This window comes from Leptosomus discolor, chromosome 6, assembly GCF_034619465.1.
Source record: "Leptosomus discolor isolate bLepDis1 chromosome 6, bLepDis1.hap2, whole genome shotgun sequence".
Taxonomy (NCBI): Eukaryota; Metazoa; Chordata; class Aves; order Leptosomiformes; family Leptosomidae; genus Leptosomus; species Leptosomus discolor.
The window spans coordinates 51,575,458-51,719,636 of NC_141396.1; the positions used below are offsets into that span (position 1 = coordinate 51,575,458).

Here is a 144,179-nt window from a genome sequence, read left to right on the forward strand (position 1 = left end):
TTTACTGCTTCCCAGACATCTCAAATTCCACCTCCAACCAGTCTGCTGGCTTTCCACTTCACTCCACATTTCAAAATAAAAGAAATTAATTTTTTTTACATATTAATTTTTTTTTCCAGTCACATAGATAGAAAGCGGACACAGCTGTGTCTTCATTTTAGTCTTTCTCATTTTTTTTTTTCCTTGCTAATAGAGCTATGGGAAGTGGAGTCATATTAGCAGGTTAAAAGGAGAGAAAGATAAAACACTAGGGTCTAGTTAGTAGTCTTAAAAGGCAAAATGAGAGTGACCCACCTTGGTACGCTAGCAGTTATGAAGCTGGCAAGTAAATATTTAGTTGGAAGACTGGTATCAATATTTAATTAATGAATTAATGCAAAAATATCAGGCCTGATGCAGAAAACATTGTGGTTCCCTGAAAGGTAGATTATTTATTAAAGTGTCTGTAGTGTCCGTAGTGTCATGGAGAACACAGCCCTGGCAGGGATGTGGAAGAGGAGGAGTAGGATGAGGTGGGCTTTTCTCTCTTCTGACACGGGGCATGTGTGGCACAGGGTGGGGCTATTTCATGCTATGCGTCCCTTAATAATGCATACGGAGATGTTTATAAAAGTATTTGAACAGTGAGGGAAGCATAAATTGCACTAAGGAAAGATATATTAGCAGTAGGAAATAATAAAAAACAGTAGTTCAGCCCAGGCAATTTACTTCTGAAACAAATGGCATAAACGAACATGTTACAGAGGAAAGGGAATGAAGGTGCTCAAGATGAAAATGATCCATGAAGAATGCCAGTCTCATAGTCCTGAGATGCTGCCTGGGTCTCCAAAGACACATCCACACCTGTTGCCTCTTCGAGTGTATAAATCCATCATTTAGGTTCAGCTAACAGTTGGGTTGGTACCCCCACTCCCTTATTCCATGCCCGAGGATTTAAAAGTGCATGGCAGCTGCCAGAGGCATTTCTGTAATGCAGACACTTTTTAAGAATTGCGAAGGGTTTTTTTGCCGGTGAAAAATGAAGGAACTGAACAAAGGAGTTTTCTGATAATTCCCTCTACAGCTCATGTCACCTGAAACACTTGTTTCCTCAGGCAAGCCCTTCATCCTCCCGCCTCTCATCATTAAATCCCTCAGTCTTTGTCATGGCAACAGCTGCCAAACCCTGCCAAACCTTCTCTTTACTGTGTCCCCTTGAGAGCACCACCTGACCTCTCTCTCTCTGGTACCAGCAGTGCTCCAGTAAGACTGCAATTCCTTTTTTAATCGGACTCACCTCACCCATTATGGAAACACAACTGTCTGTAATAAAACAGTGCATGGTGCACAGCGATGCTGTACAACGACAGGGACATGAATCAAATGTCCGAGAGATGAATAAAAACAATGTAAATTTAAATAGGAGAATATGATTATTGAAGATGGAATTAGGTTTGGACACATGATAAGACTCAATCCATCTGTGAAAAATGCCAGAAGATTTTTTAATGAGATTTTCAGTCATAAACGTTAAGACATCATCAGTCCTGAGGTGATTAGAGTTGGATTGTGTGTGGCTATGAGAATGGAAGTGTAGATAGAGAACTGACGTACTGTAGAAAAGCAATTAGGGTCTACAGGGGGACTAATAGACAAATAAACCAGCTATACAAAGTATCCTATGGCAAAAAAAAATAGATATACTCTGTTATAATTTAACAAACACTTGTAGATAAAATTGTGGTTATGGGTGACTTGAGGCATAAAATGGTATAAAAGAAGATATTAAAGCTCTAATAAATTAATGTTGCTTGAACCAATATGCTGTTAGGCATAATGCATTGCAAAGGACAAGATAATTAAGGAACAAGAAGGGAATTGCTTCTGGGATCTAATGTCCAGATGCCATGATCTGAAAATCAAAACTGACTTTGACATTTGACTTTGGGAAAGCGGGTTAGGAGAATTGACTTAGAAACAGACTAATTGTACATAAGAAAAGACTTATGAAGGTCAAATTTAGAGCTATATTAGTATGCACCTCTTGAGTTTTTACATGAAAGGTAGTTTATAAGGACCGAGAAGCCGTCATCTCCACTGGGACTACAGCTTCGGTCCAGCAGGCAGGTTTGTACAGGTAGGCCCTGCTGTCATTTCCATGATGCCAGTGGACCTTATGCAACCCTATGTCAGCGGTCCTGCCCCTGTACATCTGCCTTTTGCTGTGTAATTGTATTTTACATCCTGACAAAAGGCAAGGAAATGGGACTGGGCTGAGCACCATGTCTATGCAGCTGCTAGCTCAGGGCTGGTACATTTGATTGGTGAAATAATAACAGGGTTTGCTTGTCACTACCTGCCAAAGACCCCTTTCACAGACCACAACCCTAATATCTGTGCCTCAGAGTTATGCACTCCTGGCACTGGTTGTCTGTAGCTGACCCATCTGTTATTTCCATCTGCTCTTTGTTTTCTTTCAAGTTTACAAGTTATGTTCTGAAATGTGATTCGGATCCCACTGCACTATTTTTGTCTTTCCTTTGTGTGTGGAAAACTGAAGGTTTAGTGCTGAATAGTTGTTAGCTTCTAGGCTAATTAATTTCTCCTAAATGAAAGAAAAAATTTTCTTAACTTAAAATACTTGTCTCTCTTTTCTGAACCTCATTCTCAATGGATTCACTTTATAGATTCCTTTTTTTCACTAATTAATTCCACTGCCATTTATTTTCCCTCAAAGAGCCCCGTGGCTGGTTATCACAGAAGCAAACAGAGTGCAATGAAGTACATTTCTAAGGAATTTAGTTTTAGTGATTATATGGACAACAACCTTCACAACTGTCTTTTGAGAGCAATTTCTACTTTGACCACAAAGCAAAGTCTTGCTCAGGTGCCTTGCTGTAGTTCCGTCTCATATTTCATACAGGTACTCACAATACCACTCTCTCGAGAAGACAAGATTTGATACTTTCCTTTCAAATGTAACGATCATAAAATATGTGGTAATAAGTACAATATTTTTCCCAGGAGTGGTAAAGTAGCTGAAGTAAAATGTTTGTCCGTGAATACTCAACCTAATGACATACTGACAGTAGGTGCATTGTTCATGTGCGCAACATAAAGAAAGGATTTGACAAACTTTGAAGCGCCGAGGGCTCAGTATTAAGAAGAAGCAAATAGGTAAGTATTGCATAAACCAGGAAATGTGCAATCTAAAGCTTCTGATCTGGATGCAAGCTTTTTGAAGGTCTCCCCACACATGATCACGTGTTCCGCAGATGAGTTCAGCACCCACCCGAACGCCGAATTAGGCCCCATGGGCCACCCTTGCAGCATTTGCTCCTGCCGGCAATTTGACATTGGCAGATTTGGCCATGGTTGGGTAAGTCCTGATGACTTCAGTGGAAATTTGCAGGGAGTTCATCCGTACAAACCTTACTACTGGAGCAGAGACTTAGTGGAGCAACTTGTCAAAAATGGACATTACTTCACAGTAAATCTCCCCCCACTAACAGAAAGCCACAGGCATGATCTGCATAGGGTGTGTGGCTTGGACTTCCCACAGCATTGAGGTGAATTATAACCTAAGAGCAGTGGTGGCAGATTCGTCCTCTTAAATTCCTACTTTTTGGCTGAAAGTTAGGCATGTAGTGGGAGTGTCTTCCAGCAGGTGGAGAGAATTGGGCAGGCAGAGGGTGAATCCCTCCATCCTAAAGCATGAATGGTCCCACCAAGGTGCCTGTTGGAGTTGCCTAACAACAAATATAACCATGATTATAACATTGTGCTTGTTGCAAGGAGCTAAATAAAACCAATCTGTTTTAGTATAATAAAATACATCAGGTATGGGATATTTTATGAAAATGTTTAATTCAACTGTTTCTTTGGAATGTAGTAGTCATAGTTTGGAAATTAAAGTTACAGTTCAGTTCTATGTGACTTTTTTTTATGCTACTCAGTGTCCGAGAATACAAATGTCATTTAAAGTTAAGGCTTCGCTGCTCATTTTGAAACAACAATTTACAAGTGTCATATTGTCATAGAAAATAAAAATTTCTGTAAAAAAAATTTGCACAAAGTTTTATGATGGTACAAAACATGAAGCAATAATATACCAGTAAAATGAAATCATTTTACTACAGAAGATTTTTATAGTTTTTCAATAAAGAAAAAAATATGTTATTTTACACTTTAAAAATTATGAAACAATCTAAAACAATATAAACTGAACATTTTGTAACACTGCCTTTACAAATTAATAACTTTATAAACATATACTTTTTTTAAATATATTTATCAGTGCAAGATACTTTTCAATGTAAAGTTGCAGTATCATTTTTCCTTTATCAAAGGGCAACTTTCATTCTATCACCTTCAGAGAAATCAAATCTTCAGTGCTAGATCCTCATTATCATAATAAGGTCTGAAGACCACAAAGGAGATCTATTTCTTTCTACTTTCACTATTCTCAGTATGTTAAAAGAAGAAAAAAACCCCACCAACCACCAGCTTTACTGTTCAAATAGATCAAGACCAAGAGCTGGCCCAGCATCTATTGAAATCCATGGGACTGTCTCAAAAGGATTTGGGCTTCGGCTCCCCAGGGGGATTTTCTCTTCAAGGCAATATAGGCATGTAACTCAGCCAAGTTAGCGGACTAGAATTTTTTTTCAGCTAAGAACAGACTCTAACACGGTGGCGGTGTGCTGAAAACAGTTTTGAAAAAGCCTTTTTTTCTTTGGGTTAATTAACTAGCTGCTGCGATACTGTTATGGTCAAATTACAGTGGTAAATACAAATGAAAATTCTACCTCTGCCAAAGTGAGTTTGTCACTTGGGACATTTCATGGACTAACTTTTAGCCAAAACTTTCAGGCCTTAGGTGCTCTGTCTCACCTTCTGGGAGACCCAAGGTCTAGAGCCCGGGGAGGTAACTCTTCCAAATTAGGCATCTAAGGTTTGATGACCTGAAGTGGGTGTTTGAATTTTCACTACAGTCTTTGTCTTTAGGAATCCTTTGAAGTAGCAACTGTCCACTGTTTTTTTCTATTGGGTCTTCCTCTTAAATGTCTTCAGCTTCAAAACTCCTATTTTTACTGCCAGTGTCCCTCCCTTCAATTTCTAGGCTACTGGTGGATTTCCTACAGATTTTTCTAGTTTATGGTTCATATTGGTGAAATTATATGCTTCAAAACATTTAATTGATGGGGTAGATTCTGTTGCTTTACATAATTCAAGGCTGAATTAGCCTTTCTTTAGTCCCAATCCCAGACAGGATACTTCATTGCTCTACTACAAAAGCAATTTTGGAAAAGACTAACTCAGAAAGTCACAGTCACTTCCCTGACTCTACTTGGGGAATTTCGTGAAGAATACCATGAGTTCAGCACTTTCCAGTACGTTCCTTTCCCCATGTTCGCACTGGTTTTATCTGCTGGTTGGTACATACCCAGGGCAAGGTTAAAGCTGCCTTCTGCCACTTCCTCCCCAGTTATGGCTGTGCTGTGTGCGGGTCACCGCAGAAAACCCAGAGGGTTCCCTCGCACCTGCAGCAGGGGAGCGATCCCTCTGGTACCTCGTCTCCTCCTATGGAGTCCTGTGAGAAACAAAATCTTGTTTGTTTTTACCCTGTTGGACCAGCTGCATAGACTGTTGAATATTATTTGTCCAATAATATTTGTCCTAAAATATTAAAAAATTGCCACGTTATTGTCAAACACGTTTTTCCGACAGCTTACATTACTCAGCTCACTGAATCTGTCACTATCTCCCCTTCTGGTCAAACAGAAATCTCCTGGTACGAAATGCCAATTGGATATAACAGGATAGTAAGAACATACTCTACATACACTGTGGGATTTTATTCTGCCCTCAGTAAGCCCAATTAGCATTGATTAGCATGAAAAGACACATTTACTGAGACAACAGAACTCTGTGTTCAGGTAGGGGCAGAAGGAGGAAAGTTTCTCATCTTAAAGGCAGTCTTTTCAGTAAGGGAATCATTTTCCCTAGTGTAATTAACAGGCAAGCTGTTCAGGATAAAAGACATGTTTCATGACTTCAGGAAAAAAGATACTGTGACTTTATGCTGTTAAGAAGAAACCCAAAGTTCGACTTTGGAGGGTAAAGTTAAGAATTTTCCCTTATTTTTTAACACAAACTTTAATAAAATCCTTTGCCATTACCAGCAAGTTAAAGCTGCAGTTTTCTTTCCTTGGCAATGGCAAATGCTTATGTAATCTACTCAGAGAGAGAAAGAGAGAGAGAAAGAGGAGAGAAAGGGAGAGAAATTTTACATTTGAAAATACATTCTATATGAAAGAACAATAAAAGGGAATATTGCAGCTTTATACAAAAGGGTCAAGAGACATGAAGTTGAAATACAGAAAGCAGAACAATTGAGCTAGGTTGTCAAATCTGATTAGCCCTTGCCTTGCTGAGGCTACTTTCTTACACTAAAATATACTTTTCTTTTAGTCAGTGAGCCATCAGAATATGATTAAAGACAAGGGCATAACTGCAGAGAAGCAGAGCTGTAGTTAATGTTAACACAATGAGAAGCAGTACAAACAAAAAGGCACTTGAGAGGACATACACTAGCCAGTGCCAAGGACTTTTTTGTTCAGTTTTTAGGCAGTACACTTGGTTTCCAGTTGTGTCTGATGATGGCACATACTCTTTTATGGAGTTCACAAGCACAAAATTTAGTACAACACTGAAAAACATCAATAAAATTTGACTGTATTGCTTCGTAAACAGAGCTGACACACTATATTGGTACTGATGCAGCAGTACTTTCAAAAACATCCTAACCCTTCTTTGCCTATGCACAACACGAGCAATTATACACAAATACAGGTGCAGGAGTCCACTAAATTGCTGTTACTCCAATATTTTCTGGGCACTGAGCTACAGACAGCATGTCCATCCAAAGGACCCCACTGAATACATTTTGTGACAGCATCTTGGATTTTGCACAGTAAAACCAAAATTATCCATTAACGGAAAACAAAAGAGAGGGAGAGAAAGAAAGACAAAATGAACTATAAGTCAATCATACTTGGTCTCAACACCAGCATTTGATAATTTCAAATAAAACCAACAGAAAAAGCAGACTGTACATGATTCAGATTGTTAACACAGATTGTTGTCCATGTTTATCGGTTACACACTCATTGAAGCTCCTGAGAAAAGCTTGGCTCAGTGTCATCAATGCACTTTTCAGCCTGTACAGTAAAAGAAGATCAACAGTTCCCCAGCACGACCGAGCTATGTCCTTCCATCCCGATTCTCTGAAACTTCTCCAGTCGCTTTATACCTTCATGCTTCCGAGTATGAATTCTGTGTGTTTAGTTTATCTTTTTTCAGTTTTACACCATCGACCAGTTCAAAATTGTAATTCTCCAGTGCAGACAAGTTTCTCTCTGACATCCCATTGTGCCAACAGGCACAGTACAGGACAACTCCACAGATAGCTCCTAAAAGCACCCCAAGTGCACTCATGGCTATGATGGTAATAAGGATTGGATCTAGGGTCTTCAGGACGTTGCCCGGTTTCCTGGAGATGTTATCATCGTAGTCCTCGCCTGTATGGTATGGAGGCGTAAATCCTGAAATGGAGTCAAGAATTGCAAAAGTTTCAGAACTGATTCTAGTTAGAACTTTGGTGAATTGGAAATGTGGAGAAAGGACATCACGTTTTTGACATAAATTGCTACATAATTTGAAAACCTAGCTTCTAGGAGGTAGTCATAAATAGCTGAAAACTATAACGCGGCCCAAATAGTTATTGATTTTTTTCATACTATTCTCCAATCCTTGAATCTGTTGCATATTAGTAGGGGTCTGATTGCGCCTTGGATTAAGTGGGAGTCTTGGGAATGAATAACTAGACCTTTTGATTATATTCTGCCAGCTTGCAGTATTTAGCTCAATAATGTTAATCAAATCTTGTTCAGCTCAGTGTGAATGTTTATAGCCTTAGATATTGGTTGGGAATCTCCAGCCGTTTTGTGTCCATCTCCACTTCACTGACTTCAGGACTGGACCTTGAAATGGAAATAGTGACAGAACTGACACAGAAAAGCATTCTGCCTGCTTCTGTAAAATATTCCCTGGGTATCATGTTTTTCCTCAATCCTTTCAGTTTATGAAGGAGAGCCAATAAGCTTGGAAAACCTGCTAATTGTTGCAGGAAAAGCCAAAAAGTCTGTTTGGGCAAACCCTGCTTCCACTGAAATCAATGATAGTAATCCCATTGACTGTAGCAGAAAAAAATTAAGCTCATTGCATGAAAAATGCAAGCATATTTTATTATTGGGACAATATGACAATTATAATCCGTTAAATGATCCATTTACAGCTATCATCATTGAAAAGGACAATGCTTTAGTGGACCGGTCATAAAATGACGTTTTCAGCCAGGTGCGTGAAACAATTAACCTGAAGAGTTTTCAGCCTAATTACCTAGACACTGCCTGAGTCACAAATGGTAAGATATAACGATAGTGGTTTCTTCAGCTGTGGACAAGCCTTATAGACAATAAAATATTAAGGAGCGGTAGTGTGCATGTGTATATGTGTATACAACGTAACAAATTACGTATATAAAATTTGAAGGGCTTGAGATAGGTATAAATAATACAAAGTCCATAAGATTATATGACATAGGAGAATAAAACTACTAAATCCTTTAAATAAATGTAAGCCTTCTTAGCATCTGATCTAGCTAAATCAAAAACCCTTAATACGATATGCAGTTAGAGAACTGATCTATAAATAAATAAATAGAATACACAAATTCACATGAAAACGTGCTTTAAAATTCATTCCCTTTTAACAATAACACAATTTTTACCTGTTTGATTACTTTCTGGGTCGTCTTCTTCATCTATTTCATTCTCCACATCAGTTGATTCTAATGAAGCAAAGAGAATTGACATTGATTATTAGGGCTACAAACACTGATTGACTATCATGCTGGCAATAATGGTATAGCAGATTTTCCTGTGTCAGAGCATCATTATGTCAGCTTGACAGAACTGTTCATTATGATGGGCTCTGAAAATTAATGGAGAAAAAAGAAAGACTTAAAAACTCCTCTCCGCCCAGTCTTGGCACAGTTTTAGTTATCAGCAGGGGTTTTCCATGCCTGGGAAAGAGAAATCAGTGTGATGAATTAGCATCTCATTCATCATATTTACAATTTTGGAGCCCAATTCCATAACACTTCATCAGCATAGGCATAGTTAATCACAAGAACAGTTTCACTGACTGCAGCGAGCCCATTTGTGTTTGGGCTTCAGACTGAGCTTTTGGCTTTAGCTCCCACAGGCCAAAATCTTTGCTCAGCATTTGGTTTGAACAACCAAAACATGGGCAGGTAGGAATGAAGTTACTTTCCTCTCTCATTTTGGAGTCAGAGAAATACCATCGCTGTTGTCCCAGCACCCTCCTTGGCACTGAGGACACTGTAGGAGGACCAAGCAGCACATCCTGCCTCTGCTTCCTGGCAACTGTCACTCTGGTGGCATATGATGAACCCCAGGAGATAGACAGTGTGATAAAAAAAGGCCGCTCAGCTTTCTTATCCTGCAAGTGAAATTACCAAGTAGCTGGAGTCTGTCATGTTACCCTCAAAAGGCTATTAGCTACAAAAGGTGAGGAACACTGTCTCCTATTGCTCTCAGTTGTGTTGCCAACTTGCATGGCATAAGTTTATATTTCTAATGCTGAGGGCTGTCAGTTCTGTTCCTCTCCTATATAAAACTGATTGCTTCATCTCCATCATGAAGGACAGGGTTCAGTTGCTTGTGTTCATCTGGGGTTGCTGCTGACAAATTACGTGCAGTATGCAATGCACATGTGATAGCAGTGACTGGAATAACTCAAGACTGGCCAGAAATAAAAGGACTCAAATAGCGTCTCAGGAATAGCCTGGCTCAGGTGTGGAAAAGGCCATGTTCTAACTTTACTTTGTGTCCCATCTGTCTGGGAGCTGGTGGCTACAGCAAACTCAGAGTTACAGAACAGCAGCAGACAGAGCAGGGACCATTTTGCCCTGTCTGTGTGTCCTGTAAGGGTTTGATACGGTCCATTAAAATAGAATTCCAATAGGCTTGGTAGTAAGTGATCAAGAAGGGGTGAAGAAATAAAACTGGATTTTGAGCATTAGTTAAAACAAGGAAGAGCATTAGGGAAAGCAGAGAAACTGAAAGAGGGCAGCAGTCTAAAATACAGGGAGAGATGTTAGAATGTGAACATGCTGTGACCCCTGTCAGTAGGTTGCCAGTTCTGATCCAAAACACTGCAGTTGCTGTGGTACTGAGGTGACACCAACAGCACTTACTATGAATAAAGCTATGGGCTGGATCAGGATGTTTTCAGTGCAAAACTTCCTATATAGTCCATAGTTATCTACCCCTTTCTCACAGATAAAAACAGCTATCAAAGCAAAATAAATAATGTTTTGGATGAGAATTCTGTATGTTCTTGCTACTCATACTTACTTCGACAATCCTCTTGTGCTACGTGATTGTCAATTTTAATATCATCCACAGCAATTCCTCCAGTTCCTTTTCCAATTTCTCCCTCAATAACCACCTGGCAAAATAAGACAATGTTCACATTGTTTTCCTGTTAATACACAATTGCAGCATTCAGCATATCTTAATTAGTTGTTAACACACATCTTCACTTGTCATGGTGCCACATCTACATGTACGTTGATTGTGGCCTGCCAATCTGCACGGCATGCCTTTATGAACTTATATATGCAAATGTGAATTTATATAATGTCATAAATTCATTAAAGACTTTTTCATCAGCAACAAAACTGTGGCAAGGATGCAGTTTTGTGACAGATTAAAAACGATTTCTAAACTATTTATTTGGCCTTTGATAACAAATTGTTTATATCACTGTCATCTGAGATACCATGAAATATGCCACTATTATTACTGTCACAGCAGCAGCACCTCATCTGTAGGTATAATACTGTCTACATAAATCCTTCAGTGACGTTTTCTGCCACAGTGTATAAAATATGACCAGCATGGTCTTGACTGTGTTTGTTAGTTCAGCAAGGAGCAGCCAAGCTCACCTGATAGTGTTTCACAGACTTGTGAAGAAGAACACGTCCTTCCTTCCAGCAGTTTGCCTGGTGCCCACTCAGGGTCCACAGCACCTGGTCATATTCATCCGGCTTTTGATATCGCAGTTTGATCTTCAGGGTGCCAACGTGCGCGCCAGACATGTGGTACCAGAAAGTCATGCAGTGGGCAGAGTTCTGCGAGTAAATCACGGGGCTCAGCAGTCGGGCAACTTTGCCTTTCTGGCTTTCATCAGCTTGCGAGTAAATGAAATTGCCATCTCCTACTGTGACAGAAGGACTGTGTTAGGAATAGCCACCAGTTTTAATTTTCTCTATTTTCCTAAGAAGCCCTGACCATCCCTGATCATTTTGTTTTCTTTCTGTGCTGATGGGTCAAGCCTCAATCAAGAGAGTCGGAACGCATATGTTTGGGAGCTCTAGGAAAGCTGACGTGCTCTAAGCAGAGGGCCGCAAAAATGTTCGGAGGTATGGAACACCTCTCCTATGAAGAAAGGCTGGGAGAGTTGGGGTTGTTCAGCCTGGAGAAGAGAAGGCTCTGGGGAGACCTTCTAGCGGCCTTCCAGTACTTAAAGGGGGCCTACAAGAAAGGTGGGGAGGGATTCTTCATCAGGGAGGGTAGTGATAGGGTGAGGGGTAATGGCTTTAAACTAAAAGAGGGTAGGTTTAGACTAGACATAAGGAAGAAATTTTTTACAATGAGAGTGGTGAAACACTGGCACAGGCTGCCCAGAGAGGTGGTAGAAGCCCCATCCCTGGAAATATTCAAGATCAGGTTGGACGGGGCTCTGAGCACCCTGATCTGGCTAAAGATCTCCCTGCTCACGGCAGGGGGGTTGGACTACATGGCCTTTACAGGTCCCTTCCATCCCAAACTATTCACTGATTCTATGATTTCTTCTGGCAGTCTCCTTTGCTGTTCACTGGGATGCTTTGTGCCAAGAGTGAACTATAACATGGTCACTACATGGCACACACAAGGCATTTGCTTTTGCTTAGGGAAGGAGACAAAAGCATGTTTGGTGTGACAGCATATGCTCCATTATTCAGCATGCACCTCCTGAAGAGATCCAGCCCTCGTTCAGCAGGCTAGACAGAAATCCCTTGGGCCTACTCTACACCAATTGCACAAAGAGCTATTTTTAATCTCTGTTTAAAGTAATCTGTGCACAAGAGGGCAAGATTACAATGGGAAGAACACTGGAGGATAAAATAGCTTTGAACAGCCATGGTCAGAGATCAGGAACTGGGATCTAAACAGTGCTCCTAAATAGAGTCTCAGCATTGTCATAAACGGTGCCAGAGTTATTCCCTTGATTTTTGTAATAATATACTGGGCTCTGTATATTTGTGAGTTGTTTCCTGAAAGAGTAAAATTATGGCTGGTATTTTCTGAAGAGCATAATGGATTTATACACGTTGAAATCTGAACACCTAATACCCTTAACTTGGAAAATTACTTGCTTAATCACACCAGGAGAGAAGCACGTGGGAGTGTGATTAGTTTGGTAACAGAAGATTGCTAAGTAAGATACTGACTACGGAGAAGTGATTCTGATTTACACCAGCCAGGCATCCATTCCAGTCAGCTTTTGAACAACTTCTTTGCAGAGAATTATGGTGGAAAAATAGAAAGTTCATCCTGGTGTGTGAAAGAATAGCTTGCACGTGTAATGCACTCACACAAAAGGATGGAGACAGCATTTACTGGCATCGGTATAAAGTTATTTTGAAAGTAGGAAGGAGAAAAGTAATAGTAAGAAATACTATTCCTCAAATGCTGAAATAAGTATACATATCACTGTTTATACCAGTGCTTAAATAAAATAAAAGTAAAAAGAGGCAAAAGAAGATGTTTTGGAGGGGTGGTGTTCTATCAACATTGGTCTTTGCTTATACATGATATTCTTGAATTTCATTTGAAATGTATAATTGAGACTTGCTGGGTTGTAATGGTACAGTCCTGCACCAATGAAGAAGGGAAGATGAGCATTGCTACTCTGGGAAACTTAAGAAGGACAGGGTAGTAAAAGGTAAACCAGGAACAAAGAGGAGTGGGTTAAACCCAGTGGCTGGAAGCAGTGGGCCTAATATATGAGAAAAAAGAAAGATTTCTTCTAACATGAAACAAGGATATTTTCCTTCACTTTTTTTTTTATTTTTCTGTGGGCAGTCAGAGGTATCCTGGCCAATATGCATGTGGAAGTATCTGGCCTTTGAAAGAATTGTATACGGGGAGACGATGCTAAATTGCAAAAAAAAAAAAATTAGCTTTTTTCCCCCTTTTCTATATCTTACTGCAGTAATGTCTTGTCCAGCTTCTTCAGCAGGCTTGTGCCTATATGTTCTTTCCAACTTTGCTTCTGTGCAGAGGGCAGCACAACGTGCAAATCTCATCAAAGAATGGTGACAGGGAAATCCAAAGGGAGGAAGAAAGGAAAATAATCACAGCATTAGGATGGCTGTCTCAGTTGGAAGACCAAACTCTGGCCAGATTTAATCATAACATGTATAATTTGAAGTGACATACAGCGTATCCTGCTGTCTTAAAGCAATTGCTGTTGAAGATCACTTCCGTGGAGTTTCTTCAGCTTTATACACATGTGCAGCTGAGAACAAGATATGCCTGCGAATTGCTCATTGTGGCTCTCCCAGTATATAGAGTGGCCTTGCTGTGCAGTGGTGACACCAAGGGGCTTGTTTGCGACGTCAGTGCCATTCAGACTGTTTGTGGTCTGCGTCCATCCCCACCCCACTCATTCTGTACCTGCTGGCAGGCAAATGGCAAACCTGGCAGGTGAAGATGCCCTTAGAGTTGAAGGAAAATTTTGGAAAATATTGGAAGTTAGTACAGTAAGGAGAAAAAGGGGCTACCTGCAAGACTTACTGAAGCTATAGCTAATGGAAAAAATAAGTCTTCTGCACTAGCAGGGCCCAGTGGAAACAACAAAATCTTATTTGAAGAATATCATTTCTTCATCTCTTGATTGAAGACAGGTTCAGTCTCTCTATAATCTTTGGTGGCAAAGTGCAGATAGCTCTCATTTCCAGAATATTATTGTAGTGCTGGGTCAGGAACTCTGTCTTCATTGTCTTAATTAGAGCTTTACTTATGCATGTCTTTTAGGTTTTGTCAGTCTCTGGCTAACATAGCTTTTAACCTCCTTTCAATGTCACATCCTACTGAGCCATTTCACTTTACTCTACATCAATTTTTCCACCATTACAGCCTTCACTTCACCTAACTGCATTTAGTTAATTTGATGCCATTTATTTGTACAATGCCATTTATAGTCAAAGTATTACAAGTTTTTTTTTTTCCCTGAAACTACTGTACTTGTCTTAAGATTCAATTGAAAGTGTCTCAGAATTTAAAAAGTCCAATTTTGTCTAATTTCCTTGTCATTCTCATTAGGCAAAGGGGTTGCAGAAGTGGGAAGGGGGATTCATCTCAACACATTTGATTAATCTGCACGTATGCAAGAGAGAACAGTAAAGCGAGAGGCTGTGCAGGTCACGCAGTGCCCTCCCTTCTCCACTAGCCAGCAGCATATTTATTGCCTAATTACGCAGAGCCATGAGTTAGACACTACAAAACCAACCAATCAATTTCCCATGGCGATATTTCTGGAAAAACTGTGTGTGAACAAAGGGATGGCTATAATCCTCCTGGAGAGGAGGGCATGGAAATATGTCCATCTGGGAATTTCACTTACAATACCTTTCTCTGCTAGGCAGTCCCTATAACTACAAACAGGAATAATGTGAGTTTGTTCATGACTGTATCACTTGGTTAAGTGATAATTGCAGAATATTTGGTCATTCAGATTTTTTTTTCTACCCCAGATGATGATTATTCAAACCAGGGGAAGGGAATATCTTCAACTCCTGGCAATAAATGGTCTTTATTCCCCAACAGAAAGGACAGCTATGGTCAGTTGTGACTAGGTATAGCAGATTAGGTTGCCTAGAGACTCTACATATTTCAGATATAATTCACTCTCTTATGGTTTTGGAAGGCATATTGGTATTAAACAGAACAACCTCTTCCCATGTAAAATGGCTAAATCATGAACTCATGATCACCTGTGTGGTCTTGAATTGGCCCAGTTTTGCTGGTCAGGATTGCCCACTTTAAATCCACCTGGTTGTCGTGCTCCCAGTGGCACAAAGTCTTTTGGGATCCCCAGCCAAAGGCACAGTTGAAGTTGTATAGAGGCAGCTCTGCAGGGAAAGAGGGACAAGAAGGGATGAAATGTGATTATTAATTGCATAATTTAGATTTTTTACCTCAAAACCAAATGCATGCATTAACAGACCATTAACAGAACCATTCCTACTTGAAACTCTGAGAAGCCGTAGCAAGAGCAGCCCTACTATTTCTAGTAAATGATGTGGTTGTTTCTTGTCTCCTTAAGACCCATATTTTGGGACTTTTTGTGGTTCGATTAATTCTTCTGATTTGCCCACATTAGATGATAACTGTGCTGTAACATATATGACTCAAAGAGAAAGCTCTGGCTTACTTATCAGATCTATTTTCTGGTTGTTAGTATCTATTTGCATCATAACGGTACAACGTTTTGCAACAACTCAGAATGAGATTCGGATAAAAATAAGAAAGGGCAGAAACGCTAGTGGAATGTTCTTGGCAGGAAATGATTTCTGGTGAAATGTATAGTACGTGGCTTCAGCAAGGAACTTATTTCAGCATCTTCCAGACAGTTAACTAGGCCCACAAGATGGCAGCATTGAAATGGACAAACCGAGATGGAAAAGGGACAAATGTGGCTGATTGCCAAATGAACTCAATATAAGCTTCAAAACAAGCTCCATGTAAAACACGGGAAGTCTAGTATTATGGTCAGGATGAGATCATATCTTGTTTTCAGCTTCTCTTCAATTCTGCCCAAAGGTTTAATACATAGTAGCTTATTTTCTTCAATAGAACTTGGAATTTGAATGGAAAGATTACACAAAGTTGGCATATAAATCCCTTGCATTTCTTATTTTCAGAAGCAGTTTGAAATCTTTTGGGCTTTTGGTTCCTACCCCATTGGTATGAACTTTTATCTCACCTTCAGCAGTGACATCTCCCAGTAGAGCAATACCCTTCCCACAGCAATGTGACCAAATCCTGAAGTCTTTTCTCAGGCATGACTCACGCCTTATCAAAGGAATAACTTAGGTTTATTTTAATGAGATGCTTCGTGCAAGTATGAACTAAGAACAAAGGACTCTGTGCTCCCATCAATACCAGCTCTGGGAGAAGAATTATGTCTCTTGCCCACTTTAAAAAAAAAAAACAAAACCAAACAGGAAAGATAATGCAACCCCTAGAATGTATTTTGTTTATTGTGGGAAAATATGGAGAAATATGGGAAGTGTGTTGGGACCTGTGGCTGGCCAGACCTTTGAGATGGAGCTCTTCCAGTCTGAAGAGGGAGAGACCTCTTCCATGTAGTGAGTTGCTCAGGGAAGACTGGAAAGGCTTTTGAACTCACAACCCAGCTTTTAATGGAAAGTAAACTAGAAAAATCATTTTATCAACACACAGAAAACCTCAGGTGAGCAGGTTGAGACAGAATGGATACAAAAAGGGTTCATCTATCATTCTCTCCTTGCCTGCTGTGTCCTTGTTTGGCAGGTCCTTGCTCCCAGACACAGCTTTAGCTCAATTCGCTGGATTCCTGCATTGCAGCTGCTGTGCCCTCTCCCCTCTGGCCCCTAGAAAATTCTTTCTATCAGCAGAGAGGTCTGAGCATGCAGCAGCTCTTGCTGCTCTCCTCCGCCTGTCAGAACCTCAGCTGTGCTGCTGCACCTCTCCACACTGAGAGCTCTTTCTTTGCTCTTTCCTTTCATCTGCCCCATCCTGCCTGCCTCCCCGCTCCCTCCTGCTGGCCTCCAGAGGGGTCTACTCTGCATTGTCACGAATGCGGCATCCTAACTGGGAACAAATGAATTAAACAGATAGTCTGTCACAGGAATTCAATGTGGAGAAAACATGTTTCCTGGAGGACCCTAGCCCTTTCTAGGAAAGGGGCAGATAGTGGTGAATAATCTCTCTTTGGGCTCCAAACACTGAAGAAGCAGAACTCGGCTTGTGCGCACGTGAGTGCAGAAAGGCAATCCATTATGTTTCGTTCTTCAGTATATGTGTGGGTTTTCTCCTGGACAATGGGGCCATGATCAAAGATGTCTTGCCCAAAAGGGGACATCTGAAAATCAAGGGGAGTTTTTAAAGAAACAGAGTGATATTGAAACGAATTAAAGGGTTTTAAGTTTGTGAAAAATAGCCTTTCATTGTCAAGGAGGCCTAGGGAGAGCTATATTGAATGGCTTTGACATCAGAGCCATGAAACAGAACTTTAGAAAAGGTCTTAGAAAACATAAAACAAAATTAATCTTATTAATCCCGAAGGATTATATCATGCAAAGCTAGTGACAGCCTGAGTGGTATTCAAACCACAAGAAAGCAGAACAGTGGTAGATAGATCACATCAATCTGAAGATATCACACAACGTAAATGAGCACATAGCACAATGAGATTGAAAGGACTGGTATTGTTCAACTCGGAGTAAAAATAAATAGCAGAAGACACAGGAGAAGTATGTAAATGGGCAAAGAATCCAGAAAAGGAAGATTACAATATTCTGGTTTTTCCATTTCATCGCCTGAGAACTGTGAGATATCCAGTGAAGTTCAATACAGATCACAGGAAAAAATTTCTCATGTGGTTTGAGCAATACTTGCTTCCCTCAAATGCTGCTAAGGCTGAACACAATTCAGAGAGAACTGGACACTGAAATGGATAAGGAAAATATCCAGAATTTAATTGTTATTTCTAAAGTTCATGGAGTGACAAAAGCCTTTTGCTTCACGGTCTGAAGCCAGCTCTGAACGTCGGGATTAGAAGGAGAGTTTCAAAACAGAGCTAAATTTCACAGCACCATCTATTAAAGAATTTCTTACACTTTCATTTGAAATATATAGTTCAGGAAATTGGCAAAGAGCCTGAGTCTGATACGCTTCAGCCATGCCTGTATTCCTTGGCTTTGGACTCAGAGATAGCATAAAAATTAACTTCTTTTCCATGCAGAAGTTAATGAGAATCCCCTGAAATTGGGCAGAATTTGACTAGTAACCTGCTCTCAGTTAGCTATTTCTTGCTAGGTTCCCATTGTTTTCTTAAAAGTGATCCCGTTGCTGTGATTGAAGGTCAAAGGCAAGGCATTTCAGAGTGCTCTTATTTTATGGGGTCCTTAAACATGCCATCTCTTATTGTCTATTCTTATATCTCTTCCAATGCTTCTCCCAGGGCCCCATAAAAATAAAAAATAGACCTGCTAGCCAATTAATAATAGACACTTGTAGCATCAGCATAGGTTCATTAGTCCTACCGACAATGGATCTGCCCCAGCAAAAGACAGAATAGTTCAACACTTCTATTAAAGGTCCCAGGGGGCTGATACAGTAGCTCACAGTAAGCTACAGGCAATCTGTCCTCTTCTTTGTCCTTGAACTATAGCTTGGCAGCTCTGGTGGAAGGAAGGAAAGTAGGAATGAGTAGCATTTTGTGGGCTCCCTCTGCAGCACTGGCCTGTTCCCCTGCTAGGATAATTCTCCTGCCAATAGGTGATTGATCTCCGGATTTGTGTGTATTGAGAGGATGAAGAAAACCAGGTATTATGTTAGCAGATAGCAGCAGTTCAGATGAGAATCCGAGAGGGAGGTGGGACGAAATTCCATATGCCTCTTTCAAACTGATGGGTACGTGATACTAAATTAAAACAGATTTATCCTCTCAAAGAACAACCAACAGCTGTACTTCTTGACCACATCTTGCTCACAGCTGGAACCATTACTGCACACGAACAAGAAAGTAATTTGGAAATCTAGTTGAGTGAGTTTGTTGCAAGTTCATTAATCTTTTGTGGCCCACAGACTTTGACATACTTTTATAACTCCTCCAACAAGAGGCAAGAGGGAGCATGACGGCATTAAAGATGCTATGAAAATTCTCTATAGGATGCTCTTGCCAAAAGGTAAATCAACATTAAAATGGGAAATTGCAAACATAATTTGGACCACTTCAAAGTAGTGTATTTGGTCTGATTCATATTTGCATTTCACCTTTTCATACCACTTAAGCTAGCAGCACAGAATTACCTTAAATGGTAGTAAATGATAATTTAACTGCTTTAATATCCCTTTATTGATGCAAAGTTGTCCCACCATAAATGAGAATCAGACCTATTCTACCTTTAAATGACTTCTTAGCATAGATGTTAACCTCAGGATTTCTTAGTTATATTTTTCTGACATAGCTATTACACGTGTGAAAAACAAGATACTTTACTTGTTCAACAGTCTGCTTTACAAAGGATTGAGCTTACATGCTGAGAGCACATAATGTAAATGAACAGCTTTCTCTGTATGTAAATAGCTAGGAGTTGAGCATTTCAAATAGTCTTTTGGAATTGAAAAAGATGTGTTCAAAAAGACTAGATGTTGGTGAGTCTTAGGACTGAGGCCTGACAGGTATTCACCCTGACAGACAGATTTGTTAAAGGCATCTTTTTAAGTTTGAGGAAGAAAGTAGATCCTCTCTTAAAAAAAAAATCCAAGCCTTTAAACATTTTTAGCAGTTTGAAATTATGATTCTTTTTTATTTTCTTACAATTCAGTCCCCTTGAAATGAACTGTGAAAGTCTCCTTGATGGAAAGCTTGTTTATACATGGAGGCTTTCCAGCTATTTGCTTTTAACTGTTTCCATAGTGTATGAAAGCTGGTTGATATAGCATAATCTCAGGCTTTGACACACACAAGCACGTTAGTCTGGGATAACAAGATTAAGGGTGTTTGCAGGCTTGAATGCAGGCAGGAGGACAACGATACCTGGCGTTAGCACCTATTGCAGAAGTACCTGTGTCACAGCAGGTGCTGCTACTGGGAGGGCTGGTAAATCTCTGTGCCCAGTCACCATGGCACAAGCTGCTGTGGCCAGCACTGGCACAGTGTAGCTTGTGCAGAGTTACCTGCTGGAGCCTACAACCTGCAACTTATCTGGAATAGCTCTTTGGCTTGGAGTTTGTAGTTTACCTCAAGGTGTATTAGCATCTTAAGGTAAACCAGCCCTTAGAGGGAATTAAGGCTGAAGCTGAATGCTCAGTCCTTGGTGTGTTAAATTCATACCTTGTTCAGCTTCAGAATAGCTGAAAGAGCTGGAGTGCACTTATCCTCAGCCAGCTGAGGGCCAGGGTGGGCCCTGAGCAGTTCTGTAACTTCAAGGCCAGTTTAAACGACATTATTCGTGTCTGCCGTAGCAGGATCTCACTTCCAGCTGCACAGCCTCGTGCTCTGATATGCTTCATTGTGCCAGCCGGGTCCAGCTGTGCCCCTTCAGCAGAAGGAAATGCTTACACCACCTTCATGCCAAGAGGGGTTTCCCCATGTGAGGGGAATTTCTGTCTGCCCCTTTTTGGGAGTTTTCTGGCTGGTTTTCAGTGAGGGATTATGAAGCAGCTGGAAACCTTAATGTCTTAAACTGGAGATTCTGGAAACCTTATTCTGATTTATTAGCATCTGACTGATCTCTATCTATGATCTTTGTAATGTGCTGCCATGTGGCAGCCCGGAGTTTGGGATGTGAACTTGTCCCTTATTCCCCGGAAGGAAATGGTTCCTACCAGCACAATGCAGGGAAGTAACATTGGCATGCTCTGAAGGGAACCTCAGAAACTTTTAGTAGAGAAAAAAACTTGGCTCATCACAGAGTAAGCAAAGGTGGTGCAGGAGGGAAGTAAGGAGAGAAAATGAGGATATCTTAATGTCTGGCAGAAACAGTCAATCTGTTACTGGAGAGTCCCACCCAAGCCAAGGGGATTAAACACAACCTGCAAATGCAACTAGCACTGGGGAGGAGGGAGGAAAACTGCATTGCACAGCGGCATTTTATGAATTTGCAATTTGTTTAGATGCAAGAAGATAGTTTAAAAAACCCCTGTTAAAAATCCTTCCTTTCAGCAAAAGAGACCTAAAAGATCATTTCAGACATAAAAATTAAAAAGTTTTACTCTAAACCCGTTGCACAGCATCCTTTGCTCCTTTGCATCCCCTACCCCCTTCTGAACTGTGGGATCACCAGCAGCCCTCCAGCCCTTCAGCACGGCTGACTGTGGAAGAGCAGTGTGGAGAGGCGTCCCGCGAAGGCAGGCCAGCCTGCTGTCGTGTTTCTCATTGCACGGGTACTCCACAATCTCCCTCTGCTCATAAAGCAGGGCCGAGCTAGAAACAGTGTATGTTGACTAAGCCAACGGGATAACCAGGGAGACAAATTTTGAGGGGAGTAAAAGCATTCCCTCTGCCATACCAGAATGCAGAGGCCGAGAGTGGGAACAACATCTGAGATAAGTCAGCTCTATCTCTTAATCAGGTCGACACCATCCGTGTCCTTTAGGAAACTTTTGCATTATTAGTCCCTTTCTTGTACTTGAAATAAGAGCGGAATATGTCACATGGTTGAGGAAACAATGATAAACACTTACCCACCCTGTTAATAAATCACTTGCAAGACTGTGCTTTAATGGAGGAAATGGGAGTAACTGAAAACTGACCTCTTTACTGCTCCACAATTATTAATGCAAAAGATTTTAAACTGGTGCTCATAGTTTTTGGAGTTTGGGTTTTCTGCCCAAATCTATCCTCTCCCCCACTCCCATTAAATTGTACAGGATATTAAAAAATGGTATGAAAGCTGTGTAAGGAGCAAACTAAGGATTTTAAAAGCTGCTAGTTACTGTATTGATTAAGTAAAAAGGACCTACTGCCAGAGACAACTTGTTTTTCCCCTTTCAAGTTCATGGTAGCAGTTTATGTAACCCCATTTTGAGAAAGCTTGCTAGAAAACAATATTGTAAAACTGCCAGCTCCCTGGTGGAGAAAACTGGCAAACTTTACTTGTCTTAGTTTTGTAAAACCATGGATATAAATAGTGAGTGGGCCTGTGTGGCTCTGGTTTTGTTTTCCTGGAGTTTGCAAACACACTTTGTGTCACTGACATGCCACATTTAAACAGAGTGCACTGTGTGATTAAGTTAGTTTAATTTTGTCAGCATTTGGCATTTGCTGATGCAGAAGGAAATCTTGTTCTCTGCTGTGTCTACATGTGGATGAAAGGAATAAAATATTTACTGTACAGAGCTGAGAGACCAGATGCTTCTTTACTTCAGAGACTTTTAGGGAATGGGAAGTCAGGAAGTGCTGCAATTCATTATTTTGTCTCTGGCATGAAATTTGGGGATGGAATTTATTATGTTTTTAATAAGAAAAAATATTTTTTTTACCTGGTTGTAATGTATTGTCTATTACTGTTGGCTTTTCTGTATTCAGCACCGTAGTACCACCTGGAAAAGAAATTATGCATATCATGATACATGGGACACAACAAAGGACACAGCAGTCACTAGGAATATCCTATATATAAATCTGAAATATTACTATCTTTATAAGACATGTAGGTAACTGCGTATGTGAGCTTAAGCATGAAAATATGACATTAAAGATCTGGTTTACTTTATCCAAAAAGAAAACAAGAACTCATCATTGGCTAAAGCTGTCTATCTTTGGAGTCCTTGCAAACACCAGCTAATCAATCCTCACCATGTCCCTGTGGCCCTCCTTGTTTTACAGACCCTGATTTCTCCAAATCACATGGAAAGTCAGTGACTGATCTCTGTAGCACCTCCTAACAGTCACCAGTTTGTGCATTAACCCACGGCATGCTGTTTCTCATGTCAGGGACATGAGGTCCTCCAGCTCCTGCTACACTGGGTCCTCTCTGTGCGTTGTTTCATAGCTGCATTGTAAGACCAGCTCACAAGAGAGGTGCATGGGAATTACCTGACTTTAGGCTATAGTCTAAGGCAGGTTTCACTTCTGTCTCAAAGAGCAGGAGGAATTAAGGACTTCCTCTTTGTCATCTTCTTCAAGCAGATGAACAAGAGGTGAGTGGGGTCATGGCCCTCTCCTAAGCTCACTAACTGATACTTTTAAAATACTTGACTTTTTAAAGCAAGTCTCATATTGATAAAGGAAACAAAAAGTAAATTAGCACAATTATAAATGCGCAGTGGGGTGCTGATTACCAGTCAATGGTTTCTCTTTTCTCCAGCAAGCAAGTGCTTAAAGCATTATAGAAAGGATGACTATGATGACTTCCAATGAGAATGAATGCCCAAGCTATATCAGCTTTATGTTTGTGAGAATGATCTGATGGGAAATGCTGTAAGCCACGCAAATAGAGTAGCTCTGTATGGGGTCCAAATAGAGCAGGAAGGAATCTGGCCTACAGCACAATTACAGTTAATTGCAAGGGAGGCTTCATTGTGATACTCACATATGTGCCAGTGCTAGCAGGGAAGCGACTCTAACAAGTCGTACCCATGAGAACGCAGGCACCACACTTGCATTGGGAGTGGATAAAAGAGGGTACGGCACTGATGAAATCCCCTCTGCCCTGCTATCTTTAATGGGCCATGAGATTGACATACTTTCCTTCTGTGCATTTTGGAGAAAGAAAAGCATGTTTACCATGAAAGTGTTGGTAAAATCACTTCTGTGCGTTTTACTGTTATAAGTAACATCATGTGTACAATGGGGTGTTTCTATAGCGTCCAGAACAACTGGGCATGCACTGCTCAGGCTTTCTAGGTGGTATAGTAATAAATTAAACTAAAGTGTCTGCGCTTTTGTAGAAGGGCAATGTAGTAATTTTCAATTTTAATACTGAAATAGGTTCAGTCCCCCAAAAGAGCTAGTACTCAGGAAGGCTGGTGACTGTTGCCTTGTCTTAGAAATTATAAACTGCTCCCTAAGCACAACCTGTAAAAATTGCTGAGGGAGTCTCTTTTGATTAATAATATTTCCCTAAGGGACATGTGGGATTCAGTCCTGAGCTCCCTGAAGAGCAGAGACTATGAGTTGAACAGGGAAGGTGCTTGCATAGATCTCTTCTTCACCTCACACAGCCTCCATACACAGCCTCCATCTATGTGAAATATGGCTCTACCTATTGGGCTTTGCAAGCCAGCTCTCAGTGTAGGGTTTTGCAGGGAGCCCCAGTGTTTCCTGACCTGGCTCTTTCCTTTCAGAAAAATAAATACATCGCAATGTTTAGTAACATTGAAAGCTTTCTGAGCTACCTTAACAGAATACAGACTATTTTATCAGACTCCATGAATGGCTGTTTTCAGAAAGAGTAAGATTTCATCTGGAATACTGATTTGAAAAGCAGTGACAGCGAATGTGCAGTGTCTTTTCCACTCAAGAATTGTTTTTCAATTTATAATTTGCATTTACAGGAGACATTGGCAAAGCTCAGAAAGGGCTTGATGCTGAAACTGCACTTTCATTTGCATCTGCTGTCGGATGTTCTACTTGGCTGCTTCCAAAAAGCCAATCTTTTACCTAAGGTTTTCCAATGTCCTCTTGGACAGCTATTGCCAGATTTTAATGCTATTTTATATCATGGATATAAGAAGCAACGAACATTTATTAGATAAGCACACCAGGGAGCAGTGATGAAATAACTTGTGTTGCTGTGTCCAAAAATTAGCTCAATTACTGTAGATGTATAGATCTGCTACAGGAAGATCTCATCAAACAGGCCCAGAGCTTTGTGGAGCAAGTGATTTCCAAGAAGAGATCAAAAACATATCGGTGCAGTGTCAGAAGGACACTGTCTCAGAAGGACAGTGGTTCTGTGCAAGAGTGGGAGAATATGAGTATTAGCAAGCTTCCTCCATTCCAGATGCAGACAATGTTATGTCTCTCCCTCCTATTTTTCTGCTAGCCATGGCAGCTTGAAGAACATCAGCCCTGCTGTGGCTGTGATGCAGTGTTGGTGAGGAAGCTCATGGAAATATTTCTGGTGGTATATGTGTGAGAATGCTTTGATGAAACAAATCTGCTTTGTTTCTGTCTGGGAAAGGTTTGTGGCTAAGATTTGAGTCCTATACTAAATTTTAGGTATGGAAGCATATATGTATCTTGACCGTAAACAATATTTTATTTTGAGTTCTTCAATCTCAGACAATAAACCTCAAAAGGTTTGTCCAGCTTTTTTCTTAATAAGAGAAAGTTTGATTAGGACATTTGATTAGACACAATTCCTGCTCAAAAAATTGCCCTCTCTTCAAGCTAGTCACTATTATTTGCTTCAAAAATTACATAGCTGAGAAAACAATCAAAAGTATTGTCATATGTAAAAGGCAGATGTCTATGTTTTGACAGCACTGACAATACGAACTGCATACCAATGTCCATTTACGTTGAGTGATTAAATCAGTGCAAACATTTAGCTGGTAACTGGTGATGGATATGAGCTACAATGAAGCTGCAATGGAATGAGGATGGTTACTGCACCTGTCAGTTGGTAGTCATCACCTGTGCCACTGTGACAGTTTGCCTGGTCATCATCACACTCATCCACGGGTTTGCCTTCAGAAACGGTAGGGACAGCAGTAGGAGCTGAAACAAAATCCAGTCCTTCAGTTAAAACATGGGCTGCAGAATCTGCATGCAATTGGCAGTAACATTTTGATGAGCACCATATGCTGTCTTCGTGTGTTGTATCTGAGGAATGAAGCAACTCTACTTTGCAGGTGTTGTGGTTTAGGCCCACCCAGCCAGCAACTAAACACCACGCAGCCACTCGCTCACTTGTCCCATCCTGGTGGGATGGGAAGGGGAAAAAATAACAAAAGGCTGAAGGGTTCAGACAAGGACAGGGAGGGCTCACTCATCAATTATGGTCACGGGCAAAAAACCAGGCTTGGCTTGGGGAAACAACATCAATTTAATTTAACCACCACCACCAATTTACTAATCAAATCAGAGTAGGATAATGAGAAATACAACCAAATCTTAAAAACACCTTCCCCCCAACTCTTCCCTTCTTTCTGGGCTCAACTCTGCTGCTCCTGATTTCTCTACCTCCTCCCCCACAGCAGCACAGGGAGACAAGGAATGGGTGTTGTGATCAGTTCATCACATGTTGTCTCTGCTGTTCCTTCCTCCTCAGGGGGAGAACTCCTCACACTCTTCTGCTTCAATGTGAGGCCCCTCTCATGGAAGACAGTCCTCCACAAACTTCTCCAACATAACTTGTTCCCACAGGGCTGCAGCTCCTCATCAACTGCTCCAGCATGGGTCCCTTCCATGAGGTGCAGTCCTCCCAGTGAAGGACTGCTCTAATGCGGGCTTCCCTCAAAGTCACAGCCTTCTGCAGGTTCGGTCACCTGCTCTGGTGTGGGGTCCTCCATGAACTGCAGGTGGGCATCTGCTCCACCATTGATCTCCATGGGCAGGAGGGGGTCAGCCTGCTGTTTCACCGTGGGCTGCAGGAGAATCTCTGCTCTGGCACACTTCCCCCCTGCTTTTCCACTGACCTTGGTGTCGACATAGTTGTTTCTCTCATGTCCTATTCCTCTTCTCTGCTCCAAACTTGCCCAGAAGGTTTTTCCCCTCTTAAATATGTTATTGCAGAGGTGTTTCCACCATCACTGATTGGCTCGGCCTTGGCCAGAGGCAGGTCTGACTTGGAGCTGGGGGACCCTCTAGAAGCTTCTTACAGGAGCCACAAACCCAACACCGCAGGTTAGTTAGTGTTTCTTTGCAATGTGATGTATCTGTTATGCCTCCTTGCACTAAGGGTCTCTACTGTATTGGAGTTCAAGGGTTGAGTGGAGTTGGGCAGCAAAGCCCCGGACTGTCTGATGACTGTTTGTTGTTCCTACCAAGGAAGAGTGAAAGCCTGGCAAGGCAGGATGGGAGTCTTGTGAGGGTGTGGTGTAGAAAACCCATCATTTTACTGCAGGCCAAAACGCCTGTGAGTGGGCCTGTCCAGAGGAGTAGGAGGGGTGCATGTTCAAGGTAGTAATTTTCCAGCACCCACCACATTGCTGAAGAAACCCCTCTGCAGAGCACATGTAAGAGAGGAAATGTCTGAGCAGAGTCCTGGCAACAGTGGCAGGAAGGCAGTGTGATGTAGAATCACTTTGTGCTCAATGAAGAGATGTGGAAGAAGTTTCTTTTGTTTTTGTTGAAGTTATAAATAAATAAGACATCAGTGATGTCAGTCATCCCTCCCGGCCACCTGCCTGCTTCTCATTGGTGATGACTTTCCGGTAGCTGCTGCATAACCAGTAAAAGTCTGACTTTTGCTATTACAGTTAAAAGCTTGAGATTTGTGCAAGATGCCAGAAAATATATCTACACTCCAGTATCTACAAAACATACCATATCTGGAAAATCAGGATACAAGTACTTGGTGTTACGTTTAGATTTATGTTTTATGCTGCAAGTACAGTTGCCTGGCTTAAGATAACCTCTCTAGGAATGTGATCCAGGCTTTTGTCTATTCTCACCTACTGTTATTTTCACTAACAATCTTTTACTCTCATTATAAGTTATGCAATAATGCATCCCTTTCTCAGATTCTTCTTTACCCTTTTACTGCCTCCCAGAGACTGCTGGCCACATAAGATCATATATGCACTGACTCCTTCACCTGAAAATGTCAGGAGAGGTGGTAGTTTCTGAAGTAGCTATATTCTGGGATGAAACATGGCTCTTTAGGACCCTGACCTATGTTTTACAGATACTATCTATTCCTAGTTAAAGAAACAGTTCTGTACCTATTATGAATTATGCAGAGTATCTGTTCCCCACATGGCTTTAAAAACCCCTCTGGGAGGTCCCTCTAGCTTTCTACATCCAGTTAAGTTTCTTATCTTGATCTTCGTGCCCCTGTGTAGCCTCAAGCTTGCCTACATCTCTGCCATCATTTCATATACACCCCCCTGGGATGCTCTGAGCACACGAAACTTCCCCTTGCTCATTGCTGCTGGAGAGCTGATTTCTATTCCTGTCTGTGTCTACCTCCATGCTTCTTTTCTCATCTAAACTACTTTCTTGCTCAGTAAATCTCAGGCGACTTCTCTTCATTCAGCTTCCTCCTTAAGACACAGTTATAGAACAAAGTTTTCTTACTATGCTTCTCCCATGGGTAAAAGGGAATTGATCTCACCTGTCCACGAGTGACCAACAGGTGAGCACCCTTCAAAAGTACACCATAGCAGAAAGACAAACGCAAGAAGATGAGTCTCAGGGAAAAATTGCACTTGCTGTTGCAGTTTGCATAAAAGCAAAGGCATTTTGCCTGATCAGTCTCCTCTTTGGCTCCTTCATCTCACTAAGCAATGTGTTCTTGTAAGGTGGTCCATGGACTCATTTCTTGATATCTAGGTGGATACAGGAGCCCTGTGGCCAAAGGACTTTGCCCACAGGTTGTGAGTTTACACAAGGCAGGTGCTGGTTTTTCTTTTTTCTGAGCAAGTAGCACAATAGTGTGCAGGAACTAAGTATTTCCACAGGAAACGAGGCCTTCCTGCAGGAACTAAGAAGTATTTCCAACCTCCCCACTTTCCGGGCCAAGTGAAAAGCACACTTATGCAATCTGGCCTTCAGTAAAAAAACAACACAGAACTCATCAGTTCTCACAGCAAATGACTCCCACCCTTCTGCCTTAGGGGAGAAATGGTAAGAAAGAAATAGAGGCAGAGCAGTTGGTTCCATTCATCTTGGGAGCCTGTTCAGCTACTTCCATACGAGGTATCATATGAAACCCCAAATAATGTGGTTTGTTATTCTGGGTATTCTTAAGCTGTGTGGTTCATAAGCCATGCTACTATACCTTCATCAACCAGTTAAAATTGTGAAATTCACATACTCTTATCTGTAGTTATCTATGAATTTAAATAATTATTGTTTATAGAACAAGAATCAAAACTTCACTTCATGTCACAGTCCAAAGATAAATGTCTAAACTTTGCTTTTCCTGGTCTTTCATCTCCTACACACTCTCGCAAAATTAAAGCTTGGTAAGGAACAAAGAGGCCCCCTTTACCTCCCAAAAGGAACAGCACAGACACTGTCCAGCTAAGTAATCATTGCCCACTATAGCATCTGGTGTGACTTTCACGTCCTTTGAAAGGACATAATAGCTATATTTAGTGCAAAGCTCCCTCTGCATTCTCAGAAAACATCTCTTCCAGGGCTGTACCATGGTAACATAAAATTTAAGTTCCTGTCTTTATTCTTTCCTAATAGCTCTATGGTTCTCGAAAGTATAATCATAAGGCTGCTTAAGAGAACAGAAAACCACGTGGAGAATATCGCCGTGATTCAACAAAGGAATAGGAGAAAGAATAATATTTGTGCCTTGGGCGTATTCAAATGTCTGCAGAGAAGGAACTGATTAGGCCAAGAAACAGCATTAATGGCAGTCACGGAAGGTAGAGTCCGAAGTGCTGCCTGTGCAGAACAGCAGTGTTCAGCAGTAGTCCAAGTAGAGAATGTATTTATGAAAATAATAAAGTGCATTCATCTCTAGCAGAGCAATTACCTTCAAGTTCACAGCCCAGCAGCTCCATTCGTAGCCCCAGTCCTCCGTGTGTGGCTCTCTCAGGGTAAACGCGGATGAATCTCGTCGATACAGGTTCAAAAGTCCGTAGTTCAGGCGTGTCATAGTTGGTGTTGCCTTCAAAAGTCTGCAAAGCATGACAAATGCTACTTGTTAAAAAAAAAAAAGCTATTTTCAACAATCATCTTTTTTCCTTCATTCTCTAGTCTTTGAATTAGGTGAGCAGTAGGCCAGATTCCAACCATTTAATAAGTGTCAGGCATTCCTGTCCTAAATGAGAATGGAAAATACATAGTTAAAGCTTCTTGGAAAAGTAATGCATTTCGTTTTTCATAAACCCAGTAGCAACCAATCCATCAGGGTCATAACAAGAGCTGAGTGTTTAATGAGACATGTTTTTAAATGACGCTCTGATCTGGGGTTTAACAGGGTGACATTCTCAACACTTCTCAGGGAAGAAAAATGGCTGAGGTGAAGATTCTGTCACCTTTTAAGTGGTTACAATAATAATCCAACTATTCAAGAGAAAATTTCAATCTGATTTCCCCCAGTGACGGAGTTTCACAAGTTGTAGTTATTTCAAAAGGCATAAATTAAACTCCAGGAACAGTAGCTGAAAGAGTTATTCCAGTGAGCCTGCTATTGAATAAGAATAAAAAGAAAGAAAGAAGAAAGCTGCTTCCTGAAAAAACTGCACTATAATCCAATGGGCAAGGCAGGTCAGCAAATCTATATTTCAGACAAAAACCTCTTCTCTGAGTTGCAGTCTGGGTTCTTCAGCCACAATGCAGCTCTCTATGGCATTCATATGATACCTTTGGCTTCTCTTGTCAGTGATCTTTTGCATACAGAACAAGTTATAATTTGTACTTATAGCAACACCTCAGGTGCCTCCATGAAGATGATCAGTCCTTAGATTGAATTACCTGTACAAGGACCCTGACCTATGTTTTACAGGTACTATCTATTCCTAGTTAAAGAAACAGTTCTGTACCTATTATGAATTATGCAGTGTCTGTTACCCACATGGCTTTAAAAACCCTCTCCATGAAGAGTTTATAACCCAAGATGGGGAAAAGCAGTTATTTTTACCCTATTTTATGGTAAAAAGTAAGTTTGGAATATCATGTATATAACACTCTAAAGTACAAAATATGAAAAAAATTTACTTCATAACAATGAAGTAGAAGTAAAGTATTTTCAACTTTTCTATGAATTATTTAAATGGCAAAACATTAAAAAAACATCCTTTTGGAACTACAGTTGAAATTTGGGATTAGAAGTGCTGTTATAAGATACTTCCAACTCATAGCTTCAAAGCCTGAAGGGAGAAACCACCAGATGCTCTTCATTTTGGATGAGTACAAAACTCAACCTACAATGAACTCCTCCTATTGATCTGGGCCAGAGAAAACAGAAGCCATGGGAAAAGCTGATGGCATTTCCCAAGGCACAAAACCAGCATAGGTAAACCTGACTGCTGCTTGTATTTTCAGTGCAGTCCTAAAAGCCTTGCTTGTTTTTGCTGTACATGCCTGTATTATGAACCAATAGTCCCCAAGCCCTTCTGGCCATTGGTTAGAGTTCCAGTCGCAAAAGCCAATGATGATGGGAGATGAAAACCAACTAAATTAAAAAATTAATTTCAACATTAATGCTTCTGCTCCTACTTCCTAGGCGAGATTGTACCTCCAAGGTGGCTTCAAGGAGCAGTGGTTGACCTGGTGTTCTGTCAGTGCTTGGAAGACAGTTGTCAAGAATTGACATGTAGATGGCCTGTCAGATCTAATTAATGTGGAATTACATATTATTGTATTTGAATAGCAGTATAGTTCAAATGATCATAAAAGCTACCTACCATATGAGAAAGAATGAATGCCATTTTGTGTGTAAAAAGTAGACAGACACATGTATCCGAGGAATCCTTGCTTCCTTTTTAATAGTAGTCTTAATAGCAACATATTATAATGAAAACTGCTTTATAAAAGACATCAGTACTGGAGTACTGACACATAGGCATTAGAATGCAATAGGACTCTAGAATTGTATTGAATCATTGTCTTTTGTAGTGCAGAGCTGCCTGTGATTCAATTTTGACTGTTCATTTAAAACACGTACTGATATTCTTTGTGGGGGAGGAGAGAGGAGTATACAGTAAAACTTCACTTTGTGAGTGTCTTTTATACAGGCTATGTCACAAATTGCTTTACTTCGTTACAAAGACAAGTTACAATAAATAATAGCTAAAGAAAAGAGAAGGTAAACTGGTGAGAGGAAAAAATTCTTCCTGAATTTTAAAATAAAAATAAACATTGCAGAAAAATTTAAGATTGTTCCAAATGTCAGGATATTCAGTAGTTTCTTGTACCAGAAATGATAAGAGGAGGTGTAAAGAACCCCAAAAAAGTGGAAGAAGGAAATAAATATGAAACAGAAAGATGACTTTATGGAGTAAGCTTGAGTAAGACTATGGACAAGAAACACAAATTGGATCTTGAAATGAAAATGGGGTTCTGCATGGCTATTTGAGGATTTGTGATGTTCACCCCTTTGAGTGCTTGAGCTAGGCTAAAGGGAAAACATCCTGCACATTCAGAAATAGCAGAAATTGGGTCAGCCAAAGAGGAAGGAGTTATGGTAGTCCTAGTGAAAGGAGCTTCAGGCATGAATACCAAGATCACATTGAGAAACAAGGTGATGTTTCATCCTTTGGACATATTCTGTTGATATGTTTAGCTTGTCACTGCTCTTTCTTTTCCTAAAATGCAGTTGTTTATTGAAAGTCAAGACTTTAACCAAGTGAAACGATGTGTTTCATTTCATACAACAGGACTGTTTCTCATCCACATTCCTGCTGTGACTCATTATAGCATGCTGTCCCATCCAGCTCCACTTACATTTAAAAATACTACATTCCAGTATTAACATTTTAAATCCCTCAGACTCCCAAATCATGGGATTTATCTGATTCTCTTTAAATAAAACTTGTGCTTCGGAGGAAAGTTTATTAAATGTCTTGAATTTTTTGGAAGAATTGTAATTATGCCACAAGAGATTTGAATTCCAGCCCTCTCCATTCCATTAATCTTGAAAGTTAATTTCTGGAACTGATGAAAGCTAAGGATGGGCTCAGTGCATTAGTTAGCACACTAGTTTTCTTGTCAAACTGCTAACTTCTGACAATGATGGCAAGTGCTTGTATTAGAAAACAGAAAGCCATGCAGCAGACGGTGCACTGCTTTGAAAGCATATGGCATTATTTTTTTCCCTCATTGAGCCACAGTGTAGAAGTACATGTCAAAACAACATCTATCTTAGGAAGAAAATGGTTAGATCCCATTGTTGATTTACACTCTCTTCACACTTTGTGATGAAGTCAAAACTCATGGTAACAAGAGAAAGGAGCTGACTGCAAAGGCTGAATTCATTTAGTTTTAATCCCCAAAACAAATGATGAAAAGTGATGAGAAGTGAGAAAATGCAGACATATTCAGTGAGATTAAAACAGGAGAGAATGAAGTCCAATATTTACCAAATGCGCCTGGAAAAGCTACATCCATGGGCCCACTCAGCTTTTCCTTTAAGGAAACACAGGTTTGTCCAACGGATGAGTCTATATGGCCAAACAGCTTTTACCTCTAATTTTTCAGACTAACGCAGAGAGATATGGAGTAACTCTCCCGATTCCCATCTGCCAAGCACCACGCTGATTTGCCTTTTGAGGGTCCATTTTAGTAAATGACTCTCTGATCATTCCACTGCTGCAGCACCAGTTTGTGAACAGGATTGTGAGCTCACTGATTTCCTCAAGGAACAGGGTGGGAGGACTAAAAAAGGGTTCTGTCTTTTGAGGCAAAAATGGACTTTGTGAGCAACAATGACTTAAGAATGGTATTTGGGGTAAACAAGCTAAACACTCAGTGCAGTTTATGACCTGAAAAGCATACATTTAAAGACAAACCAAAATAGGTACATTCCCAGAAATGTTTCTGGGCCACACTAATTTTCTTTTCCTTGGCATCTAACGCAGCAATTCATTTGGCCCCCCTCTGTAAATTCTTGCAGTTTCTGCTTCAACCTAAGAAACAGCTGCCCTTTATTCCTAAGCAACCTCCAAGATGCTTCACTGGTGACAGTACAATAGCACTTTTCACTTGGGATGGGGTAACACATCAAAAACTCCATCACTCTATTTCAGAGGGACTTGGATCAGACCATTAAAGAGAGCCTGTGAAACTCTCAAAGCAGTCTATAGGCAGTTCAGAAATTCAACAGGTACCCCTTCTACAGCTCAGAAAAAAAAAGAAGGAAAAGAAAAGGAATTCAGCCTCAAATAAGTTCGTTCACTGTCAGTGGAAAAACTGCAGAGGAAACTCTGCATTTTTGGCAGTGTGTCATATTAGCATTGCATGGGATTTTGCAGTAACATAGGGGCCACAGAGGCACAGCACCCATGCCAGAAATCAAATCTAAACTAGCTATTGAATAAACAAAACCTTTGCCACAGAGAGAGGCGAATGTCCTAAGGCCAGCTCCCACCCATAGGCATGGGACAGTTCCCACAGCATCCCTTCAGGGGTCCTCCTGCTTGGCTTCATCCCAACTGTGTGCCTTTTCTAAGGTCAGAGACAGATATGTAGAAATCTAATGCAAAAGGTTTTTTTAATGCAGCTTTTTTTAGTGCAGAGCTTTCCTCCTTACCTTTGTCTTTTTCTTGCTGGAATCCATGATCATTTTCCAGTCTGATCCATTGTTGCTGTAGCCAATTTTGAATTTTTTCATGAATACTTTGTTTTCTCGATGCTTGCCTCCTTGGACAATTATGCCCCTTACTTTTTTTTCTTCACCAAGGTCTATTTGCAGCCATTCATTTGTATATGGATGAGTAGTTGGTGGCAGTGCCCAACCTGAACGGCTTGTTATGAGGCGAGCGTTTTCTGGGATCCAGTTCCGATCAACTTGAGTAGATGCGGTAATCTGAGAGTCAGGAATGAGCCCAGACACCATACCCAGCATCCCAGAGCAAGGATAATCTACAGAGAAAAATATCAAATAAATTAAACAGTTTATCTGAACAAGCACCAAACCAGAAACAGGACACATCAGTCAGCTCAACTACCATAAGCAATTACTTATTTCTTTCTTATATCCAAAACAATCTCTTTGGATTTGTATATAACATTCATTTGTTCAAACTTGCATCTCCTAGTTTTGGCAGGAAGTACCAAAATACCACAAGTATTTCTGGCTTGATGGGAACCAAAAGGATCAGAAAATCCTATTCTATTCTTGTTTTCTATTCTTCTTGCTAAGGCAAAGAGTGCAGAGCCACATCTGAATTTGTGAATATTTCCCTAGAGAAAACTTCCAAAATCAGGCAAAACTTGGTTACAGATTACTTAATTTTGGTGACATTGGAAATGGAAATATTTTACACATTCTGTAAAATGTAATTTATTGCTGTATTTGAGATTTTCCTATTGTATTTCTTTGGTCTTACAGGCTTTTTCAAATTACATAGAAACTAAATAGCTGCTTCTTTTATGTCCCAGATAAATATAAATTAGAAGTATGAAAAGCTGCTAACAAGGAATGAGGATTTCCAATACAGAATATAACAGTAGCTCAGCTGATACTACCTTCATCTAATATGAAAAGATTTCATAGAACGACCTGGTATTCTATAACATAGTAATCAGTAATCTTATTTTCCTGCTGTATGGAAACCAGTCCTAAGAAACGTTTTCAAGACTAAAGAAAACACCATAAGGGAAAAAAAAAATGTCCCCGGAACTATTAAAAATTAGTGCAAATGAACTGTACTAAGCACTATAAAATGATGCTAGATATTTTTTAGAAAAAACAGCTTTGTAAAAAATATTAATCTATATCTTGTTGTATTTTTACTCTACATATAAAAACAACTCGATTTTGAAGGAGTTCTAGAAATCCTAAAGCTAGAAAAAAAAGACTTCTAAAAAGTGCCTGTTTTTTTTTTCAAGATACTCTTTTGATGATAATGAATGCCTTTTGCTGATGCTTCAGAAAGCAGTTTGATAGTTACTTTGTGATATAAAGGAGTGACATTCCAATATTGATCACTAGCGGGAACCTGACTATGTATGTCTAGTTGCTTGAATAGGCTTCAGATCTAAGTGTTTGTACCTTGCAATGCTTTTAAAGCTAGTTATGTATGTTTGTTCCTTGGGAAACCTGCTGAGAACTACCTACAAATAGCGGGCATGAAAGAGAGGGACTGGAGGGTTAGGAAGGAAAAACAAGATGGGAATTTGCAAAATACCTGTGTATCTCAGATATTTTGCATGGAGCTGTAAGATAATTGCAAGAAAAGTAATTAAAACTTATTTATTTATTTATTCACTTCTTAAAGCTGAACACCAAGAAGGTAATGCCAGAACAACATTCAGATAACACTGTATGTTTGTGTTGCGCTGTTTTATTTATTTATTTATTTTTAACATTTCTGCATTCAGACCACAGTGGAAATAGTGAAGATGCATTTCACTCATAACAATAAACCCCACAGCATAGGCACAAGAAATTTCCTTGGGTTTAAAATCCTTCCCCACACCTACCTGTTATCTTGCAGCCATAAACTTCAAATCTCAGTGATACTCCATTTTCCCAAGACACAGGTCTAATTCGCACAAATCGTGTTAGAACTGGTTTGGCAAAAGGTCTGTAAACAACCTCAGTTGGATTGCTGTTGCCTTGAAACACCTTTGTGTGGAAAGAAAAAGTACATATTTGTTAGGCTTTCTCTTAAATGGTGTTTATAATTCTGTGTTTTACAGATAGTTACGATACAAGGTCTAACCAGGGTTATTTTGCGGGGGTGGATGAGACAAAAGACTTGCATGGGGGACTATTTCATTGAACTCCTAACACAGTTATTGCAGACAGATAAGCTTTTTTTGGGGGAGGAAAAACCACAGATGTAAGTTGTTCAATGATACTAAAAAATTCTTTCTACCTGCAGAGTCACATAACACACCATAACTGCAGAGTAGGCCGGGGAGCTGAGAGCTGTCTTGAGCGTAAGAGCTCACCTGAGTGCAGCAAGGGTCTGTCCACTCCCTGCCTTTTTTAAGGTGCTCCTAATACCCAGAGCTATATGATGGAATGTCATACGCTGGCCTTTGTTACCCAAGGACTGCCATGTCCTGGAAGAATCCCTTAATGCCCCATTAGGGTAGTTTTATTCCTTGTACACCTGTAGTATGACGCAAAAAGCTACAGAACCCCAGGCCGAAATTAAAGGTTTGGATTTCAATTAGTTCACATAAAAGTCCTATATGGAGTTAGCATAAAAACATATTATTTCGCTGTCCTTGGTCTTAAGAGTTTTGCAGAATGTATTGTGCAAACCTTGCTTTGTTAACCTTCTGTTTTAAATCCTTTTTAACAAGTACTCAGACTTTCTCCTTGCATACTGCAATGGAAGTCTCTTTAAAATATATATAGCAGGCTCTAAGATTTTCTCTGTCTCCCCTGAGGCTAAGAGTCAAATTAGATGAACAATGAGACTTCCACAAGAAGGGACAGGATTGTGCTGTGCTTTCATGTTGAGGATCCTGCAGACACACTCCTTCCTAGCAGAGCTGAAACCTTGCAATGTTCTAGTCCAAAGAAGGTGATTCAGCTTCCTGCTTCTCCCTCACGTAGAAAGGACCAATTTCCTGTTGTTTTCCACGGACAGAAACCCCTCTTCTTTTATGGAGATTCTCCCATTTCTTACACACACAGTCTACTTTCCTGTTTGTTACTTGTGAGAACTGCACTAATTTGGAGCAGAGGCTAGCAGCGCACAGCTCTCAACTGATCAGGCTCAGAATCATAGAACAGTTCGGGTTGGGAGGGACCTTAAAGATCATCTAGTTCCGACGCCCCTGCCATAGGGGTTTAATATAGAAGTTTCATATATGGCAAGAGATTTTAAATGGAGCTGCATTTCTTTTCAGCAACTTTTTTTTTTTTTTTTTTTTCTCTGGGAGGATCTGTTGTAGTTTTCTCAAGGTCTGCATCTGACCGAGAAAATGAGTCTTTTCTCAAAAGTACACAGCTTCTTATACGTGGTTAGCGCAACACTCATCTGTGGCTACCTGATTTTGTTGTTCCTTCAGTAGCCAGGTCTCCTTAACTTTTCTTTGAATAAAAATAACAGAGGAAGACTGGTGCGTAGTTTTTTCTTGTCCTAGTCAACAGCAAAATATTGCCATTCTAAAAATCTGGTTTTTTTTATAAATGCTTTGAATAAATAACACAAGTTTAGGAATTGTTCTCACTAATTAAGGACAATGCTGTCTGATGTCAATATGCATACAAGAAAAACTCGTGTAAAATACACTCTTGGAAAGTTTACAAATTGAAGCTGGTCATGAAAATCAGTCACGGTATGATCTTGAAAGAGGCATTTGTTCAGATTACAGGAACCAGAGCCAGGAAACTTTGTGTCTCATACCAGCCACAACGTTGGCTCCTCTTGTGGCTTTGGGCACGTCAGTTATTGTACCTTTATACATCATTACACAGTACCCACATTGTGGCATTTGACCTTCTAAATTTCCTTCTCTGTAAAACCAGGATAATACCTGTCAAAAAGAAGCTTTCAGGATTCAATTTTTATTGTTTTACGAAGTGCTTCAAAGAAGAAAGATTTATGTGTTAAACACTGCTACCATTTTGATTAGATAAATGTAGCAGACTTGGCATAGCACTCACAGATGAATCAGGGACAAACCAGTAACCAAATATTTAGAGCTAGATATGATTACACTGATAGATTTTAATATTACACAGCTCTTCTGGGTCTTCACAGAAGGGTCACAAAAAAGTTGCATCAGCCCCTGGCAGCCTCTGGGGATGCTGCTCCCAGGCACATGCTGAGAGAGGTGGGAAGGGAGGCACAGCTTCACCGGGACTATTCATGTGAGAGTTGGAGCAGAATTGACTTCTCAGTCACAAGCTTTATGGGCACAGTAGTGGATAATGAAGATTTTTCTTACAAGTATCTAAAGCTGTTTTCATTGGGAGGTCACAGAGAGCAAATCTGCTGATAAATGGAAAAGTGATAAAAATCTATAAGGATGGAAAGATGTGCCTAATTATCTGTTTGCATGACCCCCATCACTGAGATGCTTGGAAGTCTAACAAACTACTAATGACTTGCTAGCACTCCTGCAAGACAGCATGGCTATGCATGGGGAGCTGAGGCACTGACACACTGCATATCCAGAGCTTCATTGCAGATAAGGGACCTACAGGACCTACACATTTTTTAAAAGGTTCCCCATAAAGTTTTTTCTCAAGGACACATGGAAAAATCTCTGGCAAACTGAGTAACAGCAGCACACTCCAAGGAAAAGACCCAGACCACTCAACTTACGGTGGGTACAGCAGACAGGACAGCACTTTACACTCTTTTCAGCTTCTCTAGGCTTTGGATAAACAATTTCTGTGGCCCATTACTACTGAGACAATAGCAATATTTTGGATTTGGGATATTGTTAAGCCTGATCAACCTGATTAACCCTGTGATAACTTATCCCTCTTTTTCTGACAACTGACAGTAACTAAACAGTTCAACAGCCTATTTCTCGGCCTAAGAGAGGTAATTTCTTGGCCAAAGAGAGGTAGAAGAGAAAAGACTTACAACAGGCTTGTTTCCCTCCTTCAGTGTAATCCAGTCCTCTCCATTGGAGCTGACATCTACGCGGTATGTTTTCAGATAATATTCTTTCTTTGTTTCTTTTGAGATGGCTCCTTGGGTCCCAATTCCAGAAACAAAGCGGAGAAGGCCTAGATCTACCTGTGGTAATGAACAAATTGAGACATGAGGACAATCAGTTCACAGCAGAACAACACTGCAGAAGTGACACCCCCTCCACCCCCCTGCCCCCATTTCACAAAGATGATAAAGATCTTATACAGAGGAAATTGCAATATAGCATTGATAATAATGTAGCCATAATCTCCTCTCTTGTAAATAGTGTCATCACAGGAGACGGGAACATTTGCCTAATTAGCCAGGAGGACGATTCACACTGCCAGAGAACTATCTTTCCTCTGTGGGAGAGGAACCAGAGACCCCATTACTACAAGTGGGAACCACCAGACTGCAGAGAAGTTACTGGAGAAGCTCCTCAAGGACCAGTCTGGTGAACAATCTTACTTAATACTTCCATTAACTACCTTGCATAGATGCTAATGAAATTCGCTAAGGACACAAAGCTGCAAGGCATTATCAATATGGAGGAGAGTCACGCAGTGAGAACGGAATGACCCTGAGGACTGCAGTATTAGAGATGGGATGAAATTTAATAGTACAATATCAAAGTCATGTACTTAGGGAATGATAACAAGAATTCTGCTAAAACCCAGGAGCTCATCACTCGCAAACAGAAGAGGAGAAAAGAATCCCATGGTGTATCAGTTAGTCACAAGACAATTACAAATAACTGTGATTTTGTTGGGAAAAGGCAAATGAGTTGCCTATACCGTATGATGTATTTGAAGAAAATAGAAAGAAGCATTGGCACTAGTGCAATAATTCTGTTGCAACTGTCAAATGTAGTGAACTTTAATTATTAGAAAATAATGGCATTTTGAACTTGCTGGAGAAATGAATGCTATGGTGTGCACATGAATGTGTGTTGGAGGCTGCCTCTCCACGCATTCTCCTTCTCTTTCTCTCATGAAGTTACATTGCACCCAAAAGGACAAGTGATTTGGGTTCACCTTCCCCTCCCCCAGTTATTTATTTGTCATCCAGATCTGTTTCCTCATCTAGTTCATCATGTGGGATCACAGAAGATGCATCAGCATAGTTAGGAGGATGATGTGCAGTACTGGAGTGTGACTACGCAAGTCAGTTCTGCCCGCAAAAGAAACCTTTGTCCCAGTGCGCAAGTCCAGCTGCCAAATGGCTGAAAGTAGGCACAAAACTTTTTCACAGCCAGGTTAGTGACCACAGCTTTGAAACACCTGCCATTTCCTTACAGCCTTTCTTTAGCCATAACAACAAACCAATTAAAATCAAATTCATCACCCTCTCTCTGCAGCTAGAATCTTCTCTTTGTTTCCTAAAGAAAGCAACTTAATTTCAATACAAAATGACACTGTTCACAAAATATTAATCAGAGTAATTTATTCCCCTAAACTTCAGTTGTCCAGACTTTAGTAGGATAATAATAGGTTGAATTAACCCTTCTCAAGTGAATGTCCCATGAACGTCTCAGGCTTTTTCATTATTTCCAAAGTACGCAGGATGCAGTCCCCTGTGTCCCACAGGCATCCTTTTTCCTGGATGTCTGTCATATATCCAAAGGCACTGGAGCGGTTAAATCAACATGCTCTGCATTCTCTGTCAAAAGGCTGAAGGAAGTGCTATTGAGGACAGACTGGCTGCTCTCTCAATGCCCATGTCATATGCAAGGCATTTTTAAGTCTTCCAACACAAGAATAGCAGCCTTGTGTGTGACAGATAGAACTAGCTCTTAGGGCAAAGCCCCTTCCCCTGCCCCAGTTTTTAAGGCTGGAAAAGTCTATATGTAACATTTTAGCCCTTGTCTTTAGGGGTGAAATACTGCAACATTTTGTTTTGTCGTGATAAAAAAATTCAGTCTTAAAAAAAATTTAAAAAATCCCAGCACTGCCTTACAAAAACAATCAAGTGATTTAAAGTAACTGGAGAGTCTCAGATGTTAGATTGTTGCAATCTGAAAGTTAATGGGGGAATCTGGGCATCATTGCGCTGAGCAATCTCAGCTTAACTTCAAATGCTCTCCAAACTGTACTCTGCTGATTGTAAAGTGTGCTGCACTGAGTTATGTCCAATACCACATTCACTTCCAGGCTGAAGTGCACTTGAAAATCTGGAAGTCTGAGGGAGTGCAGAGCTAAGTTATTTAAATGATCTGCTTCTCTTACAATTTGAAACAGCTCTTCAGTTTTGAAATGATTAGGGTCCCAAGCCTGTACCGTTCCAACTGATTTGAAATGATTCTAGTAGGGGCTTTTTAATATACAGTAAGTGCTTCATTGTGAATATAGTCAAGCAATGGCCTATTACAGGAGTTCTAGGTATTTGAAGCCAAGTTAAAATTTAACATTGGGAGTTTAGGGGAAGGTTTGATTAGCCGATGCCTGAGCTAACAATTACAGCAACTAGTCACTGACTGTTCAGGCGACTCAGACTTGTCCCATCAAAGAACTTCAGGTCCACAAATTTTGCTTGGTCCCAAATGCTTGTATTCAACACACTCCTTAACTCCTGGGGCACTAAATATCCTACAGCATCTATCCCACTGCCCAGAACAAAGTCCTAAACACACAAATGATATAGACATCTACCTTCATGACTAAAATCTGTCAGAATTCAAAAGGCAGGTGGAAATTCTCCTGCCAGAAGTTAACAGCTCACTGGGAGAGAGAGAGAGAAGACCTCTAATTTATTGCCTATAGGTAGGGAAGAGACAACATCATTAGTGCTCCTGGCTCCAGTAACTGTGTAATACGGTACAGGAGGAGGGGGACATCTCTTGTTAGGGAGAACATCCCTTCACATAGATGTGCTCTCTCCGGATCAACAAATCTTTATGGGCTTCTTGAAAACTGGAACTATGTCAACACCAGTCCTCTCCTGGAGTGCCTGGAGGTTGATGGCTCGAGTGTTCAGCTGCACACCACAGCTTTGAACCCCTTGCAAAAGCAAGCTGTAACCCCAGACCTGCCGCATGCCAGGGGGTGTTTGCTCACAAACTGACAGAGGGAAAATGAATAACCTTTCTCCATCAGTGTTTTGTGAGAAAGGAGCAGTGCAAACAAGAAAGGTGGGGCTAAGCAGCAGAGAAGTGGAAGGGCTGGAGTTTTTAGTACTCGATGTCAGTGCAGAGGTCCAGAAGAGAGGTAGAGCTTGAGGGATTTTCCTCCCTTTAACAATTCTCTGCAGTGGCCTCTGGAGAGGAACTGCTCCTCTGCAGGTGCATGCAAACAGAATTGCAACGCTGAGCACCCCTCTGTGGTGCCTAAGTATGTTTGTAAATTAAGCTCTAAATGTACCAATCTTCTTCTCTAACTAAGACAATAGAAATAAATTATGTAAAGGCTACCTTGGAAACTGCATGACACATCTTAAGGGGCTGTTAAGCTCACCTTCATTAATCACTTTGTGATGTATTTTGTTTTCTTCCTAATGCTTTTGAAACTTTGCTTTCTGTAAAATGCAAAATTGTGCATAAAATACACATTCTAAATGTCACAGGGACTGCTCAGAGTTGAAGTTCAACCATATCAACTGCTATTAGCAATTGGAACCTGAAGGTACCAAAATGTAGCTGTGGTAAGCCACAGCTCTTCTGTACCATGTCATCCAGAGGAATCATTGCAGAGGGCAGTAGCTCTAGGACAGCTGTGTCACCAAACATATGGGAATTCTGATGCTTTTTGGAGGCTTATGCTCACAGAGTCCAACTGTCTCTGTAATTTCCAGTCAGCTTAGTATGTCCTCTCCACAGAGGTCTCCAAGTGTTAACATGACCAGAGGCAACCCATTTTTCTCAAATCCAGTCTCCTCCAGCTGAGATAGTAATACAAATCTTTAATAACTAGATTTCTGTTTTGGCCGCCTTGTCCTTTTTGTTTCAAGAACTTGTGTTTCATGTTAAAATGAACTGTGGAGAGAGGTGGTGATGAAATACAGTACTTTTGAAGATGAACATCAAATGCATTTCCCTGCAATTATTTAACATTTAACTTTCTGCACATATGATAAACAAACATCTGGTATTTATTTTAGAGGATGCAAGCGATTTTGTAAGTTGTTGCACGCTGTCTGGCTGTGATCTGAGATAGGCAGCTGTCTCCAAACCTGAAATCTTGACATTTCATTTCCATGACCAGAGTTTCAGCTTTGACTAGCTGCAGTATGTTGCTAGTTCTTTTTTCAAATTTTGTTCACTTTCATTCAGATTAAAAAGTGTATCACTCTTAGAAAATGATGCCTTAGGGCCTTATCCAAAAACATAGCCTTTGATAATTGCCTGTGCTGCAATGTGACTGCGTTTATTCGTAAGTACAAGACTGGGAGCAGACTTGCCTATAGGAATGGGCCCCTAACTTAAAAGAAATGAGGAACATCTCAAGTGTGTATTTTTTTCCAGGAGAGAAATGTTCGTGTAAAAAAACCCCCAGTTGTTCCTACTTCTAAAATCAATTTCTTTCCTGCAAGAGGAGATGCTAGCTGTTTCTATGTATGAATTTGTATTTATTCTGCAACATGTTTTAGCATCCAGGAAAAATATTTTTATTGCTGTCTTACTGTCTCCAAAAAATGTGGGTGGGTGACACATTTTTAAGACATTGATATGTAAGGGGTGGCATACGCATTTTATTAGAGACCAGTTAAGGACAAGGAAAAAGTAATATTTAGCTCTGCACAATGTATCATGTAGCAAATCTTAGCAAACTGCTGGATAAAGAGCAGCACACAACATACACAACTTGAAATTAATATTGCTGCTTCCTGTCGTCATACATTACCGTGTCATAGTATGGAAGACCTTATTTTCAGAATGAAAATCTGCCTTGCTAAATAAATACAGTCATTGAAGGAGCTGTAGCAAGGGAGCAGTTTTACCAGCTTTTAACACTCCTACTGTAGGTCTGTTCAACAGCCTGAGAAAATAAAGGACAAAGTGCTGGAGTTTGATTAACAACAGGAAGCTTTTTGTTGTGGGCATCTCTTGTGGCTTGAAAAGCTGTATAATCCATCACTTGACACAACATACCAAAGTAAATATTTTTAGAGAACTGTGTCATTTCCCCAGATAGCGTACAGTGCTCTGAGTCAGATTAACTGTTGTGACGCTTCACTGTTCTTCTGTCAAATATTTAATTAAGAAAGAGCTGATCTTTTTTATTAGGTGTTGCTGTTGATTTGACCAATCATGCTCTCCCATGATGTATATAAAACTATCACTTAATTTCTTTATTGAGCTTTAAGTAAAGAAGATTATAATGCTAAGTAAAAATGGCACAGGCTCTAGTAGAAATTCTAAAATAGTCTAATTAGTTTGGTTAAAAATTACTTCCAAAGGTCTTCATCCTTGAAATGAGTAGTCATTACAAGAGCACAACTCCTTGATTAATGACAAGAGGTAAATTTTCATCCTGGGTTTAAGGGAGAATAGTTAAGGCCGTAAGCCGTCTCAGCTCTCTGTGCAAAATTCTCAGTGATATTTATGGCAGCTCCATAAAGCAAGTGAGGAGAAAATATTGCTGTTAGTAAGATCTCTCCTGAGTCACTGAAGTCTTTCTTATTGACCTTGACAGCAACATCCTGAAAGCCCCAGAAGAGAGAGCAGCTAATCACACGCTCAACTTCTAGTCTGTGCCTAACAACTGTCCTCAGTCAGTATGCTTTACTGAACTGATGCTTATGTGACTTGGCAAAAATGGGGAAGCATGAAAGAGAAGATGAGCAAACATTCATGCCAAAGAAATAGGAATGCTTGGCAGCAAAAATGAAATGAACTTTCTTTAACAGTTGAAATATTCCTCACAATCTTCACATTCTGCCCAAATCCTCTTCTGCAGCAGAAAAAACATAAGTGTAAAGATCCCCCCAACTGAAAACAAAGAATAGACTCAAAGGATGCTACCACATTGAGATATTGATGCTGGGATTGCAGTGCTGAGTGCAGTAAATTTTTTTAGAGGTGGATCAACCTGTTTCTACAAGAGAGAATTTAAGATAAGGATGAAAAAATTTGACTGATGAATGTAAGAGAATCTCAGTCATCATTATGGGGCTGGTTCAAGGAGGAAAAGATGCAGAAAATGTAAGAAAAATTAAATCCAGAAATAAAAAGGAAAAAAGAAAAGACAAGAAAAAATGAAAGAAAAGGCCTCTGTGTCTCTGACAGAGAAAAGATAATGCTTGTGTGGGCTGTGTTGCATCTGGATTCATGGCACATTCTCCCACTCTTATGTTAATTTTTTTTTGCATAAATCAGAAGCAACTAATTAAAAAAGAAATATTTAATTCTGACATGTTCTTTGAACTGGTGTTCCATCTGGTTCTGTTTGAATAGTAAAATCTGCTGTAGTTGTAAAAATTGGCAAGCAGCACTCTGGTAAAGAGAAACAAAAGAGACTCAGTACAGCAGGTTAATACACTAGCATTTCAACTTGAGACATTTCCAGAATTCAGCAAACCAAATCGCTCCAGTATGGAAACTATAAAGATCAAATGTGAAAGAGAAATGCTGCAAGTGGGCTGGGATAAGCACTGCCACTGGTACACATTAGCTCTGTGTGATATTTTTAGTGTGAGACTTTGAAGGAGTTTGGTTTAAAAGCAAGAGCAATGCAATGCTCTGCTGAAATGGGCTCACTGTATTGTATGAAATGCATCCAGTGCACACGTAGTCATAGGGAACGATCCTTCTGCTATTCATTTGCAAGCTCCACCTTATGCATTCATGTGGTGCTCTGATGTAACATGATCGTTATTCAGAAGACTCAGAAAATACCTTCTTCTTAATTTATTTTTTTACTTGAAAATCACTTAAAACCTGAACAGCAAGATACAATAAACTCTGATAACAAAGGGAGGAAAATGTAATCGTATTGGGATTTCTATAGACTCAGGGATCTAAGTAATCAGCATCTTATGCCATTTGAACCCTCTCTGTAGCAATGAAGAGAAAGGCTGATTAACTCCCAGTGCTTTAGAAAAAGATTGTTTTACATTTTGCAGGAGCATATCTTGCTGTGAAATATTACTTCTTCAAAATGAAAACCTTTGCTTTGGCACTACATTAACTTGCAAATGGATAACCTAAGACACGTACAATGACTTGGTCAAAAAGGGAGGAATGTGAATGGCCCCTTTCTCCAGCTAAGATACTTAGGAACCCTTGCTGAGCAATAAATGAGTCAGGAACGTAATACTTTTAATTAACGTTTTCTGAATACTTATTTGTAATTTACATTTAATTTTAAACCTGAGCTTAATCCTCTGATCTGGAATGAAGACAACTATTTAGTGCAGTTTGAATGTAACCTTCCCCAGTTTGTGCTAGAAACTATAGAAAAGGGAAACTCTATAGCAATACTTGCACAACCACTCTTTTCTGAGAGAAGGACGTAATTGTAGGACTTTTTTTCCCCTACTGAGTACTAAACAACTAATGCACAAATGGGAAACAACTAATCCAAAGCTTCTCTATCAGACTGCTTCACATGTGAACAACTGGGCTTTGGGTGGAAAACACTGAATTTTGCCTATAAAGTTCTTCCATAGCATTTTTTTTGCCAGCTGCTGTCCTGTTAAAATCAGAGGGTACAGGCAGAAAGGCTTGCTTTCTAACACATTTTGGTATTTTGAATGTAAGCACATTACACACATGTAAACACACACAGAAATAACCTCTGCTTCTTCCTGTTTTGCAGCATACCTGTGCTAATTAGGTAGGAAGCTGGTGAGGGGATGATATACTATGCAGAATTAAACCTCTGCTGTCTCAGACAGCACACCTTGATGATGTAGACAGATCTGACTGCTATCACTGTGTTCAGAGTTCCACTGAAATCACTGGAATTTGCTACACTGAGATATTTTTGAAAGTTCAGGTTTTGGGTTTTCTATGAAAAAATAGCAACAAAATGAGGAAAAAGTGCCAGTGTCTAAGATTTAATACTTTTTAAGCCTAATTTCACTGGCAATTGGAATAGGTGTATAACCTGTGTCACATAGAAATACATGTATTTTCTTGTGATCAGCTTTCTCATCTTGGAAAATCAGCACAGTCTCTTTAAATCAGTCAGTCATCCACAGGAGTCTGCATTCATTTATTCTCTGTTAAATGGAACTGTCAGTTTTGTTGCACCAAAATTCGATTTTCTATTTCATACACATTGTGTATGATGATTTTAATTTACTACTGGGTCACCAAGCAAGTCACTGCTTTTTAAAATATGAGTTCCTACCACCTTCTAGAAAAATGTCAGGTAGCTGCAGTTAGATGGTGTGGTGAGGGTACTGCAAATGTACGGTGAAAAATGAGAAACAAAGACTAAGCACGCAAGGATCAGTTTGCTTTTTCCTTGGTATGTCCCTCGTAGCTCTGAGGAAATGCACACGTATAGATTAAATACTTCTGAAGCTGTGATTTGGAAGACTTGTTGCTGAGAGCGGTGCTCTTGTCCCATGCCGGAGAAGGAAGGGGGACAGCAGAAGGGATGGTGCAGGCCAGAGACCACTGAGACAATTTCCCCCTGGTGCTAAAGCAAACCAGGGACACTGCCTGCCCCCAGCTCTGCCCTTCTCTCAACAAAGCCCACTCAAACTCCAGCCACAGGGATTTCATTTCCAGGGTTTCTTTAGCCAGCTAATGGTGCCTGGTTTATGTATCCCCCTCTGTCACCCTGAAAGGTGCTCTATCTCCAGCTAGGTAAAGAGCAAAGCTATTGATTTTTAAGTGCTGTGGCTTTTAAAAAGAAACATAGGATGTATTTTCTTAGTTAAGCATATCATGAAAGGGGGGAAACACCCCTTTCTACGGTTTGATAACAGTATTTACGCTATGTAAGCCCTTCAGCCCATACCTTGAATTTAATAGGATTTGCAATGGAAGAGCCTGCTGCTGTCCCTGTTAAGGCTGAAAGCCACCTTAGTCTATAGTACAATAATCTATAACCTATGTATGACCAGTTAAAATATGCCATGGTTTTATATGTGGTAGGACAAATCAATATTTTCAGCAGCTTCAGAGGATCAACACCAGAAATGAGTTCAGCACAGGATGCTGCAATGAAGAGAAAGACCAGACTACACAGGTACAGCTGGCTGGTGGAAGTTACGTGTAAACAGTGCTTCTCTGATGAGAAGCCAGTTGTTCCTGAAAACAGAGGAATCGAACCTCAGCTTAGTGTTTGGTCAACTGTGTTTTCTCCACTAGCAGGTTTTGTTTATCAGACAGCTATGGAGTTTACTCTGATGCCTTTTTAAAGAGTTTTTTAAACCTTGAATGAAAACATTAGAGGTAAAGCAAAAATGGAGGTACTTCCTTGCTGAAATATATATATATATATATTTTTTTTTTTTTTTTTTTTTGGTGAGAAGAAGACAAATTGCTTTCTGAAGGGCAGGTATTTACCGCTTGGAAGAAATCTCATTTATCCTTCCACTTTACCTATTTTGCTACTGCTGTGAAAATGTCACCTAATGGGCAGAAAAGAATTAAACTGGAACAGAAAAGCAGGATGACACAAGGACAGGGGAGGCAAATAATAGCTCAGCAATAGAAAATTTGGAGTATGGATGCTGGGATGGGGAAGGGCCCATAGGACTCGTCAGCTTCATACTACTCGTCAGGTGTAGAAAGAGTGAATAAAAATGCACAATTGTCTCTGCAAAGCACTCAGCAGTACACCTATCACCTCCAACCCAGGGTCGGCCCCGTGAGAACAGAGACCTTTAGCTCAGTAACAACTCTGCTTATTATAACATGCCTCAGCTGTGCGTTCCTACCTACGGCTTTTTCTAGCCACTACCCTTAGTCACTTAACTTCTAGCCTTGAGCTCTACCTCACCCGCAGTTTGACACCTGCTTAGTCTTGTAGATTAATTTATTTCTGCTGGACTTTGAAAAATCTCCTTTTGAGATTCCTTCCTTCACATCTGCAGAAAATCCTGGCTGTGGTGGAGCAGATGTGTTGCAGTGCCTGGTAGCTGGGTGGGCAAGGCTGCTCAGCCCGCGTGGGGTCTGCAAGACATCTGAGAGAGAGCTCCCCTACTAAGTAGAATGGCACAAACAACTGATTTTTTGGCTTGATGGCAGTTTGAAAACCAGCAAACAATAACGAATGTTTTGAGTCAAGCCAAACATGTGAACCTGGTGAACGTAAAAAAAAAAAAAAGAGAAGAATAATTTTGTACAGTTTTTTAATTGGCTTCAATTTCTGTGAAAGAAAGTAGAAGAAAAAGATGTCATGATTTTAAAAAAATCTGTGGTATTTAGCTTAAAAACATATTTAAAGTTTTTAATTTCTTTCCCTCCTGGAACCAACTAGTGAAAGTGAGATAAATTTACAAAATTATTTTAGTAGATGCTGAATCAGTGCTTTTGCTGGACACATTTTTTATTCGCTATCTCAGCTCTAAAGGGCCATCTGTCTTGCAGCCGTTGAGGGGATGTAGGGCTGGACTGGGAAGTGGATGCATAAGTAATTACAGAGTTATATACAAACTACTCAGATCTCTGCATAATAGATCCCCTGAAAGAACTGAAACTATTATAATGATTAGGCTGGTAGTGGAGGCTCAGAGGGGCTCTGCTTCTGCTGCTCCTCCATATGTTGCATGCAGGATTGCTCGAAGCCATGCAGGACTCCCCTCTGTATTAGGGCTGATGCTGAAACATGTCAGAGGGAGGTAGAGAGGATTTTCTTTTAAACTGCATTTTGCACCTGCACTTCTGGAGCAATAAGGCTCAGTTCTCTGAGCATCCCTTCAAGCCTCCCCAGAGTGATAAATCTGTGGCTGGGAACTTTCTGGTACTAAAATAGCTCTTAAAGCACTTTGAATAATCAAAAAACCCTTCATACTTTGTAGAGCTGTTTTATTTCTCCCTCTCCCTCTCATCTAATTTCAGTACTTGCCTTTGTGAAACTCTACCATTTATTCCCATGTCACAGTAAATAAAGGTACGAATGTATCCTGCTGGGTCAATTAACCCTGGTTCTGCGCTGTGTCATAGTCTGTACCGGCTGTGATTTCCAGAAAGAAATATTCTTTTGTCATTCTTTGCCCATGTGCAAAGTATGTTAAGACCGTAAGATAACGGTAACACTTTTCCACACAAAACTAACTCTGCTTTTTGTAATTTCTGGAGTGCAGTTATAAACTGTAAAATGACATGAACCAAATACATGACTTGCATTGTAAAGTGGTAGAGCAAAGGACTGACAGTTTTTGTGCTTTCAAGTCAGTGTGCTTCCTAATGATGGGCAAGCCCCACCACAAAGCCTCTGAACTTCAGCTCTTAGGCAGTCCTTCAAAGGCTAGAAGAACTGGGAGGCTGAGGTTTCCCAGGTTTCATGTTATTCTATGCAGTAATATGATGCACTTCATTGCAGTATCAAACTCCAAGAGAAACAGAAATAATAAGAACAAAAATAATAGGCATTGTTGACTTGCACTTCCTTGAGCTTTCATGTGAAATATTTAGATAAGCTTGCTTGGTAAAATCAACTTAAACAGCTGCCTGATGTAAGAATAAACCTGTTAATGAGACAAATGTGCTGTGCAGCAGCACATATAAATACTGACTATATTTTAAAGTGAATACCTGATAAGGAAATAAGTTATGACATAGATGAAAGGTCAAGACACCAAATTACAGACTGCAATTATATTCAGAAGTGCTACAGGAATAAATCTGTAGTAATCTATATACCAGTTCACATCAGTGATGCATGCTTCTGGGTTATGCTTGCAAAGGAGCAAATAATGAAGAATGTACGTTGCTGCAAATGTAAAGGAATGAAGACAAATGTGGAAGGAAAATTCCATCTCAGAGGTTCCCTCTCATTCTGGTAAAGCAGTGTATACAAAAGAAGTACTTTAAATCAACGGAAGTATATTTTTCTTGAACGGGAGAGTTAGTGTTAAATAAACAACTGATATTTCAATCAATGGTGGTGAGGGGGATCTCCCAGGCTGCTTTTTGAGGAGGCCGGTTCTTACCTCTCTCTGTCCTTTCTCCAGATTCCTAAATGCTGCAAGATGCAGACGGAGAATTTTGCACCAGATCAGCTGATATTCCTAGGACAGACAGGTCTAGAGGTCTAGAAATGACTCTGCATAGTCATAGGTGCTAAAGGATGGGTGCAGGACGAGGTGGAGACGGGCAGGCAGAAGCCAGAGGGAGCGACCAGACCTGCTCCTTGTGCCACCCTCTGACTCTGGACATTTCCACGTGATACCAGATCTGTGTCCTGCTAAGAAACCCAGCAGTACAAATTTGGGCTGGATTAGCCATTTATGCCATATTAGCTAGAACACACAATAGGGAGTTCATCCGAGCGTATGGCCTTATGTCAGCTGCACAATGACAGATAATACTCAATCCAGAGTATAATGTCTATTTATGTTAACCCCCTGTTAACCTTTTTTGAACAAATTAGAACTGGCAGAGTGTGTTTATACCAGAGTAGTGCTTTTTGTTTTATGGCTGCAAAGTTTTGAACTGATACTAGGATTCTTCAAACTGGATTTATGGTTTTGTCCAACCCCAGCCATAATATGAACTGAAGATCTTGTGTTATTAACAAACATACTTTGCTTTCTGGGCAAGCTGGAGGTCTCCCTCAGTGTTACAGGATGAGAGAAAAATTGTGCCACCCAGAAACTATCATCCAGCTTGGCGGGAGAGTAAAGATTTGTGTTATATGCTCATTAGAAGAAACCTTTTGATAGAAAACACACAGATTCTGCAGTAAAAGTACCCAGAAGGTGTTGCTCCTTGCGGGTTTGAAAACCCACACCATTATGAGGACTGATGATAGCACAGGTTTCCAGTGACCCTGGTAACAGGCAATCAGTGTCCCTTCAAAACCACACACGTGGGTCTCAAGTGTCTTTAGCTGACAGCACCTATCTGGCTGGGTGCTTCTCCTGTGCTGCCCTGGGGGGCTGCTAGCCATGACCCATTGGGGTGCCCCTGAGGCACAAGGGCTTGCCATGCACAGCGGCCCATGGCTCCTGCTCAAAGACTTCAGAAATAAGATACAATAAGTTCCCAAAATATAAAGATTTCATATGTTACTTTTTCAGATGAGTGTAAACGTAACTGCTGTTCTTAAATGCAAACATTAAATCTACTCTGTAAAAACACAATTACTGCTGCCATGGCAGAAATCAGTCATCCCTTTTGAAGGAATGCCTTGAAAATGCAATCATAAAATCCCTGCATGTTATGGATTTCATTAACATTGTACTCCCCTAGGATTCCCAATTGCACAATAACAGGAGTTCTTTAAATTTTAAATACCACAGACAGGAACAGTTTCACTAAAAACAGATGTGAAACCCTCACACTGGCCTTCTTACTGGTTCTAAGTACTGAAACTGGCTGGTAATTGATACCTATTAACATGTTTGTTGTTCAGATTACAGAAATGGAAACACTATACTATTTTTCCTGTGAAAGGATATGTTAATGAGGGACAGTGACTTACGTTGCAATAGCAGTTCCCTGCCCTTGATTAAATTAAAGGGAGGATGTTTTTATTTTTTATTTTAAATTATGCTATTTCACACTGAAGAGCAGTTGAGTGTGTGAAACGTAAGTGTAATAAACAAGTAGGCTGAGCTTAATGTTGAGGAGCTAATAACATCTCATATGACAATAAACTAACTTTATGCTTATTTTTGGCAGCCCTTGCCTTGTGCATATTTTTATTCCATTCATATTAGAAAATCCACAGACTTTATTAATGTGTTTTTAAAGAAGAAATTCAATCTGGAGTGACTCTGTTTCTGATTATGGAGTCACTCCAAATCTCAAGTTAGTTGAGCAATTTTCCAAAGTGTGTTTGAGGATAAAAAGAAAATGGAGAAATACTGTGCAGACTTATGATGTGACTGTGCTATGGATATTTGGAATCTAAGCTTTCACATTTATTTCCAAACAACTAAAGAAAGGGATGGACAGGCAGCTGTCGCTTAGCAGAGCCCGGTAAGCAGGCAGCATTCAGACAAACTCAGGAGTTATTACCTTGTCAGCCACAAAGAAGCAATCTAGTTTTTCCACCAAAGAATGGGTTCCACATCCACAGATGGAATTAATGCAAATCCATTACTAACAACAAGCCAATACTATTTTCCTAACTCTTTTCAGTGAAATGGTCCAAAAGACGTCAACACCTCAAAGGAGACAATCATATCTCATGCCCTCTAGACGTCCTCTATAGATACCAATCTCCCTTTGCTGATACTTAACCGAGGTTTTCTGTTTCTTTTGTCTTAGCAAAAACATTAACCTTGAAGGGAAGGGTAAAAGGAAGGGAAAGGAGAACTATAATATTTCCCCTATACAAAAAAATGATACACTAAGGCAATTAGCATTTGGAGCTGAATTTTCAAGCTGCTTTGCCCATGTGTGATTATACATATCTAACATATATGCCATAGTTGCACATGCATATTAGCAGTTTGAAGGCAGACATCACTACTTAACCATCTGCGGCGTGTGTGTAGGTATGGAAACCCGCAATCGTGAAAAGATCAACGAATACTGATACACACAAAAACTTTGTCTCTCAGACAAGGGCATATAGGCAGAAATTTTCACTTTAAAACTTCCAAGTTCGGCACTGCTCTATCCTTCAGACTCTTTTTTGCTATTAAATATTTTTTAGGGTTCTTACACCATGCAACAAAAATCCATTTACACTGTACTGCACAAAAGCAAATACTTCACATAAATGACTAGTTTACAATGGCATACAGAACAAAACAGAACAAAGTGACCTCAGTCCTTCATACACAAGTGTCTTCCTCCTTTTATAAAATATTATGATTTTTTTTCCCAGAGTTTTTTATTAGTTGTGTGTCCTTGATTGTTTGTCTATAAGCTCTTATGGAGATGAACATCTGGTCCTGGGGATATTTCTACAGAGGAAACATGAGATTTCACTATTTTATCCAGATACAAACTCTCAACGTGCTTACTGCCAATGGCATCAAGCCTTTGTAGAAGATGGCGGTTCACATGTGCGAGGACCCTGTTATTGTGGCACCTGATGGTCTGAAGGGCTTATCACCCACCTCAAGATTGTCAATTTAGTTTAACAGGAAAGCACTTAGAACACATTTGGAAGTTTGAATTAGCTATGTTAGTATTGAATTAAACCACAGCAAGTAAGTATAAGAATATCCTCCTGACACAAATGGAACCAAAGATGATTTGTACCTTTTGAAAAGCCAGAGGATGGCCTACTCAATCTCCAAACTAGCTCAGTTGCTTCTGCTGCATAGGTTGAGTGGTGGAAACAATTAACAGTTCTGCAACATGTGTTAAGCACACCTATTCAGTGCAACGAATTTTCAAGAAAGACTTTGTAGGCTCAGTCCTGTAAACAAGACCCAGCTCTGCATCGAAGCCTGCTACAGCCTAGTTGCTCTGTCATGAAGTCCGCCTTGGGGGTGCCAGTCCCTCCACATGGGCCCTGGGCAGTGGAGGCGCTGCCCTAGGGCTAGACTGCTCAGGGAAATGGTTCATGCTGCCTTTTCCAAACTGGGGGCTGGGTGAACTAGGTGAGAGCTGTGGCCAGAGCAGTACGGCATACAAATAACCACCAACTTCTCGGCTGATGTGGAAGCTGTAGGCAGCATAAAGCTGCCAAAAATTATGCTCAGAGGTTGTTTCAGCCCCTGAGCACCCTGGTTTATGGTGGAAGGCAAAGGAGTCTGAGAAATTCATGGGCAGGAGGCCTGAGGTACCCTGAGCTGTTTTAAGCATAAACTCCAGAGTAGCTTGGATTCTGTTATGCATTTGTTATTAAAAAAGTTAATGGTTAAAAAAAATCCTTTGAAACTTTTTCTCAGAAAGATCTAGTTCTAAGTGAAAGGATTAAGCTATATATATATGTACGTAGTCATCATAACTTAATAAAGTTAATAAGCACACAGAACACATGAATGAGATTTGACTAGCTCTCTTGTTTTGATTATCCAGTCATAAATGTGTAAGTGACAGCAGAAAAGAAGGAAATAAAGAAAAAGTGGTGGCCCTCCAACCAGATGAAATACATGGAATTTGATTCTGATGCATTCCACCCTTTTTCCATATGCATTCCATGGATTGCAAGTGGCAATGATTAATAACAAGCCTTGCACTTCGATAAGGCTGAGGAGACTTTAACATTTACTGCTAAGTAAAGAAAAAGGATCAACAGATTTTTTTCTACTCTGAAGTCTGATTAGGTCCATCATACACAATTACCAAGTTGCCAAGAGCTCAGGATGTGTAGGGGCCCCTAAGCAGGACACCTGAGAGTCCCATTGTGTGCCAAGGATCAGAAATGAAAGATTTCCCCCTCTTTCTTCCCTTTACTAACTACTACTCAACATGTTTTTAAGGTTTCTTGCAGACAGCAAACCTCACAGGAAGCACCGATGTGAATATTTGTATGGACGGCTAATAAGGCATTGTTTTTATATGTCAGTTAGTAATTTCCTATAGAAAACAACAGAAGCAGGAGGAATGTTTCAAATATATGAACAAGTTTTCAATATTAGTAATATTGATCTAATATGCTCAAGCCCTTCTTGTAGCTTTTGCCAACAGAAATAGAATCTAGGTTACAACTAAGAAGTGTAAGTCAACCTACAATTAAGACAAACGAGTGGTTTTTTCACCCAATGATATTACTCGCCTGCTAGTATAAGATATTTGTATACAGTAATTCATATGAATAATTTTAACCTGTTCAGGAGCCATGCACACTTAAGCTATGGACCTGATAATAAATAGCAAATAACAAGCCCAAGTAGACTGTCTAAACTCAAGGAGTCTCTTCATTGAGACAAATGCTTGCGTGATTTCTCCTGTTTCGCAGAGCAAAGCTGAGACAGCCAATCTTGCTAATGAATGTTGTGTTTAAGGATGTGGAAGAATAGCCACTAGACAAAGACCACTTAACTTATTTCATGTGTAACATATTCTAGAAGGGACATAGGTCTTCTGAGGTGAAATCTGAGTGCATGAAAACACCATGCTGTATTAATGCTTAACTGTAATCAGCTAGAGACATAGCACATGCTCAGTTTACTGGGACATTCCACTTTAAGTGCATGTTAAACTAATATTGACTTTTCCACTAAACCAAAATCTCTGTTATTTGTGCCCAGAAGACTGAAAAAACAATAGATGTGGGAAGCAGAAGAATTAATCTTCCTGACCTTTTCTTTTTTTATACCTTTGGGAGTCAGTCTGTTTTTGTGTGTCTAATAGGGAATGTGAGCTATTCACTTGCAATGATTCCTAGATTATGTAGAAGTACTTTACTGTGTTATTTTTGTTCTTTCTTTTGCATTCTCCACATTCAATAAACTCTACAGAGTATTATTAATAATATCTTTAAAATGTTATCTTTTTACCTGTATCCATTCTCTGATAGAATCTTCCCCTGGGGTCCATCCATTCTCAGGGTAATTTAGCCGGGACCTTTCCGAAGACCACATAGTGCTGTACTGGGAGGAGACAGTGATTTGATCAGAGTGAATTTCTCCTGACTCCATACCTAGTGGTTCCATGCACTGGAAATCTGAAGAAAAATAAATTACCATCATTATTATGGTCAGCTTTTTGATTTAGACTTTGAACAATGAGAATGTTTTCCTGCTTTGAATATGAATATCTAAAGAACTTATTTTTATGTGACTTTGAATTCTTTAGCAACTTTAAGTGAGGCAGTATTGGGCTTATGGTGTCATTCTTAATATTGTCATTCAAGTTGCCATGGCAATTCCTGCAATAATAATGCTATACAAATATTTTTAGCCCAGTATTGTAGCCATTTCAATATAGGACAATAGAATTCTCTTTTCTAGGGTAGCACAGGCACTTCTGTAGATTCCTCATATAAACCAACGTATGTTCAACTCATAATTATGCACAAAGCCAGGAAAGGCAAATCAGATGACTGTATAAAATAATTTTATTTTAAAACTGTTTACTCCAGTACAAAAAGTATAAAATGTTCTAAAAACATTATTAAAATTCTAGCCATTCTCTTTGGATCCTGGAATGAAACAGATCAACAAAATTTAAATCCAAGTCAGAAGATTATTGACCTAAGGGAATTACCACCTTTTCTGTAATGTGCTGTATTTTAAATGAGTTGATCATCTCCATCCAATCTCTTTTTGTTGACACAAAAATTACCTAGATAATTTAGAATCAATTGACACCCTAGTCACTATACTGAGTTCAAAAATAAAGGATCCAACCCCTACTGAAGCAAGAGAGGCTGGTGGCTTTAGACAGATCCTCACACCCAGCTGCTCATGCACCCCCCTGTCAGAACTTTACCAACCCCATTGCAAGGGCAGGAGAAAACTACATGTGCTTACGCTGCTGTTCAGGGACTTCATAGTATATAAATATAAATATAATCAATTCCTTCGTTAGCAGTTTAAGGTAAAATACCAGCGTGTGAAGTCAAGGCTCTGACATTTGGGTACACGCTCCTTTTTATCACACCTTCTCCGGAGCTGGCTTATCTCTAACAGAAGGGTGGGTGCTGAGCTAAAGGTTTCAAAATCCATGAGTTTTGGGAAAATGAGCTCTTAATAAGCAAAGATCTGTTTTTGAATAAAATTTAAAATATTCTGAAAAAAAGGTTAAATCTTTTATCTGAGATCCAAAACCTTCTATTCAGAAATGCTATCAAGGTATCTTATAGTTGTTGTAGTTACGGTGCCCCATAATTGAATTATCAAACTTGTTGCCAAACTGCACTTCCCATGGCGTACCACCCTTTCCTTCATTTCTGTGCTACTTCAGTGTATTAGGGGCCTTGGGTGAAGTACTGAAGCTGAACTCCGTTAGCGTAAGGCCCAAAGTAAATTAACTTCTGGTTGGAATCAGGAGAGCCATAAGCCACTACAAAGAACGCAAGACATGGTAGGTGGGAGTCATATTAAAATAACTAAAAAGTAGGTGTCTAGTTTGATCTAGACTTGTGGGCTTTCCCTGTAGTCTACTGAGAGGGACAAGTATCTCCTGGGGACATCTCACATGTCCGAGACAAGTAGGCTGAGTTGTCCTCTGGAGGTGACCCTCTCTGTATTGACAACTCAAAGAGCAATGGTGGCTGAAATTAAGTGAGAGGAATCACTCCTTCGTCTAAGCCTGCATCATAGAAAATGTTTCCTCTTCTCATCCAAAAGGGTTTTCACACACACTAACTTCTGTTCTGGTGTCTGTGTTTAAGAGCTGAAGGCATCCCAGCATAGCATATACCATTAATTCTGACTCCAGTGTGATGATGCCTCTACAGCCCAGGGAGAATGACTCTGGAGACGGACACAGGTACCTAAGTCGCCTGTGCTAGCTAATGAAGAGGTAGGAGGAGCACCTACAGAAGGAGAAACCAAACTAGCTGGAGATACAATCTGAGAGAGATGGAGGAGGATGCTTCGCATCCACAGAGGCTATGTCCCGTTCCCTCTTCCTGGCTATGCACGTACAAGAAAGCTATTAATGAGGCAACGGGCAGAGGGGAGGTGGGGAGTAACAGCGATCATTTCAGTTTACTTATTTTTCTTTTGTTCCTTCTTTGACTTAAATAAGTACATCAGATCTGGGTGAATCTGCTCAAAACTCAGTAAGTTGCAGAAAGGATAAAGAGTTTCATTTTAAGTGTGTGTTTTATCATGGAGCAAAGCAAGGAAATCTTCAAGGACATGGTGTAACACAGCTCATTATTTTCCTGTGTCTCCCTCACTTCATTTCATTCTCTGTCCAAAGAGTAAGCATGAAAATGAGGCAACTGGGAAAAAAATATGAGATAGAGAACAAAGCTTAGATAGCTTATGAAATGGTTTAACAAGAGCACATATATTAAAAGTGTTCTTTTTATTCAAGAAATCGATCATCAAAGCTTATTCCATGTAATAAAAGAAGGCTTTGGATAGTGCATTCATTGTGCATGTTTCATTGTTTTAACGCAAGTGTTCAACTGCTTTGCATTCCAGCATTTCCTTGGTCAGCACAGTTTTTCACAATAATTATCCCAACTTCCTGGCAATACTGCGGAATAAAACTGTAAGGAGAATTCTGCTTCTTGCACGGCTTTTCAAAGGGCAGCTGTTCCTTATAAAAAAAAAAAAAAAGAAAAAAAGAAAAAAAAAAAGAAAAAAAAAAAGAAAAACAGAACCAACCCGTCCCCACCATCTTATTCATTCAAAGTTTCTTTAAAGTTTCATGCAACACCTGGTGTGCAAGAAGACATAACAAAGAATATTTTCCAAGAAGCTCTGTGGCATAGATAAATACTGACCTTCTGATACACTGCTCTGCGACACGCTGTAGTTTGCTGAGAATCCTTCTTTTGCTATTGCACTGTCGGTATAAAATACCATTGAAAGAATTCCTGTTGAAGACCGGACACGTCCTGGGTTGTTCTGCCCACAGTAACGCCCTATGTGTGGGCCAACTGCAAAGAGACAGGATGTAATAGTAAACTACCAGTTCTACTACAATAATAGATGCCACTACAATAGCCTACTAAAGACAGTCCCTCAGTAGTGAATACTGAACCTCTACAACAGTTCAAAATCACAATCTCATCAATAACTTAGTGGTGAACAATAAATTGCTTATCCTACCCTAGTAATCTTACTTCTAAAATGTTCCAGATAGCACTCCATAAACCTCTGAAAACGTAAAGAACCAGGATTCCAAAAAATGTCCTTTAAAATGTGCAAAGAAGGCAACGATGCACAAAATTACATGTACAACACACTAAAAGTATTTTCCAAAGTGTGACTTAAGCACCTATTTATGACAAGGAGTCTGAATGTCCTGATTTGCCCACCGAGTCTACAAGATGCTCTGGGAATAGGAGTTCAAACAGCACCTTCCAGGTTTTATGCTCAATACTGCAGATAATCTGTTGATGTTATAGCTAACTTAGAAGAACATTTTTGCACTCATATTGAGGCTGTGGCCAACGACTCTTTATGCCCTCCTGTTTAGGCTTTCATTGCACCCTCATAGAACTTTTGCCTATGTGCTCAATGTTAAAGAATACTGTAAAACAATTCAAGAGGAAAATCTGAATCCCTTCAAAAGAGCAAAGACTTCTTAAGTATATCTCTGTGTCACAGAACACACACACATACACACATACATGCTCTGTCTCAGTGTTAATAAAGTATAAACCAGTTTCTAATATTCTTCTGGATTTCCTGTGCAGTGAGATAATCTTTTTCTTTAATTAAGCTACTCAATTCACAACCAACACATGTGGCCTTCTAGCATTTGAGCATTCCCTACAGATAGGTCCCTAGGCTGTTGAATGGTGGTACATCTGTGCTTACAAACAATAAGAAAAGATAATGCTAGAACCCATCCATGGAGTCGATCATGAAAATAATCATAAGACATCATTCTAACGCTTACACCACTGGCTTTCCAGGCTTAAATTAACACCTTGTCATTTCTCTAGGAGGTCCATTTCACTTTCAGTTTAAAATATAAAATGTTTATATATCCTAATTATTCACAGTTCAAATAAAATCCTCAGCTAACATAATTTTGTAGTCATTTATTGGCATTTTCCAACAAGTAAAACAGTTCCAGCTTGGAATAACTTTATTATGTAAGCTACACATTTCTGTAAGGCCCTAGAGTTGCCAGAAAGAGGGAGCTCAGATGTTATAGCTCTTGCTGCCAGCATGTGCTTTTCTATCTGTACTCTGGCCGTAGTCAATCTTCAGTTGCCTTGGCAATCCCACGGCATTTAAAATACCTGCCAGTTTACCCCTTTGCCACCAGGGTTGTTCAATGTAGTATTGACAGAATGAAACACCCTGTAGAAGATATGAGTTGAATTCTTCCTCATCCTAGAAATCATTAAAGCTTTACAGTTTTATTATCTGGATTGCAAAAGTTGCTTTAGACTGTTCCCATTAGTGGCTTTTTAAAATACAAAATAATGCCCCCACTCCAATTGCTGCAGGCTGTTTTTTGTTGTGGATTTTTTTTAAAACTTTATTTTCTTTTGTGTTTTCTATGTGCAAACAGCTCTGATCCTGCTCTTTCCTGTGATGGCTTTCAACATTATAGCTACCGATGTTGCTCTGAACTGTAAGAAAATAAGGAGGATAAAGCCACCATGTTATGGCACTCCGAGACTCCCTCCTCCCATTTCCTGCAGAGAAGCCTCTTTGAAATGACAAACAGAGCAGAACTTTGTTTCAAGCAGACAGGCTTTAAGATTCCCCATGACTCACTGGTTTATAATTTTTAAGACACATTTACTGATTCTGCATTTCAGTCTTCTACAGATTGTCCCTGCTATCACAGTACTATTCCCTTTGCTAGCTATGTAGATGCAAGAGCCAAAAACTTGCAGAATATGACACAAAGAGATATTGAATTCTTTTGTACATCATGTAAACCTTAGCCTACTGAGCTAATATGGTATTGATCTGAGCAGAACTGGATGAAATAGAGAATCTTATTCTTCTTACATAAATAGCTAAAACAAAGTTCTTTTTTTCCATTCAAGTCTTGAAAACTTTTGAATGATAATAAATTATCAAATGTTTCAGGTATCACCACATCAAATAAATGCTCTGTGGGGAACAACATCTGAGCAATCGTTCAAGGGATGATTTTTTTTTTTACCATATTCCTGACCCTCCCTTACAAACTGAGATGGGCTTTCATAATAGACCTTACACAGCTCCAAAAGGGAATTTTAGGGCAGCAGGTACTGAAAAGCCATTAGGCCCAGAAAGCTCTTTGCTGCCTCTACCTGTAGACTATTAATGTCATTTTGTCAGCATCCCCCAGGAAGACCTACTCCAAATACAAGTCACTTGGAAATGTCCTCACTCAAGGACACTTCTACATTACCTGCTGAACAAAGTCATTTTGGTGAGCCAGCTACTTCATTTGACTGCCCATGCTGTAGCTATTTCCGGGGCCCTTGCTCCTCTTTCCACTGGCACGGTATGATATAGTGGAAAACTGCGTAACTTTCAAGTCAGAAGATGAAGGGGCAACCAAGAAACCTGTTTTGCAAGCTTTTCCCCAAATGTAGAGTCTAATTCTAGAACTTGAATAGATCCTTGATTATTCTTAATCATCTGTTTGAAGGTTTACAGATCTGAGTGTGGAACATATAGAATATGGCTTGTGGTTTAAGACTAAACAGAAACCTTTTCCTTACTAATTCTTCTTTTCTTTTCTACTGTTTGCCCTTCTGGACAAAGAGTATCTGTATCAGGATATTTTGAGACCTACTGAAATACACATCTGCCCATCCAGTTAAAATCTTAGCTTTTGGAATTCACTTAAAAAACCCCAAACAAAGCACAAGCAAGGAAAAATGGTACCTCAGACTTCTAAAATATTAAAAGAAATGTTATGATAGCTAGTGACTTTACTGAATTTCAAAGCTGGTCTTTAAAAGTATGCTGGTGTGCTGTGGACAGTAGTTTCATAGTATGTAGTCATCTACACTGAACTTATGTATACTCATACCTTTATGTCTTCTCACAAGAGTGCAGAAAGCAAGTACAACAGAGGAGAAACACACTTAGATTAATAGCAATTTTCATTTGCACTGATGTTAATGACTAAAGTGTTCTGTTTTGCTCTGTAATTCAGTGGAAGCTCTTGTGGTACTGACCGAAGCAGCAATGCTTAGCCTGTGGTTCTCAAACCATATGTAAACTTCTTTAAATTACTTTTGAGCCCCTAGGAGACAGTCTACAGAGCTTCAAAGAGAAGCATGAATATGTGCAATTCATCACTTAAGATAGTCTTTGTTTTTAGTGGGCTATTTTTCTTCAAAGTCATTGGTGGACTGTTCTCAGCTGAGGCTGGTGCCTTGGGCAAAGATATTTTTTTGTGTCTACTTTATTCATGCAAAATCACATATTTCTGTTCTGTGATCTGCTCACTTTACTGTTCTAATTCCACCTGTAATCTTCAAACCATAGTCCTGCACAATATTTGCAACCTGCACCTGTATTTCCCAAATATTCTCCAATAGGGTTTGTTTCACTTAGTGCTTTGTTTTAAAGAAGAGACCAAAGGGAGGGTGCCCTTGGCATGCAGTTACGCAGAAACAAAATGCCAGGTTTGAGGCACTCCTGAATGCCTGCCATTCCCCTCCTGAAGCAGCAAAACACTTACACCAGTGTTTAACTTCAGACCCGTAAGTGTCCTCAGTGAATTCCTTTTGCAGTCAATCTAACTGCTTACATGCTTCAAAGATAAGCACGTTTTGCAGAATCAAGATGCAAGTACTCAGCACTTGCCAGATTCAATCCACTAAAAGGACAACTAGGTAGGCTGAGGGCTCCATGATTGTGACAGAGCATTTCAGGATTAATGTCTTTGTGAATGACTGCTATAGTTGCTGGCAAATTATGTAACAAAAAATTGTTTTCCATCAGAAAAACGGCAATTACATAGAAGCAAAATGTAGATGGAAGCATACTGATTTTGACACATCCTTTTAAACATTATTGTGAAAATTTGTTTAATGGAAGATTTCTCTCTTTTTTTTTTTTTTTTTTTTTTTTTTTGGGGCAGGAACAAAAAAAAAAATCACAACTGTAGAAACCAGCAAATTCATTTCCTGCCAATCTCTAGTGACTGTAGCTGATCAAATCTCACATTTTCCACTTACGTTAGGTTTCATCTGCTCTAACTTAGATATCTAAAGTTTACATCTGAGTTGGTGATCCACAGCTCCCAGAACAGTCAATGACATAAGAACCTCTAGAGGTCATAAAGTAGATGTCTGAGATGGGTCAGAGTGGGGTGCTGTTCTCTGCTGAGAATAGAGGGGTCAACAGTGCCTGCCTCAAAGATTGATGCCTGGTTTCCAGAGTTGGGTGACAGCAGCATGTTCAGGGCACTGTCCACCTAATTCTGCTCTGGCTGTGGCCACAAGTATTTTCCATCAAACTGCTCTCTGTGTCCTATTAAAATACTGCCACCACCCCAGCAAACCACAGCTGTGTTGCTGAGCAGGGGATTTGAACTGAAGGATACAGTTTTTTTCCAAATGTTTAAAAAGTCCTTCTACTTCATGTTTATATCAGTGTGATGCAATGGTGACTTTACCTCTAACACAACAGGGCAATGCTGTATAACAAAGCAAAATAGCTTCCTTCTTTTACGGCTCTGCCTATATCACTAAATAGAGCAGGCCAGCGACCACCCTCTGGACCTGCAGCCAGTGGCCAGGGACTGTTCCTGGGACCAGGCTAACAGTGTGACACAGCTCACTGCCATAGAGCTCTTCCTTTTGAACCAGGATAGCTGTGCCCAACGTGCATGTCAGGAATGACCCCTGGCTTTTGCTGTCCTCCAAACCATGCTTACAAATTGCTTGGGAAAGTGCAAACTGATGTGGGCTAAAATTGTGCAAGGGAGTATGCCATCAATTAAGAAGTACACACAACCATGCCTTGGCTCTGTTTTAGCTAATAGTGTAGAAGTAGCTTCAGAATATTTTTTCAGGGACTAAAGGGAAATGGACAAATGGCTGAAAAACTCACCCTTGGTGAACCTCCCTTCATCAAAGGCAACCATACTGTCTAATATTTTTCAGAAATTTACTACTTCCATGTGGATGCAAATTAGATTTATTTTGCCTTCCTTTCTCCTCCTCCCCCCATCCCCCGCCAATTATCTGGGTACTCTCTTTTTGATATCTAGAAACTTTTAATTTCTATCTTCAGTTTATGGTCAGGTCCTACCAGTGGTTTACTGTGTCAGCTTTGCTTTTTGGTTGAAATAGTTCTTCTCCCTCCAAGGGATTCATCCTATGATTCATTTATAGAGAAGCAATCGCATCCTCTCTGCCTTTGTAGTGTTACCTTAAACAAGAGAGACTGACTGCTGGCTAAGGATTGTCCTATGGTGAAATGGTGCAGCAAACATTTTCCTACAACCACTGCAACTTCCAACAGTTTGTATCTAAGAAAACATTTCTTTCTAGTCTACAAATTCTGTTAAATATTTACAAACACGTAAACACCCTTATTGGATGTCAGGATCATTTTGGGTTTAGACCGTTTGTGAGGGAATTGGAAGGCTGATAATGCCTGTTGTTAATTGCTCTTCAGTATGGCTCAGTCACTTTCTTGAACCAGGAAATTAGCGCTTTGAAACCCTCTGACACTAACAATAATGCATTTCTTTTTGGTAATATTACACATAAATTGATTGATTGGATGATCTTTTCACATGTCAGTTTAAATGAAAGTTCTACAGGAATTCAGCTTGGACAGATTTGGTCTATATACAAATAAACCTATTATTAAATGTTCCAGACACCATTATTGTAGTGTTACAATACTGTTTTCCTAACCGAGGCATTAAATAGTCTTTCAGCTACTGTTATGGCTCTTTCTTCACTATTTATTACAGTGTATTAAAAAGAGCCATGATAAACCCATTAAGCATAAAACAAAAAGGAAAATCAAATATACGTTAAAAGGCACATACCTATTTACTGCAGCATCAATAAAAGCTTTAATTAGAATTATATTTGGGACTCATCTAGGAAAACAGGCAAGTTTAAATGTGTTACTAAAATATGTTCCTTAAGTTAGATGTCTTCATTTAAATGAAATACTAACGTAGGATTAGCAGTTTGTAGAAACTGCCACTGCTGTTCATAAAAGCAAAGAAAATATCTATTAATATGGATTATCACACCAGTGGAAAACTGAAATAGCTGTAATTAGTGCCCAACACAAACAATATAAATCTTCAGTTGTTGAATCTTTCTACAAGTTACAAAATTAAGAAGAAAAAGGACAGCTTCAAGATGCTTCTCTTTATCAGTTTATGCCGTGCACAGAAACAGTGAAAAAGCCATCACAACCAGTTTACATAGCAGTTTGCACAGTTTGTATAGGCATCTGGGCACCCTAAAGGTTAGGCATTCAGCTTGAACAGTCCCTTTTAGGCTGGAGCTGCAGCCTATTGAGCTGGGGTCCTTGGAGAACTAGTACATGGCTGCCTTACCCAGAGGGGACTTGGACCTCGCGGACCCAATGCCGTATATGAAAAAGATAGACCAATTATGCAGCTATTTAGTTCATCAGTCTCAGTGTAAAATAGGGATATGAGATTGAGTGGAGGGTAAAATGAGGGCTCACTGCCTCTGTAGGCTTAGCTAATATCTAGCTATGCACTTAGTGAATTTGCACAAGGTCAAGTGTGGTCGACAACCAAGCGGAAAATTACTGAGAATAAGTTCCAGAAGGGTACCCAACACACTCACCCTGACACATGTGCCCAGCTAATCAGAGATTAAAAATTAACACATTAAGATAAAACTTTTGGATTTGCTTATACTGCTGGAAGAGAGAGCACTATAACGGAGGAACCCTGCAGTGCCCGATCACTGAAGCCACCTGAATGAATAACTCAATGACTGTTTACTGACCTGGGTAATCATTTAGTCACTATGATTTCAATTGTATGGACACCATATTTTCTCTGGCAATGAAATTCTTTGCTTTGACAGCTGGTCTGTAACACAGTTCCTCCACAAGCTGAGGGGTTAGTACCTGTAGTCCAGTTCGTGCAAGTGGTTGGAAATTTCTGGACAATATTCATGTATTAGCTGTGAATGTATGGAGACCCATTATAAGGCTTAATACTTAATTTATTTTAGTGTAGGAGGTCCATCACATATTCCCTTTAAAAACAGAGGTTTCTGACATGCCAACTGTTCAAAACTAAATGTATTTCATAAAAAAAAATCATTCGCACTGTGATAGGTTTTACTGAATGAATTTACAGAAAATTTTCCCCATTTCTCTTTAATTCAACTCATTTCACATAAATCAAGCAAGGATCTCTCTATTATATAAAAAAATGAGAATATGCCTTCTGCAGCCCGCTACAGAGTAATGGTTATGCATATCACAGTCCATTTTTCTCTTACCATCAGGGAATCCATCCCAGATTTCCAATCGGTCATAGCGACAGAACACTCCCCCTGGAGTATTTGAATCAGGTTCTAGCTCAAAGCTTTCGAATTCCAGTATAATCTCTGACATCTTTGGTGCAAAGATAATGTAAGTGCATTCAAGGCTATTGGGATATTTTTCAGGGAATCCAGGAGACTTTATCACTCCACTTGACGAAGTAAAGTTTCTAGAACATTCAGGTCCTGTAAAAGAAAGAGAAAAATCACCTGTGTTAACACTACGCTGCTAAGCAAAGTAGTTAGCTGGAAAACAAATTATGTCGTATTGTCTCTCCAGCAGCAAAGGTGGCTTTTCAATGAAACACCTCATTTTAATCACTGCATTAATCATTCAGCCAGCTTGTTCCTATTATTGATAGTCAGGTTTTAAAGCGCAATTCGCATATACTGTCTGATCTCCAATTTTCAATTTGTATGGAACAATATGAAGACTTGTACCAGCTCTAGAAAAAATTATGACAAATACAAAGTCATGTGGGAACAATGAAAGTGTAAGCTGCAGAAATCTCGACAGAGCCCTAGAGAAATAATTATAGCCCCTTCAAACTCAAATCCTTAAATCTTACGGCTGACAGGCTTTTATTGGCGAAATAGAATTTTTTACGAAAGCGGGTGAGTGAATTCAGTAGAGGGAGTAGTGGTTTCAGATTCCTGGAGCACTGACTCAGTAACTCTGCCAGATGTGACCTATGCCTCCTTGACAAACTAAATGTGAAAGGTAATTCGTACATGTACCAAGGGTGAGTGACTCATTCTGAGTGGTGTTGACACAGGTGCACCAGTGAAATGTTGCTGTTAGTGCAGGCATGATAAACTGTGTGATTACAGGCAGTGTTGCTAGAAGTTACCTAATGTCAATGTTGACACACCAGCTTTCCTCCATGTCCCCACTGTGGCATAATGGGATGCTCCAAACAGCACTTCTGGTGGAGCAGGAAAGTGGCAGTAAAGATGCAAGAGTATAAAAGGCCAGATCACCAGATTTGCCTTTGTAGATACAGGTGACTAAAACTGGAGTCCCTCTCTTGTTGACAGGTTGTGTTTCTCCTTTATTTAGGTCCCTCAGGAATCCCTTCTGTGGATCCCACATCTGCAGGTATGCTCAGAAGTCAGCTGCAGGCATTGCCCACACATCCTCCCAGAAGGTCAGTATAGGTACCTCTCTGACTTTTGACACTCGAACTTTAATGGAAAGTGATTTATGGGATTTGGGGCATTGGTGGATAGCAGCTGACCTGGGGAGTTTGAGTAGGATGACTCAGATGAAGGTCTGCGGACATGGAGTAGAGGAAAGACACAGGCAACAGAGTTTGTTTGCAACAGGCAGGTCTGTGCTGGAGGACGAGCATGTGCAAGGTTTCAATTTGGATGAGGATGCCCAGCATCCTTAGAGACTGTAGTCAGAAGCCTTAGAGGATTTCCAATGCTTAACACAGATCATTGAATGAAAACAGTCTGGCTTGTTGCATATATGAATACTCTTATTTCACCATAGAAAATGTTTTCCTTGTGAACGTGCCAAACATACTACCCCCCACAGATCTGGCCACCTCCCAGCTAAATTCAGCATGCAAGAGACAGGTCAGAATGAATTTAGTCTGTTCAGGTAGTTTTGTCCTTCAACAGACACTGATAGGAAATGCTTGAGCTATCACCTCAACGTTCAGAACACTTCATGGCATATTTTGGAAGATGGAGATATTAACGCTCACGTAACCTGACCCATTCCAATTTGGGAAATTACATCTTGCCTATAATTAAATTGCCCCCTTACGCGTGAGTCGGATATTTCTTTTCTCTCCCTGTCATTCCTTTGTCTCCTTGTCATGTATGGGAGGGTTATATTCTGATTGTTGCTCCTCACTCCCACCAGTAGCTGCTGTTCCAGGATAAAATAGCTTTGCTATGCCATTCATAGCATAAAGTGCTCTGTACTTCTCTTGGAATCCAATAAAAGATGCAATATAAAATGTAAGCCAGGATCATTATTGCTTTATTAAATACAGCCAGATCCTGGCTCGGTGAGTGCACAATCATCAGGCTCCTTACACACACATGGTATCTCAATACCAGCTTGCTTTATTTTAAACATGTTTAAGTCAATCTGGTGCAAGAAACAAAAACTGTTTTCAGAAAAGCTGCCTCACTAAAATGCCCTCCGCAGATTTTGACCCTTTATTGACACTGTGAAGAAGTTCCAGGAATTAAATCAACACCTGAGGCTATGAGGAACTCCATGGGGTGATCTTCACGGAAAACTGGCAGAAAAGGTTTTAGGAGATACCTGACAGAATAGACACTTCAGAGGTGGAGAATTACATGTATGCATCTCATATCTACATGTGAAGAGATATGAGTTGAAGGAAAGAGAGAGGAGGCAACAGAGAGAGTAAAGAAAGAGAAAGAGTTGACATTGGTGATAATTTCATTTGCTCTCTGTAGCTGTCACTGAGCCAGAAAATCATTTGCTTTCTTGGTTGACACTGTCTTTCTTTCAGTTTACACCACAAATTTAGTCAACCAAAGTTAGGAATGTTGAATGTGAACCGTGGAGATCCTCTTCTAGTGAATGATGGGCCACTCATCCATATTAAAATAGGCCAGCTGCTGATGCCAAAGTGATGAACATTTCAGGTGGGCTAAATGCTGGGCGATAGGTATTTCATGTTTTAATCTGGAACTCAACTTCTTCAGAGTCTTTCTGGCTAAGGAGCTGGATGAGAAGTAAAGGCAGCTCCTACTCTCAAACCCCATGCTTCATTTATCACAGTTATTACATGTGCTGGTCTCCTTACAATTTCCATTGAGTACAGCATTTTAAGCATCAGGTTTAGAATTCAGCTTAGGACACGGGTAGTGTAATAGAGTTTTTCTTTTAAAAAACTAAGGATGTTTTCACAGGAATAATGGCCAAAAATATACTGTGTGTTGGAATGCAGCTCAGCCTTCAGTTCAGCACGACAGGATCTTGGGCTTGGGATCATCTTAATACTTCTCATACCTGGGAAATCATGAGCTAAGTTGTGAATACGCTAAAATGAAGCATATTAGTCTGGTGTGAGCAGCTGAGCTTCATCTGCGTAACAGGGTGAACTGGTCAGCTTTATTTGGTACAGACATTAAAATGTAAATTTGGAATAACATATATGCATTAACTCAAAAGTTAAAAAGGGCTGTGTTCCCACAGCAACTATAACTTGTATCCTTTGCATGCACACAGCATTTCCTAACACTGTACCTGGTGATAACTTTTGTGCCTTAATATACAGTTTATGTGGAATGAACTAGAGTTAAAGTTGCTCTGGGAGCCATAATTTTGTGTGTCTTGACTTCTGTGTGTGTAAAATCACATTCATAATGCCATCTTAATATGGTTAATGTATATCATTGAGAGATGTAAATGACCACACAAGGAAATAAACACAACGTTCCTGTCAGAGCTCTGAGTTGCCACAACCTTATTAGGAAATAAATAAAAGTTTTTTTCTTGAAAATGCTCAGTTGCTAAAATAGATTGTTTTACAGGTCATTCTTTCATTTCTTCTTGTGTTTCAGCCTTGTTCTTTACGAAAGATGGTACTGTATATATAAGCACTGAGAAACTTCAGGACACAGTTTGAAGAGTTTAGCCTCCTAAAGACACCAAAATAAATAGAGATATTTTTTCAGGAAATCTTGGTGTCATTTGGATGCTGAGTTCTTTCCAAAAATGTGACCCTAAAGGTCACCAAAAGAATTTCTGGGAGCCAAGAGTGGATTTACAGACAGGGAAGATGGTGAGCAAGAGGTCTGTGGCCCCAATTAGCACTGTGCAGAGCAGCAATAGCATGCAATATAAAAGAGACTTCACTACTGTGCTTCTCCTCATTAACAGTACAGCTGCCACCAAGTGTGTGTGCTGAACACAGCTGAAAATCTGGCTCTGGTTTAGGTGCGTAAAAGGGACTTGGAACTGGTTCTGAAAATCGGCCACTGTCTGGCAGTGGTGTGTGTTGGAAATGGGGAGTTTTGAGCTCCTTTTGTGAGTATGACCCTAAACATTGATGTTGAAGTCAGTATCTTTTTCTGTGAAGTTAAGCTTATTGTCTTTTTATATATTATGTATTTCAGTCCTGTATTCTCCAGGCATGGAATATATGAATTATTTCTCTCCATCCAGCTATAGGGAAGGTGTACGCCAAAAAAAATTATCTTACTCCCCTTCTAGTTATTGACTCAGAAAGAGAATTATCAAAGAGGGACTGTCTACAGGTCTGGTTAATCCTAGACTCTTTGTTTCTCTGGGCTTTCTGTGCCCCATACAGCTGTCTGTGCTCACCAGCACCAAACTCCTGGCACAAGCATCAGGCAGGACATGTCTGTGAACGTTCATTGTGAGCTTCTCCTCTCCTTTACCTCCCAAACATGATTTGTGAAAGCAATAGCAACATCATCTGCTGCCCATGTGTACTCTAGTCCTTTCTGAGACCACAGGCATCTCTTGGGAATGCAGAGCAAAACACTAACCAAAATAAGTCAGGGACTCAGGAGGTTACAGTGCTGCTAAGGCAGTAACATTGTAAATCATACAGTAATTCTCCCCCCCGCCAAAAAAAAAAAAAAAACCACGACAAAGGAAGAAAGCTAATGGTTTTAAGATGGTTGAAATGAACAGCTGATGAAGACTATCATATTACACCCAGAGGAGTCAATTCTCAGATGCAGCTGACCCACTGGATTCATAATGACCTACACCCATTGAATACATGCCCCACCTTGGAATGACTAGGGTAATACAATTTTCTCTTTCAAGAATTTTCATGTGTTCCCCCCATTCCAAAGAATTGTGGTGAAATTTTTGAAGCAAGCAAAAATCACAAGTTATGAGCTATGTAACAATGAATTGTTTCTCACCTCTTTTGAAAACTTCGTAACGGATAGAAAATCCTGCTCCATGTGTCTCATAGTCGGAAACAAATTTAATAAAAAGATACGGTCCCGAAGACACTAAAGGAGGGGGAGCAATTTTTCCACAGTACTTTCCCCATAAGCGTCCTTCAGCATTATCTCCATCAATCACTTCAACATAATCATACCTGGTAGATAAATGGAAGGAAGAAACTTTTAACTTCCAGGAAAGAAGGAGACCTAATTAATTTAGAAACCATAACACAACACAGATAATCAAGAAAAATGCTAGCTTGCTTGGAAAATGCATTATGCTGAAAGATGTAAGCAAAATGAAATAATTAAAATGGACTACATTATGTCTGTAGACATCATCTGGCAACATGGAACTATTAGGAAGAATGGTGTCCATTATGCTTGCAGACAATGTCAGCTAAAGTAACCAATTAACAAAAAAAAAGGAAATCTCATGAGCACAATTCTGTATTATTAAATTGTGTTCCTTTGTCTGTGTAGTGTTGTTATCAATACATAATGCATAGCATTCTTTTCAAACTGTGAAGTTCTGTTATGAATTCAAAAATGTCTTTTTGGCTGGTGCTCTTTATGAACAATAGTTTGATTTCCATATGCTGTCCTCCAAACATATGTCCACAGAATAATAAATAAATCCCTAAACATTACATTTTTTTTTCAAAATTCCACCATATTTCTGATCAGTGGTAGAAAAATCTGTTATTTTCCTTGTTAGCTGGACAGTTTGGAGAAAATTACAAAATCCACACATCAGTCACAGCACTTGGTTTTTCTCAGACAAAACTTGTTTCATTACAAATCATCTTTTCTTAGGTATTTGAATCAAGAAGTGCACGTTATAGTATTCACACTTGTACAGCATGTGATTACTGATCAGGCTGGGCTCAATCCTCCCCTGGTAACTTGCTTCGTTCCTAAGGCCTTTATAAGGGAAAGCATATAATAATGCAATTATGATTGGTAGTAAAAGTTTGCTTGGGAGCAACAGTCATGTTAGGTTACTCAGCCCTGTCACCAGAGATGCCAATATGTAGGGCTTGGTCTGATGGGTCTGGTTTCAGAGGGCTAAGGAGAGCCCAGCAGCCCCGCAGCCTCAGCCCGCCAAGAGAATACAAATGTGAGTAAAAGTCACAGGAAGGCAGAAGCTGCAGGTGCAGAGACAGGTCTGGTTTTAAGTTTTATTAGCAGATGATTTCACTCGACCCCAGACAGGAAGGAGGAGCAGACATAATATGTAGAATCAGTTTAATTTTCCCCTAAAAGGTGGTGGCATTTGGAGCCTGGGTTGTGCTCTGGGCCTCTCAGACTGCAGTGAAAGGCTTTTCTCTGCCCCTGCGTGTTTGTGTCTCAGCCACGCTGCCGTTTTATTTAACAAGTTGCAGTTAGCCAGACAATCTCATTTACTTTTCATTATGCTACTACAACTGACATTAAAATGTGGCCATTAATTTGTTTAGACCTTTATTCTACAGTTACGTTCACTGAAATGTTCCAAGCACATTAATACACAAGGAAGAGCTAAAAATGACAGGACGATAAAGTGTGTCTGGCATTTTTAGAGAGATCAAAGGGAAAAAAACCTCTTCATGATGACCAATGTCATTTTTAACAACTCTGCTCCAAACCATCCAGGGCACATTACTTATGTTTACATGAAGTCCCGTGAGGCAACTGCAAAGATGATATCACTAGTTAAAGTGGACGGCTTAAGGATCCTTAAATTAAAAATGACATTACCTCATCAGTTAAAATTGTGTGCCAGCTTTGGTGTATATCAAGTAGAAAATAAAGCTGACACTGATGGAACTGTAAGCATTAACATATGTGAAATATTGTGTTAACTGCATTTCCTCTTATGTATTTGATTTTTCTAGCAGCAATTGCTCAGCTAGTTAGCTTCACTGTCCCATTTCAGATTGGTGGAAATACAAAGCAGAAATGTTCATTTCTGAGATAATTTTACAGTCACTTTAAGTACCCTGCATTTTTTAAAATTAGACTTCTGTTCTTTCTGTAATTTCTGTATGATATATGTATAACAGGATTTGAAAGTTAGGAGGAGAGTTGTAAAAAGACCTCAGAATTGTTTCTTTGGGTTTTGGGTTTGATTTTGTTTTGATGTGTTTTGTTTTCCTTTAGAAATATCCTTAAGAATACTGCCTCTAGATTTCCTGCAAAACCTACTGGAAGTACTCAGGGATGCAAGCTGTTAGTTTTTAGATTTTAGGGAAAAAAAATTCATGCTATGAATTTTTAACAAGACAACCTTTCTCCAAATAATTAGTTGCTCATTAAAGAGAAAGAGTAACCATACAAAATCACAGCATCTGAGTGACGGTCTTTGCTCTTCTCCCCCTGATGACATTATTTCATCAGTTTCCCAGGCACCATTCATTGCTCAAGCCTCAACAGGAGATAAATTTAAAAATGAATATCAAGAAGAATCCTATTTCTGAATTATTAAATTATATGACAAATTTTAACTAAAAATGCTAAGGAAATGCTTACATGCTTTTTTACTTCATGTATAAAGAAGAAAAAAAATCCCCAAAGGTTTGAATTCAGTATTTTTATTATTCTATGCCTTCAAATTAAACAATCTTGTAGACTCTAAGTTTCGTATACAACCAAAAAAATAATTACCTCGTAAGTACCAATTTTGCTATTATATAAAGTAAACTGGGCAAAAAATACTCAAATTATATTCCATCACCCTTCTAGGTTTCCTCCTTTATAGTGATAGCCTGCCCACACCTTTCCATTGCCCCTTATAGTGACAGAATTGTAATTTATGGTGCTCTTCCTGGCTGCTGTGCAGTTGTAAATGACACAATTTGGTTACTAAAAGGCTGTCTTCTATGGATTGTGCAAGTTATAGGTCATGCAGCCCTGTGGAAGATTTGAGGATTTTTCAACTTTTTTACTGACAGACAGAAAAGAAATTTGGCTGTGAAACAATAGATACAAAGTACTATTTTAAAAGGGGAAGCTTTAGAGATCACCCCAACAACCTTCATATTGTAAGGAACATATCTTTCACTTGGCAGCTACAAATGGATTTGGATTCTCCCACACTGGCGGCAACATCTGATATCTGGGCTGCATAAATGAGGATCAGTATTATTTTGTTCTCAGGGAAATGAAATTACTCTGGATTTTACTAGTTTATACTTGGAAACCAATGTCCTGCTGTCATTTTTGCACTTTTCAAAATCCTACCAGAGACCACAGTGTATCACAAACAACTGTTCTTGTAAATAGGAGAAAGTACAGTCACAACTTGAAAATGGAGCTGCTGCCAAGGAAGCTCAGAAAGCAGCTTGCATCTCCCTCTGGACTTGGTAGCAGTTCTTCTCCATAAGTTTGTCAGGAGAAGATGCTGTGCCAGAGATGCAGTTGGCACATTGGCATCCCTGTGAGGAGACTGAACGTGTCACCTCTGCAGCGCCCAGACAGTCTTGGCATGCAGCCCAGAATACTGAGTTTGCAAATTTGGATTTCCCACTTGGCAATTCTTCACTCAGTTACTGCTGTCAATGGTGTGGCAAATATTTCTCGTAATGTTATAGTCCTTTAGGGTTTATGGCAGAGAGATGTAAATATAAACATGATGCTAAGCATTGAGTGTAGTTTCAGGTGAAAGACTAGAGCATGAGTTCATGCACGAAAACAGGAGGTGCCTGCCCAGATGAGGGGGTAATCAGCGGATATGTTCATGGAGCCACTACGCCACGATGAAAAAAGCATTCCCTTTTTGCTTGTCTGCGTCTTTCTGGATATCCTTTTTTTTTTTTTTTTTTTTTTTTTCTTTCTCTTTGCACCCTCTGTGGTGTGCAAGGACTGTGTGAGGCACTTGGGTGGGAGCCTGCTGAAATGCACGGCTGAGCTCGCACACTTCCCCCACTCCTCCCAGCTGATGCCTGAACATGCCATTACTAGACGGTCCCAACATTACGGTTCAGCAAAACAATGTCTGGGACAGATTCCCATTGGAAAGATGAGAGAATCTAGAATTCCTCTACAAATTCTTGAAGGAATTGCAAAAAACTTGCCCTTTTTTTGGAAAGCATAAGTTATGGCTTTGAGGAAAAGGCCAAGCAATACCTATAAAATGAGCACTGTGCAATGAAAAACATAAACAGCTGCAGAATACAGATTTTTGGGGAATTTTCCATTTTCAGTGTCTAGTAGGTGATAACAGTGCTTACGCGTGGTTTCAGTTCTGAACATGCTGGTGACTCCTGAAATGCACCATAGCATGTTGTACTTCAGAAAGTGAAGTGAAGTGAAAGTGCTGGAAAGCCCTGCCGGCTGGTGAAGCCAGCCACTCTGCCAAGCTACACTCCGCTTCAACATATTTTCCTATTATTAGGGCAGTGAGATCTTATGTCTTTTGCTTAAAAAAGTTCTCTCCCAAGACATACGCAGGACTCAGTTGAAATCTAAATATCTGCCATTTAACCTTATGAAACAACCAGTGAAGCATATACAACTATAATTCAGATCTGAATATGCCATATTTTTCTGCAGCCTACTATGATACGCATCTGTAGTGTGGTTATGAGTATTTCGGTTATTCACCTGTTAGAGTGAAAAGATTTTTCACCTCTCTGTTTCCTTTATCACTCTGATTCCACCTCCATCAAGCTGCTAAATCTCTCTGTGACACAAATTTTTCACGCTGGTCAGCCTATTTGATTCCGAGAATTTGCTTCTTAGTATGTATCTTTCTTTTGCCTTTATTTTATAGAGATTTTTTAAAAATTATTCCTCATAAGGCTCTATTTTAGATGAACAGAAGGCATTGCAAAAGCAAATCTAAAAAAAGAGTTTCAAGTTGTTCTACACTGTGGATTTGTGCCCCATTAGTGACTGAGGGTTAGAGGTGTGGGATTTACTGCAGTGCTTGTGGCACAAGGCAATCTGCGTCCCAGAGCTAAAAGCTTAAGAACTGCAGGCACTCGAGGGACACCACCCTTAAACCCAGTTTATTAGCAATAAGAAAAAGAAGTACATGCTGTTAAAAATAAAAAATTAAGCACAGCCCCAAATGGGCTGTTTTTCTGCCTGTAACCTCAAGGTCTGTTGGGTTGCTTTCCATTGGAGCCTCCATGCAGCCTGTCTGCTCTCCGGGGCCTCCTGTGCCCCAGCCTGGCAAGGTGACCCGTCTAATGGGTGTTGAAGGGGCAGCCCTCTCCTGTGGAGACACGTCAGCCTTCCCTGGCAGCTGGGACTGTCAATGCAGGTCCCCACGCGGAAGGGATATAAGTCCTCACGCATGGGCCTCAAAACACACCCTGATGGAGGTGAAAGCAGCACGTGGCACTCGGAGGATCCTGGGTGACTGCTATGTCTGCAGCAAGCCACCAGGCCTAAGCAGGGCATGGGTACTCCCTGAGCTCTGGGAGGCATGGGAACTGCAGGGAACTGTGGGGTTTTTTCTTTCTTTTTTAGCCCCTTCCCAGTGTGAATGGTCCCATGGGGTCCTGCATGGTGCGTTCCTGCCTGGCTGCTTACTCCCTTCACACACCACAGTCTTCTCAACAGAAAATTCTTTCTCCATCCCACCAAGTCAACTGTTGGTATGGATGTTTCTTTGACAGGATGAGTGAAGTGACCTCTTTTCTTTTCTTTTCTTTTCTTTTCTTTTTTTTCTTTTCTTTTCTTTTCTTTTCTTTTCTTTTCTTTTCTTTTCTTTTCTTTTCTTTTCTTTTCTTTTCTTTTCTTTTCTTTTCTTTTCTTTTCTTTTCTTTTCTTTTCTTTTCTTTTCTTTTCTTTTCTTTTCTTTTCTTTTCTTTTCTTTTCTTTTCTTTTCTTTTCTTTTCTTTTCCTTTTCTTTTCCTTTTCTTTTCTCTTCTCTTTTCTCTTCTCTTTCTTTTCTTTTTCCTTTTCTGTTCTTTTTCCTTTTCTTTTCTTTTTCCTTTTATTCTTTCTTTCCTTCCTTTTCTCTCAAATCCATTAAAAAGCCCAACAGATCATTTCTCCAAGTGTAGATGCACACAGTTGAATTAGCACCAGCCAGGCAGTGCAAACTCCGTGAGAAGGGGGGAGGAGGTGGGAGCTAGTGCCCATGGCAGGAGGCTTTTAAAATGGTACTGGATTCATGGTGCGGATGAAGCCCCTTAAGGGAGACAACATACCATCTGAATCCCACAGTTCTCTAAAGTGCTGAATATTTAAAGATGCAATTTGCAATCGATTAACGATTTGTAATTTACTGAAATCCCTGTCAGTTTGGGGGGCCTTTGTTTCCATTGGTCTTTTGTGAGCTGGTGTTTTCATGGTCTTTACTCAGGGCCAAAATTCACTGAAGTTACTTATACAAAGGTCCTGTCAACCTAAGAGATTTCTGGGAATAAGGCCATTGGGATTTGGCCACTGTTCAGTAATTTACTAATGCCATTAACTGACAGTGAGTCTCCATTAAGAATGAACTAGTGAGGGTCTATTTTAGTACAAGACAATGCTGTAGTGAAAAAGAAAAAATATGTAACAAAGACCTCGATTAAGATCTACTGTTACCCACTGTAACAGTTCGATTGCAACTAACGTTAGCAACAGTTTTGTTATTACACTGGTTTCTGGAATCATGCAATGCATTGGGATTTGCTCTTTCATGTTAAAATTAAGCTTATAATTCTCTGCTGAACAGAAGAATCTGAAATACAACGTACCTTAACCAATAAAAGTTAAAAACCCAGAAGTAATAAAAATAATCACTACTATTTTAAAATCTGATTATCCTTCATCTTATCACATGCTTCTGGTTGTTTGGCTCATGCCTTTTGAATTCCTGGGACTGGCAGAACTGAAGATCTGCACTAAATAAGCAAGATTCTATCTACACTTTTATCTATATAGCTCCACTGAGGACAGTGGAGAGATCTTCAGCTGCTGCAAATGAGATTAGCCCCTTTATATCAATGGACCTAGGCCTACACTGATATATGGCTGACGAGGGTACAAATGGTGACAGAATATTTTGCCTTGTATTTACTTAGTTCTATTCTATTTACATTAAATAAAACCTGGAAAATTCTTCAACAGAAATGTGAACACCAGGATTCAGTCCAGGAATGAATGTAACAATGTCTTGCAGAAAATGAAGAAGAATCAGAGGTTGTGGACCAGGTTTTGCCATTTTAGTATTGCAATGTCCTATGGGAAGTAAAAGCAAAATACATCTGCTAAGGTCTTCAGCATATCTATCTGCAAAAAGCATTTTACCAATGAAAAGATCTGATCTTAAAGATAGGGCAAACTCCACTGATTTCACCGCTTGCCGCATACCGTAATAAATTATAATATAATGATCCCAGTATATAAAAATGAAAACCACTTCTGGGAAGAAACATTCAATTTTAAACCTCTTCAGTGAGGAACTTCAGTTCATAACTTTCTGGCATAGACAAATGCTGTCTTTTCATGGAAAAAGGTTTCTGTCTGTCAAATAAGACAAATTTACAAATCCATGACTTCCACTTTAAGTGGGGGAAAAAAGAAACACTTAGCAGTTTAAAGACTTCAGAGATGAAGGAGCTTTCTAGTGTCAAACTGGTGAAGTTTAGTATTTATAGGAAATTCACATGCCTCTAATTACTCTAAACTCACTTCCCAAGTAAAATATGCCATCTGGAAGATATTAGAGTCATTTACAACTTGTTCACCTCCCTATTTCACTGCAAAATCTTACCTCTTGCCAACTTTCCAGTGTTCTTCACAAAATAAAATGCAGTCTAATTTTTACTGGTTGTTTCACAGTTACTTTATATACATTGAGCTGCTAAGGGCTTAAGAAACTGAAAAAAAATTATATTGTTTTAAAAGTAATTTTCTTATTATTCACTATACCTCGAGCTTTATATTCTTTTATATGGACATTTCAGGTGTGAGGGTTATGCCTTGGCTTACTTTGGTATTTAGCCACTAATTTGACATGGTTAGATTTGGAAAGATATTCTAGGTGATAAGAGAGAGAAAAAAGATGGCACAAACAGCCACCTTGCATAAGAGTAGGCTTTTGTAAGCCAAAAGAATTTATTTCCAAAACCTCAACTATACAGTTTTGGTTTTGTTTTTATGACCTCCCAAGAGATGCCCATCAATCAGAAAACTTCTCGTTAGTTGAGCAACTTCATCCAAGTATGCCAATCTGTTTATAAGTGAAGCTTTGCAACATTCCTCTGAGGTAAAGTTGTCATTCTCATTTTACATATGTGGAGACAGAAGAGGGAGACTGAGTGCCAACAGTCTCCCAGAAATTTTGCAAACAGCAAGGAACAAAGCCTAGATAGCCAGATACCGTGTTTTAAATAGAAGAGCCCAGTCTCGCTCCTCCTGAAATAATGGAAAGATTCCTAATGGCTTCTGTGGGTTTCAAATAAAGCTTCTTAACAGAGGCTCAAAACTTGGAAGTGTTCTTAAGCCACAAAATGACTGGAAGAAGGGGCTGCAAGGTCTCACACAGTCTCACAAATACATTTGTGTGATTTCTGTAGGGGAACTAGACTAAATAACTTGCATACGGAGATTCATGCATATATACACACTCACACTGCTGCAAGGAGTCAAACTATCTGTACGCCTCTATATCCATTAAACATTGTTTTCATGTGCCTAACTAGTTTAATGATTTGTGGTTGGATTAGTGCTGTTAGCATGTACTGCCGAATTCACTAAAAAGCCTGCTTAATTGGTAAGTTACAGACGCTTCAGGTTTGCTTCCTCGAATGCCTAAAGAACGGAGAAAGAGTTGTATCAAATGAAGATCAGAATCGTTTGTGATTTCTTTTTCTTTACATGAAAGAAGAAAAGGAATGCTTTAAAGTGATGGCAACCTTATAGTACTCCATTTGGGAGTTTTGAACTGCTGATTAATTTGTAATTATCCTGTTGGGATCTATGTGGTATATTAATCATAACCTTAGGAACTTGACTTTTAAAAGTATTAGGTAGATGTTAGCTTTTCACAGAAACTGTGAAAGTTCAGAACATAAAATAAGTTCCATGCTTTTGAAACTCAAATATTTGTCCCTTGTGGGCTGTCTACAACCTCTCTGAGCAACACCCATAATTAATGAAACTAAAAGAGGCTAAAGGAGAAAGGAAATTGCAGACATACATATCAGCTTTAGAACACAAGTTATGGCAATCTTTTTCCATGGCAACCATGTCCTGAAGCTCTGTAAATGCAGTAAAATGATGGGTATTTTAATTTATTTTCGGTTAGGAACTATATTAAGAGAGTATTAAGGATGCAGTGTTAGGCACTTGGAACTCAGTATTTCTCAATGCTGTTCCCTTTGTTCTGATTTCTGCACCACATTCCCTTTGGGCAGACCGTTGGCTAAGTGAAAAATCCACTGTGGGATTAGCGTCTTCACATACCCAGTCTGTATTGATATAAATGATTGCTACGGGTCTTCCTTGCCTGAAAGTGTGACACATGTAAATGAATGGATTGATTTTTGCTGAGACTGTATCTAAAACCTGTATATAGCCACGCGATTAGGCATACATACAAACAAGTGGAGTTATCAGAAAAAATACAGCTTTGTTGTTGAAACTTTTGACTTGTAAGTGCTTAATCATGTACACGTATAAGAGCTGTTCCTGTGTTTTTTTAGGGATGGGAAGGGGACATACTCTCTTAAGCTATCGCCAAGGAAAAAGGAGTTTGAATTACATAAAGGAGATCAAAACTTTCAAGGCTTTTCTAGATTGAAACCAGAGTCCTAAAGCGTGTGAAACATGTGGCACTATTAGCTAAATATTCTCATAATGCTGAGAAGACCTTTGGCAGTCTGTTGTAACACTTACAAGACAAAAAAAACATCCCTCCTTACTTCTTTCATATAATACAAACTTGGAAAGACAAAATGCCTGGCCGTAGCATCTAGAAGCGCACTCTGGCACAGGAGGCACACAAAGCTGAATAAGAAGCATTTGTAGTTCATAGATCAACCCACTTACAATGTCTGCATGTTTCCTGGTGGGCTGTTATCTCAGCACAAAATCACTTGGTTGTGTACATTGCTACTTTAACAAATAACCCTTAAGTAGCATGAGTAATACACATAGCCGGCAACTTTAAAGAAGTCCTGGCTTTGTGAAATCTAAATAATATTTCACAAGAGCAGTGCAAGGAACATTTACTCATGGAGGGTGCTCTCAAATGTCTGCTTTCTGATCTTAGTAAGTGCGGTTCAAGAGCTGTCTGAAAAAGTCCCACAGTTGTTCTTCTGTTTTGCAACAGGGACATGCGTATGAATGTACGTGTGCACGTTTCTGTGTGCATATTTTCATATTCTTTGTATAGAAGAAGACCTGAATCATTTTAGCTGTCTTTCCAAAATTCATTCTCAAGCAGAGGAGCAGCCTGGGAAACTTTCAGCCTGGAAGATGTGTATTTCAAAACATCTAAAACAAATCATAACAGGAAAGAAGCGTGGAAACCCCTATGCAAATTTAACTGTAGTAATTGCTCCCAATCCTTTTCTACTAATTTGTTGTCCAATTTCAGTAAAGACATTATCAATAAAACTCCTATTGATAACTTAGTGTGTTTCCTTATAGGTGTAGCTCGGTTTTGCACATACCAGTGTGTCAATCCAGCATGTTAATACAAGCCTCTGCATGAGTTTCTGCTCTTGAAATCTACATTAGGAAATCCAATAGCATCCTCAGTATCATTTTCTTATAAAGTACATGAATACTTAACATTTATTCCAAACAGATCACTATGTCTCTTACACTCAGTTTCATACAGAGTTACAGTACATTGTTTTTGTAATAGAGCTCACAGTTAAACTGTATCAATTTGAAACATTAGCATATAAAAGTTTGTCCCATTGAGCAATTTTATTACCATTTTATTGTGTGTATCCTTGAACTAAAAAGTATATATAACTTCAATGAATGTATTTACATTATGGTAAAATATACCATAGATGTTTAAAGCTGCTAAGCCTGAAGTTAGTTCATTTGTATCCTATATCACAGAGAACGTCAAAGTTTTTATGGATTTTGTGACCTTATGATTTATATGGGTCTTGAGAAATAACTATGTGTTTAGAATGGAGGAAAACAGTGGCCAATAAACATTCCCAGTAGCCTAAAAACAGGAACAGCTTGTTAGCTGAGGTCAGCCATATGACCCAGCGCCTAGTGAAACTGTATTGTTATAGCTGGAGCATGGGGCAAACCAGCTATACAAAAAAAACCCACCCCAGTGATCCACCTCTCATAAAAATGTCTTTCTTAGAAAGAGAGGCATGTGATAATGGCTCGCAGGAAGGAAAATGTGCACAGCAGATCAGCATCATCCCTGGTACAAATTTACAGAATTTAGTGGAGTTGCATTAGAGGTGCATTGGTCTATGCTGTTTTAAAATGGAAAACTAAGTTGAAAACATGCCAGAACTCACAAATGTCTGGTAAAAATTTTTGCATACTTTTCTCCTAGTACTAAATACTTATTTGTGAAAGCAAGCAGGGTAATGAACATACACACAACACAAACACATACACAGCTCGTGGGCTTCAGTAATTGGGACCATACTGCATTACATACGTGCCAGCTCAAATCCACAGCGGGAGCTGCACAAAAGTCAAGCAAGTATTCATTAGATGGGACTGAGTTTGTCTTCTTACCACTTCTTTTTCCTCCCTCATCAGTGCAACTTCTTGAGATATACTCTCTTAAATCTGCTGACCATTTGGACCTATGTTCAGTGAAGGCTAAATCTTGTTCGGAGCTTCATGGCTGTGAGATGACCCCTGCCTTTGAAATCAGGGCAGTGCAAAACCTAGGTCAGGACCAACACACTCATGCAGAAATTGCTGCTTTTGAGGTCGGCAGTAGTGTTCTCTTAGACCCACTTTCTCCCTTCCTTGTCCTGTCTGCTTCAACAGCTGTGATCCAGAAATACAGAGTCTTCAGGAAAGGGCTGTTACTGGGTCCAAGAAAGCATGGTATAATAATGTTGATTTGTCTTCTGCATTTCATGGGTCAGACTTCTGTCCTTGCTTTCTACTCAGCGAAATGGACAGTGTGACACGGAGCTATAATAATGTATTATCTGATATATCAAGGGGACCTGTAGTAACTCAATGAATTACAAACATAAATGGTGTTGCAACTTCTTTCCTTTTGTTACCCATAGCAGAGTGGTGCTTTAAGTCTTCATTAATTGATTACAATAAATAAGCCTTGAAAGGCAATAAAACATTACATGGCTGATGAAAACACCTACTCTGCAATTAAATGGATAAAACCCTGATTTGATGGCTTTTGTTTCGTTTACACTTCCAGTCAGGTATCTACTAATGCTTTTACTTTTGTTTGTCTACTTAGTACTGATAAGCATACAAGAACAATCTGTATAAGACTCTGTGGTATTAAGCATTGATTCTTTCCTCTCCTTCACTCACAGCAAACAGCACACTAACCCAGACAGACAAGCCGTGAAATATATTTGGGCTGGATTCTTTTGTACGTGCAGAGAATCTGAGTGAGATAACGCCCTGCTTTCCTTTGCGGTTTAATAATGCAAAAGACAGGCTTTCGCACACTAGGGAGAACAAGGTTTGTTTGCCTTATGCATTCTTAAAGGTATAAATTGCCCAAAACAGTAGTAGGAAGTCTGGGAAGGAAATGAGATAATGCCCCATCCCTTTCCTCACTTCGAGCCCCCTGAGCTGGCTCACAGAGATGTCTGGCTTGCACAGAAGGAATCAGGGACTCCTTTTGGCAGCATAGCCTCCATCCTTCTGTTGCAAATCCTCCCCGTGCTGTGTCTGAGGTGGTGCAGCTCCTGGGGTGCACTGCAGGTTGCAAAGTGCACTTCTGGAGCTGTCCTCCCTCTGCCAGCAGTACAGCCAGACACTGTCACCTTGCAGCATGCTAATGAAAGGGAAAGCCTCAGTTTTGCTCTCTCTGTGCTAATATTTAGCCAACTAACCAACATCACGCGCAGCTTTGAGCTAGATGATACACGCATCGTGTTCAACCCCTACCCTGAACAAACAGTGTACCTGCCAGAGGGAGACCTGTAGCTGGAGGAATCTCAAACTTTTTGTCAAAAGCACTTGTTTTTCTCAAACTGAAACATTATTTTCATGATTTTTAAATACAAACCTTTCCTGTCTGAACAGCCTACGTGTTTCATGCCGTTGAGCCTAGGTGTCAGCACATAGTTCCCTTTAAAATTTTACAGCGTAACTTAACCTCATTTTGTTACACTGTAAACATTTCCAAGGTACAGGATCCTGTTTTTTATTACAGGGGTGAAATGGTAATAATACTCCCTCCTTCCTGAAACATGCAGAAAAAAACCTTAACAAATTAAACGTAGGCAATTCTTATTAGTTTTAACCTGAATTTGGTCTCGTGGGCACTGTAAAGCCAGTCCTTCTGTCCCACTGTCTGAACCAAGGGATGTTAAGAGATTAACAGACTACTGGAGAGGCAAAATCCTGCCTGACTCACAGTACCAACACATGCTGAGATGAACAGATTCCTGAAACAGCTCCAGTGAATTGAATTTTCACGTACTTGGCATATAACATCCCATATTTCAGTTTTTCCTCAATTACTGCACATTTCTCCTCAAACAGATACCATGAAATGTCTTCTGCCCTTGCATGATTGCCACATGTCTAAAGTAGGAACCACACCAGCCAGGCAACTTTAAGAAATATTTCAAGTCTTTTTTACCTTTTCCCCATGAAATTCCACACGGCAATCCACAGAAATCATCACTAGCAGAGGAATAAGAGAGGAACTGATGAAGGATTGTCTTTTTTTTTTCACATGGGGATAAGGATCATGGAAGAGCCCCTCACGCAGCAACAAAAGGGTATATTAGCTGGAAAGAACTTGAGTAAGGTTTCTACGCAGCATAACGCTCTGGGAAAATTACAATATTGCCTGTTAATGGCACTGCTCAGAGCAGTGATAAACTCTACCAAAACCTGCTATTCTGGCATATTGAGATGTGATTACAACACAGGGACACATGTCTGAACTATTTTTATTTAACTGGCTGAGGTACTAAAAATGTCATAGACTCTGCTCAGTGCTGAATGTTCCCACCGGGGACAATAAAACCTATGCCACCACAGCTTTGCCACTAACTGGGTAAGGATTTGGCACCATTATGGATGCTGCAGTCACATCTTTGACTGCAGCGTGAATGCAGAAGTCCAGCAAGCAGCAGGCTGGAAGCTGGGAGTCATTCTGTGTTCGTGAGAGCCACAGACTGGGAAGGCAGGAGCATTGGAAGGGAACTGTCTGCCCAAGGTTGTCTGTTTAGTCACTTGTAAACTTTCCGTGTCGTTACAGCTCTGTAGTGTTCATACAGTAGCTAACAGGGACATAAAGTTGTGAGATTAGAGAGAGAGTTGAGATTTCATGCTTCAGATGCAAGGAAATGTGAGCCTAGATGGTCATCAGTATGACGGGGCTTAGTTTAGGTCGTTTAGGGAGATGGGAGATGATGGGAGAAAGTGGGCAGAGACTGGACTGGAAGGCTGAAAGCACAGGCTATGCCTTAGTTTCCCAGTCTAGAAAATCAGATATTGATATTTCCCTGAAAGAGTTGAAGGCATTGGATGAACTGAGATGGCTACAATATTAGTGACACCGTCATTAATTTTCTGATTTAATATATCTTTTGTACATAGATATATTTAGTTGACAGCTCTGCATTCTTGTTCCTAACCCTTTTTAGATTTGATTTACAATTTTTACCTTTGCAGATGAACAATGAACAAGAAGGACAAAGAGACTTAAAATACTATGTATTTTTGTGAGCCCCATTTCAAAATGTTCATAGTGAAATACAGCATTTTGCTACTCTTGCCACTACATCAAACGTCGTGCTACTAATCACATTATAAGAAGCAATAACATTTCTTTATAACCCAGAAATACTCATGGATGTAGTCTTGTCTAGATGTGCAGGAATTTACACAATTAATACTTAAAAGTATTAATAAGCCTGCTGCGTAAGTCCCTAGGTGTGGAAAACAGGTGATCGTATTTCCCTAAGCTCCTTAAGATAGGTACTTACAAGGAGCCCGAAGAACAAAGGATTTGGGGGACAGCCTGTTTTTAAGCAGAAGATGATTGTCTGACACCTGAGGGACCCAGAATTTCTCCGAATTACCCTGTCCTGAGCATCCTGCTGCTCTGGAGAACTGGTTATCTGAGGGACGTGCTCTGGTGTGTTGCAGTACGGTGTCCCAGCAGGTTATCCACACTTGTTTCACTCTTGACTAAACACACTGGGCAAATGGATTCAAAGGATTTCTTCTTTGAAGAGGAGTAGCTCCTGTATCTGAGCTCAGGTGGGAGAGGTTGGCCACCTTTCCCCCAAACTCTCTAAATAAGTGATGATGGTGATTATACATCAGTCAGTAAACCAGAACTGGAAAAAAGGAGATGTGCTAACTCCTTCATAAACCTAGCTGTATTTTCTGTTTGAATCTCAGCTGATTATGCTTTTTCACCCTTTGATAATCATCATATAATCCAGTAATTGTGCTGTGGGGTGGAGTCTTTTCACATAAAGTTGCTCCAAACAACGTCTCATTGCATAAAAGCCTTAGCTAAATTGTATACAGGGTAGATTACATACACACCATGAAGTTGTCAAAACATTGCGATTTGATTAATGAGGCTGTTAATTTTCAGACTTGTCTCCCATACAGATCTCAAGCCTCTTCAGTCACATCAAGACTTGTGAGGTTAATGATATTCCCTGCCAGCCTTAGCATGAGTCTGTCATGTTATAAATGACTCTCCCTCTGTTTGCCATGTAGGAACTGTCTTAGATACCTGGGGCAACACGAGAGGAAGTGAGCACATTAGCAAACACGTCACTATGGCAAGTCATTCTGAATGTGAAATGCATTTCATCCAGTATGACCCCTCACACCCGGAACTTAAAGCTTGCTCCTCTCCAACATGCATTTTGTCTCCTGGTGCTTTTAATCCTTAGAGATGCAAGTCCCGCTCACTTCAATTTTGCCAACACACTTTGTGAGAAGAAAATCAGGGAGTTGCTATAAAGTAAGTGAAAATGGTTTCATATGAATTGAATCCTAAAAATAGCCCACCCTGTTTTCCTTAATCTGCAATATCTGTGTTACTCTGTAAAAGAACCCCAAAGGCATTAATATAAGTAAGGAAGACAGAACGGTGCTGAGATCTTCTTTTCCCTCATTTTAGCCCACTCTGCATACACACAGACACACAAATTCATAATTAGGAGGCGCGGTGAAAACTGCTTTTAAGTGTGATCATTAATCATGTGTATATTGACCACCTTCTATTTGTATTTCTTTCATTTTAAGCAGATAAGGCTTGGCTGATTGGTGCTTTATTAAATCAGTATTATCCACTACTCGTGTGATTTAGAAACATGAATTACTCAGTAAGCTACAGAAGTTTAACATTCAGCCAGTCATATATTCACGCCATATGCTTCACCTTACAAAATCTGAGATAAAAATGACAGCATCAAGAATGGATATGTACATGACATATTTTAAGAATTAGACTGTACAGCCCTGCTTTTGCTGACGTCAGTAAGACTACTTGGGCACAAGGATTTAGCAGCACAGAGGCTGCACACAGAGCCTGGGAGAAAGATTTTACTGTTCTGCACTATGACATCAGGTTGGGACAGTGTCTATCTTTCAGCAATAAAGCCAAGATAAATAACAAGAAAAAAATCTCTTCTTATATGGTTTTAATGATTTCAATTGTTGGAAACTGAAAAAGGCTTTTTAGCGTACGTATGTGAATTAGAAATGTGCAATTCTTAAAGTTGAATCACTTAACAGAATTACATATAAACCTTCTTTATTCTCTAACTGCTTATCAGCCTCACCTAAGGCAGGTTTCTGGTTTTTCGTCAAATTAGTTTTATTTCAGTCAATACTGGTTAAGAACCTCTTAGAAATCCTCCAGCTTCTACATGATTCAAATACCTTTTGCTATTACATTGTTTTACATTTACAAAAACACATTTTCAAATGTTGTCCAAAGCGATGCTGGAAAGCAGAAATACAATTTCTGCATGCAATTTGCACCAGCCTGTCAAAACCAGTATAAATAGAGACAAGAAAACAGGCTACGTGGTATGTTTTGCTATTGTTAAAAAACAAGAGGGCCTCTCACCTAATAATTTAAATAAGATCCTGTTGCCTGACATTTTTAAAGCCTTTTGATCTCTTTCTTCTGGTTCCCTGGGCTGTGGCTCTGTAGGGTGCAGTAGATGGAAAGTTAGGGATTAAATTTTGTGTTGCTTATTCCCCTCCTTTACTTTGCCAAAACCCCTGTTAGTGGGCAAAATGAGTTTGCTTTTATGAAGCACCACTCCACTGGAGATGGTGGAGAACAACCTTTACTAAAGCTTTTTAGACATGGGCCAATCTATAAAACTGCCAAGTTCAAATTTTCTGTTATTATCAAGGCAATAATTCTTTGGCCCTTTGTTAAGGTGATTTGCCAATTTTGTTGACACAAATTAGGGACTGAGATTTAACCTCCTGTAATCTGATTTTGAAAACTAACTTAACGCACACTGTACCCCCAAAATAATGTAAGAAGTAATGCATTTGTTTTGCAGTTTGCTGCACTTGGATATAATGCTAGGAAATGACAAATTTTATCTTTCCAGAGCAAAGACAGAAAGATACCTTATTATTGCTGGTTGAGTGCAAGCGGATAAGCCTGAACAATCTGAAGATAAAAACCTTAGCAGCATATTTAGAACTTAAGCCACACATCTAGCTTACGCATTTTCTCATTGAATGCAATGTTAACACATTCATTAACTTTGGTAGTGGAAGAGATCAGTTAAAAACTTAGAAATATTAAACTAGAACAAGAAATTTGTGAAAATAAATATGAAACAGGCATAAGAAATCATAGAGATTGGAGCAGACTTTTTCTCTCTTGTAACCCAATTAGTTTGTAAAGAATAATATGAAGCATTACTACGGCCTCTTAAATTTCCAGAGGGTCAGATTTAGCGTAGGAGATTGTAAACTGCTTTGTGGTGAACAGCTCAAAGTATTTGCATTCAATTTACATTTAGAATACGTAACAGAAGCTGAGAAGAGGCTGGAAAAGTCTTTTCAGAAAACTCCACTTTATCTGTACGTAGGCATTAACTCGCAGTGTGTCTGTGAGATTTGTGGGCTCATTTGGTTTGGCAGATACCTCAAGCGGAGCCTGGTGCCCTGCCCCCCGTTCAAAGAGAAATGCTTATTAATTATTCTCCAAAGCAGCTCTGATAGAAAAGTGTCACTTCTAGCCTTGACTGTCTCCCTTGACAGCCTGCTACTTTGCTTAAGTGATCTTACAGTTACAATATTTTTCATAATATTTAACCTAATTTTTCCTTGCTGCAGATTAATCCCACTCCTTCTCGTATCAAGTACAATAGCTTCACGGCTTGCAGATGGTATTTCTAACACGAAACATAGAACCAAGCGAGGGCTCTTTCTTAGAGTACGTGATGTCACTGACCTTTGACTCTCACACTTTAAATACATCTCTTGGCATCCTGTGCAAAAGAAAACAGACACCACTTGTTTCCTAAAGATTTTACAACTGGCTTGGGCTAATTAATCAGTCTCCAGCACACACGGCTCTGTGCTTACCTGTCTGGAGGAAGTGCAGATCACAGGAGCAAAGTGAGGTTTCTCAGATCTATCGTTCACCAGGTACTTAATTAATTACAGAACAGACAAAGAGAAATCTGTTCATGGCTGCTTCTTCCTTTTTGCTACTGTGCAGCAATCCCATTACCCATTTGGCTACTTCATTATGAGCAAAAGTAGATTTTGGTTCCATGGCCTGTTTCGATTCCTAGTGTAGTTTAGCCAAAGCAGTGAAATTCCAGTAGGAACAGTTTGGCCCACTGTGTTTAAGTATTTAACCATCTGCACAAAAACCACAAGAGAAACTCCCAAACCAAAACCACTCATTTCCATAACAAGGATGTGAACCTACTACAGCCATGTGAAACTATCATTTTTCACATGTGCATGTGAATCTTTTCCCAGGCTTTTGAAGAGGGAGGGGCAATCTGAGATCTGGGATATATGAAGAGAAATGTGTGGGTGGGTAAAAACAAGGGTTTTAATTTTTTTTTCCCCTTTCGTTCTTTAAGAAGTATGCAGCAATTACTTCTGCATTTTGAAGAAACTGTAAAAATACCCAGAGGTTATAGATTGATGCTTTTCCTTAATGTTTATACAAATACAAATACACAGCTAAAATAAATACAGAAGTAAATGGAATACACCCACCTCTACAATTACAAAATCACTTTCCCATGGGGAAATCTCATCGTATCCCCATCTGTTAGAACTTGGATTGTGCCATGAACCATTATGGCTTATATCCCTTAATTATTTTGTATCATATGAAATGTAATTGTGGATATTCCATGTCTTCATTGCAAATCCTTAATTTTCTTTCGTAAAGCTACCTATCTTTGTGGCCTACTTCTGTGTTGTGGAAATGAATTCCCAGGGTTAATTAGGTGTAACAGAGTAAGCCATGGTCCTGATCCCACAGTCTCTGCGTAAGTTAAATTCTCACAGAGATAATAGAAGTTTTTCCAGGCTGAGAAGAAAAGAAAAAGGAAAAATGCACCCATGACAGTCTGCCACACGGCTGAGACCAGGAGCTCCAAGGGAGCCACGCAGCAGCTGTTCTGTGCACAGGACCATAGCAGACACCTTACCCAACAGGGAACCCAAAAAACCTAAGCTCTGCAATCGCGCTCTCTTCACCGGCATTTTGTGAAACTCTGCAGACTTTGGTAGCAGAAGGCAGGGCAGTATGCAGGTTCTGCTGGTAGAGCCAAATATTCTCAGGAGGAAAAAAGGTGTTACTGATTGAAGAATCTATCCTCTTAAAGAGCAATTTGAAATCTGCAATTTGAAAATATGTTCAAGTCCTTCACACAGAGCTTTTCTGGTCCTGCTTGCAGGACCTGCATGGTGACCTGTCCTGCTGCTCCCGCTCTGCCAAAGTTGAAAACTGACACGGCTCTATTAATTTAAGTGGATGCAATTTAACCCGCTAAGGCCTATCCCAAGGCAAGTCCTCCTTAGCACACCGAAACATGTAGCAGTATGTATATTTAATAGTTACTTTTATACCTTGCAGCTGAGATGTGGTTTCAAGTGTTCTTACTCCAGTGAAGAACATGGAATTCATAAATTGTGGTGGTTTGACAAAACTTGCAAAAGACCAGAAATCGCAAACCTCCTTATGCATCCTACGAGCAACCACACATCCTGCTTCCAAAGTTTGTACATTGGACTCCTAAGAGCAGAGAACCTATACCCCCAGGTAGTATTCCCAAAAGAAATAGGGCTTGTGATATTACGTGCTGATGAAAATAACGATTTTGTGATTTTGACTTGAAAACATGGATTTTGTTATTTTTCTAACAGCACTATTTCATGACTTTGAACCAATGCTCATTTTACAGCTGTGCCCATTTTTTGAATACTGTGTGGCTGTTTTGTCCTCTTGGCCAGAAAAGAGGCTTATTATGGCAGACATGAAAATATCACAAAGGTATTTTCATGATGGATCAGCAGAAAGCCTCAGATCCTCAAATCCAGAGGGTCGATATTACAAAGATAGACAGTCTCTGTTCAAATTACAAGGCCCTCCTGCCAGAAAAGAGGTGATGGATTTCTTACATGTCATTTCTTACTGGATATTAGATATCCTCTAATAGACTCACAATAAACTACAGCAGATGTTTGAAAAGCACATAATTTGCAATTGATTATACCCATATATCACAAATCAGACTTTGTATAAATAGCTGCCCTGTAATCATATTGCTTTTGTGAATCAGAGATTCAACTATTCAATCAATTGTTTAAATTTTATCACCAGTCCTCTATAGTAAATATAACTTTGAGGTACTAATACCTCCCAGCTACAGTGACGTTTAGGATACAAATAAAAAAGCTGGTCTGTGGCTTCCTTGTGCGCAAGCACGTTTTGCACCCACAAAATGAATTGACCAGATGAGAGTATCAGCACTTGCATTACTTGAATTTCATCTGCACTTCATTACTTAGCATGGGATCTACTCAGGTATATGGAAAAGATGTGGTAAGAAAAAGAGAAGGTATTCTGTTTTGCTGGCAGGTAAGGAGGGAAGTCAGTACCAGGTTTGGCCTGAATGATATGGAGCAGAGGAGGAGGCTTAGAGATGGAAACCCCACACCAAGAGCAGAGGTCAGTCTGAAAGGGTTTGAAATGAGCTCCCTTGTGCTGCTTGGAAGCTGGAAAAGGAAAGGAGGGCTTCTTCTGAAGATTTTGAAAAGGAGAATAGATACATCATGATCACTTCAGTATTATTCACCCAGTTTGACATAATCTTTGTCTCCTTGGTTTGTTCCTGCCTACTTTCACATGAACTGAACAGTGCTGAAAATATACAGGCATTTCCACACAGAAGAACACAAATATATCATTTGAATGTGAAAGAGGTGCTAAACAGTGCACTCATTTAAATGATGCCTAAAGCCAAGAGGCACAGGGTCTAAGATATATGAGAACAAGACACAAAACCATCTCTACCATGTTTAAAAGCACATTTGTTTAACTACTCCATGCTGAGACTACATTCAGTATTTTTCCCTAGGCCTGGAGTTGCCGAGACAGACAGAACATAGCTGACCTTTGGAGTGGGATTTTTGTAAAATAAATAAACTGGATGGCAGAGTATAAAAGTTACAAACCTCTTTAGAATGCCATATGTGAAAATCTTGTAAACAGTCCATAAATATCACTTGCTGGGTAGGACTTGAGGAAGCTGCTGCAGAATTCTCTGCTAACATCTTACCCCCCCCAAACATTGAACCGTCTGGTAACGACAATTTATTCTATAGCTTTTTTGTTGGCATGTGCCTATAATTACAAAACATGTTATTGCCAGCTTCAGTCTGAAAGCAACACCATCCCACGGCCTGTGATCAGAAGCACTGACACTGACCAAAATGCTGGGGAAGGTGACACCAGAACAACATTTGTCTTCGTGTCTCTGGAAGCAACTTTACTGACATTATAGATGAACATTTCACCAAATATTGTCAAACTGAGCTCTTACTTTTGCTTTAGAATCGAATCTAACCTCCCGATGAGAAAATCAGCATTTGATCTAATTACCACTGAAGCAAAAGCTTTTTTTCCACAAGCAACACAGAACTGGACCAAGCTCAACGGTGCAGCAGTGGTTTTAAAACTTGGTAATTTGTTTGCGACTATCTCTGCTATTAACTCATTTTCTGAAATAACAAAGCCATTGACTGCTTTAAGAGTTAATTTCTTAATGAGTTAATTTTTTGAAATAGATTTACTTTTCAGCTACAGATCTGCAAAAAAATCTTTTAAAACCTTATTCCTTTTTACACATAAAACTTCTAAACTACAAAAATTAAGTCTCCTTATTTTAACAAATTAGGTTTAAGTATTCACTCCTTGACTGACTTTTATCCTGGGAGTGAATTTTTATGGCTGATATTTAAATCCTTGAAAGTAGGGACTTATAACAGAATCTCTGACATGTTTTAAACTACCGTGCAACAGTCCTGGCTGGCACTGCTCTAGTTAGCACTCCTTTTAATCTACCGTTGGAGTATACTGCTGAAGCAGTATAAAACTTTAGATTTCATTGGACAGAATAGTTGTGGATCCTAAATGACTTGCCATGAGAAATGGAATTAAGACCAGTACATATGTTTAATAGCTTTATCATTATGAACAGGCACAAAGGCTGACATTTGAAAGTCATTATCCTCTTGCACAAGCTGGTACAATTATACTTTTAATCAAGAATTTCTACTTCTTTTGTTACTTCCTGCCTTTCCAAGTTCCTGTGATATACAGTTCCCATTTTGGCCTCATCCTGTTTTGCCCTGCTTCTTGTATGTTAAGGAGTCTAGCTCTACTGTAGGCTCGCATTTTTCAAATGCAGCAGCATACAATAAACAGGAAAGATTCCCTTAGAGACACTGTTGTTTTTAGCTGATCAAAAGGCCATTCTGACATCCGCTTCTTGCTCAATAAAAATGTTATTTAAGGAAAAAGAAACAACTCTAGATTAGCACTGTGTCCTTAGCTTGGCTAAAGCCTCAGCAAAAGAAAATGCTGGTGTCATTACTGCTTAATCTATTGCTTCTTATGTCTATCCTATTTTAGTTACAGAAGGTAGAGACAACAAATCAGATTGTAAGTGAAAATGCAGTGTCCGCTATTTTTCCTGAATTTTAAACTACAGAACTACTTTACAAAACATCAGAAACTTAAGGACACTGCCCTGGCAATCTGCCAGGAGTCCACGAACTGCATCCGATTTGCATGTTTCAAGTCTGTGGGAGTTTTGTGGCCACAAGAACTTCAGGATTTGGGCTTCATAACTTGGTCTAAGACACAGTCACTTCTTTGACCCTGGTCAAGAAAAAGTTTTGAGCTCAGACCTAAATGGATGCATGTGAACAGTCTTCTGAACAGAAGCATTTCATAGTGCCTCATCGTCCATGCGGTGTGGACTGCAGTGATCATAAACCCTAGCGTGAAACACTCCATCTTAATAGAAACAATCGTGTTCATGTGTTGAAGCTGGAATATTTGGGCTTTAATTCAGTCACATTACTAAGCATGTTCCTAATTGTAAGCACCTGTTGGCTGCACTAAATTAAGCGAAGTTCAAGCATATGTTAAACAGGGCTGAGAATGTGCTGGGAGAATAATGAGGAAGCTCAAGTGAATGAATTGCGTTTGCTGAACTAGGCAGTCTATGTTGTGTGCACTTATACTCTGGTATTTTCCTTTCTATTCCCTTCCACTTCAGCGATATTCATATCCTTATGTCCTGTCAAGTATCTTCTTTGCTACAGAGGATCTCTAAAGGCTGATCAGTGTGCTCCTGCGGCGCATGGGCTCTGCAGGAGTGTCTTTGAATGCCACAGACCAGTGAGCACAGGTCTGTCTGCCTGCCCCACTGAGATTTAAAAAAGGCTTTGAGCCAAGCCACAGAAGCTGCAGTTAACACTGCCCAAGCAAAACACAATTTTACACTGTAAGTACATCAACATGTGATACATCTTAAGACAACAGTTTCAGTTCTTGAAGAAAATGTTTACTTCTATATGAATAGAACATACAGGTCTTGTGCTCATTTTCCGATTTCATTTTCACTTGCAAACCAGTTATACCACTTGTGCGTTAAGCCTGACATGGCAAACCATTGCAAACAGTTGCAAGATTTTTTTTACGTCATTGACACAGGCAACACCGTACCAACTCTGGCAATCGGCTCTGTGTCCACCAAGACAGAAATGAGCTTCTGCAGCTATCTAAGTCTGCCAGCTTTCCTGTCCACTTTGGGCAGCCATTTCTGAGGACTTTGGGTGGAATTTATTTCACCTTACAGTAGTTGTCTAAAATTCAGGGAGATACTCTGAGCTAGTTATTCCTTGGTAGTCTGGGGAGAGAGATAAAGGCACCTTGAAAGAGTGATTTATCCTGGTGATCAGTCTTCAGGTGGGATGTGTTTTTGCTGGAGTTATCTCCCTCCCCATAAGCCACAGGAGAAGCCCAGATATCCACTTTAGAGGATTCATCCAGCTTTTGGAAGGATGAACGAGGCAAAATTAGGTGCTCTTTCTGTACTTTCTCACTATTTTTCTCATAATCATTTCTAAATGACACTTGCTTATCACTCCTGCTCATGCCTTGCACTTCCAGCTACACAGCAGCTCTACAGTAAATACACTGCGTTTATTTCCTACACACATGCCAACACTGCTTTCTGCTACACGTTCCGTCACCATAGTATTTAATAATGTGCAGCATTTCTTTTGCCAGGACGAAGCCTCTTTGGTGGATCACTCTTTCTCAACTGTTTAAAAGGGCATTATTAGGGTCAGTTTTGAATTGCCAGATGAAGAGAGAAAGTTGTGAAGGAAAGACAGGCAGGAAAGTTTTAGACATTAGCAGTGATCTTCTGAAATTTAAATTGGGAATGCACTTATAAGGGTGGATGAGAAAGGTGTAATATTGGGGAAAAAGATGAAATATAGCTTGTAAATTTGGTTTCTGGCTCTGACTTTCATGTGTGCTTCATACAGTTACTAGACACCTGTGCTTGGGACTTGAAACTTGGCTGGTTGTTGCATCCACGTGTGTAAAATGGCATGGTAGGACTTTGATCTAATGCTGTGACCTAATCTTGCAGGAAGGACAACTCTGGCCCTGACACTAGGTCTGGGTGAGCTAGTGATTTTTGTGGATGAACATGCAGCAAGTTCGGAGAGTTCAAAAGTGAGGGTAGCTGCGCTTGCGGACAGAGCCAACAAAGGCAGGCGCTTGGCAAATACAACCAATTCCTGCCTCTCTTATCTTTGACATGCTGCCACAGCTTTACAAACACCTTTCAAAGGAAATATGTTGCAGTCAGGCCAAAGTAGCAGTGTGAGCCACTGGTTTTGGCTCACCAGGGTGCTGAAGTGGTTGTGCACGTAAGCATGGAGGATACCGGACACTCCCAGAGGAGCACGTACTTTGTGTGCATCAAAGGAAGCTGAAACCCAGGAGCTGGCCCACAAAGCGTGTGTTGCCTCTGTTTGTAGCCTGCAAAAAGGCAATGAAGTACTCTCGGACAACTGATGTACAGATGTGGGAGCTCTGGTTCACGAGAGAGGACTCCAGAACCAGTCCTTCAGATAGCAGCTACAGAGACGTTTCAAGTCTGATTTACTGCGAATGGGCTGTTTGTTGTTTGGCTGTTGCGTGTGATCAAAATGGGTCATCCCTGCTAAGGGAGGCAAATGCAATTCTGTCAAACAGCATCTAAGTGCTTCCTTTGCTAAGTGGAAACAATCGCTTCTCCTCACTTTGCAGACTCCTCTTCAAGTTCCTTAGGTGGCACTGACACAGTTCACAGCTCAAGCATGCCAGTGGTGCTAATACTAAAGAAATAACTGGAAGGAAATGTAGGAATGGGTTTTTTTCCCACAGTAAAATTTCAACTTCCACTACAAAGAAATATACAATAATGTTACCATCTGTGTCACTTTATTCAGGCCAGATCCACATTACAGATAGAATGGTGTTCCCATGCTGAAACACTGCATCATTATTAGCAATTACAGCACAGCTCCATTATTAGCAATGGGATGTCTACAGCCAGTTCGTATCGTCTGTGCTGCTTTTATTTATTTTGGAGAAACAATGAACATAAAATGTCTCTGCTGGACTCTGACATGGTATGTATAAAGGCTGTTGCAATCTAGGGGGTGGACAGGGAGGACATGAGGGAGGGAACTGCTCAGCCACTGAAAGTTACTTTCATCAGTGTTTCCTTTGGCAAAGACTGCTCAGAAAATGCTAGGGGAAAGGTGGGAGGGCAGCGAAGAGCAGGGAGAAAGAGGGAGACCAAAAAAGCCAAAGATGAAAAGTGTTTTTCTTACTGTAGTCAGTTCAGCAGCTTTTTTTGACAGATAATTGCTAATTATTTGAGAGAGATGGGCATTTTTCTGCAGATAACATTCTCTCATGCCTTAAAACCCTGTAGAGGCAGGCTGGAATAGCCTTTAAGACCTACTTTAAAAAACCCTAAAAACCAGCAGACAGCAAATGGTCTATTTAACACCTGGGAAAAGTAGATACACTGCAAGAAAATATTAATCTCTGTTCAAAACCAGATGATTTAAGAGCATATTTTTACAGTGTCTTTTTAACTTAGACACCAATTCAGTTTTCTGGTTACTGGGTCAGGATGCTTAATGGCTGCGTCAAACACAGGGCAATGCACAAGTGAAGTCCCTGGTTCAATGACTAGGGTATGAGATCTGCTCTAACATCTGAGCACACAGTTGTGACTGCTTCTCTTCAGAATTCACCAAGAATGCACATTAAAAGATGCTGCAGGGTAAAAAACTACAGCTGCCTGACAGACAGGCAGCAGCCTCATTTTACACAACTCTTGTCTGTACTCCACTGAAATAAAAACAACAGGCTGATTCATAACTTCCAAATTAGCCATGCAAGAAAAGTGGATTTTGCCCTGCTATAACGACAGTGTAGGAGCCTCTTTCCTCAGTGCCGTCCTGGGGAAAGAGTCTGCAATCTGCCCCCTCACTGCAGCCAATCCAGACCATACGCACTAAACCAGGCTGTAACAACTCACTTGTTAAGAGCTTTTTCATTGCATGCGCTTGATAAGGTCCTTAACAGAAAGCCTATTTTTGATCCTTTTCTCCACATCTCAGTCTTGGACCCGGATACGCTGGGAGGGGGTTTGCTGTGCTGGCTGCAGCCACGACTGCACGCTCTTGCCAGGGACTTGGGGGGATGCACAGTGGTGGCTCCCCGGGAAGGGTGGAAACTGTCAGACACCTGCAGTGTTGGTGAGCTTTGGGCAAAACTTACCTCCACCTGGACCAAAGCTGGCTATTTTGGTCCTAAGTTCTGCCTGCCCTGAGCCCTGATACTGAGATGGCTTACCTTCATGTCCTTTCTTTAAAAAGAACTGGGCTTAGCTGAGACAGCAGATAATCACCCAGCAGGACCCTGAAGCCACCATGCAGGGATGTGCTTGTGGCACTACCCCTCAGCCCTCCTCCTAAGGTGGGTCAACCCTACACGATATTTCCATGTATTTTAACATGGAAAACCAGAAAGGAACCTTCTTTCCAATAAAAGCAGGCAATCTAAAATTTTAAAATTAATAAGAGACCTGGTGAGAAACCAGTATTTATTGGAGCAGAAAGGCTGGGATAGGCCATGAAATAAAGGTTCTGAAACATGGATTGCTTCATTTTAGCTTTTGTATTATATAAAATGTAATTCCTTGGAGCAGTAAGTTGGACGAGGTGATTTCCTGAGGCCCCTTCCAACCCAAACAATCCTATGATAGCATGAAGCAAATTTAATACAGCTCAGTAAAATTTTATTTTCATATAAGAATCAAAGAAAAATAATCAAATTAAAAAGATGTTCCAACATTTTATCACCAAAAATTGAATTAAATTCATGCCAAAAATGGAACTGAAGGCCACCACTTTGCCTTCTGAGGGAAGAGAACCGGACAGTTTGAATTTAAGCCATTCCATGGCAAATGGCCTCAGAGCCAGACAATGGACTTTGCCTGGTTTATACACTACATGTTTACAATAAAACTTCCTAATACAATTTAAAGTAGTTTTTCCTGTGAAAAATATTTTTTCTACAAAAGTCTTCAACTATTAGCAAACTGTGTTGCATTTTTCAGTGCAGTTCCCACACAAGCAAAACCCACCAGCCATCTAAGTAACACTTTCACTGATGCTGAGACTGAACTCATCTGGAAAATTCTTGTAGTACTTCTCTGGCAAAAGCTATATAAGATTATACTTTACTAAAAATGCATTCGCCCTCTGTGTTCTTAGTGGTGATACAGAAAAAAAGGTGTTCCTTGGGATACAATAAATAAGCACGTGCATACGCGTGTGTGCAGATGTGTGAGATTTCTCCAGCACAGAAACATGCAGTTGAGGTTATAGCAGTGACAGTTCCATTATAATCCCATTTTCATGTGCTTGGAGCTTTCTGACCTGTATTATTTTGTCACAGAGGTTTACATTTTGCCCCTAGCTAATAGGTGATATTTTTTTGAGGTTTCACAAAATCTATTAATCCATTTTTGAGTTACCAGAGGGTAAAGAAATGCTTTTCCTGCCTCTTAGAATCTTGTAGCCCTGTTATGGCATTGATTTTTACACAGAACTCTCTGCAGAGTTTAATAGCAATCAGCAGCCTGATGTGCCTTAATGACTTCCTCTGTGCGTTCAAAAAATGGCTAAGCTTGACAAGTTGAAACCTTCCAAGGGGCCAGTGCTCACTGAGTAATAGCTCCCAGGTCAGTTTGGGATTATTATTTTAAGGTAATAATAGAGCAAAGACATTAAGATTTCCTTGAGTTTATAAAAATGTTTTGAAAATTACTTTTGTCCTCAGAACAGTCCCTGAGTTTAGAGCTATACGGCCACTTCTCAGCTTGTGCACATCAGATTAGACCCATTGCAGTTACTGTAACTGCAGCAGGGCAGGATCTAAACCATAAAGGAAATACAAAGCAGTCAGGCACAACTCCATTGACTTCACCAGAAACATACAGACATAAAAATGGTATATTCAGGTGGAGGATGGGACACTTAATGTCAATATTAGCTATTTTGTGCAGTATTTTTGTGTAATATTTGAAAGAGAACAATCCCCTGAAAACATAAGGCTGCACAACATGTGAAAGAACACGGCATAAGAAAGTTTTTTCTGCGTCAGTCCACCTCGTTTACCTCCAACATGCCTGCCAGGGGACAGCAGTGGGACAGTGTAAGGATCCTGCAGCAGCCAGTGTGATCTTGGTCCCAAATATGCCAGTAATTTGCAGATCAGTGTCTTCCTGAGCCAAAAGTCATGTCCTTGTGTTTAACGGCTTTCAATAATTTTCTTCTCATTGGTGTAAGCTGGCTTTGAAGCCAAGCAAACATGTAGCCTCCATAACAATAGGACTCCTAATGCTATTTTATGTATACTCAGAGAAATGAGTGGTAAACACAGAGGGTTTTTTTTCGCTGGGAAAAATTTTGCTTTCTGAAAGTTTTAATCATACAGTGAGGGGTGAAGAAACATAGCCAAGCAGTGAAATGAATATAAATTAATATTTCAATTTCCTTTTGATTCTATTCTCTTCTATAAGTCTGTCACTTGAGTGGGAGTTTCATTCAGGGCTATGACTGAGAACAGAAACAGCATCAGGAAGTTGTGACTTTAGCAAGAATCCAACATTGCCAGCTCTCATGACTTTTATCACGAGTATCATGAAATTTGGTCACAGGTTTTAAAGCATCAGCTGCTAACATGGTATTGACAAACTTCTCATTTTGTCATGAGGCGGAGGAATTTTCTGGCTATCGTTAGCACAGAGGAAATCCCCCAAAATATACTAGATGAAAAATGAAACAGAAATCAAAAGTAATTTTTGAGATACAAGGATTTTTATAACGTTTCACAATTTTTTGGACTTAAAGTGTCCAAAATTCTTAGTGGAAAATATTGAGAAAGAAAACTGCTGTGTTTTACTCAGGAGAGTGTGAGCTTTCACACCACCTATAGAAAGGAGATAGGGAAGGATGAGGCATCAGATGGAACAAGCAAACCACAAAATATCCTGAAATGTTCTGAAAGGAGGTTGAGAAACAAGGTAGACGACCTAGCATAGTACTTCATGCATTACATGTGCTCTAACAACAGAAAACTGGGTATTGTTTTTTTATTTCATCATTGTTTTAGCAGTACAAATGCATTTGAAAACTCACAGGCCTCTGCTCCTCTATACAGACTGTGTGCACCAGAAGGAAAGTAATGTCCAAACCGACAAAAACTGGTACCAGCAAAGTGTTCTTCAAAAAGGTTTTTCTGGAGTCTAAATTTTTTTTTTTTTTTTTTCAGTCCAAGTGAGACTGGGGAGAAATTTACCACTGACTTGAAGGAAGCCAGAATTTTACCCTGTGTCTAAGGATGGGGAACACTCCCCCCATAGCAAACAGCGTAGTCCCAAAATCTTGTCATCTGCTTCCACCCAATACAGCTTTATAGAAGTAAGTTAAGAATGAATAACTTAACAGCTGCCCAAGGCAGCTCTAAAGTGCTGCTTTCCCTTGCTGCACATGAGAAGACAGCCATTAGCGTTGCTGCTGCTAGGTTCACTACTCCCCAGGGGACACTGAGTTTGCAGAATGGCCTGGTTTCATACTGGCAATATGCACACGTTTGAAATTGCTTGCATTTGGATGCTGTTTGGTGCTCAGTTTTGAGTTAGTGCTGTGTCTGTTCTAGATTCATCTCATCACGGATAATGTGTCTCTTGTGGGCATGAGTCCTATTCTTTATTTTTTGTTTGGATAACACTCCTCTCTGAAAGTCAAAAGATTGCCACATGCATTTTTGCACAGCAGTATATTGTTAAAAAAAAATTAACAGCTAGAAGACGAACAAATACAAAACAATGGCAAATAACTATTATACTGCACTACATTTCCACCCAGCAGTCTCTAAGGACTTCACAAACACTAATAAGTGCATCCTCAGTTATTTGCAAACCAGAGAAACATTATCCTCTCTAAGGAAACTGAGGCCCGCAGATGATGGTTGACTGAACTGTGATCAAGCAGTACGAAAGCATTAGTGCTGTAAACAGCCACAGCACCCTAGCACCCAATCTTGTTTACTTCTTTAAAGCTGCTAGTGGAAAGAAAGATTTGTACACATGACAGAAGGACTTTGGTCTTTATTCCACCTACTTTTAAGAAGCTCCTACCCATTCTGCCTGAGTATCAAAGTCTGATCTTGTGAACGGCAAAACTTTAACTGACTTCATTCTGAGTTAATGCTGTTTCAGCTACAATACTGGCCTTTCTTCTGAGAATTCCTAGGGAACTGAAGACATGCAGTCAGCTCCTCACTCAGCCGATATAAATCACTGGTGCTCCACTAACTTCAGCAGAATGATCTTTGGACAAATTAAGAATATGGCCCATGAAAACCAGCTTCGTTTCTTTACATATTTAAATCAAAATTACCTGATAACTTTCAGATGAGAAAGAGCTGGAGCTGGGATGTGGCAAGGAAGGATACGTTTTCCTTTCTACACCGAGCATATGGGGACATGCAAAAGTTACTCGGTGATGTTTATTTTCAGAGCACTCTGAGTTTGATTTCAGAGCATCAGCTGAGCTGTGGTTACACCTATGAGAATGTTCTTACTTTGCAATGTTGGGGGTGGAGGGAGGAACATCTAAGAAAAGGGATAAACTACCTTGCACGTCGTACGGAGTATCACGGGGCAAGAGTGTGCATATGGACAATTTCCATGGAGTAAGCGAGGTGCTTGAAGGTCACACCACAGTAATTTATCTAGCTGCCTAGCGAGGCAAGTCCAAAAAAAAAACCTTCCTGGAAGGCATAAGTTACAGTAGGCAGAGGAACTGCCTAGTGTAGACACTTTGCCTAAGCTTTTGTTCGAAGAATAAAAGCTGAGAGAAAATGGGTGTGCCAGTAAGTCGCCCAATATGCACATATATATATATGTGTGTGTATATTGCAATTCGCGACTTGCAATCAGTAAGGCAATCTAATTAATTTTGGCTAACAAATTTAGGTATATATACAGTATATACTCAAATACAGTACCCAAAAACCTCTACTAGCAACTGTGACTAGTTATGTAACACAGAAGTATGTCTATACTTTGTTTTAACAGACACTTTAGCTACACCAGTTTAGAACAGATTAGTTTATTTAGTTACAGATAAAGCAGTACAGTCCCTGCTACAAACTGCTGACACTAGCAAGGCTTATTTCTGCAAAATTTAGACATCTTTATACTAGAATATATGTATCCCCCAGTGGTCATGAATTGTTTTAACTCTACACAAACAAACCTTAATTGAAATAATTAAATCAGTACAAAAATCAGTGTATGAAGACTAGGCTTTAGAAGACAAAGATTCAAGTCTCACAGAGTACACAGGTACGGTTAATTAAAAAGTGCAAAAATGTGCAAAGTAAAAATGTAATAGCCAGTAGAAGGAGCCTAATTGCCTGGGAAATGTGAGACTGGCTGGTGGTAGTAGGTTTTAAGTTTAGTTTTGGGGAGAGCTATTTGTGTGGGAAAGGCTGAAGAGCACTGGTTTCTTGAATAATGACACGTTATGATGGGAAGAATGAGAAGCAATTTGGGCACTATTAGCTACACTGTTCAAGAGTAACAAGGAGCTTGAAAATGATGTCAGACAAATGAGATAAAGAAGACTATTATACTGTTTGAAGGCCATCATCTAGTATAGCTGTGGAAGACAAATGAAAATGGAAACCAGTAAGGAACATAATACGATATGCTTATGGTATTTTCTGTTGGAGCTATTAGCAGGTGCAACACTACTGGCATCATCAGAGCTGTCCTCACTTGTTTCGCAGCTCAGTGTGGTCTTGTATCTGTTCTACATACCTACATTATATGTGCTATTGAAACACAACAGAAAACTTCTGAAATGCATTACAATGTTAGACTATATAGAGTGGTTAAAATGTGTACCTGCTTTACTGCTTGCCATCTGAAATACAAGGAGATGAACCTAAATAGTCTGCTGTAAATGCACATAAAGAAGTTTTGGATTTAAGCCCAGATATGAATATACAAATAGATAAAGTTTATAGAATTGTGACAGAAAGTCTCAGGGGTTTTGTGGGAATGTCGAAAAACACTCAGCAATCAGAACATACGCCTGCCATGTTAATACATCTTCTGCCTCTGTCTCCAAAACAGATTATGGTGGTGGCTGTGAAACAGAAGAAAAGAGCTTTTATTTAAGAGCTACCTTTGCATATTTCTCCAGACTTAACTAAAGCTACTCAAATGGAACGACAGCCTAGGATATCCTCTAAGAAGGGTTTTTAGCATGAGGGATGTAAGCCTCCCATTTTGCATCTGGCAAAGTGGAGTGATCGCTATGGAAATAGGCAGCGTAGCCTGTGTTTCTGCATGGTGATCAAGCTAAAGCTTTTCTAAATTGCTGATCTGCTTCCCTTGTAACAGATGAATACATCAGAAGAAAGTCAGTAGAAGTTGTCTGGCTTAATGACAGATTGGCACAAGAACCTACAACAAGGCGAACTTTGATTCTTACCCATGCACTTAGCAACTTGTCCCAAACCTTCACTGTTACGAGCTAAGATCCTGAAGAAGAAATGATAACTTATTTATGGTGATTTATGAATTGAGGGGACAAAAAAAGAATGAAGCTGAATTTTCCATTGTACTGTAAATCACTCCACAAGCATCTGAAATACATTGTTATAAAAAGTAATTATTAATTTGTGTAGTGCTATAAACATATGTCCTAGCTATTAGTCCTGCACAAGTGAATCTGTTGTTTTAATTGACTTCAGCGGGACTGCTTATGCAAATAACAAGAGCAGAACTTTGGCTGTGAGGGAGCATTTCTCAAAGCTTGAGGCAGAATAATCACACGGGTGTGAACAGACCTCTCTATTTTTCTCTAGGTTACGAACTTCCAATTTAAGGAGGAGTGTTGTAAAAAAAAAAAAAAAAGAAAAAGGACTATCTATGTCTTCTTGTCCTACACCCTTGCAGCGGGGTGCTCCAACCCCCCTCCCACCCCACAGCCCTCATGGACTGTGTCTTCACATAGGGGCACGGAGCAGCCCACAGTGCAAACGTGCAATGGAGCCCAAGCTGCTGGGAGTGTAAGGAAGGGATTAACCCAGGCTTTCATTCAGTGTGAGGCTTGGCCCATCTGTATTTAGGGGAGGCATAGGGCACGTGGCCACTGCAGCTCCACATCAGCGTGGAAGGCAGCAGACAACCACCCAGTTTCTGCTGTACAACAGCTGGCTGTTGCGCTTCTGGGATGTGCATAGTTTCTTCTGAAAGAAATCACCACGTCAAATGGGTGTCTCTTCCACATATGGAGATGTTTTCCCAACGGTCTTTTGAGCCACTTAAATTCTTCATTTTATAGCATTACGTAAAATACTTGTAATGCTATTAACATACAAGATGAGTCTAAATATGCACAATCCTTTTCTGTTTAAATGAATTAATATAAAGCTCACACAGATCACAACCAGCTTTGTAGATCACAGAGTTTCACAGTACCTTATGTGTGTGAAACAATCAGAAATTTAATTTTTTGAGGTTACGTTTTAAAAACCCTTTGATATTGCCCATGAAAATCAATTTCCTCCATGGAAGTTTAGGACTTGGGAAGGGGTTATTCTCACATTTTTGTGAATTCCTACAGAAAAGCAAATGACCTATGCTCCCAGAAAGTTGGCAGGTGACTTATTAAACTTTTCTCAAATCTCCTGCAGGAAGTTCATTAAAACTCTATTTGGAAATGGCCAGGTGCTTGCTTCCCACAGCGCAAGAAGGAAATCTGTCACCCTGTTTAAAAAATTGTTTGGTTACTTGGGATAAAGAAATAATCATTATACCAAGCTGTGTGGTTTTGTGATGGAAAACTGTGGCTTGGTGAGAAAAATGCCAAGGTCAATGCAATGAAAGACCCACAGTGAACTCAGATCTGATTTCAGAAGTCACTGGTGGATGGAGGCCAGGAGAACAAAGTCTTTTCTGTGGTTCACTTGAAAACACTTTTTAAGATTCTGAATAAAAATAACTCTCTATCTTGACAGAGTTTTCAGCTTGAAAAAATATCATTAAAAAAGATTTTTATATATTTTATGAGGGTCGCTAAGGCTGACAAAATTACCTTGTTTGACACTGGATCCTGACCTAAATACTATGGCCAAGTCAACTAATAGGAAAATAGTAGGGCTAAGCCTTTTTCATTCTTTATTCTGCCAAACCACTGCCTCTTGCAATCAGGATTGATTACAAACACCCAATTAAGAGGCATTTGGAACATGATCTGAACACTAATCCTGTCTCTTTTTCTCTTTATACCTAATTATCAGCCTTAAGATGGGTATTAGCGCTTTAATTAGTAGATTTACTTGAGGAACTTCTACATAAACTAAGAAATCTATACTATATGCATAGATGTGTGTATTATATGCACAGTCTTAAAGACTTAAAGAGGCGTATGTAACACATATGCCCATGTCCAAGTAGTTCTGTGTGATATATAAGTCTAGACATATACATGTGAGTGCATGTATATCCTGTTTTCAGACATAATTTCATTCTTTGGAAATACTACAAAAGAAAATAATTTAATTTGGTTTTACATCAGCTGTATAAAAATCTCTGTATCATAATTATCAAATTATGATCCAATGTTATAGCATGCAATAAGCTATAATTAAGAAACTAATGTTCAGCAACACATAGGTTTTTGTTTTAATTACATTAGCACAGGAGAGGGGGTGGAGAGGAGAGCAGGGTGGGGTTCACTGAAAACATATTGAGTGTTTCATGGGGCTCATGCCAATGACTCTGGGTTTCATTTAGAAAGGACTCAGACCTCTGTTCTGAATTTTTCTATCTCTGTCTACACAAAGGATGAAGGATTAGGCTCATGGGAATCCGTATTTGACCCTCACATTTTCTTCCTGTCTGAAGGGTATCAGGTTGTAGAACATCAAGATAAAATTCTCCCCACAGTTCACTTTACTGTCTGGATTAATAGTAACACCTGCAGATGACTGTTAGTATAATTTTAATGCGCCACTGTACAGAGACCCAAGTCAAGACTCCGCTGTGCCAGGGAATGCACCCATACACGTAAGAGTGCAAAACCAGGCTTTGCATCAAACACCTCAGCCCTGAACGCAGGCCCACACAGACTCTCTAGCTATGACCAGGCAGTTTGGTCATGGTTTCCCTAATACCTTTTCCTGAGACAACTCAAACCTAAACCACTACTCTACAAGAAAGAAATGTTAAACAGTTTGACAATAGAGACTTTCACAAGAGTTAACTGCTTGGATAAACAACAAAAGAGACAGTTTATTACACTGTGTAACCAAAAAAACAACATAATTTCCAACTTCTTTCAACTCTTATTTAGTCTCTAAAGCACAATAAAATAGCAGCATTATCTTTAGATACTTGCATCTGATACTTGTGTGTAAATACATGCTGAATCCTGTAGCAAAGAGCACATACTTGTACATACTTTCATGATCCAGAATCTTTCAGTTAAGAAAAAGTATTATTTTTGTGTCTATGTGTATGTGTGTGTGTGTGTGCATTTGTGTGGTAACATGCTCCATGCCTACTGCAACAAGTGACTTTGGCTCGCCTGATCCTGCACAAGCTCTGGGCTGACTCCTTTCCTTGGCACAGTTTATTGCAGCCTTCCAGAGGGTATCAGATAGCAACGGTCACCAGCAGGGCTGTCAGGGGTGTAGCAGCATGTTCCCTCTGAAAGCCTTCTGTGTGTTTTATATAGAGAAATGCCCTTGAAGCGAGCCCAGAAACATCAGATATCACGTCCCCCAAATCCACTGCAATGACGCATCCTAAACTATGCCAACAATACTTGTTTCTTGTTTAGGGGACAGAATGAAGGATGGTCCCCTTCCTCCCTTTAGTACTCCCAAATAATCTCTCAGTAACCCCAAAGAGTTTTGAGGGACAGATTTTTGAGAGAGACATGGGGGGGAGACGCCACCCCTTGGGCCCAGGTACGGCCTTCCCAGCGGGTCGGTGCTGGGCCTCACGTCCCGCTCACAGCTGCAAGGAGCCTGGCTTTGACAGAGAGACATTCAGGCCTTTGCCAGCCTCCTGTGCTGAAGTACACAGTGGGGTGGCTCAAGGTGAGAGGCTGGGTGGTTTAGTTAATTCAAATCAGAGCCAACATGGGAGCATGGGCATTCCTCCAGCTGCCCTCAGCAGGTGAGGAGGGGGTGTTCCCACCGGTTTGGGTACCTTGCCCTGAGGCAAATTGCTAAAAGCCCAATACCGATGCTCAGAAGAGCAGTGCCAGGCCATTAAAACCATATTTCTGTTTGAAAGCTCAGAGGCTCTGGCTCTTCAGATTTCTCGGCTCAACAACCATGGGCAAATATGGTCCCTGCCTCTCACAGGCCTGGATGAACCTGCTCCTTTGCTAGCTCTGCTGCTTAGCTCGTGTTGTCAGCTGCAGCCACCTCACTGCCGGCCGAGCTCAACAGTGGCAGAGGGAGAGGGACTTAGGAAGCTCTGACTGACATTTGCCATCAAAACAACCGATACAGTCATTAGCCAGTCCTACAGGGCCCATGCATCACCCCTCCTCACAGGAGACAGTGCTGTGGAAGTGGAGGGCAAAGTTGCCGTTGCTTCCAACAGGGCTGCACTGGGCCCAGATGCTCCATTACACCCGAGATGTCCTTGGTGCGGTTTGTGGGAGCAGTTCAGGGCTGGGAAGCCTGGAGCCAGGCACTAGCTGCACCTCTGGGCAGTCAGAAAGCAGCTGTCATGTGTGCAGCCGTTGGCAGGACCCTTCTGACCAGCAAGGCTTGACGGGCAGCCCGGCCATGTCCTTTTACAGACGGTTCTCCTCTAGACAGGCAGCCAGTATGTGTGCCCCACTGCATTGCCATGGCAGCTCAGTGCCATCCGGGGATCCTCTTACTCCCAAAGGGCTCAAACCGCCTCTGCATGACAGAAACAAGAAGCACAAAGACTGCACAGAGCAGACCTTGCTGCATGGAAGAATAGGAACCAGGATTTAGACAAAAGTAAATGAAAGCTTAAACTTTGCAGAAACTACAGAAAGTCTGAGCCATGGCTTGCCTCGCTCCTGTTTATTTTACCAGCCTCAGTTTGTTATACCTACAGATTTATAGCATAAATCCATTGACATTATTTAGAAATAAAATGGAAGGATGAATTTCTAATGTCATTAAGATCTATAGGAGTTCCATGGGGCTAGAGTTTCACTCCGTAGGTCTGGATAGCTATGCTTTCTTCCTTACTCAAGGATCTGGAGGAGCTGTTTTCTTCTATATAAACAAACATAGGTATTTTTTGCTCTGTATTCTATAACTGACTGCAATTTCTATACAGCTCGAATCTCATCAGTGTAATGCAATACAAAGAATAATTATCTATGACATCTCTCCTTCTACAACTTGAATGTTTCCAAAATGGGCAATTTTTCCATTCCAGGTGACTTGACAGCACAGTGTATACACTCTATAATTGTCAAGCAAGGATGATATTTACTCTCTACATCTATAAATGGTGGCCAATATAACAATTGTGCTGTGTGGTATATCTATGAAAACCTTGTAAAACAATACAGTCCAGTCTGGCAACAAAGTCAATAATTTGTCAGTAAGGAAACCACTATTGGGCTTTCTCTACCCAACCCTCCACCTTTCTTAAGCCCTTTTCTTCTGAAGCTTCACATTCATTTTCTTAATGTTTTTAACCTAGTGTCTGTGAAATTTTTATTGCTCCCTAGATAATGACATCTGATCTGAATGTAACCACACACCTCTTTGCTCAGCAACATTTGTCACAAACCATTATAAATTATCATGCTGATAGTGTGCATTGCTGGGAAACCGGAAAAGTTCCATAAATTCAAAGTACTGTATCAATGACATTCTTGTTTATTATCTAGGTATAAAGTTTTACTGGATTCAAGATGGCTACATTTACACAGTAGGATACTTCAGCAACACCAGACTTGTACAGCTTGCACTAAGTGCTGAAAAGCATTTACCACATGCAACAAACACTGGAGCATTTTAACTAATGTAGCCATATGTTTTGTCTCTTGTATTCATTTTAACCATGTTCCTGAGTCCAAAAATGCATGGCTATTATTTGGGCTTGCTTGAGAATAGGCAAAATGGCAAACAGAAACTGCTTTTCTCTTAAAGTACGACCATAATTTCTGTTTCTTGGCCTCCTGAAGAGGAGGCATAACACTCATTAAAGTTAAAAGTTAAAAAGAGACTGTGTGTTTTTTCATTATGTATGTCTTGATAACAATCTGTGGTTGACATGATTGTATACTTCCCGTTGAGACCCAGTGTTTCCATTATGCTGGTTCAGTAGTTTTGGCTAGACTTTTTATTAGATGAACCTAGCTTGTGCGAACATATTTTTAATTATTTGCGTATCTTTATTCTTTAAAACTGTGAAAGTTGAGTCCTTTGGAATGCCTCCAGAGAAACAGGAATTTTCACCATGTTTGCTTGAAATTTAAAACAACTCAAATGGTTCTGATCGTCAGAAAGTCATATGGACATAAGTTTTATTAGGAGTAATTTGAGAAATACCTATTCATTAAAGCATAGCATAATAAGTAGGTAAATCAAGGGCATATTTTTAAAATTAACTCCAAACACTAACATACAAAGAGACTAACTGGGAACAGCTTCAGTACATCTGATGCTTAAATTTGCTGCTTTTGATTCTCCCCAGAGAATCAACCTTTCACCAGTTTTACATTTCAATACATCTAGCCCTCTATATAGAGTAGTATTTTAAAAAGTTAGATAAGGTCTCTTGATTTTCTTGTTGGCAGTACAGAACAAGAAGGTAACCTTTCCCAAGTCACATTGGTTCCCTCCCTGGGCTCAGGGGGGCCTTGTTATTAAAGTTGTTTTCAACACTAACTAAGGTCTAAGATGCAGTGAACAGCATTATAAAGAGGATTTTGGGAGCTAGGCCAGCAAGCTAATCTTCTCCTCTAGTCTACTCTAATTGTATGGGGCATTTTTTGTTCCCAGACATGAATTCCCCTATCTCTCATTTTCTATCTGCATTTCATATTTAAGTGCTTATTAATTTCCAGTGCTAAACCTTTCAATAAACTAGAGTGTAACATAAATTGCACATTTCTAGATTGCAGACTGAGTTGCTAATAAACTGAGTGTATTAGGAAATCAAAACGTACTTAGCTGCAAAACCAAAAAATCTTGTGATATGTTTTATTGCATTAATCTCCTGTTGTATCCAATATTTGGTACAAGGAATGTGAATTTTGTAAGTAGACACTGAAATTTCAAACCACAGAGATCGCTGACAAATTTCTGTTGCTGAAATAATTTTGTATTATTTTTGTCCTAAGTTTTTTGGCACAAATACAATCCCTCTCAAGTTAAAAGGAGCAATTTTAAATGTAAGTGAAGTAGCAGCTGAGTAATTTAGCATCGCCTAGAAGATTAGCATTTCAGCACAGACCAAATAAGGGTAAAATCATCACCATTGCACACTGCAAAGACAATGCAAACAACCCTGTTTAGAGACTTCCTTGCACCCACTACCATCTCATTACTGCACTGAGCCCCCTTTCAGAGGAGAGTGGACAATGAATATTGAGCAGGGAGAGATGAAGGGAGGGCATCAGTCCCTTCCCTGGACCCAGTTCAGCTCAGTCTAGCACTGTTTAGCACAACACTATGCCACAAAGATTACTTGTTCTTCAAATAATTGTATGCTGTACACCGCTTTACTGCTGTCAAAGACCATGTTGGTTTTACAGCATTGGAAAAACATGTATTCCAGCAAGGAACAAAAAAGATTTGACATTGAAATATGCTTGACTTAATTTCCTAATCTCTAGCTAAGAGACAAAGAGAGGCAGACAGACATTCTAAAGCTCGGTCCCACAGAACGAAAGCAAAAACCTCTATCGAGAAGACACAGGGAAGTGAATCACTGCCTGAATACAACAAATGAAAAATTAAAGAATGGGAAGTCAGCATGTGAACACATGGCGTGAACATGAGCCGCAGCTCCAACACCACACTAAAAACTCATTTTAACAAAGAGACAGTTTAGTTTTATGAGCATAGGGTTTTGCTGCACTATCACTCAGCTATGATACTGAAATGCTGATGTATAAGAGATTACAAAAACAACAAAAGAGCAACTAAGCACCACACTGCATCATTAAAGAACTTAATTTTAAGGGTAATCAATAATTGTGATCTAAGTAATCAATTTATTAAATAATAGGAACAAAGACGTGCATGGTAAAAATTAAGTGCTTGAGTACAGTTGCTCTCTTTCTCTAAGTCTACACTCTAACATCATGGTCTGTTACAACCACTCCTGATGATGCTGAGCATCATCGTACAGGACCAAATCCTGTAAAATCTCGAATGCTCCCATGAAATGCCAACACCAATGGCTATTGAGTTTAATTTTTCTGACAGGCAGAGAAAACATTGACTGGTAGCATTAATGAAGAATAACTCTTGCAGTTGTCAGAAGGGGATGAAAAAAACATGACACTCAAGAAATTTTTAAATAATGAATCACTAAAAATTTTTCTTCATGAAACAAGTAGGCTGAATTTTGAGGGCATGTTGAAGAGGGGAATGATCTGACCATGTGTTGCCTTGTGCAAGCTAGGCGGTTTACAGATTTGGAGAAAGGTGGAGAACAGCTTCTGGGAGGCTCTGACTCCCCTGCTCAGTCCTGGAAATAGATGGTCAAATGGAATGCAAGCACAGGGGGGCCAAGGGAGCCTCAGCTGTCCCCTTCCTCCGCTCAGGGCACTACTGTAGAGCAGGAGGAGGGGAAAGAAGAGCTACTGGCTATAGGTCAGCAGCAAAGGGAGAAAGGGGGAATGACTATCAGTCCTGCAGTGCTCTGCCCCTTAATGGGTGAGAGCAAATGCCAGACTAACTGTGTTTAAGAGCATTTGGCAATTGATAAATGGCCTGTTTCTGCCATAGGCTGTTTGTAGCTGTGGAGGTACAAAACGAAGGGGAACCAATTTTTAAGAGTCTAGAATCTTACTCAAAAAAGCAAGCAGGCCCACAAACGCGCAGCGGTGCCTCACCCTAATCGCACCCCCATGACGCGCATCATCACCATCATCCACGTGCATGCCCACCAGGCACAGACAATTCAGATATAAATAAACATAGATCTATACAAAGCTCAAAAAGTTGCAAAGATCTTTTCAAACACACACCCCCACCCACCCCCCCCCCCGTCGAAGGACGCTCCACTGAACGCCTCCCGCGCCTTGCTACAGCAAACACCGGCCGGGGCCCCTTGGCAGCGGCGCGGCGGGGCGCGGGGCCGGGCGCGGAGCCGAACGCGGAGCCGAACGCGGAGCCGGGCGCGGCGGCTGCCGGCAGGTGGCGCCGTGGCGCCCCGGAGCGCGGCCCCGCACTTACTTGCAGTCGCGGTCCTCCAGGTCGAAGTGGGGGTTGAAGTTGATCATGATCCTCTGGTAGGGCTCGGGGGCCTGGATCAGCCACTCGCATTTCTGGCTGGGGTGGTAGGACTGGGGGTAGCCAGGAGAGGTGAGGTACCCGGGGTTTAAAATTTTGATCGTGTCGCCGCACTTATCTGCAGGGGAAGCAAACAGATCGGCTTTTCTCAGCTCCCCCCCGGCAAGCACCTGGTTTCAGCTCGCAGCAGTGAACAGCCCACTGCCGTGGGAATGCTGAGGAGGCTGCAGCCTTCCTCAGGCAAAGGCACCCTTATGCCTTTAACGTGAAGGCACCTCTGCCAACGGAAAGAGGCCTCCTTTCCGTGCCCATCCTTAAGTCTAGCAGCTGGACAGGTAGCAGAAGATACCCCATATCTAAACAGTACCCTTTTAAAAAGCCCTGTACCCCGAGCAAACAGTGCCCCTTACAGTGTTAAAACCTTGCATCCTCGCAACAGTGTTAATGTTGGCTCAGAAGGGTGTCCGAGACACAACTGTCTCCAAAAAAGTATAATCTTGAGTTTTAAAGAAAGCTGGGAGGAGAGCTGAAAGGATGCCATTTGACCCCCTGCCCAGCTATGGGATAAGCCTGGTCTGTGTCACTGACCACTGGGATTGTCTTGGTGGATCCAAGCTCACACGCAGCAGACCCTCCCTTTGTTTTATCAGTCCATAAATCTAGGCAGGTTGAAAGTATCTGTGCTCTTCAAACGGAGGGTAGCAGAGAACAAAGTGGTTTTAGTGAAGCAGAAATCATCCACTATTTATTCCTTCAAGGAAGTTTGTTCATGCTTGGAGACTGCATCAAAGTAATGGAGCAGAACAACATCCTCTCCTCTTCCCTCTGTCCCTTCCTCCCTCCAACAACAACAAAGGTTTATTTCTAATAGCAAAATAGTTGCAAAAGTTTCCAGAAGCACCAAGTGTGACCGTGAAATGTGTTACACTGCATCGTGCTCCTTTGGCCAGCATTGGCAGGATTGCATTTTAAGGTTTATAGGAAAAATAAAAAGGGACAAGAAATCCCACCTACACAGTCACTTACTTCACCGTCCAGTGCAGGTTTCTGTTATCACTTTTTTTTTTTACTAACGTGGATTTCTTTCTATAGACCTTCAGGGAGGAAAAACTTTCTCCACACTTTGATTGTTTAATTTTGAGCAATAAAATATGACAGTAAACTACAGACAGGAGGAATGTCCACACTAGAAAGCAAGACTACATATCACTACATCCCAATAATGGTATATACGGACTGCAGTGCTGTATCCAATACTTTCCCTTTGAAAGCAAAATGGCATTCCTTGCTCTCAGTATGAATTTATAAATGTACAGGATTTTACTGTAGGAAAAACAGGTCAAATGGAAATGAATGAGGAAGTGCACATCAAAAATGCATAAAGCTACACTCTTTATAGAAATTATTTGGTGTAAATTATGAGGGAAGGGGGTGATACATACTCAGCTGTGTGGTCAACCCCCGATATAGCTAAGCATGTTGCTGGGAAAGGCTATCTTACTATTTATTTCCTCTTTGCCTTTGCAAAACAGACTGTTTTCCTCTGACCAGAACAAAAGGCGTTGCAGCTCAAAGCTCAAAAGCTGTCACTGGTGATCTTGCTAATCCGCTGTCTGGGGCTCTCAGGGAATCTTGCCTTTTCCTCCCTGTGTAAGCACACTCGGAAAGTGATCCTGATTCATTAAGCCCACTCCAGCCCTGCAAACAACATGGCAGAGTCTGGCATCTGTTAAATGCCTGAAATAAAGCAGTGCTGCTTCTAGTCACTTGACAGAGTCACTTCAGAGGACGCTGAGGTGGACTCACTACCACCAGCGCTCCTTAATCTGCGACTTCTGGGAAAGTGACAGTGTAATAAGATAATGCGGTCTGCTAGACTCCCTGGCTCTGTGCAATCTCTCTCACACTTGATTAAGAAGAGCAGTTTCTAATGACTTTGGACCATTAGTTCTAAATAAGGTTAATGAATTAATTTAGCAGACACTAGTACTGCATGTAGGTGAAGGTGGCATTAGTGGGTCTGGTAGGTTACAGAGGAGGTTAATGGTCTTGGTGACTCCAGCAGGGCCACCACGTTAATGGCTCATGGTGGAGGCTTCTGCCCAGCAACCTGCCCTACTCCTCTTCTTTTAATGGGGAGAAATTATCAACAAGAGAGCTGAGTGGCCCCCTCCCACCCCTCAGAGGGTGCAGGACCAGGGGCAGTGCTGGTTTACCTGGGGGCCAGGCAGGCAGCTGCCCACACCCCTCACCTGGGCTGGGGGTGTGTGTGTGTGTGTGAGCAAAGTGCACCTCTCAGAGCATCCCCAAGCTAGGCTTGGCACACACCTCTAGCGCCTTCGCTCCAGTGCCACAGCACAGGAGGAAGCAGCTTGTCCTGATTAAATTAAGCAGCCTCTTCAAAACATATTGGGAAAGAGATTAACTTCCATCATAAAAACGGCAATTTTAATACTCTCTCTTCCACGACACTCCACTTGCGGTCCCTTATTAAAACAATATACCAGCGTAAGTAGAGGGTGCTCTCTTCTTTTAATTACTTTGATTGAAAACCCAGTCAGGCAAAAGTAAATATTTGATAATTAGTTAATAATAATTGCTCAGGATTTGTCGGGAAAGGAAAACTCGCACGAGCTGTTTCGTGTGCGAGAGCTAAACATCAAGCAGTCCCACAATTAGACCATCTTTAAAAATGCATCATGCAGTGAAATATTCACGGTGCTCTGGCATTGTTCGGGGAAGGAGGAGCACGCTGCTTTTAATTAGTTGTGTTTTCAAGGGCTGCCTGATAGTACACTGCCTACATCAGTCACTTGTTACAGGATTTCTCTCTCGGAAGGGAGTCTTGAGCCTTCACAGAAAAGCTCAGCTCCTCTTTTGGCACTGTGCAAGTTGCACGTAAACTGCAGACTGGGGAAAGGGGTAGTCTAGAGAGCTCTCCGGTTGAAGACTACTCGCAGGTACACAAACAGCTAGTAAAAGACACGATAATCTGAAATTTTACGCTTTGGAAAAAGAAAGGGGCGGGGAGGAGAGAAAGCCTTTCTTTTAAAGTGTTCATTATCTTTCAGATACCGAAGGCGATAGTTATTTAATTGCCTATGGGAGGAAACATTATTAAGATAATTGACTGTCCTGATCTAGTGAGAAGAACAGCCTGCTTTACACAACAACCCAAAAGAGGAGAAAACAAAAGTCGGAAGGCAATGGCAGGGCGGGCGATCCTCGGCCGCGGACCGCGCCGCCTCCCTCCTCCGGCAGAAAGTTCCCCCCGCCGGGCTCCGGCCGGTGCCGGCCCCGCCGTCCGCCCTGCCCCATTGTCCGCCCCGAGCCCAGCCCCGCAGCTGCCTGCCCAGGCTGAGACCCGACGTCCCCCGTGACACCTACCGCTTCGCAGAGCCCTGACGAGGGAGAAGGCGAGGGCTGCACAGTGCAGGAGAAGTCCCCAATCCATTTTCCCTTCCGGCAGCAGCGAAAGGAGGGGGGGAAAAAAAAAGGAAAAAAAAAAAAAAAAAGAAAAAAGCGCCCTCCACGTACAACTCTTCCTAGGTCTTAAATCCTCCAGCCGGAGTCAGGAGCAGAAAGCACGGTCCGCAAGGGCAGTCCCGGGGGCGGAGGGAGGCTGGCTTCTTTCTGTGCCTCAAGTCGCCCGCATCCTGTCATTTAGCTCCGGCTCCCTCTCCCTTTCCCCACACTTGTTCCTTCTCCAGGCGCCGCTGCCCCTGCCATTCCCAGCGAGACTAGAAAGCCAAATGAAAACGAGGGGAAAAAAATAATAAAAAAAAAAAAGAAAAACAAAAACCCCAACAAACACAGAAACAAGACAAACAAAATCCTCGCAGCTGCTGGCACCTCGGGAGCGCTCTGCCGGGGCGGGCTCCGGGAGACGGGGCGGGGGTGCTCTGCGGAGAGGAGAGAGGGAAGGGAGAGCGGCCGTGAGCGGGGGCCAGCCGGGCGCCGGAGTTTACCAAACTGCGTCCCCCCCGCCCGCCGCGCTCTCCCGCGGGGCCGGCAGCCCCGGGGCGGCGGTGCCCGGCGGTGCCCGGCGGCGCCCCGCACTCACCTGCCCCGGCGGAGGGCGAGCGCTGCCGCCGCAGGGACTCCCGGCCGGCCGGGGAAGGGAGAAGCGTCCGGGCGGCTCCTGCTCGCAGCCTGAGGAAGAGGAGCGCAACTCAGCGGCAATAAGAGAGGCCGAGGAGCCGCCGTCTCCCAAGCCCCAGTCCCCTCCCCCTCCCCGCCCTCCTCCTCCTCCTCCTCGGCCCCCCAAGACATCGGCAAGCGCGGAAGAACCAACAAACAAACAGGGCAAGACCCAGCCCTAACACCCAGCCGGGGCGGGGACTGGCTCGGGGGGACGCGGAGGGAGGTGGGGGGGACGACGAGAGGCGGCCTCCCCCGCCGCGGCAGGTAGAGCCGATCCAGGCGGAGGCACCCACCTGCGCCCCGCCGCCCCCGCGGGCTCCTGCGCGGCCCGCGCAGCCCTGCCCGGCCCTGCCCGACCCGGTCCTGCCTTGCCCTGCCCGGCCCGGTCCGGCCCGACTCGGCCGCCCCCGTCGCCCCGGCCCCGCAGGCAGACACACGCATCCCTGCCCACCTCCCGGCCCGCTCCCCTCGCCGGCACGCTGCCTCATCCCCTCCCGGGTCTCCCTCTCTGCCACCTTCGCCCTTCCAAACGCTCTCTTTTTGTGTCGTGCGAGGTGCAGCCAAGCACCCGGCCCCACGCCTGTCCCTTGGCGTCCCGGCTGTCTCCCGGTGGGACACCACCATTCCCTGTGATCCTAGGGGCTGCTGGCTGCACTGGTGTGGGGTGAGCTGTGAGGGACCCCCGTGGGGGGACCCACGGTGGCAGGCTCACCCAGACCCACTGCCCTTGTCCCCTTTGCGTTTCTGTTCACCTTCCTGAACCCTCTCCCTCCCGACCCTCTTTCTCATCTCCCTTCTCACCCACCAGGGCTGTCATTCCCTCCTCTCTCTCAGCTTCCCTCGTGGCTTTGCCCCCCCAGTTCGTCTGTCTCTCACAAAGCCTCTTGAGGGGCTGAGTTGCTGCCGGGGTCCCCCAGGACCGGCTCTGCTCCCCACGGAGACTATGCGGCATGAAATCCCCACTGGGGACTGCGTGTCTCCTTCTGAGCAATCTGCCCCTCCCCACGCTGGCACCAGGGGACAGGCACAAAGCGGAGATGTAGTGGGCTCTGCATCCCGCGTCCCGCTGCTTTGGCTGCACGGTCTGGTGCTCACCAGCTCCAGGGCCTGGCCCTTCCTTGCCCCGTTGCCCTGCCTTACAGGCTGTCCCCACACCCGGGGAGTGATTAGCTAGCTGAACCCCACTGCTTCTTTTATGTGCAGCGCTTTGAGCTCCCTCTGCGTGGAGGCAGTCCAGTCGCTGGGGTAGGGATTAGAGGAAGAGCTCTAAGGCTGGAAGCTGAAACACAGTGTTAAATGGTCCCCAAAGACAGGTCTGTGCTAGGAAAATGACCTGCGGCCAATGGTGGATGTCAGCCACTCTCATCTCCCAGAGCAGAGTTTGAAAACAATTTGATACTGGTGCACAGCCGAGGCAAACTCTGTTTTAACGCTTCATCAGGAAAAAGGCCTGTTAGAGGACCTACTCCTCAAGGAATCTTTCTGAAGGATGCAGAGGGAAAAGAGTTGGGCTTTGCTGGGGGCAGGGTCATCCACCAAGCATAGCCGCAGCAGTAAACCCCTGTCCACTCTGAAGATGTAACTATGTTTGAAACAGTTTTCAAACACAGTTGTAAGTCTGCAGCCACACAGATTAACTACAAATGTGTTACATCTGTGTTCAGAAATCATACACAGATCCAGCCTCCTCCATCCCTTTGTCTCCAGCCCCGAGACTGAGCTTCCCACTCTCACTCTCCCTCGCTGCCCTTTTGAAGCCCTGACTTTAAGGTCAGCTGAAGTCTGGAGATTAAGTCTGTAGGAAATCTGTCTGCCGGTTTCATACTGCACACTCCCTCATCACTACTTTCTGAGTTTTTGCCAGACATTCCCCTTCTCTTCCATGATTGCAGTTCTATAATATCGTGCACTAAAGTGCAGTTTGATCCTGTTATACTCTCTGTACACTTAATTCTTTCCTTCCTTGGTTTCTGCCCCTGCCCCAGCTCCTACCCATGCCCGTGTCTCCAGGCAGGCTGGAGAGCAGGCAGGCTGGAACTAGTCAGACTGAGTTACTGGGTTCAGTCTCATTTCCCCATCTTTAGGCAGTCTCTGGATCATCATATGCAATACTTATGCATTTCCTTGATTGATTGGGATGTATATTTCATGGGTAGCACATTAAGCTCCTTTATTTTTTTTTTCTTTTAGAGAAGTTCCCAGAACAAGGGGGAAGAGGAGAGTTAACAGTGCTTTCTGATTATTAAAACTCTCATGCTGCTGGACAGTCCTTGAGATAAATTGGTTCTGTCCTGAAGCACATTGTAGTCTGCCACTGACTGGGAGACAATATAGGTTTTAAAATAAAGTACATCTATTTTGAAAACAGAAACTACCTGCTGATGGTAGCTTACCGGGGGGTTGCAGAAGTGTATACATACATGTTTGTTTTAAAAACCCAGTCTCAGAAGCCAAGACTAATTCTGTAAGTGAAAAGCAGTAAGCAGATACCCAGAGAGCATCTAGATAAAAAAATTACACTTCGTGCATGACAATGATGGCTCTCTTGCTTTGGGATTAGCATTGTCTGCCAGGTAATTTCTACGAATCTGCAGAGAGGAAATACTCATTCCCAGTTGTATGCTGTAAAGATGCTCCAAACCAACCAGCCAGCCAACCAACTGACCAACCAACGGTGGTGTTTTTTCCATTTGTTTTCCTAACAGATTAACAAGTCACTTTCCGCAGACACAGCCACACTCTGTTAGTAGCTAGTGTGTTTTAAAGAAATTCCATTCTCCTGAAAGAAAAATTAAACACTTAAGTGCAGACAGAACATGTACATTAGCAAAGATGGTACAATGTGATAAATTGTAAGACTAATGATGAAGGTGGCTTTTGTCACCCCGGCCTACCTTGTAACCACTAATCCATGGATCACGGTTTATTTCGACATGCTCATGTCTCAAATACCAGTGCTTCCTCCTCTCGCACAGCGAGAGACGTGCACCAGGCTGCAAAGGCAGCTGAACAGGAATGGCCACTGCTGTGGCTAACGTGGCCCACGGAAAAGGATTTCTGCCCTTCCTGAGCACTCTGTGGGCATTTTGGATTTCACACTAGTACTTTTTTTTTGCTGTTCAATTCTCAAGGCCTGGGAAGTATAGCAGAGTCTGGTACGTTAATGTCCCTTCCTATCACAATGTGAATGGCATTAGTCTAGTTTTTCTACCCATCTTTTTCTCTCTAGTTCACAGATACAGACGCAGGTTTCTTCCATGTAGGAATTGCCCTGAAATGATGAGAAGACATTCTATCCTTGGTTTACATATATTTATCTGAAAAATGTTCAATCTTTAATCGTCTTGAATATAAACTGGCATCAAATGAAACATTCAGAAGTCTCTTTTTATAATCCACTTCTCACATTTTAGTCACGGTATTTTAGGTCCTGATCCTGCAACTGCTTACACATTTGTTCAGCTCTCCATTTTCACATCAGTAATGGGATTTTATGGCAAGGATGAGTTAGTTTTACAAAGACTGAATCTGAATCCAGTGTACGTAAAAGTTAATGGAGTGGCTAGCTTTGGGGTTTGGGTTCAGGCCCATCTTTGCTTCATTATTTGACTTGGTGCTTATAATGCTTTTTTTGAAGATTGTCTGCATTTCTGTTATAAACCTGTTTCTCAAGAACTTTATAATTCAGCCATAAAAAATATTTGCCTTGGGCTAAATCATGTAATGTAAAACTTAAAATTCCAAAGGAAAAAACACTTTTCCCGTTTTAACAATAGCAGAACTTTGATGTTTACTCTTTTATGCACTCATATAGCACAATAATACATTTAATTAAAAACAAAGTTTGGCAAATGATTAATCCATGGCTGAAGACACCTTTATTTGGTATTATTTTGAAAAAGAAACACAGCAAATTAAACCCATACATAATATTTAATGCCTGAAAATGGAGACTTCCTGCCAATATTCAATGGAGTGTAGAAATATATTTGCTTTATGATTAGTACCTACTAATATCTTTATATATAGTCTGGTGCTCATTTGTAACCATGGTGGGTTGATGCTGGCTAGACACCAGGTGCTCACCAAGCTGCTCTATCACTCCCCACAAGATAAGGACAGTGAGAGATCACTCAGCAACTACTGTCAGGGGCAAAACAGACTTGACTTGGGGAAAAATTAATTTATCACAAATCAAATCAGAGTAGGGTAATGAGAAGTACAACCAAATCTTAAAACCACCTTTTCCCCACTCCTCCTTCCCAGGTTTCACTTTACTCCCAATCTTCTCTCTCTCCTCCCTGCCCCTGCAGTGCAGGGGTCAGTGAATGGGGGTTGCGGTCAGTTCATCACACGCTGTCTCTGCTGCCCCTTCTCCCTCAGGGGGAGGACTGCTCACACTCTTCCACTGCTCTTGTGTGGGGTCCCTCCCACGGGAGACAGTCCTCCATGAACTTCTCCAACCTGAGTCCTTCCCATGGGCTGCAGTTCTTTCCACAGGGTGCAGTCTTCCAGGAACAGACCGATCCAGCGTGGGTGCCCCGCAGGGTCACAAGTCCTGCCAGCAAACCTGCTCCAGTGTGGGCTCCTCTCTCCATGGGGCCACAGGTCCTGCCAGGAGCTTGCTGCAGTGGATTCTCTCCACAGGGTCACAGCCTTCTTAGGGTGCACCCACCTGCTCCAGCATGGGGTCTTCCACAGACTGCAGGTGGATACCTGCTCCACTGCGGACCTCCACGGGCTGCAGGGGCACAGCCTGCCTCACCATGGTCTTCACCACAGGCTGCAGGGGAATTGCTGCTCCTGCACCTGGAGCACCTCCTCCCCCTCCTTCTTCACCGACCTTGGTATCTGCAGAGTTGTTCCTCACATATTCTTACTCCTCTCTCTGGCTGCAGTTGCTGTGTGCAGCAACTTTTCCCCTTCTTAAATGCGTTATCACAGGGGCACTTCCACTATCACTGATGGGCTTGGCCTTGGCCAGCAGCAGGTCTGACTTGGAGCCAGCTGTCATTGGCTGTATGGGACATAGGGGAAGCTTCTAGCAGCTGCTCACAGAAGCCCCCCTGTAGCTGCCCCGCGCCCCCCCCCAACCTTTCCATTCAAACTCAATACAATAATCTTCTAATGTTTTCCTATTCTTTCACTTATCTTCCCCAATAATCTCTCCAAAATTAGACTTCTGTGTCATGTTCCCTCTCCTGTTGCTTTGGCCATATGAATCACTGCTTGGCTTCCTGTTGCTTACAGTACTGAACTGAAGTTATTTACCCTTATCTTTAAGATCAGACATACATTTTCCCTTGTCTATACCTCTCCTCTCTCAACCCTTTTATCTCCTACATCTTTTATCCTCCTACTCAGTCTCTCACACCCAATGTTTTTTTACCCTGTCCTTTCATGTTACACCTCTTTTCCACACACAGCCACATGCATCTAAATGATCCTCCTTCTTTCACTACACATCTTACCCTTCTCCAAAGAACCACTGCAAATACATGTATTTTTACAAACCATGCCATCTGATTTATACATTATTTACATTTACATATGGCCATGCATTGCAAAATACATTCAGATACACTATACTCCATTGGTTAGATCAGGCTCATTTGCATTTACATCATCTCCACACTGACTACATTGTTAGGGTTAGAGTGACTTTACAAATATCTTACCAAACTCCTTGGAATCACAACTGTGCCATCTCACAAATGCCTTATCAAAACATGTTCATCATCCTGTCTAAACACATTCCACTCCAACAAATTAGCACAGCCCAAGGCTTTATTAGCTGATTATCTGATTATCAAAAGTCAAATGTTTTCATCTGTGTCAAAGGCAAATCATCACACATATCATTCTACTTCCATTTCAGATTTGACAACAAGCTTGTCAGGTCTCTCCTAGCCTAATTCCTCTTCTGCTTGCATTGCTACAGCTGCCAAAATCTAAGCATGGTCACCATGTTCTTCCAGATTGCCCCACTCTTTTTCTTTTCTTCAGTAATATTTGTATATTCCCAGTGAAATCTGCTTTTTATCTCAAATTGGAGGTGGGGGACATATACAGCATATGATTTATGGTAGTGTCCTTAATAATAATGCCTGATCAACTCAAGGGCTTCTGAAGTAGCTGTTTCTGTGACGAAGGAAGTAATACATAGCAAATCCACCCATATGGACTAAGAATCTGATTATATTTCCATTGACGGCAATGACAAAATTCCACTGACTTCAAAGGAGAAAAGTAGGTCCTGTATGATGATAACGGACCCTTAGATTATAAACTTGTTTTTATCAACTTCAGTTGTTTCCATTTGGTTGCACAATGGGTATATCAATGTCTGTGTTTACACTAAGATAACTGCCACAAAAAATCAAAATAGCACCTCCTTTCAAAGTAAGGCTTTGCCAGACTGAAGGTCTATAATCATTAAGTACCAAGTGAAAACAGTGTTAGATGTATCTTTTTTATTTCTTGTCTTGCTCTGGTTTTGGCTGGAAAATTATTGTCCTGCTCATGTAATCTATTAATCTGTAAAGGTCCATATGATTATATCATATTATGGGAAATTATATGTGCTACTTTGTACGTGTTTCATCTGATAGAATAATACTAGGAAGGGGGCAATGTTATTAGGGAAATGGAAGCTGTCACAGCAACACTGCATGGTTGTCATGCACCCGCTTTAGCTACAATGCAGCAATCACTGTAAACAAGCAGCCGTACTGCATTCATTACAGATCAGATCCCTTTTCTCAGTCGTCTCTCATCTTCTTCAAGAGATGTTCTCTATCATGATTTTCTTTGTCACTTATTACAGCTGATGTTAAATGGCTTTTCAGCTAAATGCTTGTTTGGGTTATTTATTAACTAGAGAACATTTACATTGGCATACTTTGATGTTATACATGAAATGGAGAACCCATTTGTAGGCTATAGTGGATTAACTAGAAATTCAGGGAATCGCATTCAAAGAGATTAACTCTTAGGCAATGGATTACCTCCAGTCAGTTAGCTTCATTGGAGGAGAAGGAAGCAACCCCTAACACACAGATCTTTATTCAGGTGATTGCACATAATGGTAGGTGTATTATTCAAATAAATTAAAAATAATTAGATCATATGTCTGCTGTTGTTGGTCTTAAGAATATGGACTAAGATCTGGAAGGAGCCCTTAGGCTCTACATGGGTACATTTTGTTTCATACTGGGGCTTGAAAGTGGGAAGCAAGAAATATAACTGGTCTGATCTAACGGCTTCATTTTCAGAATGTTGGTTTCTTTCAGTATTTTCACCTTATTGCTATAGCTGTAGGAAAACTGCTCTGAAATGTTGTGTCTCATAAAATTTATTTGAAAAAAAAACCCAACCCATGGAGTAATATTTTGTTTTGTTACTTTATCAAGAAGATGCAGTTAAAACAGGAAGACATCTTGGCTATGGAATATGGGTGGGCAAATTTCTCAAAAACTGAATTTATAGGGTGCAGTAGAGGGATGCCAGAGAAACATCCTGGATGTGGAGGTGATAGAAAATTCGACTGGCAGACTCCCTGGTATATAACTAGAAAAACAAAAAAAAAGTAAAAGAGAGACTGAACAAGGACTGACTGAATAGGAAATTATGTTTTAAAAGGCCTCACTTTTCTTGGAAATTCGTTGTGTTTGTCTTTTTCTCCCTCCTGTCTTTTCTACTGCATTTTTACCTTTTTTGGGACCATTTAGTTGCCAATAAAGTCAACTGAAGAACTCCCGTTTTGAGGAAAGTTGACTTAATAATATTTTACCTACTTTGTGGAAAAAAAATATGTTTTGTAAAGAACCTGCTAAGCAATAAGCAAAGCAGCTTTCAACACATCTCACAATCTTCTCAATCTTATTTCATGAAAAGGGTAACAGAATCATTGTGTTAGATTTTTTGTCATCTCACAGGTATGGTTTTATATTTCTTAGAGACCTTTCTGGAATCTAGTTTTCACCGTGGGTTCATGAGTTTATATAATTCAGACAGGTTGTCATGAGGAGAAACAGAGTTGCCCAGGTTGTCATAGCAGCTAAAACTTTCCTTTTTGTGCAATTGTCACCAGGCCCTTGGCTTCTTGTAACCAAATAACCAGAAACATTATTAGTTTAATGAAGAAGCTCTCCAACAGGCTGTTTCCAAATCTGTAAGTTATCTGTCCAACAAGTATGTCACTGCTGTGTGCAGTATTTTATTCGCAAGGCCATCTGGACAGCCTTGACAAAGGATTCATATCATTTGCCAGAGAACATCTTGTTTGCTGTGAAAAAAAAATCAAATTCAATGTTTTTCTAAATCTATCTGGAGACATTGCTTTTTTGTTCTCAACTGCTCTGTTGGCTTTACTGCGTTGAAGCTTCTTGTCACCATTGCAGAATTTATAAACACGACATTGTCTCCTTTCTCATCCCTGTAGTTATAATCTTACACACACCTTTGTTCTTTAAGATTATTTCAGACACTGATTAGTAATAGTCATTGATTTATTCTGGTGAGATTTGTGTTTGAATGGAAACTCCCTGACATTTATATGTTATGTTGTTTTTCAGATCTCCTTCATGGCTTGTTCATCATGCCATAGCATATCATAAAACCTTCAAATATTTTCTCCTCCTTTGGGGCAAATTCTTCCATCACAAAGATCTTAATGAGTAATAAACAGACAAAAACCAGGTACCACATATAGACTGGAAAAAGGTCAAAGCCCCCTTTAATGGCTTGGCAGCTGCATGTAGTGAATCCAAAAGGTGCTTGGATTTTATTGACTGGAATGAAGATGATTTCAGCTAGGCAGAAAATGCCATGCTGTGACCAATGGCCAAGAACCCCACATCAAATTAATCCTACAACATACCGAGCAGTCTTATAAAAGTAACCTCAGCTGCCATACAACATGGAATCGGAGTTTTTTCAGCTCCTTAGTAAAACCCTGAGCATCTCACAGGAAAAGCTCTGTATCCTTCATGCAGAAAGTTCACATGTTAATATATATTCAAAAGTTCTTTCACCCAATTACCCATAATTAGAAAAGGGCTTCCAGACCTTTGTGATACAGTATCTGGATGAAACGTTAGAAAATTAATGAAATAGATTTTTTTGACATTTGCAGTTTCACTCCCCAAATATAATTAAAATATCATTTTTGAGAAAGATTTGAACTTACTGTAGATATTGAAAATGCCTCTTTTATATTTACTGCCTTGATATTTGTCTTACAAGATAATATTATGGCATACATATATGATCCTGATGCAATCAGTATAAAAGTAGTATTTTTTGCATTCATCAGTATATTCAGAATCTCTTCGAGTCTCCATTCAAGTAAGGTATAGGCACCCTATTTTAGAGTTTAAGGTGAATTAAAATTTAAAAACAAAATGTATGAATGGTTCTTAATCAGGTAAGTGTGGTACTTGGAGAAAAAAACATGAAGTTTGTGATGACACAGTGTTAACAAACAATTTTTGCTTTTAAATGTTACCTTTTCATGGCTAAAGAAGACCAGAGATGAGCTAGTGCTCATCCTTCCAATGGCCCACCCTTTTGCAGATGAAATGTGAACATTTTATACACTGACTGCTTCCAAAAATAAAAATGTAGCTTAAAAGTTTAGTATCTCTAGAGATGGTGGCAAGACTGCATGTAGATGCTAAAACCCAGCAGCAGAACAGTAGCAGGTATTTAAAGGCGGCTGGGGATATTCATGTGTAATGCTTCCCCTGGTGAAGAGGACCATTACTGGGGAAGTTAAGCTCACTGTTATTGTCTGCTGCTGCATTCTGGCAGCACGCTGCAGCGTTGCCAAGTGAAGCACACTTGGGTCCTTTAGCCAAGATATTAACCTATTGACCTACTGCCCCAGAATGAGAATGCTGCCAGCCATAATCAGCTCTCATTGAAGACTAAGGCATTACAACCATTGAAAAGAAACAATTCCTTGGCACCTAATCAGAGGATACACCTGAGGAACACTCACTGAAATAAGTCAGTTTTTCTGGGAGACTCTGCTGCTTGCCTACGTCCTATGGAAAAGTATGTCTTCATGAAATTCAACTTAATATATGTTAAAACAGATTAGGATAATTTTGTTCAGTCGTCAACTTTTTTTTGAGTCCAAGGAAAGGTTTATTTTTCCAAAGGATAGAACAAGGAAAGAGTGTTGCTCTGTAACTTACAGTCATTCCAATCCCTATTTATATCAACTTGAAATAGCTTCATGTTTTAGTGAATTAAACAGGCCATAGTTAGACTGATAAACTAATTAGGGTGCAGTGTGGACCTGAGCACTACTGATATTTGCCAGCATGATTTCAGCATGTTTTTGGTCAGTATGAGCTAGAGCTTGCAGGCAATGTCTGGGTGAGGTTTGGGAGTCAGCATGGGCCAGGGACCATTCCCCATAGGAAGCCTGGACAAAGCTGTCCTGTGCAAATGAGACTGGGTTAGTGGCCATCAGGTCAGAGCACAGTCCCTGACCTGTTTCATCAACTAGTATAGACACAGTTTTTGTAGCTGCACAGACAATCACTACATCTTCGCAAAAACTTGTGCTGTTCAGCAAATGGAAAACTATCAAAGTAAGAGTTAACCAAAATGAAGGGCTACTTTTTTGGGGGAACATGCTTTTGGTGTGGAGAGGAAGCAATCGAAGTGAAGAATGACCCAAGGTACTACAACCTCTTGCTCAGCTCCCCAGTGTGGAGAACAGTACCTGTGCTGATAGCATATCTCCCGCCTTTCTCTTCCAGGTCTTCAGCCTGTCCAGTGTGGTGCCCATCTTACCCTTATATGCTAGATCACCCACAGATACTCCCTATGCCTTCTGTAAGGCTTAGCTAGACCCTTCTAAGCTCACTTGGGCTAACTAGGAATGAGTTAAACACTGAATTGTGGATAGATGTCAGGAAACTGGGCAAGGTGAAAGTGAGGAATGTCTTTTAGACATTGTCTTTGGGATACTCTCAGGGTAACTTTGTTGTTTTTTGAACTTCTGTGGTGCTACCAGTATGGCCCGTGGATGGTAAGATATCCTGATATTTCTTTTGAGGCATCTGGCTGGCCCTCCCCTCCCGGGCTTTCTTTTTGCACACTGAAAGGAGGGTTGTTCTCTCTGTGAGACCCAAGCTGGCTCCCCAGTGTTCCTCAGGCATTTGTTGACATGGTGTTAACAACACTTATCATCAGGACTGGGTCTATAGGCTAGGCTGCTAATGAGGAAACTGCTTTACAGCCTCAAGAGTGGGATTTTAATAAGTGTGATGTGGAGTGCCCTGGAGTGTTGTGTGAATATTTTGGGTTGCATGTGAGAGTACAAGGTCTCCTGGGTTAATATTGGAGGATGGTGACAGATGGAGACAGCTAAACATGGTATGGCCTCATCCGTACTGCTCCTTGGTGGAAGCTAACCCCAGGATGAACCCAAGCTTCATCTTGAAGATATGTAAGGGGAATAGCACGAACCACTACAAAGGAGAATGCAGAGTGGACGTCAAGCACCAAGTGCTCAAGCTTGCATACTTGCCCCTTTTAATTTCACAGGGTATGGTTATGCACCATCAGTCTTCACTGGAACTTCTGCCTTTGCTTGGCAGAAACCATGGTACTATCGCTTTAACAAATTACAGTGTTATTACTATCAGACTAGAAACATAATTTTTAAATAATTTAATTAAAAAAGCTTTACTAGCTTCCCTGTGATCCACCTTTCTGTGCTGACACAAGAAGGTGTCTGAATTTCAAAGCTGGCATGGTTTGAGTCACATCCTGGTGAACCATGGTCACTATCGCTGCTGTACACCATGTTCTGATTGCTGTTTTGCAAAGACATTAATGAGTTTCCCAGATCAAAGCCGGCTCTTTCTCAGCATAGTTTAACATATATAAACAAAATCTGTTGCAGTAACTGTGAAATCATTTGCATTCATAATTATAGTGGTTTTTCTCATAAATTGCAATCATATCCAAGAAAACATATAAAAATAGAAATACATTACTTATGCTTTATTGTTCAAAACGGGCTTCTGTTTTATCAAGCTGCAATGATTAAAAAAATACATTTACTCAAAACAAGAAACCTGGAATATCATACTGTGGCAAGGTGGTGACAGATCAAAATCAAGAATAGTGCAGTTATCTCTTAAAAAGGAGCTAGAACCTTTGAAATCACTATCACTATGGCATTAAAAGCCCCCAAATAAAAACAACACCATGCCATATTGACATGAGATGACATTATTCTAGCTGAGGGCCTCAACTGAACGAAAACATTTGAATTTTTTATAAGGTTTTACATTTTTGATGAAAATATCTTAGTAAGGAACTGTTAGTAGATTCAAAAATATGTCTGTCAGACAGATATTCAGGTCTGTAGTGTTGTGAAAGCTCTTGGAAGTGACGGTGGATGTGCAATTGATCAAAAGTCTCAGCTGATTTAAAATGCTCAGTAAAATCCAATTAAGCAAAGTAGACACCGAGGAATCGAAATATCTCCTTTTTCCATATAAGCACCTGCATATCTTTAGGAATTTAAATTATTATTGGTATGTGTATTCTATATAGTAAATAATGAAATATTTTCCCTTTCAAGAATTAGAAATTACATCTAAATCCCATTTACTCAGAATACTTGAGACAGAGATATTGTATTCAGATAACGAGGTCTGAACTGGAGCAATGGAGGAAGGAATTCAATTCTTGGTCTACTATCATAAAAACAGATTCTGCCACTGTTACTCCCATAAAGTTGTAGCTTAGTCCTCCATATCTTACATCATTTCGGCAGTTTCACTGCTGATCGAGAATAGCACTATCTGATATGGGTACAGATAACAAAACTTGTCTAAAAGAAATGATTTTTCAGTATTCTGCATTAAATACATAGTAGTATAACTTCTGACTGTGGTATTCTACTCAACCTGTGCCCTGTAGTGGATAATTTAGCTGCAACAAGAAGTGACAGGCTTTTCCCATTTTAGGACTAAACATAAACTCCTTCCAGAATTTGAAAGGAGTTTTTTTATGTCCTAAGAATTCCCCTCTGTACGTCCTGGTTTTAGCTAGAACTAGGAAAAAAAAAAAAAAAAAAAAAAAAAAGTGCTGAAATGTAATAAATAAAGCTACTTTCCTGAGCTTTCCAAATCACTTTTGCTGACCCAACAGGCAGGTCAGAAAAATATTGAATCCTGGGAGTGCTTATCTGAACCACATATTTTGAGGAGCAATGGATCACAGATGGAATGTTTAAAATAGGAATTCAAAGTTCAAGGTTGTTTAGATCGAGTTCTTGGTGTCAGTTTTGTGTAATTTCACGGGGAGCCCATAACTCTAGTGCAGTATTAACGATGATGTTAAAAAGCTCATGAATACAGATACAATCACTATGAGATTCCCAAACCAGTCCTTTGTGCTAAGCGTGATAATAATCCAAAGCTAGGGAAAAGTGAAGGGTCATTTACTGTGCCAAGCTTAACACATTGGGGCTCTGTTGGAGTAGCTGGGGAAGCCAATTTTGAAGCTGAGAGCTGTTTGTTTTAAAAGCATTGCTACTGCCTCCTATTTGTTTAATTCTAGAGCTCTAACATTATATTGTCAGAAATTGCTTCGAGGCTTCACTTGGCAGGAGATGTTTTCTCAAGAAGATAGGACCCAGGTCATTTAACACTAATTCAGTGTAGGAGCCAGATTCAATAGGGAAGGAACAATCCCTTTGGTGGGGAGGGAGACAGAATTTTTGCCAGAGAAGCTATCATCTAGTATGTGCTCAGTGGCTTCCACTGCCAGGGAGGCAGGCAGCTGGTTTCAACACGCACTATTGTTTCCAGTTGGTCCTCATCTGTAGCCCCATATAGAGCACATCACAATAATTAAGTCTAGAATTTACAAAGGCATGGATAGGAGGTGGTACTGTCCGAAGCCAAGAAGAAATGTGATAGATGTCTAACTGAAGCAGATTTGAAATGCTGTCTTGGGGCCTCAAAGCCACCTGTGATTTCAAATAGCAACAGGAATCCAAACGCACTCCAGGTCAAAATCCTCCCAAATGGAAAGTGGAAAAGAAGTAAGATCATGCCTATTTCCCCTTACACAATAGCACCTCCTCCATCTTGTCCAAATTAAGCTTCTGTCGGCTTGCCCTTATCTAAGTATTAATCTCTGCCAGGCACAGGCAAAGCAAAGATGCTGCACCATCTGGGTTTGATGAAAATGAGGCATAGAGCCGCGTGTCATCTGCATCTTGATAGCACAACAGCCCAAATTGTGTTATTACCTCTCTCAGCATCACATAGAGCAGGGGCGCTAAAATATAGCCCGGCAGAACCTGTGTGAAAGTGTTCTTTGGGCAGATGAACAATTGATCAAAATCACTTTCTTTCATCTCCTGGGGCCCAAACCTGTTTTAGTTGAAGCCTAAAGCAGCTTTGCAGTTGAGTTCAGTGGGAACTGGAGTCGACATTTGGAGAGGAAAGAACAAAATCACTGAAGTGAGTGATAGCATAAAAGCTATGCTGTTTATCACAACCAAGGACCACGGGTATCAAAGCCTGCTGACTGATATAAGAAATTAAAACAGACATCTGAGATTTTGCCCATTGCTAAGGAGAAACCAACAGTCAGCAAGACTAGAACAGTCTCTGTGCTATTCTCCTAAGTCAAATTAACCTGAAAAAAAAGATGAAGGACAGATGAAGGTTCCAGACTGGTCTATCCATCCTCATCTTCCTTCTTGAAGACCCTTAGAAAGGAGATTGTGGAGCAACGTGTTAGCAGCAGAATTGCAAGTACTGAGAGATGCACTTTTTAAGAAGACCAATGGCTATATAGGTTTGCAAAGATGCTATCTTTAGTTCTTATGAGGACTCAGAAATATCAGATCCAATGCATTTGTGTTCAACTTGGTTCCAAAATCCAGGTTGTAAAATGAAGTCCTTCCTCAAAACTGCTGCTTATTAAACTGGTTGACATATTACCAGAGAAGAGGCCACATTTGTCTCTTCCAGTCCCAGCTGTGTGACCACAGGTGGAGACACCGCTTGTCTTGGAGAAGGTGAAGAGTTCATTTGTCCGTCTCCTTTTCCCCAGGTAATTAATTACAATAAAGTATGTTGGCTTGGCTTCCTCTGTAGGGTTACCTTTATTCTCCTGAATGGAGATGCAGCCTTCACAAGCCTTCGGGGTCTGCACAGCTTAAAAGCCTTATATATTTCACCAAGGGTGACACTGAAAAGGTGTACAAAAGATGGGTGACGATGTAGGTAGAGGGTGAAGGTGAAGGTAATAAATAGCTGCTTGTAACAAAACACCCTCAGTTCTTACTTTTCTATTAACTGCAGCCTGCAAAATGTGCAAATGTCCTGATAGAGTGGACACACATGTACTACAGATAGTGCTTTACATCAGTCTGCACATATGTCCTTTGAATGGGATAAAAGATTCTCTTCTAAGCAATCTGGGTTACAGGCTGACATGGGTTGAAAGGAAATCTTTATGGTATTTTAATCCTAGCAATTTTCTGGAAATTTGTGAGGGGAAAAAAAAAGACTCAGATTAAAAACTTAAGCTCTTATACTAGTTAAGAAAACCCAGCATTCTAACACGATTAACATTAATAAGTAGCGATTTTAAAAGCGGCAGAAGTGGCTAAGCCATGGTGGAACTGCATTTTAGGAATTTTAAGATAATAATTTGAGTATTAAGCTGTAAGAAATTGGTCTGTACCAGAAGGGAGCAGCAGGTTTGATAACTAATGCAGAAGGTGAAGCGAAGAAGACAAAATTTTCTACAAAAATGGTGATTTAATGTAACATTGATGTAGGGATATATCTGAAAAGTATGAGCCTAAGTACCTATGTCAGAAATGGCTATTTTAGAAAATAAGTACTTTTCTGATGATCCCTAAGAGATAAAGTATTAAAAGAATGAAAGAGAAAAGGACACTTTAACTCATGCTAATATCTCTTTTTAATTTAAACACAATTTTATGATAAGCACTACTTCCTTGGAGTAGTAATGGTATTTAAAAAAGAGTATGCACATTAACTTTTATGGTGTCATCATGACCTGTAAGTATTCAAATGTGGCACATGAAGACAATGCCCTAGCTTTGTAATTGTTGGAAGCCAAATCATTTAATAGTTTATGGACAGTAACAAGCATTATGGTTTGTCTAGGAGGGAGCAGGAAGTTCTTATTGTTGTCTTCTCTGCATTGCCATTCTTGGATTTTATATAAGTATTTCCAAATTTTTTTTATTATTAGATTTAGTAAGTAGCCAGGGTTGTAAGAAATAACACTGAGAAATTAAATTCCTTTTTCACAAAACCTTACATTTGTGTGCTGGTGCAAACTTTATAATGTGAACGTGTTTCTTATGATTTTAGGTTAAGCTGTGCAGGCTGTATTCAATATACTTACATTAAGATTTTGATGACACAAAAGTTCAGAGTTCATTTTGCCTAAAGCATTCTTTCTCTATTGAGATTTCAGTGAAGAACTGTGAAATGTGACCAGAATAACCAAGTAATGACCAATACTCTAAGTTATCAGAAAGATAAAAAGGATTAAAGTGGCACTTTGAAATACAGCTCTGAATGTGGAACGTATTGGAGAAAATATTTTCAAAGAGAGAAAAGAGTTTATAAACTACCTATAGATTAGCAAAGTGTTAAAAGAGGTGGTTGAAAGGTGAGCTCTGTCCTGTCAGTAACAGAAATCAGCAGAGAAAAACAAGAACTTAAGAAGTCTTTCATAATTTGAAAAACCACTTATGATCTATGCATACTTACAGTTTGTATAAATTAAGCATGTAGTTCTATAACATCGATACATTCATGCATCATACAAATTAGAAGCATTTTCTAGCCAAAAATCATTTTAAGGAAAATAACAGATCTTCTATCCTTTTCCTCTCAGTAGCATAAAACAGATTATGTCTGACTGGAATCTACAAATAGTGAACAAAAACATTTAATCCAGGGATAAAATCAATTCCCCCAAATTGTCATGCTTACATATATTCTTTTTACATTTCTTTCTACCAGTAGATGTATAGGATGCCTTTTCTTGGAGCATTTACTAGTGTGAAGGGTACACAATTGTTTCCAAAGGATTTAGATGTCTTACTACTGGGACTAGGCTGCATGTGCCCTCCATGTACTGGGGCCTAAAGATGACAGTTTAGAGTGAGCCAGGTGTAGGGGCTGTAAAAGGTATATCTGGAATCAATTGTTCATGCAATTGCATGGTCAGCATGCATATAGACATAATTACTACTATTCACTTCTATCTGTGCATAATTTTCTCTGTTTTAAATTGCCCAGAGCAGAAAAGTGTGAGAAATTGTTTAGGATGAACACATCTGGCATTTCTGCCCTTGCTCTCCTAAGGCACCTTCTTTTGCAGATGGGCATCCTGAGAGCACACTTAGCACACTGGCAACACTGACTTCCACACAACATGACTTTGACAACAAATGCGGCTGGCAGGTTACTAGAAACAGTTCATATAAAAGCCTATTCAATAGTAGTCTACTTCAGAAATGGAGCACCTGAACTTTGGGCATATGGAAAAGAACATCTTTCAATACCTTAACTAGTTCCAAGGTTAGAGGTCAGGATTTTGGCCGAGAAGCATGCCTTTAGCTTGATGACCACTATATCCTACTCAGGAAAGAGAGTTAAGAGCTGTGAATTTAAGATGCTCTGACCTCCAACATTACCAGGACGCAGCCTTCTATGTGGTGGTTTTCTGCAGGTGTTAGTGCTGGAGTCTTCCTGTTGCTGAACAGTATCAGAAGCTCACAAAGTGAGCAGTGTTCCGGCTTCTAATGCACTCAAGTTGTAATGAACAGTTGAACAGTTAGTTCTTCATTCCAGACTCAAAATACTTAAATCTCCTGCCCTTTACAAACATAGAAATACTGTATTGGTTATGACAGAGTTGCCATAAGGTATCTCTGACAGTAGCTACTGGGTTCGCTTCTCTTTTTTCTCTGGGTATTCACTGACTTCTAAAGATCAAATTGCTTTAACTGTGTTCACTCACTTGCCAGGATCACCTTCTACATACATAAAGTACATCATGGGTGAAACATTCACAAAACAGTGAGGATAAGGTCTAAGCTCCTGTGAATTCTACTTAATCCTGGTAGTGCCTGTTCTCTCTTCTGTAGCAACTTTACTGGCAATCAAGCAGTTTTAAGTTATTTTTGAAGAACTTATGCTGACAGAAAATTAAAAAAAAAAACAAAAAACAAGCACACTCACACAAAAAAGGTCAGTAGTATCCATACTATCAAATAAAAAAAAAATCAGGTCACCTGCATATCTATTATTTTTTGGCACTACAGTTTTGAATTTTAGTGATCAAACACGTGCAATGAATTGTGAGATGAGCTATGTAGCAAAAGTTTTTTGACAAATTGTTTCGAACAATGGATACATTCACGGAAGTTGTTACCTGTTCATAGACAATGCATAGGCATAAAAGAAAAGGCAAAATTAGTCAAATAAATTATGCATTGCAAATCACTGTCTCAGCTCTTCTGATAGCCTGTCCCTTTACTGTAGCTCCTGTTTTTGCCATATGGAGAAATAAAATGCATTTCTAATTTGTTTTCTAATAAGTACTAATTAGTCCAGGCCTTTGAGATCCATAAGGAAATAAAGTGTGTCCTTGTAGCCTTCCAAATAAAGCTCTAAAGCTGCAGCTGGTACAGTCCCACATTGCTGTTCCTTCCAGCCTCCAAGAAAAATTGAAATCATCCCTCATTTAGATTTTAATATGAGATTAAGTTAAAATCAAAATGACTAAAAGTAGCAGCAGTCATTTAGTCAATGGGCAATGTACGGACGCTGTGCCTTTGTGGTGACTTAAAAGAGGATGATCTGAAGGAAAACACACAGAAAATATTAAAATAGAAAGAAGCAAATGATTTTGAACTGTTTTTGTCAGACTATACTGTTAGCAGAAATAGGTTCCTGGGGAAAGCCTGTTTTGCTGTGGAAGCCTCTGTGCCCTCTGCAGAGCTGCTCTGGAGCAGTGACGTGTGGGGCATGGGGAGGACCTCCCAGGAGTCATGGCCAGAACTACACCCGTGCATTTGTTGAGCTGGTCTCCCTTGACCCACTGAAGAATTTCATCATGTATGCTTCAGCATTTGCCCACTCAAATTTTACTATAAAACTCGACTCTTTCGTTGAGCTGTGGCCACTTTTGTAAGAAATAATAATGTATTTGGATACTTGGACTATTCCTCTTCGAGTACAGGGCTGTTTTCTGGGATATGTACTCTGGTGCATTTTTAGGGGGCTCATTGTATCACATGATGATCTCTGCAAATGTACTCATGGTGTGTGACAAGAAAAAGGGAGATGCTTTATCACCTCCATTATTTCCTCTGCCCCCTTCATCCTGCTTTTTGGGGTCTCCACCTGTGTGTTTTGCCTGCTCTTGACTCTGTATCATTTTCTACTGTCTGTTCTGAGTCACATGATCTCCCCAGCCATTCCCCGAAAAGTTTCTTTTGTCTCTCACTTCGAATGTTTCTTAAAAATCTCCTTTCTGATACAGGGAAAAATAACTGCTCATTAGTTCATTACACACAAACTGTACAGAGAAAGGTGGTTTTGCCTTGTTGAAGATTTTAATATTTTAATTATTTTTCTAGCTGTAATTTGGAAAAGGCAAAAAAAATTCAGATTTGCCAAAAGGAGGAAAGAAAAGATATTTGGTGATAGGTCCTGCTCCTGTGGGTTCATGCTGAGACTCTCCATGCCCCACAGTGGCTAGGGAGAAGCTGGACAGCTGCAATGGTAGGAAACCAAGGAGATGGCTAACAAAGACTTGGCGGGCAGGTAAGTCTATCAGGGCTCTGCCGTGACATTGTGAAAATCAAATAACTTCTGCCAGACCTTTCATTTTTTATGAGACAGTGAGTTCTTAGGCAAAAAATATTTCCCTGACACTTTTGTGACCTAAGAAAGTGTGGCTGTATCGGATGGTACTTGGGAGAGCACACCCCATCGTGTGGAGCGGTGTTGGTCTTCCTCCATGGCAGCTCAGCTAGTTGGTGACGTAGCAGCTGTCTATGGGGCGCGAGCTGTTCTCTCCCCTCCCTGCTGGCAAGCTGGGCTCTGCAGGCCACAGCGGGCTCTGCTTCACTCAGCTGAGCTTTAAGCACGTGCTCAACAGAAGCATGAGTCACCCTGCTCACATGAACTTGAGCTGATGAACAGCAAGTAGTGAAAAAGAAACAACAAATACTTTTGTTCATGCATGAAGACCTTTGGTTGTGCAGGGATACTGTTACTTGTATGAATAATACCATATCCACCAATGTTTGTCTGAATGCCTGAGGAAAAATGGGAAAAGGACAGGGTACTGACACCACAGAATCCTAGTCCTTGGAAATTTTATAAATAAAGTCACTGACAAATATTTTTGTTACTTGGTCATCTCTTGTGAGGACTATCAGTAACATTCTTCAGCACACCCGATGAGCTAATATCTTTTTGATTTTGCTGGCCAAACTGGACTAAACTGAATTTCTACATTCACCTTCTTAACACTGTAAGTGCACCCACAGTTGGTGGTTTTTTTGCTGGCACAGCTAAACTAAACAAACTTTTCTAGGCATAGCCTCAAGAGTGCTGGGGAGACTGCCATTCGGACAGTCAATGTTTGTCAGCCTGAACATACCCAGGAAGAAATCAACCCCAGGTCTTTTAATTCATGACCTTGAGTACTACCACCTTTTTATTTGTTAGGAAAGTAATTGCCACCATGTTTGAAAAGAAGAGTGTCTGTATTTGTTGAGAGACTGATTTCATGCTCCAAAGGAAGCTTAGGTGGATAAATACCTAGTTCAAGGTACCTGTTGGCACTACGGATAGATTTTTGTAGGAAATAAAAAATGGATATGTAGAAAGAAATTTCTGTAGGCACAGAGGGAACTTTGTGAAAAAACAAAGTCCGTAAGGAATTTAGGCTGTTCTTGAGTTAGGCGACAACCAGGGGGAGAGAAATCAGAATAGCATTTAGTGTAAAGGCTACTCAAGCCCCCTTGTATATGCCCACATCATTTGCTGTGTGTAGTCTGTGGGGACGTGCTAAATTTCATTTTGCAGTCAGCCTTGTTTTCCTCTTCTCTTTCTGAGAACGATAATTTTTAGAAAGAACACTGGATGTCATATCCATTTTTGGTACGTGGGATCTTAAAAGAGATAGACTGATGTGAATTCCTAAAAACTGGTTGTGATCCAAGCTCATGTTCTTTGCTTGTTTGTTATTTTTACTGGTACCTATTTGGCTGCTTCTAGCTTGCGTGTTACTTTTTCTGCTCATTTCCATAAATAAAATGTTCTTCCTCTGCCACGTTGCTGTTCCCCCTGATTATTTCCCGCTGTGGCCTTGGTGTAATAGTGTTTCTTCTTTTACTTAAAACAGCATGCAATTGCATTTTGACTTAAGTTAATGGGGGATGGAAAAGATGTAGCCAAATCTCTGCAGGACTCCCAGAGTCTCACTGCAGCATCTCTACAAAACCTTTCTATGGGTCTGGCTCAGTATTTCTGCTGATTTCTGTTGGCTTTGTTTATTACCTACCAAAGTAGAATATTTTGTATGTCACTTGCTATTTAATGAAATACTCTACAGCAAGGTGGATTTCTAGTATTAGCTTCCAGGGAACCAGTAAGAGTCCAGTTATTGTTGCTGCTATTGGGGCTGTATTGGTTCTTTGCCATCATTAAAATAATAAGTATTACATCTGCTACCCGTGCATTACAAAGCAGCTACATAAAGCTCAATGTGAGCTTTATTATCTGTTGGACTTCCCACAATGTCTAGCATACAATACAGCGCACCTATTTAGCAAAAAGGTTTCTTCTGCAATTGAACCTTCTCTTAGAAACAGAAAAGGATTTTCAGGCTGTGAATCTGCAGGTAGTAATTTTAATAGCCACTAATGTGAATTAATAATTCTAATAGCCTCATTTCTGATGCATTATCAGAATACCAGAGACCAGGTTGCCATGGCTGCTATATTTCATCACTCACAGCTGTGTAAACTCTTTTAGGCTAGCCTTTTTTTTTCTTTTTTTTTTTTTTTTTTTTTTTGTTACTAAAAAAGCTTTCGTGTCACTTCTCACTGGGGTTGTTCTTAGAGCCCTCATTCAGCATGGACTAACACAGCTCCTAGGAAAGTATTTTTTCGCCCTCTGGGAGAATGAGCCATATTATTATCAGCTTAGAAAAAATTCACTATCCAGGGAAACATTCAAGGTAAAATCAGTTGTCATCACTCCAGCACAGTTATCATTAGGAATGCATGGTCTGCCCAACACTCTTCAAGAAATTCAACTGCTCAGTGAAGTAACGAGTGAGACAGAAGAATATATTCTCTGTTTTCTAGGATGCAGCAAGCTCCAAGACGCACAGCACATTTCTTGATTTGCTAAACAGTTATATGCAGCTGGGATCTGCATGGATACAAATTTCAAATTTTGAATTCTTTGTCTAAGACAAATCTTTAAGTATAGGAGTGACCTTATTCCTGCTTGGAAAAGCACTTGAGCACATGGAACTTAAGTCTTTGCTTAAAGTAAGCCCTTGTTTGCTGTTTATATCAGTTGCTCATCTAAGGTAAAAAAAATTAAAGCTCAGGAGGCACAACACTCAGTGCACAGGGCTTTTTATCTCTGATATATTATTTATCAAATTAAAATAATTTCTGTGCCATTTGTGAGTAATTCAGTGGTAGTGTTGATTTAGGGAGCATCTTAATCATGTTGGCTAACATCACCAGTCCATTCATATTTATAAATCTTTTGAAAGCAGTGTTGCAAACATTCATGTCAAGGAGACCCTACCAGATTTGTACGATAGTTATACTTCAATGTACTTTAACAATCTAACCTATTAATGGGTGGACCTTAGCATGGACATTTGCATCTGGAAATGAGACAAACTTTCAATTCCTTATCTGAAGAACATCCAGATTTCTGCAGTCAGCAAAGTATCTCCAAATCTCACACAACAGACTATATAGAGATAACAATGGTATTTCCCAGAAGTGTAAGAATGGTCTTTCTCACAGAATTTCAGCATTGCTATTTCTGGCTCTGGATTTCAGAAATGAAAGGGAGGGACATTTGAAGATATAACTAAATGTCTTTAAAAAACCCCCTTTGTTTCTGTTTTGGTGCTATAAATAGACACAGGGAAAGGAAGGGATCCGCCTACACTCCTGTGCTTTCTGTACACTCAAACCTACTTTACCCCAAGATTTCTACCAAACACTTTTCAAGCAAATCCTGTTCTACTATGCTAGGAAGGGCTGCAATACCTGCTTATCTGAGGATGAGATGCATCCTTAGAAACATGTCTGTAGCATTACTGTTTTGGGGCGATGGGAAGAAGACCTTTCTCTGCAGCTCAGGGCTCTGCAGCTTAGGATGAGGGCAGTGGTTTCAAGTTGAAAGAGAGGAGATTCAGATGAGACATTAGGAAGAAATTCTTCACTGTAAGGGTGTTGAGGCACTGGAACAGGTTGCCCTGTGGATGCCCCCTCCTTGGAAGTGTTCAAGGCCAGGTTGGATGGGGCTTTGAGCAACCTGGACTAGTGGGAGCTGTCCCTGCCATGGCAGGGGGCTGGAACTAGATGACCTTTAAGGTCCCTTCCAACCCAAACCATTCTGTGATTCTATGATTCTATGATACTCACATGATACACCTAATCAACACAGTCTCCACGTACTTGGACTTAACAAGACTATTTTATGTGATGTAGATATAATATACACAAATACACACACACAGAGTTAATCTGAAATATAGACTATTATAATAGTCTGGTTTTTAACTATGGAAAAATGCTCGGTGATTTTTTTCTTGGCTCATTCTGCTTCTCAAAAGAACATTGATAACAAAAAAGTATCTTTCTATACCAAATATAGATACCCACACACTGTCCCTCAAGAAATAAGTATATAATTGAATTAGAAGATATTTCAGATTTGGACAACTCTAATTAAACTAGTTCTAACTTTTACTGGCCTTTGTGGATCAATCTCTTCTTGACCTTCATAATCTATCAATATAAGCAAAAGCAAAGAATAAAACCTACTTCTACCTTAAAAAAGGGCCTTTTTCTTATCGAAAAATAAAAAAAAGCCTGTAGTTGGCTGGATTTGCTTGCCACTTGACCTCAACATGAATTAACATTAGCTTAAAAAAACACACCTATTTTTTTACATTAATTCTCCATGGTACAAACCCCATGGAAAGAAATTTCTACTGCACTCTGGTTTTCTTCTGCATACATCATTTACTATCTTTTAAGGTAAGGAATTTAAATGTATGCTGACGCCTTTATCATCTTGACAGTTTAAGGATAAAAGTCCTGTCCAATGTGATGAACAAAAGACTTTTCCCTTTAAATGTATAAAGTAGAAGACATTTTCTTTACATCTCTTAGAAGATTAAATCCCACTTATTATTTTGCATAACATTTAGGAACTCTTTTACTTGAGAAGCCCAGAGTATATGTCTTTGAGATGCTATTCTGATCCTTTGCATTTACATAGTGTAACTGTAATCTGATCATGCATCTCCTCACTTGCCACAGCAACGAATGAGGACATACTCTGCCGGAGTTCTGTCCTTTTGATGCAGATGATGTGCCTCAACAGTAGGCAATTTAAGGGGTCTGGAGGTAGAACCGCATATTTAGTTGCTTGGCTCCCACTGTGTGTACTATATATTTAAAATTTGCAGTGTTAGCATTTATATAGAAACAAAAAGAAATTAAAAGTTTTTAAAATTAACTTTCTTTTATGCATTAAATTTAATTACAGTGATGCCAGTATGCATTAAAGTCAAGTTTGCTGCTATGAAACCACACAGCCAGAATCAAAACAGTTTTCAGTCAACAATATACAACCA

At 40.5% G+C, this 144,179-nt stretch overlaps 1 protein-coding gene across 1 annotated transcript; it reads right to left on the reverse strand.

Annotated features, from left to right (window-relative positions):
- Positions 1 to 7,218: 7,218 nt before the first annotated feature.
- Positions 7,219 to 118,524, reverse strand: NRP1 (neuropilin 1). The gene is made up of 17 exons (XM_086467495.1): positions 118,458 to 118,524; positions 115,014 to 115,188; positions 72,260 to 72,441; positions 67,322 to 67,549; positions 59,669 to 59,824; positions 56,763 to 56,929; positions 39,246 to 39,401; positions 36,169 to 36,313; positions 34,274 to 34,605; positions 29,555 to 29,699; positions 25,513 to 25,617; positions 22,434 to 22,493; positions 15,173 to 15,310; positions 11,078 to 11,352; positions 10,485 to 10,578; positions 8,834 to 8,893; positions 7,219 to 7,586 (listed from the first exon to the last, which is right to left on the reverse strand). The coding sequence occupies exons 1-17, from the start codon at positions 118,522 to 118,524 to the stop codon at positions 7,297 to 7,299; spliced, it is 2,775 nt and encodes a 924-aa protein (XP_086323621.1). The 3' UTR covers positions 7,219 to 7,296.
- Positions 118,525 to 144,179: the final 25,655 nt, after the last annotated feature.

What these genes read in the sequence shown, in the direction of transcription:
- NRP1 (XM_086467495.1), bottom strand. Translation starts at nt 118,524, where the DNA reads ATGGATTGGGGACTTCTCCTGCACTGTGCAGCCCTCGCCTTCTCCCTC. An exon ending in CGTCAGGGCTCTGCGAAGCG is followed by an intron (nt 115,189 to 118,457) that starts GTAGGTGTCACG and finishes CTTCCCCTGCAG; the next exon opens with ATAAGTGCGGCGACACGATC. An exon ending in CCCAGAAAGTAATCAAACAG is followed by an intron (nt 7,587 to 8,833) that starts GTAAAAATTGTG and finishes ACTCCATTTCAG; the next exon opens with GATTTACGCCTCCATACCAT.